The 111,110-nt window shown below is 41.9% G+C and overlaps 1 protein-coding gene and 1 long non-coding RNA gene across 4 annotated transcripts; one reads left to right on the forward strand and one right to left on the reverse strand.

Moving 5' to 3' along the window:
* Positions 1 to 3,426: 3,426 nt before the first annotated feature.
* Positions 3,427 to 10,998, reverse strand: LOC144602079 (uncharacterized). The gene is made up of 3 exons (XR_013548413.1): positions 10,932 to 10,998; positions 8,935 to 9,001; positions 3,427 to 3,516 (listed from the first exon to the last, which is right to left on the reverse strand). It is a non-coding gene; the product is annotated as an uncharacterized LOC144602079 (long non-coding RNA).
* A 4,790-nt stretch (positions 10,999 to 15,788) lies between these two features.
* On the forward strand, positions 15,789 to 110,480 carry LOC144602271 (oxysterol-binding protein-related protein 5-like). 3 transcript variants are annotated; one of them, XM_078415166.1, is made up of 22 exons: positions 15,792 to 16,389; positions 72,152 to 72,299; positions 74,870 to 74,943; positions 76,621 to 76,701; positions 77,812 to 77,913; positions 79,312 to 79,515; positions 80,646 to 80,730; positions 81,827 to 81,998; positions 86,501 to 86,729; positions 87,267 to 87,451; positions 89,364 to 89,445; positions 90,329 to 90,427; positions 91,244 to 91,340; positions 93,135 to 93,233; positions 94,426 to 94,523; positions 94,941 to 95,030; positions 96,867 to 97,003; positions 100,809 to 100,994; positions 101,196 to 101,328; positions 105,236 to 105,356; positions 107,930 to 108,026; positions 109,652 to 110,480. In XM_078415166.1, exons 1-22 carry the CDS (start codon positions 16,369 to 16,371, stop codon positions 109,785 to 109,787), a joined length of 2,676 nt encoding a protein of 891 aa, XP_078271292.1. In that variant the 5' UTR covers positions 15,792 to 16,368; the 3' UTR covers positions 109,788 to 110,480. The 3 variants fall into 3 exon arrangements, with proteins under 3 accessions (XP_078271294.1, XP_078271292.1, XP_078271293.1); XM_078415167.1 differs by lacking the exon at positions 15,792 to 16,389 and adding an exon at positions 17,147 to 17,272; XM_078415168.1 differs by lacking the exons at positions 105,236 to 105,356; positions 107,930 to 108,026; positions 109,652 to 110,480 and adding an exon at positions 103,398 to 103,631 and having other exon boundaries at positions 15,789 to 16,389.
* The last annotated feature ends 630 nt before the right edge of the window (positions 110,481 to 111,110 follow it).

Here is a 111,110-nt window from a genome sequence, read left to right on the forward strand (position 1 = left end):
AGGCTGACCCCATTGGCAGACTCTGCATCACTTGTTCATCATTGACATGAGGGCAAAGGACAGTAACTGCACACTGCACACCCTGATGGCCAAAACCTGATCTTCACCTTTGTCAATGGGCTCATAAACGTAATTTAGTCCCATTTTACAAATAGAACTATTTGAATGACAAATTGCTTGGTTCTATTCAAATCAACCAAAGAACTAAATCCCCTGGGGGAAAAAATCCATCCAGTGTAGTGCATCAAGATAGAATTCGTAGTATGTGTGTGCAAGATACATCTTCTGGATGCACTGGGACGCATCCTTAGTGATGTGACCTGGGGTCATCGGGTGTTTAGGGTCTCACAACATCAGACACCCTCGCCCAGGCGACCCAGCCGGGGTTGATCAGGCCCCGACTTGTGTCCCAGCAACTACTGCCCACGGATCAGCCCTCTTAATCCAAAGCCATCTAGTGGCTTTCTCTGCGGCTTCGCTTGCGAATTGAATGGCCTTCCTCTTTGCCAGCCCTGTAATGCCCAATTGGTTGAGGAGTAATGTTTAAAAAAAACTAGGTATAATTGTGTAGAAAGAATCACATTTAACAATTAACACATTCACTTAATAAGATTATTGTAAAATGACATGATACATGATGGAAGCAATAGTTAGTTAAAACATATGTTTACAATTTTAATAGCAGGGTATCTAGAACCAGGGTTAGCCTATGGCTTGTGCTGCACTCCAGAATCTTTTAATACATCTCGTTGATGTCCAACAGGCTCAAAACATGAATGAACTTTACTTTTCTCTGATAATTAAATCCAATCAGAATATTAACTTTTAATGAATGGCTCCAAGAAAAATGGAAATTATTTGAGTTATAAAGTCAGGGTCAGGGTTAATTAATTAACATTCTAAAAATGTTCTGTAATTTTATTTGACCCTTATCTGAATACTTCTAATCAATTTGTGGGGCATTGAGTTTTGACAAGTAATTAAAGAATTAACCATTAAAAGTTTCATAATGAAATTTTATTTTCTAACTTGGGCAGATTTACTTTTTAAAATGCAGTCACTGAAGCACTAGCAATTGAGCTTTTGAGCAAGGAAAATTACTGAACTAATGTAAATTCTTCATCGTAGATACAATTGCCGCATCATTCATATTAAGTTCATAGTGGCTTACTTCATCCGAGGAAGGACCTAATATGAAAGATACTTGAATGCCCATATAAAAGAAATGGAAGTTGGCAGAATAATGGACAATTAACTTCCAGGAGGACTGTCTGGGAGTACCATGAAAGCCATCTCCACACCCAAATGCCAAATTGAGCTTGGGTTTCATTCCTTTCTGGGATTTCACTCAGTCAAAAGCTTCCTGCCAATCAGTACAGTTCACTGAAAACTCTCAGTAGAGTTGGATTGCTGGCCTGGGGATTCAGTTCCCAGTAAAGTTGGGAAGACTGGTGGGTAACCCAGCAGGTAGTGGGAACGTCAGTGGTTCAATAGTCAATAAGAGTTCCTGCCAATCAACCCACCTTCTGACATGAAAGAAGGTGGAGCCGGTCTGTGGCACAGTTGGTAGAGCTGCTGCTTCACAGCATTAGACACCCGGGTTTGATCATGACCTCAGTTGCTGTCCGTGTGGAGTTTGCATGTTCTCCCTTTGAGCGCGTGGGTTTTCTCCGGGTGCTCTAGTTTCCTCCCACATTCAAAGGACGTATGGGTTTGTAAGTTATAAATGGTCTCTGTCAAATTGTCCCCAATGTGTAATGAGTAGTTCAGAAAATTGGATAACTTTGAACTGGCGCAAAAGGGTGATTGATGGTCAGCGAGGACTCGGTGGACCACAGGGACCTGTTGCCATGCAGCTTCTCTAAACTAAATTAAATTAAAACTAAGTACAGGCAGTTACAGCAGAACCACTTCTGAAAACAGTTGTGAGGTTTGCTTAATCTTTCCTCAGCCATCCTTCAATGGAACTATATTATACTGATGAGTTTCAGTAAGTAGGAGGAACATGTTGACTCAGAACAAAACTTTAAAATCGACTATACTAATTATTCTAATAGAGTACGTATCCAACTGAAATTGGAAGTTGCTCTCGCATCTGAAGGCAACTTGTTTGTGGTTTTCTGATGTTCTGTTACTTGAACCTTCCCGCAACGCCCTAAACCCACATCCTGCACGAGGTTACAATTCACAGCATATTTCACCTTTCCAGCATCCGGCCATGATCGCTGATTCCTAACTTTACAGGGTAAGAATTTCAGATTAATTTCTGATCATAATTTCCCTTGCACACAAAAAATTAATTAGACCATTACTCAGATTTTGACTTCACCAACACCATTCCCAGCCACTGTGATGGTCTTTTAGAGAGTGGCAGTCTACCAAGATCAAGGTTGACTTGTTTCCACTCTGGTTCTGTGAAAAACACAAAGTGCTAGAGTAACTCAGAGGGTCAGGCAGAATCTCTGGAAGACAGATTTTTTTTAGTCAGGGGGGTGGGGGGGAGGGAATCTGTAGAATTCATTGCCACAGATAGCTGTGGAGGTCAAGTCATTGGGTATTTTTAAAGTGGAGAATTACAGATTCTTGGTTAGCTAGGGTGTCAAAGTTATGGGGAGAAGGCAGTTGAATGCGGTTGATAGGGAAAGATAGATCAGCCATGATTGAATATTGGAGTATGCTCGATTTGCTGAATGGCCTAATTCTGCTCCTATGACTTCTGGTGTGGATAGGTAACATTTCGCGTTGGGACCCTTCTTCAGATGACAATGTTACTCTTGGAAATGGATAATAATGACCTCACATTGAACTATTTCTGCATTCTTGCTACCAACAAAGCTTCTTCCGGGTAGTGTTCAAAATAGAACAGTACAGATTCAGTAGCTGAGGCGATAATCAGCAGATTTCTTACCATATAACCATATAACCATATAACAATTACAGCACGGAAACAGGCCCATTCGGCCCTACCAGTCCACGCTGACCACTTTCTCTGACCTAGTCTCATCTACCTGCTCTCAGACCATAACCCTCCAATCCCCTCCCATCCATATACCTATCCAATTTGCTCTTAAATAATAAAATCGAGCCTGCCTCCACCACTTCCACCGGAAGCTCATTCCACACAGCCACCACCCTCTGAGTAAAGAAGTTACTCCTCATGTTACCCCTAAACTTTTGTCCCTTAATTCTGAAGTTATGTCCCCTTGTTGGAATCTTCCCCACTCTCAAAAGGAAAAGCCTACCCACGTCAATTCTGTCCGTCCCTCTTAAAATTTAAAAAACCTCTATCAAGTCCCCCCTCAACCTTCTACGCTCCAAAGAATAAAGACCCAACCTGTTCAACCTCTCTCTGTAGCTTAAGTGCTGAAACCCAGGCAACATTCTAGTAATTCTATTACCTCTATAGAATTGTTCCATGAAACTTCAGTCGATCTTAGGGAGGTCCAGTGCCATTCATTCTCAGTGTACACCACTGTGCTGCAACTTCATGTAGTTCACTTCCCACTTCCTTGGTCCCTTTTTCACAAAAAAATGGTGTCGTCAGTTTTAAAGTGTGAAAGAGGTAGGGTATGGGTGTAGAATCCCAAAGCTTGGCAGCTAGGAATGACCATCTCCAACAAGAGAGTGTCTAATCAACTTCCCTCAATAATTGCCATTCATTACTACCAGACTACTTCACCACTGATATGCTGGGTGTCACTGTGACCAGAAGTGGACCAGTCACACACACAATTTGGGAAGAAGAGCAGGACAGAACCTAGGTTTTACTAATCCATTTCTTGTCTTCCCAATATGTTTTCATTATTAACAAGATATTAAAAGGAAAAATATTTGCCACAGCAAAATGGAAGGTGATATAACATTGAGAAAGCTGAACATCATTGAGTTTAAGCTGGTGGATGTGGTGTCTTCTAATTTGCACATTAGAAGCCCCATCCACCAGCTAATAAGTAGACATGGTCCAATACATTGCATGGTGGGAGCCAGTTGCAGGAACTCACCACAAGTTTTTAGGAGCCTTCTTCAGACTGGTTTTTGGAGTTCTGAGACGGCGAATGAGGTCAACGTGGAAACATTCATCTGAAGGTGCAAGACAGATGGTTGGTGTGTGAGGGGTGCACTCCTCCTTCTGCTGCTTATGCAGCGTTGTGGTGTGCATTGGCTGAGGTTCTCACTACCACCCTGAATGCTCCTGCCTCACTGAGTGGTCATGGGCTAGAGATTCCGTGGAATCAGTGTTGATGTCGCATTTATACGAGAGGCTTTGAGCACATCCTTGAAACTTTTCTTCCAGCTGACCAGCAATGTGACAGACTTAGAGGAAGGGTCCTGACCTGATACGTTGTCTCTCCGTTCCCTCCGCAGATGCTGCCTGACCCACTGAGTTCCTCCAGTACTTTGTATTTAGCTAGACTTTGAAATAGATTGTCTTTCTTGGGAGTCTGGCCTCAAGTATGTGAATGATATGGCCAGCCCAATGGAATCAACTGGGGCTTAGTATCAAGCAGGAACAACATTTTGCACCAAAGTTTCACATCTCATCCTCGTTGTTCATTTTCTGAAACTCTTGCTACTTAATTGGATACCGAAATGCAAAAAAATTGGATTTGTTTTAGTGGCCTGTGTTTTGTCTGCAGAAAAGAGTTCAGACATACATTCCACTTTGTGCAAGGTGTTGGTAAGCAATTGGTTGGTTGCTAGGTGTCTGATGATGGTAAATAAAAGTGAATCAATGCAGTGACAGTGAATCGAACACCATCAATATTCATCATTGAGGTTGTGAACATACTCTTACCTGTGCGTGATTCATTCAACAAGTAATGGTTCACGGAGTCATAAGCTGCAGATCCTGGAATCTTGAGCAAAACATGAAGTGCTGGAGCAACTCAGTGGATCAGGCAGCATCTGGGGGGAAATGGACAGTTGGGGTTTTGGGTTGGGACTCTTCTCCAGAGTGAGGGGTGTCCAAATTTATACATACTGAAGAGTGCCAGGAAGAATTGTTTAATTAGCAAAACATTGTCAGGGCTCTAGTAAGAGTAATGCAGGTGTCCTCGACAAAGCCTGCATTTTGAAGAGAGAGGTTAGCCAGAATTACCAGGATCTCAGTATCATGGAATGGTGATTATACTGCAGGAGATCACTTGGCCCTTCCAGTCTAGACCAGCTCTTGTAACACAATCTGCCAATCCCGCACCTCTGTCCTCTCCCCATCATCCTGTAATTTTTATCTTTCAGATATTTACCTGGTTCCCTTTTGAACATTACAGTTGTATCATCCTCTATTACCACCTCTGGCAGTGCATAACCATTCAAGGCATGAAATATTTCCTCTCCTAACCCCAAGTCACTTGGTTCATTTTGCATTTACTTTCATGTCATCTCAAGATCCCTCTGCCAAGAGAAGCAGTTTTTCTTCATTTATACCCTTTATGAATTTAAGTAGTTCAATCCAATCTCCTCTCAGCTAATTAAAACAAGGAGAATAACCCAAACTTCTCAAGAGTATTCAGATAAGTCCATCTGCCCTGAAATTATGTTGGTAAATTTCTACTGAACCTTCTCTAAAAACTTAACACCTTAACTGGATACAATTCTTCAGCTTTGGCAAAACCAATGCTATAAAGTAGAAATAAAGAACTGCAGATGCTGGTTTACAAAAGCAGAAACAGGTACTGGAGTAACTCAGCAGGCCAGGTGATGTAGTCAGTCAGAACCTTTTTTCCAGGATAGATATATCAAAGACTAGAGAAATTAGCTTTAAGGTGAAAGGGCAAAGCTTAAAGGGGATGTGTGGGATAAGTTTTTTATACAGAGGGTGATGAACACCAGGAGCTCACTGCCAGTGATGGTGTTGGAGGCAGATGCAATAGTGGCATTTACAAGACTTTTAGATGGGCATATGGATGTTCAAGGAATGGAGGGGTAGAGATCATGTCCAAGCAGATGAGATTAGTTTAGCTTGGCATCATGTTCAGTACCAACATTGAAGGCCGAAAAGCCTGTTCCTGTGCAGTACTTCTCATGTGCTATGTTCTGCCTTCCCTCCCACTGAAAACTAACTTGCATTTATGTTTTTTCCAGATGAGATGAAGGGGAGCAAACACAAAATATTAACAGTATCTCTTTCCATAAATGCTGCCTGACCTGCTGAGTGTTTCCAGTACTTCCTGTTTTTGTTTCAGATTTTCACCATCCGCAGTTTTTTAATCTGCTGATTCTGTGCCTTCGTAGTGTTTTTAAAGCTTTCCTTCTCGTTAAGATTAAAAAGGTCTCAAACCAAAATATTTATCATCCCGCTGCTGCCACAGTTGCTTCCTGGCCTGTTGAGTTCCTCCAGCAGTTTGATTTCTGCTCCAGATTACAGTATCTGCAGTCTCTTGTGCTTCCACTAAACTTTGCTGCGCTTTTGGAGTTATTGAATTTATTGGAGTTATTGACCTGGGTGTCATGGTGCACCAGTCATTGAAAGCAAGCATGCAGGTGCAGCAGGCAGTGAAGAAAGCGAATGGTATGTTGGCATTCATAGCAAAAGGATTTGAGTTTAGGAGCAGGGAGGTTCTGCTGCAGTTGTACAGGGCCTTGGTGAGACCGCACCTGGAGTATTGTGTGCAGTTTTGGTCTCCTAACCTGAGGAAAGACGTTCTTGCCTTAGAGGGAGTACAGAGAAGGTTCACCAGATTGATCCCTGGGATGGCGGGACTTTCATATGAGGAAAGACTGGATAGACTGGGCTTGTACTCGCTGGAATTTAGAAGACTGAGGGGGGATCTTATAGAAACATATAAAATTCTTAAGGGGTTGGAGAGGCTAGATGCGGGAAGATTGTTCCCGATGTTGGGGGAGTCCAGAACCAGGGGTCACAGCTTAAGGATAAGGGGGAAGTCTTTTAGGACCGAGATGAGAAAACATTTCTTCACACAGAGAGTGGTGAGTCTGTGGAATTCTCTGCCACAGAAGGTAGTTGAGGCCAGTTCATTGGCTATATTTAAGAGGGAGTTAGATGTGGCCCTTTTTGCTAAAAGGATCAGGGGGTATGGAGAGAAGGCAGGTACAGGCTACTGAGCTGGATGATCAGCCATGATCATATTGAATGGCGGTGCAGGCTCGAAGGGCCGAATGGCCTACTCCTGCACCTATTTTCTATGTTTCTATGTTCCTAAACACTTTTTTGAACAGTACAGTAATATAATATTTCCAGTCCTCAGACACCACTTCTGAATCTATTGATTCTCACAAGGTATTATTTTTTTCCTTTATTTTCCTCAGTTATCCAAGATGCATGCCATCTGGACCAAGTGATTTATGTCCTGGAAGTCTGCACATGTCTGGACCGAGTGATTTAAGGCTAAATCCAGTTGGCCTTTCTACTAAGCTCTCTAAATCAACTTTTTAGCTCATCAAGAATCTCAACTACATCCTCCCTAAGTGGGAAGATAGACATAAAATGTTGGAGTAAATTAGCGGGTCAGGGAGCATCTCTGGTGAAAAAAAGTTGATGTTTCAGGTGGAGACCCTTCTTCAGACTCAAACCGAAACGTCGAACCCGACTCAAACCGAAAGTCTCAACCCGAAACGTCACCTATTCCTTTTCTCTCGAGATGCTGCCTGATCCGCCGAGTTACTCCAGCATTTAGTGCCGATCTTCGGTGCAAACCAGGTATCACAAAATGCTGGAGTAACTCAGCAGGTCAGGCAGCATCTAGGAGAGAGGGAATGGGTGCAAACCAGTATCTGCAGTTCCTTCCTACACATTCCCTTAGTGGGACTCCAGCAAAATCTTTCTTCCTTAGTGTAAAATCATGTAAAGCAGTCATTTGATGCCCTGGCCTCAGTGAGTAGATTTCCCTTTAGGCTTCTCCTCGGCCACATTTTTACTTTTGCGATCCTTTTGCTGCTTGCATGCTTTGAGAATATTTTTCGATCTTCACCTTAGGCCGCCGATTGCTTAATTCCAATTTTGCTTGCCAGACCTTGATTCCAATTTACCCTGGACACATCTGTTCTCACATTATTGAAACTGGCCTTACTCCAACTGGCTTTTTTAACTTGGAATAGTCTACATACTTTTACATTCTGACTCTAAACCCAAACTCTTATGATTGGTAGTTCCAAGGGGAATTCACCCCCTATCCCATCACTCGTTCTTGCTCCACTTGATCTGGCTCATTTTCCGGAATCAAGTCCACCAGTGCCACCCAACTCTGAGCTACAAACATACTGACCTGGGAATTTCTCTTCCATATACCTTAGAAATACAGCATGGAAACGGGCCATTTGGCCCACTGAGTCCGCGCTGACCAGCATTCACCCCGTACACTTGCACTATCCTATACACTAGGGACAATTTACAATTTACAGAAACCAATTAACCTACAAACCTGCACGTCTTTGGAGTGTGGAAGGAAACCTGAGCATCCGGAGAAAACCCTTGTGGTTACAAGGAGAATGTACAAACTCCATACAGCACCCATTGTCAGTCTCTGGCACTGTAAGACATCAGCTCTACCACTATGTCTCTGTGCCGCCCATACTCCTGCTCTTTATCACTTATTTTCATACAAAGGGTGGTGGGTGTATGGAACGAGCATCCAGAGGAGGTAGTTGAGACAGGAACTATTGCAAAGTTCAAGGAACAATTAGACGTACATGGATAGGACAGGTTTAGAGAGACATGGGCCAAATGCAGGCAGGTGGGACATACAGTATTGGTTGGTGTGTGTGAGTTGGACCAATGGGCCTGTTTCCGCACTGTATGACTCTATGTTATTACTATCTTAGTCTTTGGAGAATTGAAGCCCTCGTTAGCAATACTTTATAACTTTTACTCATCTCTGTAAATAGCCCACAGATTTGTTTTTCAATATTCTTCACACACGTTGGAGGTCTGCAGGATAAACTCAGCAGTATAATCATACTTGTATTGATTCTTACTTTAAACAGATGATCTTGTCCTTAATCATTCCAGGACATCGTCTCTCTCCTGTGCTGCCATGTTCTCCTTAATCAATATTAATAATAATAATAATAATACATTTTATTTATATAGCGCTTTTCATATACTCAAAGACGCTTTACAGAGATTTTGAGAACATAGGGGAAATGAATAAATAGATAAATAAGTAAATAAATAAATGAACAGAGAAAGGAGACAGAAGGTGAGGTGACCTTCAGTGGTTGAAGGCAGTACTGAACAGGTGAGACTTCAGCGATGTTTTGAATGTGGTGAGTGTGGGGGAGTCTCTAACGGTTTGGGGTAGTGAGTTCCATAGGGTGGGAGCAGCGATGGAGAAAGCCCTGTCCCCCCAGGATCTGAGTTTAGTCCGGATGTGGGGGGATAGGAGATTGGCAGCGGCAGAGCGGAGTGTGCAGGTGGGAGTGTGCCTGTGGAGGAGGTCGGTCAGGTAGGATGGGGCCAGGTTATGGAGGGCTTTGTAGGTTATGAGGAGGATTTTGTACTGGATTCTCTGGGGGATGGGGAGCCAGTGGAGTTTATAAAGGACGGGGGTGATATGGTCACGGATCGAGGTGTGTGTGAGTAGACGGGCAGCGGAGTTTTGAATGTATTGAAGTTTATTGATGATTTTTGAGGGTGCGCCATAGAGGAGGCTGTTGCAGTAGTCCAGACGGGAGGTGATGAAGGCGTGGATGAGGGTTTCTGCAGCTGTGGAGGAGAGGGATGGACGGAGACGGGCAATGTTTTTGAGGTGGAAGAAGGCTGTCTTTGTGATGTGTTTGATGTGTTTGTCGAAGGAGAGGGTTGTCACTCTTATCACTCTTCTTCCCTTCTTCCATTCCCTATCTTTACTCCCTTTAATGAATATATTAGGTCTTAGGATGGCACAGTGGTGCAGAAGTAGAGTTGCTGCTTTACAGCGCCAGAGACCAGATTCAATCCCAACTATGGGTGCTGTCTGCACGGAGTTTGTACGTTCTCCCTGTGACCACATGGGTTTCTCCTGGTGCTTCAGTTTCCTCCCATATTCCAAAGACGTACATGTTTGTAAGTTCATTGGCCTATGTGAATTGCCCTAGTGTGTAGGATGCGAAACTGGGATAACATAGAACTAATGTACGGGTAATTGTTAGTCAGCACAAATGTAACCATGTGATAGCACGATATTCTCATCCCAGGAAATAACCCGGTGAACCGCTTATTGATTGTATCCTATGACAGTCTATCCTTTCTTAAATAAGGGAACCAAACATGCACTCTAGTATTGTCTTACCAGTACCCCATACAATAGGAACAATATTTCTCCATTTCAAAACTCCAGGCCTCTTCAATTAAGACCAATAAGCCATTTGCCTTCCTAACAATCAATTGCACCTGTTGCAATTGGTGCAAATGAGCACCTAGATCCTTTTACTTTACTCATCTGCATTCCTTCACCATTTGGATAAAATTGTACATTCCATGGGTCTGGGATGATCTGCTATGCCTCATTATCCGGTAACCTCATTTAACAGGAAAGAAAATACTAAAAAAACAAATATTTTAAAATTACTATTTAAAAGTAATGTTAAAGTGTTTTACTTAGCCTGAATGATTTTGTTTTAACTCGCTGACATTTTGTTTAAGACAAAGGCCTGTCTAAACTCACTAAAGTTTGGTTCTCACATTTCTTTCACATTGGAAAATGTTTTTTTCTGAACAGGATCGAGTGGTTTGGAGAATAAGAGAAGCAATTGGGATGGAAATGAATCAGAGTATCCAAAATGTTTATTAGTCATATTTATCAAGAAGTGAACCTGCGAAGCCAATGTAATCCCACTAGCCCACTCACATGAGTTAACTTCCTTCTGATCTTTACAAGCTAGAATGTTTATCAGTACACTGTGCTCCTTCTCACAGCGTCACGAATTGGAGGGGTTTGGACATTCACAAAACACTTAAGCTGAGTGCACAGGAAAATGAGGCCAATACTCACATCAATGGAGAGGGGAAAGTTGAACTTCTACCAATGGTGAAGGAGTGGCAGCTTGGCCATTTCTTCATACAGCCTGAGGAAATATGTGCCCGTGAATGAATGTGACAAATATCCTACTATAAACAGCAAGAAGAAACATTAGCATGCTGATTGATCAAATCAAGTCAAGTTTATTTGAATATCTATATACTAAAACACTCGTTTGTTATCTTGTTTGTGATTGAACTTCAGGAAAAACGGTACACGATAGCGCGACAATTTTAGGCCCACCTTACTCACCATTGCCACTTTAGTGATAATGCAAGTACTTTTATTGCAATCGGGCTTATATTTTTTGTTATTCACATTTTAAAGTTTAAAAGGATGGGAGAGGGAGGGGAGGAGGAGGGGGGGTGGGGGAGAAGGGAGAGGGGAGGGTGGGGGGGTTGAGGAGAGAGGGGAGGGGGGGGAGGGGAGGGTGCTGCACCAATACAGGAGAGGTTTGGGCCCAACGGGTCCACTTGGTCTAGTATCCAATATTCATTTTATTCTTATATATATGCGTCTGTGGATATGGTCAATGCCATCATTTATTTTCTGTCCCTTACTGTCTTTGGTAAGGTAGTAATGAGCCACTTTCCTGAACCACTGAAACTGCACAATAAATGTGGTCCGATGGTACTGTAACTAGGAAGTTCCAAAATTTGGACACAACAATCATGCAGCATTGGCAATATAGATCCAAAGTAGGTAGGTGTGAGTTGAATGTCAACTTGCATACACCATGCACTGTTCTTGCCCTACTTAGTGGTAGATTCATAGTTTGAGCGATGCTGCTAAAAAAACGCATGAAGAGCTCCTGCATCTTGCTCGCACCATGCAATGTATTGGACTGTGTCTATTTTTTAGTTGATTGATGGAATCCTAAACCACATCCACCAGCTTAAAGCTCAATGGTGTTCAGCTTCCTGAAAATTGCATCAGTGCCCTTTGTTCCTTTTTTATATCTTGTTAATAGTGAAAACATTTTGGGAAGTCAGGAAATGAATTTGTAATACCAATGCTCTGTCCTACACTTCTTAGATTATCCCAGTGACTGGTCATGTTCTGGTCTCATTGACACCTATTATATCAATAGCAGAGGAGTCTTATAGTTTTGAAGGGCAAATATTTAGGGAAGATGATTAGACACTCTGTTGTTGGAGATGGTCATTGCTAGCACGTGTAATACAAATGTTACTTGCCACTTATCATCAGTGAACATCCCACTTCTGATAAGATGAAGGGTGGAACAGCTGAGGACCCTGTCCTCAGAATCTCCTGCAGCAATATTCCTGAAATGATTGGCTTCCAAAATTCACAACCACTTTTATTTGTGCTAGAAGTCTAGAGTTTTTCTGCATTGCCTGTAGACGACTACTTAAATTGATCCCATGATGCTACAATCAGTCAAATGTTGCCATGCTGCCAATGGCAGTTACACTCACCTCACACCTTTTCTGCAAGTCCGGAGCAGAGTGGTCATGGTGGAATTCAAACAGTGCATCAGAGTCAAGTCATAGGTGAATATTTGGCTCTTGAAAGCTCTGTTGTGGACAACTTCCACACTTTGTTCATTGAGATTAAACGGATGGGACTAGATTTGTGCTGCGGAGTAGCATATTTCCGGACAATCTTTCACGTTGTAAGCAGGGGCGTCTTTACAGCATTATGGGCCCCGGGCAAAGCAGTGTACTGGGGCCCCTACGACAACTCTCCTCCTCCCACCCTCCCCGTCGCCCCCACCGTTACTCTCCCCCACCCCCATTTCCCTACCAGCCCCCCCCCCTGTCGTGCCGGCGAAAAGCACTTACCGAAAAGCACTTAGCGATGGACTTAGGGTGCTACATTTTTGCGAAAAGCACTTACAGATCGCTGTGAGAAGCACTTAGCGATGGAAAAGCAAAGCACTGAGGGAGCTAATTGTTGCGAAACAGATCACTGTGAGAAGCACTTAGGGATGGAAAATGTTGCGAAAAAAAACACTTAGGGACCGAAAATGTTGCGGAAAAAAGCACTTATTGAACCTACATTTTTAAAGTAGTATTTATTTATTGCAAGTCACTTAACATACACAGATCAGCAAGGGGCCCCTATGCTCGTGGGGCCCCGGGCAAGTGCCCATCAGGCCCATGCGTTAAGACGGCCCTGGTTGTAAGTGAGATGGAAGCATTACAACTTTTGTCAGAAGACGGGTCCCAATGCAGAATGTCGTTTGTCCATTCCCACCACAGATGCTGCCTGTCGCACTGGGTTACTCCAGCACTTTGTTTTTTGCTCAAAATTCCAACAGTTGCAATTGCTTGTTAGACCTTTACTGGACTATTGGTTGCAGCTGGTTCTACAATACATTTGCATTCCAAACCCCTCAGATTAAGATATGAGTTACGATTGGTGTGCAATTAAGGTTAGTTGCTCCGACTCTACTTAATGCTAACTTAAACCTGTGTACCCATTTTCTCTGCCATGTGAATGAAGCTACAACTGAATGAAGAACGTTTAAGAAACATTTTTCTTATTGAGTCTACATCACAAGATTAGAAATTGTTCAGCCAGAGCTGAACACACATCTTGGCAATTGCATACAATTGCATCTTGCACTTCTTGTGCGTGGTGGTGGACAGATTGGTGGAAGCAGGGCCGCGACGTGAACGCTCTTTCCTTGACCTTGACCTCCAAGAACATTTAGATAGGTAGTTGGATAGGACAGGTTTGGAGGAATACTAGACCAAGTGGACCTGTTGGGCCCAAACCTCTACTGCATTGGTGCAGCACCCTCTCCTTCCCCCCTCCCCCCTGCCCTCCCGCCCTCCCATCCCTCGCCCCTCCCCTCACCCTTCCGCCCCATTTCCCTCCCCCCTCCATTCCATCCCCCTCAACCTTCCTTATCCACCCTCCTCCCACCTCCTTCCCCCCTCTCCCTAGGAGATAGATTTAAACTTTAAAATGTGAATAACTTTAAAAATATAACACCGATTTCAATTAAACTTCTTCCATTAGCACTAAAGGGACGACGGTAAGGTGGGCCTAAAATTGTTGCGCTATCGTGTACCATTTTGGCTGTAGTTCAGGAACAAACAAACAAACAAACGAGAGTTTTAGTGTATAGATGGGTCAAACGCAGGCAGGTGGGACTAGTGTAGATGGGACATGTTGGCCGGTGTGGGCAAGTTGGGCCGAAGGGTCTATTTCCACGCTGTAAGACTCAATGACACTACAACAATTTGTTTCTCTGATCACAACTAGGAGGGCAGAGAGATTTCTAAAATTGGCTGCAACAAGTCCAGGCAAGAGAGAGGGTAAAAATTTTGCCCAAGAACTTTTGCTCCTCTTTGCTGACCAGCAATATTTTATGGGAAACACTGGAGAACACAACTGTGATACTTTTAGAATAGAGTAACCAAAATAATCATATTTCCTGGGCTCCTATACAGGAGTGCTTGGGTGAGTGAAGGATGATGAAAAAAAAGGAATTGCATCAGAGACATACAGATGATCGTCATCATAGTGGTGAGATCCTTATGGAGTAATTCATACATTCAAACTGGGAATAATGCCCATTTAGAACTGGAATATTTATTCTGAACGGCCTGTACCATGTTTGACTGGGGTTGTTATTTATTGATTATATCTGGATACTTTTTTATTAATTGTTTTATATATTTTTTTGTGGTAATACATTAATATATAACTGGCACCTACCAGTTTAATGCAACCCCCTGCAGCAACATAAATGGCAGCAAGGATAAGCAATGTTGAATGAGAGATCTGGAGCCTTAAATTCTGAGGCAAGTTGGATCACACGGCAGATTTTTATGCAAAAGAGGGGAAAAAGTATTGTAAAGCAGAATAGATTGCACAAACCATTCACAAATTCATTCAACATAGTGACTCCATTCGTAATCTTTCCAGGTGAGCCACAGCAGAATCAATGGCAACACCAGAAGCTGCACACCAGTCTCATTTATCCCTGCACGATGAAGGTTGGGACTTGCTCTTAATAATTTGAATTGACACTGTGATTTGAGGAGCAGTTATTCGGGACGAGGTAGTTAAGGAGCAGCATGGTGAAAATAATTCCCTATGTTAGACAGCATTGACAATCTCCCCAGAGCATTGGTGATCTCCCCCTCTCCCATCACGCAAGAGGTACAGAATTATGAAAAAGCACAGCTCCAGTTCAGGGTCTGTCTCTTTCTCACTGTGTAAGAAGGAACTGCAGATGCTGGTGGCTGGAGTAACTCAGTGGGACAGGCAGCATCTCTGGAGAGAAGGAATGGGTGAACTGTTATCAGGCAACTGAACCATCCTATCACCAACCTGAGACTGGTTCTGACTGACTTGGAGACCTTCAGATTATCTTTAATCGAACATTACTGGACTTTATTTTGAACTAAACATTATTTCCTTTAATCCGTATCAGTGCACTGTGGACAGCTTGATTGTAATGTGTACAGACGTCCCGCTGACTAGATAACACGCAACAAAAAGCTTTTCACTGTACCTCGGTGCACGTGACAATAATAAACTAAACTCTAGTCACCACGGTCGGACGTCCTTTTTTCTAGAAAATGGTTATGATTAGAACATCTCAGAGGCCCTCCGCTATATCCTCCACTTCCCAGATGTGCGCTGTGTATTTGTAACCCGCTAAACCACAAATATACTTTCTGTTTAACTCCCGGATTAGCTGCTGCTGTATTTGGCTACTTATTAATTAATTTACGTTTATACATTTATGCAATGGAAGCGCTGACATTTTATGTGAAACGTGCGAATGAAATATCTATAACATCGCTGCGTGACGCCTAATATTGACACAACGGGGAAATCGCCAGGCCCAGTCCATGTGGCAGAAATCCTGGCCGGGGTTTGCCTTGAGCTTAGCTTCGCTTGCTCTCGGTTTGGTTCTGGCTGTCCTGTGGTATTTCCTGCCACAGTCTCGCAGACAGCTGTAAGACTTTGAGATGCTAATACATGTAGGCAGCTGGCGCTCCGACTGCCTTTCAATCAGACTGTGTGCCGAGCTGCCTGAACCCCAGTTGTTGTGAGTGAGTGAGCGAGCGAGTGTTTGGTCAGGGGACGGAAAAAGGAAAGAAGATTAAAAGGGCGCTGCCGCAGCAACAAGAATCTGGACGCGAGAGAGGAGAGGAGTGAAGAGGGAGAGGAAGGGGGAGGTGTTCCCAGCTTTTTGCTGCCACCCTTTCTTGGGAGGCTGGGACTGACTCCCCGTCCACCCATTGACACCCCCTCCCCACCCCACCCCAGACTTCTGACCGGCAACATGGTCGTGGATCCGTGCCTGAAGCGGGTCTCTTGGGACTTCTCGGTGTCCGAGGGTCATCTGAAGAGAACGGGGATTTAAAGCGGAGTTTGCAGGAGCCCGGAGCCCGATGCCAGATGCCCGTTCATCTGTGAGATGCCTTCCATGTTCCCAGAGGTAAGCCCCGTCTGGACTGGTCACGTCGGGGGGTGCAAGCACCTTTCCTTTCCTCTTGGAGTCTGTCCGGTGAAGTGGTCTGTGGTCCATCCCAGCATCTTCCACAGTGCTCGAGATGTTTCTACCTCGTTCTTTTCAAAGAATGTCTTGGAAAGTAATGTTGGGGCCAAGCAACGGTGTACATGTTTGTCACCCTTTCTCCGCCCCTCGTGTTTTCTAAGTACCGTGAGTGGGGTTTTTTTTGTGGTTGTGAACAAAGAGCACCACGCAGCTCCATAATAAACGGGATATTGTATTGTGTGTCGCAATATTCACCCACGGACAGACTCTGCCCGCTCCTCCTTCAGTGTAACTCGTGTCCAGTGAGCTCGTTGGCAATCGCTGGGTTCACGTTTTGACAAGAATTAACATTTTTTGGGGGGTGTTGTCGGATTTGACTCGGTGGCGTTTGTCCAGTGAGGGTGATGTAGCAGAGTGGGCGGCACGGTTCAGGACAGTCCCACACAATCAGCCCTACCCTACCCGGCCCGGCCCGGCCGAAGCGCCAAGTGGGGCTGGTCCCTCACTAACCGCGATGGCCGGTGAAATGACATTGTTAGAAGAGCCTTCGCAGGCTGCTGGAATTGCAACCATCCCGATGCTGCTTCGTGGGCCACGGGGCTGGGGGAGTGTGCGGCGGGGGGGGGGGGGGGGGGGGAGGTACAAGTGGGTGGTAACTCGCTGCACGAAACCAGGACCAGGCGACTGCAGAAGGAGCCGGAGATTCGGTAACCTCCCCCTCCCCGTCTGCTCTCCCTCGCCAGGGCGGACTTCGCGCTGCAGAGCCGGGGAGGAGCGTGTTTGTTGCAGGATGGTCTGGGCATCCACCCAGTGACATGATTGTGTAAGTCATGGTTGGTATTTTACAGCGGAGAATAACAACATCACTGTCCTGGCTCAGTGTCCAGTCATCTCGGATGAGCGCTGACCATTGGGCAATGAGGCAGATTTGTTGGCATCTGCTCAACGGGGCAACTTTGGAAAGCAGCCGGTTCGCCCCCGGAGTAGTCCTACAGCTGTAGTGGGACTCGTAGGTGCAGATGATCAAACTGATCAGTAAATAACAGGATTCGAGTTGTTTCAAAGCTTTGGCCACTGTGGAGTATTAAGCAGTGTGGAGTATTAAGCAGTGTGGTATTTACTAGATTGCTTATCCCAAAGTTTGTACTGAAAACATGGGGAATGCACGGTCCAATCTTGCAGTTGAGAATTTGGAAGGAATAAATCCAGAGCTCGCATTCACTGTTATGGACTCGGGGACCGGCAGCGCTTTGCAGTCACTGAAATACTTTTTTTTAAATGTTGTTGCTGATCTCAGGCGAGATGGCCAGCAAATTCCCGTCAACAGCAGTTGGCTGCACAGTCTGTTGATAAATATTGGCCAGGGTTCCAGGGATGATTGGAAACAGAGCAAATGTGAAGAGTCTGAAATGAATGCAACGAGCTCTGTGGAGAAAGTGATGGCTAAAGTTTCAAATAGAGTCTTAAAGCGTGGAAACAGGCCCTTTGGCCCAACGTGTCCCATCTACACTAGTCCCACCTGCCTGTGTTTGGCCCATATCCCTCTAAAATTCTCCTATCCATATACCTGTCTAAATATTTCTTAAAAGTTGCGATAGTACCTGCCTTAACTACCTTCTCTGGCAGCTTGTTCCATACACACAACACCCTTTGTGTGGAAAAAGTTACCCCTCGGATTCCTATTAAATATTTTCCCCTCACCTTAAACCTAAGTCCTCTGGTTCTTGATTGCTCTCTGGGCGTCTACCCGATCTATTCTCATGATTTGTGCACCACTATAACATCAACCCCCATCCTTCTGCACTCCAAGGAATAGAGTCCTAGCCTGCTCAACCTCTCATAGTTCAGGCCCTCAAGTCCTGGCCACATCCTCGTAAATCTTCTCTGCACCCTTTCCATCCAAAAACTGACCACAATACTCTAAATGTGGCCTAACCAATCTCTTAAACAACTGCAACATGACCTCCCAACGTCTATACTCTGACCAATGAAGGCCAATGTGCCAAAAGCCTTTTTGACAACCCTGTCTATCTGTGATGCCACTTATAACAAAATCACTCTCCTTTCTTCCAATGCTCTTCTGGAGTTAAACTTCAACCAGCCTCTTTCTGACTGGGTGTTGATTGCCTCTGAAGTATGGGTAACTCCAGCATAGAATCACACAGCACGGAAACGGGCCCCTCCCCCCAACTCTTCCATGCCGACCAAATGCCCTCTCTGAGCTAGTCCTAATTGACCCATATTCCCTCAGCTGAGGCCTGAATGTTAAAAGGGACTTGAAAATCGTTTAACATTGAAAATTGAACATCGTCAGTCCTAAAATTGATGAGCGAGCTTGCACAAAGGAATGTTGGACAATGGTCCTGTATTCTCAGACGATATGCTGTACACCAGCTGTTGTCTCGGGTGGAGATTAAATGACACCAAACAGTGGCCTCGACATAGGGTGCAAGTTGAATGAGGAACTAAAATTGGCATGTCGCAAATGTAATGCTACGGTGGTTATGGGAGATTTCAACATGCAGGTAGACTGGGAAAATCAGGTTGGTTATGGACCCCAGGAAAGAGAGTTTGTGGAGTGTCTCCGAGATGGATTCTTGGAACAGCTTGTACTGGAGCCTACTAGGGAGAAGGCAATTCTGGATTTAGTGTTGTGTAATGAACCTGATCTGATAAGGGGACTCGAGGTAAAAGAGCCATTAGGATGCAGTGATCACAATACGATAAGTTTTACTCTACAAATTGAGAGGGAGAAGGGAAAATCGGAAGTGTCAGTATTACATTATAGCAAAGGGGATTACAGAGGCATGAGGCAGGAGCTGGCCAGAACTGACTGGAAGGAGGCCCTCGCAGGGAAGACGGTGGAACAGCATTGGCAGGTATTCCTGGGAATAATGCAGAAGTTGCAGGATCAATTTATCCCAAAGAGGAGGAAAGATTCCAAGGGGAGTAAGAGACACCCGTGGCTGACAAGGGAAGTCAAGGACAGCATAAAAATAAAAGAGCAGAAGTACAACAAAGCAAAGAAGAGTGGGAAGCCAGAGGATTGGGACTCTTTTAAAGAGCAACAGAAGGCAATACGGGGAGAAAAGATGAGGTACGAGGGTAAACTAGCCAATAATATAAAGGAGGATAGTAAAAGCTTTTTTAGGTATGTAAAGAGGAAAAATATAGTCAAGGCAAATGTGGGTCCCTTGAAGACAGAAGCGGGGGAATTTATTATGGGAAACAAGGAAATGGCAGACGAGTTGAACCGGTACTTTGGATCTGTCTTCACTAAGGAAGATACAAGCAATCTCCCAGATGTTCTAGTGGCAAGAGATCCTAGGGTGACGGAGGGACTGAAGGAAATCCACATTAGGCAGGAAATGGTGTTGGATAGACTGATGGGACTGAAGGCTGATAAACCCCCAGGGCCTGATGGTCTGCATCCCAGAGTACTTAAGGAAGTGGCGCTAGAAATTGTGGACACATTGGTGATCATTTTCCAATTTTCTATAGATTCAGGATCAGTTCCTGTGGATTGGAGGGTAGCTAATGTTGTCCCACTTTTTAAGAAAGGACGGAGAGAGAAAATGGGAAATTATAGACCAGTTAGTCTGACATCAGTGGCGGGGAAGATGCTGGAGTCAATTATAAAAGACGAAATTGCGGAGCATTTGGATAGTAGTAACAGGATTGTTCCGAGTCAGCATGGATTTACGAAGGGGAAATCATGCTTGACTAATCTTCTGGAATTCTTTGAGGATGTAACCAGGAAAATTGACAGGGGAGAGCCGGTGGATGTGGTGTACCTTGACTTTCAGAAAGCCTTTGACAAGGTTCCACATAGGAGATTAGTGGGCAAAATTAGAGCACATGGTATTGGAGGTAGGGTACTGACATGGATAGAAAGTTGGTTGACAGACAGAAAGGAAAGAGTGGGGATAAATGGGTCCCTTTCAGAATGGCAGGCAGTAACTAGTGGGGTACCGCAAGGCTGGGACCACAGCTATTTACAATATACATTAATGACTTGGATGAAGGGTTTAAAAGTACCATTAGCAAATTTGCAGATGATACAAAGCTGGGTGGTAGTGTGAACTGTGAGGAAGATGCTATGAGGTTGCAGGGTGACTTGGACAGGTTGTGTGAGTGGGTGGATGCAGTTTAATGTGGATAAGTGTGAGGTTATCTACTTTGGTGGTAAGAATAGGAAGGCAGAGTATTATCTGAATGGTGTCAAGTTAGGAACAGGGGACGTACAACGAGATCTGGGTGTCCTAGTGCATCATTCACTGAAACGAAGCATGCAGGTACAGCAGGCAGTGAAGAAAGCCAATGGAATGTTGGCCTTCATAACAAGAGGAGTTGAGTATAGGAGCAAAGAGGTCCTTCTGCAGTTGTACAGGGCCCTAGTGAGACCGCAGCTGGAGTACTGTGTGCAGTTTTGGTCTCCAAATTTGAGGAAGGATATTCTTGCTATTGAGGGCTTGCAGCGTAGGTTTACTGGGTTAATTCCCGGAATGGCGGGACTGTCATATGTTGAAAGACTGGAGCGACTAGGCTTGTATACACTGGAATTTAGAAGGATGAGAGGAGATCTTATTGAAACGTATAAGATTATTAAGGGGTTGGACACGTTAGAGGCAGGAAACATGTTTCCAATGTTGGGGAGTCCAGAACAAGGGGCCACAGTTTAAGAATAAGGGGTAGGCCATTTAGAACTGAGATGAGGAAAAACTTTTTCAATCAGATAGTTGTGAATCTGTGGAATTCTCTGCCTCAGAAGGCAGTGGAGGCAAATTCTCTGAATGCATTCAAGAGAGAGCTGGATAGAGCTCTTAAGGATAGCGGAGTCAGGGGGTATGGGGAGAAGGCAGGAACGGGGTACTGATTGAGAATGATCAGCCATGATCACATTGAATGGCGGTGCTGGCTCGAAGGGCCGAATGGCCTCCTCCTGCACCTATTGTCTATAAATGACTGTGGGGTGATATGAGGGAAGTTAAACTGAATAGATTGTTGGATTATTAATTTTGAGGAAGGGAAATTGTCGTGGGACCATATAGGTGGCAGAGCATTTAAGCTGCTCGTGTGTAACAAAAGCGTAGGCAGTTTCCCTGGACACCCAAGTTCGAATCCCATCAGATCAGCTGCAGAATTATACAGTGCTCTTGATCAGTAACGAAAACCGTCAGGTTCACTGGTGTTCTTCAGGGGAGGAAATCTGCCATTCTAGCCTGGAGGAAATCCACAAAGAAGAATGTGCAAACTCCACACAGACAGCAACCAAAGTCTGCCCTGTATGTGACTCCGAAGCCGCCACATAGGGACAGGGTGGAGCATGTTATTGAATGACCCAAGTCCTAACCTGTTCCTACTGTACAGGCAGATAAGCTCCTGCCAGCTCCTGCCGGTGCTGTTGGTTATTGTACCAATGTCTGCAGTCCAGCCACCCAGTGAAGTTATGTCTGCACGGCATATACCTTAAAGGATGGTGTGGCTAGATTGTCTGCAGAAACAAACCATTTTTTTGGTTTAGACTTGTTGTTAGAGAAGGGAAAGGTTTATCTCCAATACATTATTAGCGACTATTAAATCTTTGTAACAGTCCTGTTGTTTTACAAAGCCATATTTAGATCATGTGGCAATCAGAGGCACAGCAGCACAGCTAGTAGAGTTGATGCCTCACAGTGCCAGAGACCCAGGTTTGATCCTGACTTCGGGTTCTATCTTTGTGGAGTTTACATGTTCTCCCTCAAAGATGTACAGGTTTGTAGGTTAATTGATCATAATGTGTAGGGAGGGGATGAGAAAGTGAGAAAACAGAACTAGTGTGAACGGGGGATTGGTGTTGGCGTTCTCAGTGAGCCAAAGGGCCTGCATCAATCTCTAAACTAAACTAATCTGCTAGTGGCACTTTCTATCCACCTATCCCCAACTATGTCCTCTTTATTCAGTATGGTGCATTTCATTTTTAGAATGCATCTGCACAGATTTGTGTAATGTTTTTGCACATACAATCATTATTCAGGAGCATGTGCATAAATCCCAACATAAAAAACGAGCTAAATCTGGCCATCATCTCTGACACAGCCACAACAATTGTCACAAAAGGACAAATGATTGTTATTATGGAGGTTTTGAGATTCAAGTTTTACGTTTACCCAATTTGTTTTTTTCTTTTGGGAGTTAAAGGAACCAAAGTACACCAAAACTTGGTGGGAAGACAATGATGGGGTGGGGTGGGGGGGGGGGGGGGGGAGGTTGGAATACAAATGCTAAGATATTTTTGTTCCTCCTCTATCAACCAGCCTAAAAATATTTGTGCTGACATTTAATTTGCATTGTTGTAATTCCTGGCATTGATTTTTTTCATTACAAAAGGATTAACCTGAATTTCCGGTGGTAGTGTCCATGAGTTGCTATCCTTTTTCAGGCTGTGACAGAATTATCGGGCAGCTTTAGTTCATTTTCCAGAAGACGTACTATCTGGGGTCTCGGGTGGCTGAACTTTATGCCCATTGTTAGTCATAACCCTGCTAGCAAAAAAATTGGTAGAAGCTGCTTGTCATAAGCATTTGCCAGGATGTAAGTGATCTGGGTTGAGAATTCATATAGAATTCTTGTCACATAATCTTTTTTTTAGTGCAAATTAACAGGAAGTCCCATGCAGATTTTTGTGGCAGAACAGAATCTAATATAATATGACACACGGATCTACTTTATTCAAAGTTAATTTTTACCTGCCATTTAGGACAAGGTTTTTAATCATATTTTCAAACTTCTTTCTGCTTGATACCTTGCTTAATTTAAAGCTACAAGATGTTTCAATAAAAATAATTACCTCATGTGCGGCATGGTGGCACAGTGGTAGAGTTGCTGCCTGACAGTGCCAAAGACCCGGGTTGGATCCTGACTATGGGTGCTGTCTGTATGGAGTTTGTACGTTCTCCTTGTGACCATGTGAGTTTTCTCCGGTTTCCTCCCATACTCCAAAGATGTACAGGTTTGTGGGTTAATTTGCTTTGGTAAAATCGTAAATAGTCCCTAATGTGTAGGATAGTGCTCGTGTAGGGAGTGATCGGCATGGACTCAGTGGGCCAAAAGGGCCTGTTTCTGCGCTGTATCTCTAAAGTCTTAAAAAAAGAAAGAATCTAATATAGAAATGGCAAATGGATCTACCTTATTCAGATTATTAAATAACCTTTACCTGCCATTTAGGGCAAGGATTTTAATCATATTTTCAAACTTCTTTCTGCTAGATATCTTGCTTAATTTAAAGCTATAAAATAAGTTTCAATGTAAAAAAAACGACCTAATGACAAATAAGAGATTGTCCCCTTGTTTATTTTAATTTTTTGATCGCGGTTTCCAGTTAGGGAGCAGACTAGTCAGGGACCCATCTCTGAACACTGGTACATTTTCAGGAGTTGCCATTACATAAAAACTGTAACATTTTAACAGATACTGTTAAGAAATATGAGGTGGATGGAGAAGTTATGTCTATGCCCAAGAGATGGCTTTTGTCAAGTGGTAGAATGCATAGCTGGTCAAACATGCAGTGACGGCCTGCTAATTTTAATGGGTGATTTCGAACCTGCAAGATGGTGAATGTTATCAAAGTGGAAATTTGATTTTTCCCCCCTCCAGAATCAACAAGGCCAAAGAGGCCAATGCGAAATGAAATAGATTTGCATAAAATGCCATCTTGTGGGCACAATTTTGTGATAGTGATTGCAACACAATTTTAATAAGCAAAAGACAAAACACATGGTAACTCAGTGGGTCAGGCAAGATTTGAGGAGTGAATGAACAGCTGACATTTTGAGTTGGGACCTTCCTTCAAACCTGTTGAGTTCCTCTCACATGTAGTATTTTGCTCAAGATTCCAGCATGTGCAGTTTTATGTCTACATAGTTTCAATATGTTGTTTAAAAAGGGAGAAATGCAGACAATTACTAATATTTGGGATTTGTGGCAGGCAGATCTCCTTGTAATTTGACAGACTGTCAGAAGAAGAACAGAAAATCTATTTGGTTTTGATATGGTACAGAAGCAGGTGGTATCCGCTCCCCATGTGGAGGAGAAGTGGTTGGGAAGGTGTTGAGAACCTTTAGGCCATGCATCTCAGAAGCCCAAGGATCAGAGCTACTTCACAAACCACCCACCCAACCAACTCATCTGTGGAAGCATCTGTGGTTCCCACATTGACCTCTTCTGCCTCCTCAGATTCACCAAATCAGAATGGAGGTAAAGTGTCCATGATCCCGAGGGCGTGCCTAAAAATAGATGCTTCTAGACTAAGTCAGCTCTGGTGCATAGCTCATGTCGTTTAACAGCCATGGATAACCCAATGAAGTATTGAATGCAATATTGAATATAAAACTAAAGTAAAAGATGAAAACTCTTTCGAACCTTGGTGACTGGAAGAAATTTCAAAGAATAACAGAAGACTGAAACAGATTATCGAAGTTACAAAAAGAGAAGTGATAGGCAATTTGGAAACTATATAAATCACTGAGTCATGGTTTCCAATGTAGGGTATACAATGTAAGCCACTTAAACGAGTAACAACATTTTTAATAGAGATAAAGAGATGGTGAACTAGTTGTCCTGCACACCATGCTGGATATCCCAAATTTAACATAGTTTTGGGAATTCATCAAAATTAATATGTAAGATTACAATGAAGAAAATACTGACACCAAACCATTAGCGCCATGGGGCAGTGGGTAATTTGGGATGTGATGTTCTCCTTCTACCAATCATGCCATGTATGCCCCCAGAGAATGGATACAAGGTTCTCGGTGCCAATCTCAATTTTCCCTCTACGCTTTGAATGGTCATTCTCACAAGATTGAGGTGACTTTTCCCAAGTGACTTTAAGAACATCCTTGAATTTTTTCCACTGTTCACCTTACGATCTCTTGTCGTGGCTGCGCTTTGAGTGGAGTGCCTGTTTCAGGTGCTGTTCATGTGAATGATGTGACCTATACACATGGGTGACCGAATATTATCAGGGCCTCGCTATTTTCACTTAGTTTGCCAGGAATTTTTTTAATATGTTGTGAGTATTGTAATCAATATATGTGTAGGAAAAGTTGATATTGGAAGAAATGGAAACGAGATTTACCAGAAATAAAATCACCACGAGTTAAACTATAAAGGAAGAACTGGTGTTGCATTGCCTGAATGTTAAGATTTTAAGGACAGTTGATAATGAAGAAGGAATGAAATTACATTGTGCTGGTTGGTAAATCTGGTGTCAGGGGTATAAGGGGTAGGCCATTTGGAACTGAGATGAGGAAAAACTTTTTCACACAGAGAGTTGTGAATTTATGGAAGTCTCTACCTCAGAAGGCAGTGGAGGCCGATTCACTGGATGCATTCAAAAGAGAGTTAGATAGAGCTCTTAGGACTAGCGGAATCAAGGGGTATGGGGCAAAGGCAGGAACGGGTTACTGATTGTGGATGATCGGCCATGATCACATTGAATGGTGGTGCTGGCTTGAAGGGCCGAATGGCCTGCTCCTGCACCTATTGTCTATGTATCTATGTCTATGTATCTATGTAGGCCTGTCCACTGTTACGTTAGGTTATACTTCAGCATGCAAAAGGATAATGCTGCTTGGTTATTTGGCAATTAACCAAGGGTTAATTTTGAATTTGGTAGTACCTTTTCGAATTTACGAATTTGGTAGTGCCTTTTGTATGAGAACCATCAGGAACCAGAATTTTTTTTAATGTTTTTTTATATGAAAATAAATTGTTTACTGTCCACTTGATATATTGTCCAACCAAGCCACACATGTTCAGGTAACTGTTGATTCTATCCCTGTTTACTGTTTCCAGAACCTTTTTTCACCACCAAGATGAAACTGACAGGTGTGTCGTTACTGGCTTTTATCCTTGCACTCTTTCTTTGAAGAACACTCTTAGCTTTACAGTCCTCAGACACCACCCCTGAACCTGCACATGTCTGAAATATTATGGTGAATGGCTCAGTGATTTCTGCAATCAGCATCTTCTATCCAGTCTGGATCAGGGGATTTATTCATATTGGCAGCGACTAGCCTTTCTCTTTATCAATGTTTAGCCCATTCAAAATCTCAACTGCATCTTCCTTTGCTGTGACACCCAGCAGCAGTAGTTTCCTTGTTGAAAACTGATATAAATAAAGTATTAATTTCACACCTCAACTATCGCCTGTGCACCGATGAGCAGATTTCCTATGGGGTCACTTATCAGCCTTGTTTCTCTTATCGTTTTTTTCCTGTCCCAACCTCTCTTTTCTAGCTCTCTTCCCCACTATTCCGAGCTGTCTGAAGATGGGTACTGACCCAAAATAATGCCTATCCATACCCTCTCCAGATGCTGCCTGACCTGCTGACATCTTCCAGCACTTTGTGTTTTAATTGACTATTTCTACCTCAGAGAATTCTATATTTTTTTACATAGAGAAATGTATATTTTCCACATATTAAATGTTTATTTATTAAATCTTGTATTTGGTGTTTTCTAAATGTTCAATCACTGATATTTGTTCCATCAGGCCTTGCCGTTTCCCAAAATAAAGTCCAGCATTCTGTTTTAGAATGCTTGAACTTAATACTCAATAGAAATCTTAACTTAATGATCAGTAAAATTCTCATGAACGCACTTCAAAAGCTCCTGCCCCTTTTTGGCCCTTACAAAGTATGTGATGGTATTGCTGAGTTTTCTTCATTATCAGTTCTCTGTTCCTTCTATACAATTGTGATCTATACAATAGCTGGTAGCAAAAATAAAATAATCTCAATTGTGTAATCACACACATCAAATATATGATGACATTTTGCACCTCCCTGGAGAAGGGCTGCCTCAACAACATTTGAAATCTGACACTGCCAAGGCTAAAGAAATCCGTTTGATTGCTATTTTAGCCACTATCTTAAACATTCTGTCATTCTTACCACCGGAGAATTGTGGCTTCAATGTGTAACTTCTACAAGTTGCGCAGCATTTGCCAAAGCACATTTGGCAGCACAGACTAAACCTGCAACCATTCTCAGTGGACAATGTCAACAGGTGTCTGGAAACATCATCATTTTTGAGATCCTCCCCATGTTACGGGCAATCCTCACTTGGAAGTCCGTTGTGGATGCTCGCTGTTGCTTGGAGCTCCCTGTATCACAGCACTGTCAGTGTACTTGAATGGGACAGATGTTGCAGTTGAAGGCAGCAGCTCACCAAAGCTCCTTGAGCAATTTCAATTGAGCAACAAATCCTTCTTGGCAGTGACACTAATGTCATCAGGAATGAATAAAAATAAATAATCTGGCCAGACTCTCCATGTCTCTAACTTAATTTGGAATCACTTGGGTTTTTTGCATCGAGAAATATTTTATGAGTAAAGAACAGCCACGCCCAGGGATGTTCCTGTTGATGAGGAGCATGTTTGAATTATGGTCCAGCAATTTTCCTTGCTGCCAGCTATCTCTTCAATCTGCCATAATAGAATATTGCCATTCCATTATTTTCCCCATTAATATGCCTGTCCAGACTCCTTCCTGCTCACAGGAGAACTCAAAATGTTCCAAAATAAGTCGACCATAACATTGCAGCAGCTTTTCCACTGCTTTACTTTGGCAATGCAGCCTGAACTGAGATGGGCTGTTCTTCAGATGAGGAGTTAAACCAGCAGTCAGACCTGTCTGGTCTTTGGGGTTTATTCGGGAGATTTAAGGGAAAACAGAAAACTCAACAATCTACTTTTGTGTACCAATAAAGACAGATTGTATCCATGAATGTGTAGCCAGATAAGGCTCCAATGCCATCTTTAAATTTGCCAACAATATCATCATTCTAGGACGAATAATGTAACAATGAATCAGAGTACAGGAGGGAAATTGAAAATCTGATAGGAGCCAAAGCAACAATTTGGATCTCAACATTGGTAAGACCAGAGAGTTGAATGTAGACTATAGGAGAGGAAAGCTGGGGATCCTTGAGCCTGTCTTCATCGACAGTACGACAGTGGAGTGAGGCAACAGCTTTAAGTTTCTGGGCATGCATATCTGTGAAGATCTGTCCTGGGTGCAGTGTATGACAAAGAAAGCTCATCAACGCTTCTACTTCCTTAGAAGATTGATGAGATTTGGTTTCTCGACAAATACTCTTATTGAAATTCGACAGGTGGAGGGTAGAGAACGTACTGCCTGGTTGCATCATAGCCAAATTTCGGCAACTCGGAACACCCAGGAACAAAGGCGGTAGATATTGCCAGGTCCACTACAGATATTGATCTCCCCACCATCGAAATCATCTAAAGAAGGGGCTGCCTCAAAAAAGCAGCCAATATTATCAAAGACCCACACTACCCTAGTCGCTCTGTCATTTTAATCCTACCATCGGGAATAAGGTGCACAAGTCTGAAAACCGTGAATACCAGGTTCCAGGACAGCGTCTCCCCAGCAACAATCAGGCTCTTGAATCTTACACAACACTAACTTCAGCAACTGTGATCTTCTATGGCCAGTCTTGCTTGCATTACAGACTTCGGCTTTGTACTTTTATGACTACCTAGTATTATGGATATTAATTGATTGTATTATTATGATATTTATGTATGTTACTGCATTTGCATGCCTGCAAAGCTGCAGCAAGTAAGAATTTCATGGTCTGTTGCTGGTGATTTATGACAATTGAACAGTCTTGACTCTCCTTCAGAAAACTGAAGATTTGTTTTTAACAGCACAGAAGGAGGCCTGTGTCTGTGCTGATTTTTGGAAGAGCAATCTAAAACCGTTCCGACACTTCTATAACTGCTTGAAATTTCTATCCACACTAGTGACAGTGGTTTCTATTTTAATCAGTCCCTGTGCAAAGAATTCCATGTTCAAACAGCCATCAGTGAAGTAATTTCTAACCTCTCTCCGTTAACAATTTTCTGATGTTCCCAACTTCCAGGCTAGAGGAACCAGTCTGTTAAGACAGTCTATTAAACGGGTTCATATTTTAAAAAATCTCTATTAAGGCTCTTGGCCTACGCTACTAAATCATATTAACTAAGTAAATGTGAAATGGTGAGAGATGTTTTCTCAGAGATGATTAAGTACTCTGCCTCCCTCTCCCATACACCATTTAAATTTCATCCCATAAGCACTTGCTTATCTCATTCCTCTTTTTTTTCTCTCCAGTACCAAACAGAATCTCCAAAGGGTTTGTAATGGTCTTTTAGCCTCAGTTAAGAGTATGAACTAATGTTTGATTACAAAGGAGTATTTATTTTCCTTGTTACCAGGACACCAACTAGCCAACAAAATAGGGAGTTTCACTAAGAATGGAAATGACATGTTAAAACCTCATCAATCACAACAGCCCAAAGGAAAGATACAGGGTACTTAAATACCTCTGGATTTTCCACCATGTTTCTGTGGAACACTGGTTTACAAGCACAGATTCTTCAGTTAATTTCACCTTCCGGAGACGCTGCTAGTCTCTCACTCAGTTACAGCAAGATCTCCATGGTATTTTGGGCTAAGGATTCCACATGTGAGCCAATAATCAAGAAGGCCGTGGCAAATCAAACAGGGTTTTGATTCTGAGAGCACGTCCCTTCTGGGGGAACCTCTATTTTTAAGTTTACCAGTTTTAATAGTTCAATGGTACTTAATTGTCATGTGTAGCCAAGTATGTGAAATTCTATTTTTTATGCAGTTCCGTGACAACACTACTATAGATTGGGCATATTTTGTGTGGGATATGCTGGGGATATCACCCGTAGAAACATTTCCTGTGGTTGGAATGACTGGTGAATACAGCAGAATAAAGGACCTACCTTTAGAAAGGAGATGAGGAGGAATTTCTTTAGTCAGAGGGTTGGAATCTGTGGTATACATTGCCACTGACGGCTGCGGAGGGTGTCATTGGGTACTTTTAAAGTAGAGATTGAATGGGGGGGGGGTTTGATTACCAAGGGTATCAAAGGTTATGGGGAAAAGGCAGGAGGATCGGGTTGAGAGGGTAAGATAGATCAGCCATGATTGAATGGTGGAGTAGACTCGATGCTCCAATAACTTATGAACAGGGCACACTCTTGTAATTCTTGATGTCTTCAAGTCAAGAATATAGCAGAAGATGATTCCCAAACGACTAGTTAAATCTATACATCGTGCAGCAGTATCGCAATGATCATAAATGGCCAAGTTGAGTTACTAATTTATGCTAAGTTGGTTGTTCTAGTCAGAAAAAGTGGCATCGGCATTCCACAAAAACCCATGCATGTTCGCTGACTGATGTGCCAGCAGTGTAGAGACCAGAAATGCAACCCCGCCTTACAAATAGCAAAGAACAGGCATGAGCACCCCTTAACTAATGCAGAACAATCAATATTCAGTCCTTTCTAACCCGCCTAAAACATAAACATTCGTCCACATTTTAGCTGCTAAAAGCAATCTTGGAAAACTATTAATAACCGCTGTCACTATTTTAAGGTGAATGTCACGTGAAAATCTTGGTCGATTTGTACACAAAATAAGCTAATGTACAAAAGGTTACAAGGGTTAAAAGGTTTTATAGTCACAGCCATCACAGCCACAGGAACACCTTTGGAATTGATCCTTCTTTGTAAATCAAACCAATTAACCCCATGGCCAGGGCCTCTTGCAAACCAGGCGAATACCTGCATCATTTGAGGGATCACTCCTATGAGGAGGCACCGCTCCACTATAACCCAGCTTAAAATTGGATACATACATGTTTCTCTTATATTTTGACTTCAGAACGTTTGGCTTGCTTAATTAATTTCTAGATAGAAGTTTTAACTTTCAAATTATTTGGATAAATATACCATTATTACATTTGTAACTTTGAACTAGGCACTTTAACTCTAATATAGTTGTCATATATTTAGCATTTTGGAATGCAAATATCATTTTTTTAATTTTGCAAATGATATCTCTGGCATATTTAATCCTGCAGTTTTACCAGAGTATCTGCAAAGGATTGCGCAGCAGATTGTGATCCAATACCGCTAAAAGCATTTGCCTTGTTGGGTTTATCACAACATCACCGACTGTTTGACCAAGAAGTGCAGCATCTCTGGAATGACTTTTAAAATTTGCTGTCATGAGACCTGAACAGATAAGTGAAACCTTCAGAAATCAGGAATGGGCCAAGATTTTGGATGCCAGGCAATGGAAGGTTAGCATCGTCAACACCTCCAGCTGTCTGTCAGCCTACATGGCTTATTTTTTGTCTCTTGTGAAGTCTGCCTCCATCTGTCAATTTCTGTACGTCTCCTTTTTGTGTGTTTGTTATTCTTTCTACGTGTGTTTCATCCTGCTTTGCTATCCCCACATCTTCCTGCTATCTACTGTCCTTTGGTGCCGGTGGGAAAGTGTGTTTGTCTATGCAGCGAAGCAGAATGGTGGACTCGGGCTGAGAAATCAAAAATGGTGCAGGACACAGAGAGATCTAACATGGGAAGGAAGCTATCGTTTAACAACTACAGATGATGAATCAGAGGGGGAATTCACAAATATGTTTTACAAATATGATATTGGTGATCTTGAAGTAATTCCTGAAATCAGCTAGGGAAGGATGTTGCATGCATATGAGGAGGCAGGGGAATTTTGAGCAGTGGGACTGACTATCAATTGTACGATTGATGATTCATTGTTGAAAATAAAGAAGGTCAAATGCAGATTTACGCCTGCCCGCATCAGGAAATTTAACTATTTGGTGGCCTGGGATTATTGACTTTGAACTTTTAAACAGAGTCAAAGGCTGTGCTGTACTGTTGTTGTATCAGGAACATTGGGCTATCTGCTGGGAATGAGCAATGCATCCTGAGCTTAATAGATCCTCAGTCTTTCATATAGTCATCCTCAGTCATATCACATAGGTAAAATAATTTGTTGATGATAACAAAGAAGATTTAATCCAGTATACCTTGGAGTTTAAAAAAAATGGGGGGGGGGGTGTTGAACTTGTTCCAACATAAAAGGGCCCCAATGTGCTGGAGTAACTCGGTGGGTCAGGCAGCATCTCCAGTCTAAAGAAGTCCTGACCTGAAACATCACCTATCCATGTTCTCTGGGGAAACTGCCTGACCTGCTGAGTTACTCCAGCACTTTGTGTCCTTTTTGGTAAACCAGCATCTGCAATTCCTTGTTTCTACATGCAAAATCCTAAGGGGGCTTCACAGCATAGATATCAAGATGTTTTCATTGGTGGGAGAGTCACGAACAAGGGGACATTGTTACAAGATATGAGGGCAGTTATTTAAAATGGGGAAATGGGGTGGTGTTCAATTCTCTTCTTCAAGGGCAGTGAACCTCTGGAATTCTCTGGTTGTGGAGGCCAGATCATGAGATATAATTAAAGCGGAGATAGATGCATCTTTGAAATATTGAGGGTTTTGGGGAAGATGACAGTCTTGATCAACCATGCTTATACTGAATTTGGGTAAGGGATTCTTATTTTCTTGAGGGGTAATTATTTTCTTCCCTTTTTGTGAATCATTCAATGTCTAAATCTGCTTATGTTTGCTGGTTCTGTTAGATGCCAGAGTTCTAGTTATTTTTTAACCTGTTCTCTAGCCAATCATTTTTAATAATTGTTTTAATTGTGTTGCCCTGCAGTCTGGAAGCATAGTTTGTGGAATCCTCCCTCCCTCCTCCACCTATCCCACACCACAGTTGACACAGTTGGGTTGACACAGTTGTGGGGAGGGGGTGGGGGGGAGAATAAGCTGCTGTCACTGAGCAGATTACAAACTGACCTGAATTGTTCAGCTTCCTTTGGTTTTATTTTTTAGCTCTGATTTAAAATGTAATCTGAAGACATAAAATGCTGAATGGACATCACGAGCTGTCACAATGAATATTGGAGGATGTATCCAAATTCTGACTCTATTATTTCCCAGGTTCCCAAATCTTGCAGTGAATGCTGAGTAAACATACAATTGTGTGTGATTTTAGGCCACAAAGTTTAAGAAATGGTCCAGGTTCTATTTTTGACCTTGCTGATAAAGCAGACTTTATCTGGGGCAGTAACTAGTCACTAAAAGTGGATACAAATTTGAGGGAGTGGGAAATCAGCCAGATCAGCCACTTTCTCAATGCTCTATATTGGCTTTTGTTAGCAAGGACCATTGTGGACATTTGGGTATGATTGTGATAGGGTAAGGTACATCTTTCAACAACCTGCATTTAAATAATGAAGCAAACTTCTGTACAGGCAGCATGTGTGGATACAGACACAGCATTTTGTACCCATGACCTGTTATCATGCTTGTGGAGACCATTTTATACTGTGTACAATTGCAGACATCTCAACCAAATGATATCATATCATCATCATATACATACAGCCGGAAACAGGCCTTTTCGGCCCTCCAAGTCCGTGCCGCCCAGTGATCCCCGTACATTAACACTATCCTACACCCACTAGGGACAATTTTTACATTTACCCAGCCAATTAACCTACATACCTGTACGTCTTTGGAGTGTGGGAGGAAACCGAAGATCTCGGAGTAAACCCACGCAGGTCACGGGGAGAACGTACAAACTCCTTACAGTGCAGCACCCGTAGTCAGGATCGAACCTGTCTCCGGCGCTGCATTCGCTGTAAAGCAGCAACTCTACCGCTGCGCTACCGTGCCGCCCTATCATCGAAGAAAGCTCACGATGCCACCAGGGAGAGACCTCTGATCCTGTAATAGATCCACATCCCAGTTCCAAGCTCAGCAGCCAAGGATCTTCCGTGAAATACTAAACATTGTGGGAATATTTGGATCCATCTGCAAGAGGAACCTTAATGTTCAAATATTCAAAATGTAATTTTGATCCTTAAATGTTGATCATGATGAGCAGTGGAAAGCGATCATTTTGAAAGGACCTGTGCTGCTTGAAGAAGATCCATAGGTATGACATCCTGAATCTCGACAGCTTTCCATTTGTGCATTGATACCAGAAAGAAATATGAAGAGTCAGGGCTTTGACGTGGTACTAAAACTTACAATTCTTCTAATTTAAAATGGTGCAAAAGATTGTTACGGGCAGAGGTCAGAGGGCAAAGGGTGGAGGAGATTGGACTCTTAAGTCTTTTTTAACTATATAAATGATATTTTAAATATCAGATCTGTTTTTGAAATTTTTCTTTTGTACCCCTCATTGTTCAAAGTGCCAAAAAGAGCATTGTAATAGTTACACTTGGAGGTTACGGTCATGAATAGAGTTTTAGCAACTGAGTGAAGATATATGATGTTATAGGTTGATGCCGTTGGGTGTTGTAGAACATACATAAGGTTGGAAACTGCTCGTTCTCACCTTCCACCCCACCAGCCAGCGGATCCAACAAATCATCCGCCAACATTTCCGTCACCTACAACGGGACCCCACCACTGGCCACATCTTCCCATCCCCTCCCCTCTCTGCGTTCCGCAGAGACCGTTCCCTCCGCAACACCCTGGTCCATTCGTCCCTTCCTACCCAAACCACCCCATCCCCGGGCACTTTCCCCTGCAACAGCACGAGATGCAACACCTGTCCCTTTACCTCCCCCCTCAACTCCATCCAAAGACCCAAACAGTCTTTCCAGGTGAGACAAAGGTTCACCTGCACCTCCTCCAACCTCATCTATTGCATCCGCTGCTCTAGATGTCAACTTATTTACATCGGCGAAACCAAGCGCAGGCTCGGCGATCGCTTCGCTCAACACCTGCGCTCGATCCGCATTGACCAAACTGATCTCCCGGTGGCCGAGCACTTCAACTCCCCCTCCCATTCCCAGTCTGACCTTTCTGTCATGGGCCTCCTCCAGTGCCATAGTGAGGCCCACCGGAAATTGGAGGAACAGCACCTCATATTTCGCCTGGGCAGCTTGCAGCCCAGTGGTATGAACATCGACTTCTCCAACTTTAGATAGTTCCTCTGTCCCTCTCTTCCCCTCCTCCTTCCCAGATTTCCCTCTATCTTCCTGTTTCCACCTATATCCTTCCTTTATCCCGCCCCCCTGACATCAGTCTGAAGAAGGGTCTCGACCCGAAACGTCACCCATTCCTTCTCTCCTGAGATGCTACCTGACCTGCTGAGTTACTCCAGCATTTTGTGAATAAATACCTTCGAGGTTGGAAACTGAGGTCAGTTCTTTGCACATGGAGTGGTAACAGATTGACTCTTGTATCAGTCAGCTTCTGTAGGTCACACAACGGGGAATACGCCCCAATCTTTATCAACGGGGACAGTGTGGAGAGAGTGTCCAGCTTCAAGTTTCTGGGCACATTTCAGAAGACCTAACGTGGTCCAATAACACTGCTGCGCTGGTCAAGAAGGCACAGCAACGACTTTTCTACCTAAGAACACAGAAGAAGTCTGGTCTACCCCAACAGCTGCTGACGACATTCTACCGCTGCACCATAGAGAGCATCCTAACACATGGCATCCCGGTGTGGTACCTCAGCTGCACGGAGGCAGAGAGGAAAGCTCTTCAGCGGGTAGTCCATAGAGCTCAGAGGACCATCGGAACACAGCTACCAGCCTTGGAGGGCATCTACAACACACGATGCCTCAGAAAAGCCACCAGCATCCACAAAGACTCTTCACACCCCTGCAACAGTCTGTTCGAATTTCTACCATCGGGCAGACGATACAAGGCCTTCTACGCCTTCACTTCCAGACTCTGGAACAGCTTCATCCCCAGGGCCACAGCTGCTATGAACCGGTCCTGCTAGCCGGATGGTCACATCGCACAGTGATCCGGCACAGATCTACTTGCACTTTATTCTGTTTTAAAACTGTTCTAATTTGTTTCATTGGGTTGTTTAAATTAATACTAGCTAATTAATTTATTGCATCGTATGGGAGGCGCATTCCCAATCTCGTTGTACCCCTGTACATTGACAATAAAGATATATTGTATTGTATTGTATTTCAAGGATTAAGGACAAAATATGTTATGATATCACAAGCTCCTATTTTTGTAAAATGCCAAACCCATCTCTAGGCAGACTCTGACCTTCCTCGGGTTGCTGCAACCTCATTCAAACCCATGTTTCCTCCAGACTTGACTAAATCAGTGCTCCCTTTGTTTTAGAGATGCAGCACACAGTTAGTGCAGCCCAACTTTCCATGTCATTACATGGTTGTTGGACAGAGCTGTACAATGTAGCCTGCTCAGTAATTGAGCCTGTTCTGAACCCCAGTCAAATGATGCCTGTACTGTTTGAAAGATCAAAAGGTGGGGCTGCAGAAGTGGATCATAAGTTTATACTTTCATAATTTAATCGCGTCTGTGCAAAACCGCTGAGGGGGATAAATGCCAACAAGATTTGCTTGTGTCAAATAGTTTCTCAGATTACCATTTTTCAGTTGATCAACGTGGACATATTGTGCTCTGTTGGTGGAGTGCTGCTGACGTTTGGACATGACAGTGTTAGAACCTTTTGATTTGTAATAAATCTCTAAAATTAAAATGACACGGTTAGTCCAAAAGCAAATCACTGCTGGTGTAGCAAAATTGAATCTCTCGGCAGGTCAGACAGCATCTGTGGAAAGAGCAACAGAGTTAATGTTTCAGGTCAATGACTTTTCATCAAGTTCAGTTTCCCTCTCCACAGGTCGACTTCTCCAACTTCAGATAGCTCCTCTGTCCCTCCCTTCCCCTCCTCCTTCCCAGATCTCCCTCTATCTTCCTGTCTCCACCTATATCCTTCCTTTGTCCCACCCCCGACATCAGTCTGAAGAAGGGTCTCGACCCGAAACGTCACCCATTCCTCCTCTCCCGAGATGCTGCCTGACCTGCTGAGTTACTCCAGCATTTTGTGACTATCTTCGATGATTGCACAGTTCAGTCGTATTTACATCTCCTGTGGGCTCCATCTGGCACCTTTTGTGCCTTTGCGACAGTTTTGTCCACAAGGTTTTTAATGTCCACAAGGTTTTGTCCACAAGGTTTTTAATGAATAAATCCCTCTCCACAGGTACTGTTTGACCTGCTGAGTATTTCCAATATTTTCTGAGGTTTGGTGTGTGTGTATGACTGGTTTGGGGGGGGGGGGGGGAGAGAATCTAGAAACCTAATTCCCATAAGTGAATGGTACAGAATTCCCCATGAGAAATGGACACAATCATATCGAACAAGGTCGTGCCGCCTCTAATAAGCAATGCAGTTTAAGCCGTTACTGTTTGTTTGGCAGTGAAAGGGTTACTCCCTGTGCAATTAAATGGGCTTCCTGTTTATTCAGCAGATGTGATTCAATATAGCTTTAATAAAAATCCTCCTGGGTTTGTTGGTGCTACTGAATAATGTAGAGGAAGCAGAAGTAATGATATTTCCTGTTCATTGTCTTCCTGCTCTAACCCTGAGATCTAATGTTATGGACGTACCGATGCCACAGCACTAAGCCTGCCAGGTCACGATGCCTCAGGATTGCCCTGGGGTAGAGCTCCACCGCTGCTTTCACTGCAGTTCACAGGCACATTGGGACAGCCCTCCATGGTCCCTTCAGCTCTCCTCCTGACCTGGTCCTCTCCTCTTGTAGGAGCAGTGATACCTTCACCCCACTAATCCTGACAGGAAACTTGCTTGAAAGAAGTGTGTGGTGTGAATTATTATTTTACGTAATTATTTACTTAACTGCGCAGAGCAATCAGGTAAAACACACAGTAGAAACAAAGAACTGCAGATGCTGGTTCACGCAAAAGGACACAAAGTGCTGGAGTAACTTAGCTTGTCAGACAACATCCCTGGAGAACATGGATAGGCGATGGTTCGGCTCGAGACCCTTCTTCGGACCCTTAGTAGGAGGGGAGGTTTTCCAGCTTTCTTCCCTGAGAAGAAGGGTCTCGACCTGAAACATCACCTATCCATGTTCTCCAGGGATAGTGCCTGGCCCCCTGAGTTACTCCAGCACTTTGTGTCCTTTTGAAGTAAAACATACAGCTTTGTTTAAGATGCATTATGTACAGTGTTAAATGGACAAGCAGCACTCATGGAACAGAACCTATTTTTTTTAGTTTATGTCAATGTTTTGGATGTTTTTGCAGTTTGATAGTAGGTGTATGCGTTGTGTGTATCTCCACTGTAACCACGTTCCTTACAATCGCTGTTTGCTTATAATTGGGGACAGCGGGAATTGCTGGCCCTACTAAATAGTCGTCCCAAGAGTCATTACTTAGCTGTAGCGTGACTACTAACAAGTGGTATCATGCTATGTATTCCCTTTGACAATTCAAACATCTTTGTAATTATTTTCCTTTCCTGTATGTGAGGGTATCAAAACAGAATTGCTAGAAGGGACATCAGGAGACACAAGAAACTGCAGATGCTGGAATCTTCACAAAACACAAAGTGCTGGAGGAACTCGGCGGATCAGGCGGCATCTGGGGAGGGCATGGACAAGTTATGCTTCCGTTCTTCAGAAGAGACATCAGATTAGTTGGAAAAAATTCAAGACATTGTGAAAATGTCTTTTGAATTGAAGCATCAGGGAGGGTTCTCTCTGTTATTCTGTCAAGCATTGTCAGCTTGAGTAAAGGAGAACAAATGAGTGTGAAATGCATGTAGTTCCTCGATGAGAGATGAGTATGTGTGACTCAGTATAATATATATTGGCATGGACCAGGGATTGCCAAACTAACAAAATGCAGAGAGTTGGTATAAATGGGTCATTATTGGATTGGGATGCCCCAAGGTTGCTATTTATCATCTGTTGTGTAGGAAAATAACTGCAGATGCTGGTACAAATCGAAGGGATCACAAAATGCTGGAGTAACTCAGCAGGTCAGAAGGGAAGGAATGGGTGACGTTGCGGGTTGAGACCCTTCTTCAGACTGATGTCGGGAGGGCGGGACAAATGAAGGATATAGGTGGAGACAGGAAGATAGAGGGAGAACTGGGAAGGGGAGGGGAAGAGAGGGACTGAGGAATTATCTAAAGTTGGAGAAGTCAATGTTCATACCGCTGGGCTGCAAGCTTTATAATCTGTTAATGACTTGAATGAAGGGACCTTGTGTGCAAAGGCCAAGTTTGTTAATTTGTAATCTTTTTTTATCATCAGCTAGTTGTGAGGAGAACAAAAGATGCAACTGGATTATAGAGTGGTAGAACAAGTGGTCGAGAAGTTGATGGGTGGAGTATAGTGTGGGGAAAATGTGAGGCTATCACTCTGGAAGAGAAAGTAGGTGAAAAAAGATTATTATTTGAATGGAGTGACTACAAAATCTTACCCTACCGAGGGTTCTGGGAGTCCTAGAGTATGAAGCACATGGAATTAGCAAGCAGTTGCAGCAAATAAATGGGAAGACTAAGAAATGTATTTTATTGCAAGAAGAATGGATTATAAGGCTAGGGAAGTTGTAATGCAGCTTTGCGGGGCACTGGTGAGACTGCATCTGGAATACTGCATATATTCAGGTAAAGAAGAATATTTGCATTGGCAGTAGAGCTGAGGAAGTTCACTAGGTTGATATCCTGAATGAAGGTATCAATGAATAAAGAGAGGTTGAGCAGATTGGATCTATCTCATTGGAGATTAGAAGATGAGAGGTGATCTTAGAGTCATAGAGCTGTACAGCACAGAAACAGGCTCTTTGGCCCAACTTGTCTGTGCTGACCAAGGTGGCATACTGGGCTAGTCGCATTTGCCTGCATTTGCCCCATATCCCTCGCAACCCTTCCTTTCGACATATGTTCAATTGTCTTAGATAATAGACAATAGATAATAGGTGCAGGAGGAGGCCATTCGGCCCTTCGAGCCAGCACCGCCATTCAATGTGATCATGGCTGATCATTCTCAATCAGTACCCCGTTCCTGCCTTCTCCCCATACCCCCGGACTCCGCTATCCTTAAGAGCTCTATCCAGCTCTCTCTTGAATGCATTCAGAGAATTGGCCTCCACTGCCTTCTGAGGCAGAGAATTCCACAGATTCACAACTCTCTGACTGAAAAAGTTTTTCCTCATCTCAGTTCTAAATGGCCTACCCCTTTTAAAAGTTGCAATGGTATCTATTGTAACGTATAAGTTATTGAGGATAATTAATAGAGTGGCTGTTCCTATTTGGGAAGATATCCAGAATTAGGGAATGCAATTTCAGAATAAGGGGATTCCTATGTAATTTGCTGAGGAGGAATTTCTTCTCTTGGGGTCATGAATCTGCAACCCCTGAGAGCTGTGGAGGCAGGTTATTGAACATCTTCAAGGCAGGGATTGACAGATCTTTGAACTACAATGAACTTGAGAGGTATGGGGGGAAAAAGCAGAAAGTGGAATTGAAATCAAAATTTGGTCAGCCATTAGATAGAATTACTGAGCAGGTTTGAGGGGCGAATTGACCTTACCCTGCTCCTTTTTCGTATGTTCTTATTGGCTATCAGTAAAACGGGATCAGTGTGGAGTGATGCTTTCTTTATGGTGTCAAATGACCCGTCAAAGCAAACCCCAGAAGGGTCACCCCATCTTAATCAGTGTGATGCTTCTGTTTTCTGAACCAACTATCAGGTTGCTTTTCTCAGCAACATTACAAGTAATAAACTGGAAAAATTAGAATCAAAATGCAGGAATACTGGAAGAACTCAACCAGTCAAGCAGCATCTGTGGAAAGAGAAACCAATTAATGTTTAAGGTCGAAGACTCTTCATCAGATTTGGATTCAGATTTGGATTAGTTTATTGTCATATACGCAAGGTGCAATAAAATTACTTGTTCACATGAAGCTCATGGAGTACACTATACCTGATAATGAAAGATACATTAAATTCAGTGAGCAAAACAATAGAATAGTGCAGAGATTGTGGCGTTCTGGAATTCTCCCTTGGCCTTGATAGTCTTGCAGAGATCATACTTAGTCTTCTTGTACAGTACAAGGTCATTATTCTTGAAAGCCTTGGATCTGGAATTCAGCAAAGAGTGAATGTCCCTGTTCATCCACATTTTCTAGTTAGGATAGCCCTAACTGTCTGATGGAATGCAGTTGTCAATGCATTTCTTAATAAAAATAACAGTATTGACTGAGGTATACACATTCAGGTTAGATGAAGTGGCCTTAACAAGTAGATCCTCAGACCACTACTGGATTACTCTCTTCTTTGTTGCCTCACGCTTCAATCTATGTCTATAAACCGTCAGGAGCAACACAGGCAGATGATCAGACTGGCCAAAGTAAAGACGAGAGATGGAACAATAGGTGTACTTGATGGTGTAGCAGTGGGCTGGAGTGTTTGACACAGTCTGTATTGAGAGGACACAAGCTGATAGTATTTGAGATATCAGAACTGCTGAAAGCTGTTCACTGCTGAATTAGACGGGTTTCATATCTTTATTGCATCCAATTAATGCCCCAGTGTGAAGGGCCGTGATGAAATTTAATAGGATTTTGCAGCTGACAGACTTTGGAAAAAGGTGAGTGTTTCATCCATTTCGCTTACCAGCATGAAAAAACAAGATTTTTAAATGACATTCAGAGCTCCTGCTATGCAACATCTCAGGAAATTGTGGCATTTGGAGGCCAATGATTTTTACATGCATAATTAAATAATCAGCATATAATGTGGGGCTGACGTGTGAGGAGAGATCTGATGTTGTGATACTGAAGGCCACACCTTTGTGCAATCAAGTTATTCATTTATTATTACTAAAAGATAATGAGCTGTTGTATTTTAAATTGATTTTTTTTCCTCTTGTAAGACAAATTGCTGCATGGATGGAATGAAGTCTATTTGCAGCTGAACCAGCTTTAGGAGTGTGTGTTCATTCCTCTGGGAGATCATTACTAGCAGCTCCAGTCCAATCAAGTTGCTCAAGCAGAAATGTCATGTAATTTATCTGAATGTGATTTAATTGGAGACTGGGGAGATGTGCAGGCTTGGAATGTGGAAGTTTTTCGTGTGCGTGGTTGCAGATATTATATTTGTAAAAAGCCAGTTAGTTTCTGTGGTTACAAAGGGAAACCAAATGTTGCCATTCTTCATTTTGCATTGTATCACCAGGCTCTGGCAACGCATTGGTTTGCAGCACAGACCCAACCTGCTGGCAACTCATGGTAGAGGAGCAGCAGAAGGAAATATTATTTTCCATTCATCTCTACCATGGACATTCATGGAGCAAACAAATCACATTATTGTTGCTAAGAATGTTTGAAAAGTTCAATTGTGGTTACAAACTGGTAGTTTTGATCAAGTTAAACTATACAGTCAACAGTCAACAGAGCTTTATTTGTCATTCGGTACCAAGGTACCGAACGAAACTACATAGCAGTCACACAAAAAAGAAAAAGAACACAAGACACATGACCCCAACACAAACATCCATCACAGTGACTCCAAACACCCCCTCACTGTGATGGAGGCAACAAAACTTCCACTCTCTTCCCCACTATAGTTTTTCCTAACATTTGTCCCTTTTTTCCAACATTTGTCCCTCAGAGCTAGTAATCTTTTAACAGACCAGGTCCCCTATGTACACAAAATACACACTGTCCATGATGTGTATATACAAGTTACTATATATATATCACTCTGGAAAATACACAGATGTTCCATGGAAAATACACAGATGTTCCATCTTCTTATCACAGCAAACAGCATGCTTCCAAATATGCACTCAAAACAACTTTGACAATATACTTAAGCTCGTTTTACTTTAAATAATACAAATAAACCAAAAGTAACTCAACAAAAAAAATCTTGTGGTGGTGTTTATTACTGAGCGAGCAGAGCAGCAAGACAGTTGGTTGAAATAGTTGGTAGTTGACTCATGCTGGGCTTCAAGGTGAGATATCGCCCATGAATGTCATAAGGTCCAATTCACCCACAATGTTTGAATGTTTTCGCCAGAGCTGAAAACTAAGAGTCAGAGATTAAATTGACATTTAGTGATTTTGCTGTGGTGTTTTCTTCAAATAGATGTTCAAATTGTCATTTACCTACATCATAATGATTCCCCAAGGAAGAAATAATCTGTATGCCCATTTCAATTGTATACCATAAACCCTTGTAATAACAGATCTCTACATGGCAGATTTCGATTATAGCGGACAGAGACTCCCATTGCTCCCCTACTTCCGGCAGTTACCCAATGGGATTAGTTACGTTTGCGGGAATGGAGAGAGCGAACAGCATGCAGAAGGTGTGATTACTGGGCCCATCCCTAGCACATTGCGTGTGGGGCCGAGGATTCTGCAGCTCCCAGGCCTGTACTCCCCTCACTCGGTTATAGCAGATAATCGGTAATAACGGACACCGTCTACCCTCTTTTCCCCCCCCCCCATCTTCACGTTTTGTTTAGTTTAGATATACAGCGTGGAAACAGGCCCTTCAGCCCACCGAGTCCGCGCCGACCAGCGATCCCCGCATATTAACGCTATTCCACACACGCTAGGGACAATTTACATTTATACAAAGCCAATCAACCTACAAACCTGTACATCTTTAGAGTGGGGGAGGAAACTGAAGATATCTGATAAAACCCACGTGGTCACGGGGAGAATGTACAAACTCCATATAGACAGCATGTACAGTCGGGATTGAGCCCAGGTGTCTGGCACTGAAAGCGCTCGAAGGCAGCCACTACCGCTGCGCCACTGTGCAGCTTGATCAGTGAATGTCTGAAAATAATGCATTCTGTTTAATGCTGGTACTTCAGCTCTCTGAGGTTGAAGAGCAAAACAGATTCACAGGGTAACATTGCTTCTTTATCACTTTGTGATGACTATAGCCCAACACAGAGCTCTTGATGTGTTATCAAGAGCACCATGTAGTATATTGCAGAAAAATAGTTGACTCTTAAATGCCCTAGTTGACTCTTAAATGGCCTAGCAAGCCACTCAGTACAAGGGCAATTAATGAGTTGGAGTCAACACTGGCCTTGACAATTATTCTCAGATCACGAGCAAAGGAAGATTTAAAACATTGGAGTTGACTTCTCTGCTCTCTTCCAAGGAGCCTTACACACATCAGGAAGATAACTGAATGCTGCAAGTGCTCTGATATTTGCACAGACTCCAGATGTAGCCTTGTCTAGCCATTAATTCAATTCCAATCTAATTTTCTCAGCACAGGTTTTGAAATGCAAATACAGCTTAATAGCAGTGAATGAGAGTTCAATTCTAAAGCATTCTCCAACCACCTTATCATGAAATGCCAGTTGCTGCAGCCACTCTCTGTAGGGGTGGGGTTCCCGACTTGGCTCGCAGCAAGGCTGATCCAATCCACCGCAAACAGGCCAAACCCGTTTCTATTTAGTTTAGAGATCTTGTGGAAACAGGCCCTTTGATCCACCAAGGCCGTGCTGACCAGCGATCCCTGTACACTAGCACTATCCTACACACACGAGGGAACGAGGGATAATGTACACTTTTACCAAGCCAATTAGCCGTCAAACCTGTACGTCTTTGAGGTATGCGATGAAACCGAAGCACCCATGCAAGTCACGGGGAGAACGTACAAACTCCGTACAGACAGCACCTGTAGACATGATTGAATCCGGGTCTCTTGCGCTCTATCGCTACTCCACCGAATGTATTTGCCTAATATGAATGTAAAAAAAGTGGAAGATTGAATACCCTGGGCACCCCCGAGCCCCCATAATGCATGTGGAATGTCTGAAAATATAAAGATTTGGTGTCAAGGAAATGTGCTGAGTAAAGTGGTTCCTTCCTAAGTATTTAATGTGGGCTTATCATAATTTTAAATGCCTCAGTTGGCCCTCCTCAGACTCCTGTGCTCTAAAAGGAAAAAAAACTGAGCCGAACAACTTCAAGAATAAATGTATCCTCTCCAACACTATAATTATTTTCCAGTAATAAGGTACACCACTATACACAAAACTCCAGCTGTGTAAAACCAATCCTGTTCATAGTTCTGCCATAACACCTTTGCCATTGTATTCAGTGGCACAGATAAGAAAGGAAAACATCTATCCTTTTTGACCACTTTAGCAAGCTGTCTTGCAACCTTTTAAAGATCTGTGGACATACACTCCAAGGTCCCTCCGTTTTTCCCATTTATTGTGCATGCCTTTGCCCTGTTGCAATGCCCCAAATGCATGATTTCATAATTCTCCTGATTAACTTCTGCCAATTTCTAACTAATTAAACAGACTATTTTAAAGCTTTCCTCCACAAGCACGTTTTGTGTCACATGCAAGTTCTTTATTATGTCCCCTGCTTTTAAACCATAAATATACATCGAAAAAAGCAAACGATGGAACAGTGTCCTGTGGAATCCCCTTAGTAACAGATTTCGAATTACTAACATTTTCTGTCTATCTTCAGTCTTTACTTCATATCACTAATCTAATTTTGCATCTAATTTGATATCTTGCTATGGATCATGTGAGTCTTTATTACTCTGACCAGTCTTCCATGTGGAAGATAAACACAAAAAACTGGAGTAACTCAGTGGGACAGGCAGCATCTCTAGAGAGAAGGAATGGGTGACGTTTCATGTCGAGACCCTTTTTCAGACTGGTTAGGGATAAGGGAAACGAGAGATATAGATGGTGATGTGGAGAGATAAAGACCAATGAATGAAAAATATGCAAAAAAGTAACGATGTTAAAGGAAACAGGCCATTGTAAGCCGTTTGTAGGGTGAAAATGAGAAGTGAGTGGGACTTGGGTGGGGGAGGGATAGAAAGAGAGGGAATATGAGATGCTGTTCCTCCAATGTGCGTTTAGCCTCACTCTGACAATGGAGGAGACCGAGGACAGAAAGGTCTGTGTAGGAATGGGAAGGAGAATTAAAGTGTCCAGCAACCGGGAGATCAGGTTGGTTCACACTGGCTGAGCGAAGGTGTTCCTCGAAAAGATCGGCCATTCTGCGTTTGGTCTCGCCGATGTACAAGAGTTCACATCTTGAACAATGGATACAGTAGATGAGGTTGGAGGAGGTGCAAGTGAACCTCTGCCTAACCTGAAAGGACTGTCGGGGACCCTGGACAGAGTCGAAGGAGGAGGTATCGCGACAGGTGTTGCATCTTCTGCGGTTGCAGGGGATGGTACCTGGGGAGGGGGTGGTTTGGGTGGGAAGGGATGAGTTAACCAGGGAGTTGCAGAGGGAACTGTCTGCGGAAGGCGGAAAGGGGTGGAGATGGGGAAATGTGGCTAGTGGTGGGATCCCGTTGGAGGTGGCGGAAGTTTTGGAGGAGTATGTGTTGTATTCGATGGCTGATGGGGTGAAAGGTCAGCAGTAGGGGGACTGTCTATGTTGCGACTAGGGGGAGGGGGAGCAAGGGCAGTGGGTTGGGGTGGGGGCGGGGCAGGGGGTGGACAATAGGTTACCAGGTTGAATGGGGCACAGCAGCTGTAACAACCACTCTTGAGTCCAAGAGGAAGAACAGTTCATTTAGTAGGAAAACAAATAGGTTTAGAAACAGGGGAGTGGGAATAGTTTGGTGGGGTCTTCAGTGGGGGCAAAACTGTACCAAAATATTCAAGGAGAGAGGGTGTCTGAATTAAAGTGTTGAGGGAGATGAGTATCTCACTGTGTTGGAAGTCAGATGCGAGGGAATGGCTGCATTAGAGCATGGTGGAGATGGGGAATCACTGGAGTTACAGAAGAGGGAGGAAGAAAGGAGGTTTAATGTTGATGTGCAGCTGAGTTGCAATGACAATTGCTTGATTTGGGAGGGAGGGGGGGGGGTATTCAGTGTTATTGGTGTGTGCCCATTTTATCCTTACCATTGGTTGGCTGAGTGTGTCTGCCCAAAGCATGACTTTGCCCAATCTGTACTGAATCTGTCATCTGTATGCCTACATTAAGCATTATCTATTGTCTGTTTAATGTTCTCAGAAGAAGGCTGAACTACAATGATCTTGAAAGGATCACGATCACAACACCTACAATATGACCAACTGATTGCAATCCTTGTCCTATTACACAGAATGCTTTTGTGTCCATTACAGTTCTGCCTACTTATGCTATTAGCTAATCCTCCTGCAAGACTGTTGATCCAACGCCCTTTTTTATCTGCACAGGAACTCATGTCCTGGAGGAAATAGGCACTGAACCAGTTCCACAGGTGATACCTTTGAGGATTTCTAAGAATCAAGCCTCCAGCTGCTGAATACATGTTTAGATTGAGATGGAATTAAAGAAGGAAAATGGAGTCTGTCTATAGTGTCCTTCCACCTTCAGCTTTGTCTATCCTGCAGTTCCATTCATCACTTACCTGCCTGGCCCAGTAACTTCTACTTGATATGAAATATATCAATATGTTGTTTGGAAGCAAATTTATTGCTAGACCATAAGAAGCACACTAATTCTGCTGACAAATATTGACCATTTCATCAAGATGCAAGTTTTCTGTTGTGTAACACTGCACCACAGGAGATATTTTCTATGTGTGTGGATTCCATCTCGCTATGTAACAGTAAAGTCAAATGGTTTTTCGGACTTGGTGTATGTGCGTGTGCATTTTCCAGCTGGGAACTGAAGTTGACCGTGGCTGGCTGACTCCAGGTGTCGCTGAGCATTAAACTCAAATAAGAATAAAACTAACATTTTTAATTTTTCTATGTTAGGAACTGCTTTACTCACTGGGTGGGTCAACAGAGTAGCGAACTGAACACAGACATATGATGCAATAAGTGCTCGGTGTCACTCTGCAAACATGAGTAAATGTGCACTCGTAATAAAATTGATTTTTCTTTTCCATTAGATTTGGGGACACTCCAAAACTCTATTCCTTTTTGTACCACCTCATGACCTACGTTAGCCATTAGCTGATCAGGTCTCATTCATGTCGCTGTCACCTCCAAACACAACCATCTCTAGGCTTTCCCTGCTAGTGTTTTGTTTAGTTTCCAGCCCATCGGGTCCACACTGACCATTGATCACCCATTCACATTAACATAGTTCTATGTTATCCCTCTTTCTCATCCACTCCTTGCACTCTAGGGGCAATTTACAGCAGCCAATTAACCTATAAATCTGCACAGGAAACCCACACCATCACAGGAAGAATGTTCAAACTCCACACATCGCAACTAAGATCAGGATCGAACCTGGGTCTCTGGTGCTGTGCAGCAGTAGCTCGACCAGTTCTGTAAACTTCAGCTCAGTGAATGGTCTGCTGCACTTATCTGGTCCTAGTCATTCCCTGCTTACTTGCCAACCCTGAGCTTCTTGGCCTAAATTGGATGCTGGTTCCTAAAGTATCTGATTTAAAAAATCCCAGTTTTGTGCTTTAGCTTCGTAATGCCCGAGCCATGTTCCACGATCTCACATATTAACCTGAACTCTCCAGTCCCCTGACTCGGGCCTTGCATGAATCCTTCCTTCATTGGTGGCTATGTTAATCCCTCTGGTATCGAGGTCTGGCTCTATGTCTGTGCACCACATTGTCCACCAATATTCTACTTGGGCCCAACCTTTGGTTCACTCTTAAATCAGTTTTTCTTGAGGTTTAATTTATACATTCGCAAAGTACCCATTTCATGTTGAAGCTCTTGTGTAAATGTATGTTGCTGCATCTGATGGTGCACAGGTGCTCAAAGGGGACAATTTATTGCATTATTTGCATTTATATGACTTGTTACTGGCATGTAGAAACTTGCTGCTAATGTTCCCCAAATTTTTATCTCCCAGAATTTGGACCGGTATCTTATCCAAGCAAAATAGAGTAATGTGCTTCTGGCACACCAGTCTTTTACCCTCAAATAACCACACCCAATGTCTGTACACACAGCTCTAATTCAGAACATGGTCTTTGTCCTGACATCTAAGTTTTGAAATATCGTGGTGATTGGTCTTGAAGTAATTTAATAAGTCTTCTAGAAATGTTTAGGCCCTTTTTGAATTATTGTTCCAACTGTTGTACCTTTGCTCACATGTGCACCTGTTGTGGTGTGAATCAGAAAATGGTAACCTCATCTTCTGAACTTGTGCAGCTGAAGCAAAGGGCAATGCAACCATCATGAAATCTCTTTGTTCTTTCAATTATGTGAACTATTTTAAAGCCTAAATTGGCAGGCGGGCAAACTTAAGCAATCTTGCAGTTGATGTTAAATATCCTGATTCCTAAGGTTTCTTTCTATTTTTTTCCTGTAAAACCTTTTTCAACGTCATGAAATCCCAACACATTTTTACAGCTAATGATGGTTATTGGAATATAGGAAATGCACCCAATTTGTACATGAAGTTGTGAGAATAAACCATGGGATAATGATCAGTTGATATGGTTATGTGAAGGTTGAAGCATAGGTAGACACAAAATGCTGGAGTAACTCAGCGGGTCAGGCAACATCTCTGGAGAAAAGGAATTGGTGACGTTTTGGGCCAAGTCCTTAGTTTAGACTGAGTGTTAGGGAAAAGGGAAACGAGAAATATAGATGTTACATTGAACTATGAATAACTATGAAGCATAGGTATTGGCCAGAAAGTGCCTGCTTCCACTGAAAGTAATGCCATTCTTTAAATCCATATGAGACAGCAGAATCTTTTAATACTTTGTCAAAGAAATTATAGAAACATAATGTCTGTCCTTCATCCCACCCATTCACCATTTGCTTAGGGTCTTTCAAATTCTAGTTAATCACTTCTGACCCAAGACCGTTGTGATTTGTGTCACCAAAAAGAGATATTAAAGACAGTTTCTAGATTTACCAGGCAGCATCTCTGGAGAAAAAGAATAGGTGATGTTTCAGGTCGAAACCCTTCTCCAGACTGAAGAAGGGTCTTGACCTGAAACATCACCTATTCCTTTTCTCCAGAGATGCTACCTGACCCGCTGAGTTACTCCAGCATTTTGTGTCTATCTTTGGTGTAAACCAGCATTTGCAGTTCCTTTCTACACATTCTAGATTTACTAGCTTGTTTAAATGACTGAGTGTGTTCTAGAGTTTAAATGTTATGTCTTCGCACTAAATCTTGTACCATGTGTCCTTTATCTTTGCACTGTGGACAGCTTGATTTTTTCATGTAGTCTTTTTTTTGACCGGGTAATAAGCAAACATAAGCTTTTCCCTGTCTCTCGCTGTGCATGACAATAATACACTAAACTAAACTAAAAAAAAATTGAAATCATTAAAGAAAGCAAATAGGCATTCTGCCTTGCAATCTCATAGCGCTGTCTCTAATCTGCCAGTGATGTCTCCATTTGGACCGATTTTTTTTGCGTGGCTGTAACTTCCTCTGGTTCTTTTAATCTTTCTGTTGTGTGCAGTCTTGTCCTGCAGGGAGTGTGAGCTTGTGTTGATCTCAGGCTTGTGAAAAGGCTATGGAGATGTGAGTAAGCTGAGAGTGATGCAAAGCAGCAGTTGTGGGGGGGGGGGGTCGCGGTTGGACTGTTTCATTGAATGTGAATGCACGTTATGTGAAGAATCAAAAATCAAACAGAACTGGGAGAATAGATCCTTCCAACTTTTGTTCAGGAAAAATAATATTTGTGTAAGAATATCCGTGCCAGCTTTGAAGGCAGGAGCAGGTGGTTCATGTAAAATAGAGGTAATGAAATATTATTTTGTCAGTGTAGGAGAGGCTTGAGTTGCAAAGAGAAAGGGGATTGGTGGTGCTAAGGGGAAATTGTTGAACTGTTTTGCTGTTGCGTTTCCTGCAGATCAGGTAGTGGGTATAGAAACCATCAAGTTTTGATTTGCCATTATTTTCTTACTGAGGAATTTTTTGAGGATGAGGCTTGGTTGTCATCTTCCTTGACTGGATAGCACGCAAACAAAAGCTTTTCACTGTGACTATAATAAACTAAATTAAATGCAGACAAAAGCCTCCCAACCTTTACTGCCTGCCACACATGATATCTGGCTAAGTTTGTTCAGTTACAATCCAGAATACTCCAGAGCCAGGCTGCAGTTAGATGGAGTCCTCACTTGTGGAGGGCAACTGCATATATCAAGCAATTTTCTATCACCATGGCAGTCATGTATAAAGGCATTAATTATAACAGGCATGCCAGCTATTCTGGGTGATTCACTTGAACCTTTTCACCTTTGTTGAAGTACCACTACTGTAATTAGTTAATCACCTCCGCTTACCATTTTAAAAGCTCTCCTGACTTCTGACAAATTGAAGCAATTTAACTGGTTTGCAGGAACTGGAGAAAAGTGCCTCAGCAACAGTATTATCAGAGACATCTGCACCGCATCTGTGCCCAAGGTGAGGTGTTCCTTACTCGGACATCCGAGATATCCTCATTCTTCAGGGAACGGAGGTCCCCCTATCCCATCTTAGATGAGGCCTTCATTCGTGTCTCCTCGGTACCCCACAGCTCCGCCCTTGCTCCCCCTCCCCCTTGTCGCAACAGAGACAGAGTCCCCTTAGTCCTTACCTTCCACCCCATCAGCCATCGCATACAACACATAATCCTCCGAAATTTCTGCCACCTTCAACGGGATCCCACTACTAGCCATATTTTCCCATCTCTATCCCTTTCCGCCTTCTGCAGAGACCGTTCCCTCCGCAACTCCTTGGTTAACTCATCCCTTCCCACCCAAACCACCCCCTCCCCAGGTACCTTCCCCTACAACCGCAGAAGATGCAACACCAGTCGCTACACCTCCCTCGACTCTGTCCAGGGACCCCGAAAGTCCATTCAGGTTAGGCAGAGGTTCAGTTGCACCTCCTGCAACTTCCATCTACTGTATCCATTGTTCAAGATGTGGACTCGTACATCGGCGAGAACAAACGCAGCCTGAGCGATCGTTTTGCGGAACACCTTCGCTCAGCATGCCTGAACCTACCTGATCTCCTGGTTGCTCGACACTTTAATTCTCCTTCCCATTTCTGTTCTAGGTCTCCTCCATTGTCAGAATGAGGCTAAATGCAAATTGGAGGACCAGCACCTCATATTTCTTGGGCAGCTTGCAGCCCAGTGATATGAATATTGATTTCTCTCACTTCAGGTAGCCCCGGCATTCCCTCTCTCTCTATCCCTCCCCCATTCAAGTCGCACCAGCTTCTCATTTTCACCCAACAAATGGCTAACAATGGCCTGCTTCCTTTATCATCGTTACTTTTTTGCATATCTTTCATTCATTGTTCTTTATCTCTCCACATCACCATCTATATCTCTCGTTTCCCTTATCCCTAACCAGTCTGAAGAAGGGTCTTGGCCCCAAAACATCATCCATTACTTCTCTCCAGAGCTGCTGCCTGTCCCACTGAGTTACTCCAGCTTTTTGTGTCTATTTTCGGTTTAAACCAGCATCTGCAGTTCCTTCTTACACATCTACTGGTGTAACAGGAGCATCAGGAAACAATGGCTTAACAATGTGTCAGATTAAGTTTTTTATTCAGTGCTGCATACTTTATACTCCCATTCATCCATACGGTGTAACAGAAGGGCATTTGGCCCATCCAGTCAGTGGCAGCTCGAAGAACAATCCCATTCTCCCACTAATTTCATCTGTAACCTGCCCTCTCACACTCTGAAGAAGGGTCTTGACCCAAACGTCACCCATTCCTTCCATCCAGAGATGCTGCCTGTCCTGCTGAGTTACTCTAGCATTTTGTGTCTATCTTCGGTGTAAACCAGCATCTGCAGTTCCTTCCTCCACACTCTAACATTGACCTACATACATGGGGTCATTTCGAGGGACCAATTATCCTGCCATCCCACATGTCTTTGGAAACTGGAGCACCTGCCGGGAAAATGTGCAAGCTCCACGCAGCACCAGGGGTCAGGCTTAATGTTTGATCATTTGCAATGTGAGTCAGCAGCTCCACTAGCTGCACCACTCTGCCACCCCTTACCTAAAATTAATTGCACTTGAACAACACAACAACTGTGAGTTAGTAAAATGTCCTACGGTGCCTTGTAGGAACTATCAAACTGAATTTTATATAAAGCGAACAAACTGGATTTACTGCACTGTGCACTCTGAAACTCGAGCTTATCATCGCCTGAGACCACATTCTCTGCTGTCACCATTGAGCAAAAGAGAACACTAACATAGTGGATTTGTTGAGAGGCCAATAATCCTGTGGCCTGACAGATGACAAAGCAGGGTGACATAAGTGTAAGAAAATAACTGCAGATGCCTGTACAAATCAAAAGTATTTAAGTCTGAAGAAGGGTCTCGACCCGAAACGTCACCCATTCCTTCTCTCCTGAGATGCTGCCTGACCTGCTGAGTTACTCCAGCATTTTGTGAATAAGCAGGGTGACATTGGTGGCATAGCCAGCAGAACTACTGTCTCACAGATTGAGCAGCTGCAATCGGTTCAATCCGGCTGTGTAAAGTTGATGGTTTTCCCCGTGAATGCGTGCATCTCCTTTTGTGTTACCCCCGCAGGTTGTGCAGGTTGAAAGCTTCAGTGGCCACTGTAAACCTCCCCATATGTCTGAGTGAGTGATAGAATTTTGAGCAAGTTGAGGAGAAAGTAAGGAGAATACAATGGTATTAGATTAGGTCTTGTATCAGTGGGTTGAAGAGCCAGTTCCTGTGCTTTATGATAGCCTATATAACTCCATAATAGCTCCTGCAGCCTTTTACCTCCCTCAGCTGGACTAGTACTCTATTCTGAACAACACTTCAAAGAAGCAGTGAACAGAGAAGGAGAAATGTGGTGAACACACGCATTTCAAAATCAGTACAATACCACTTTGACTCAAGTCCAGAGATCAAGTCTCTGTATTATCCCATTGAGTGAAATCTGTGTTAGGGAATCCCTTTTAAGTCTAATATTGTTCACAACCATGTTTCTACAATAATTATTCTTAAGGGTAGAACTTGCTTTGGTAATGGGAAAGGAATTTTGGATAAAAGCTGGGCTGGTACCAAACTATGGTGCGGCCGTCTTCCGCCTGCTTTGATAGCACCTCATGCAAAATCATTGGGGTATGAAAGGGTATGTAAGATCTGTTTTATTTCTGAGATGTAGCCAAAGTAGAAAGGGAGGCATTGCCTGGCCTGCCTTGTTTGGCTCCAGTAACAGGTCAGAATTTGTGCAGCCAAGGTTCTGATTGTATGATGTGCCTACCATGAACCTAGACTGAAGACGAAATGGGACTGGAGTATAAGACACTCGGATTTCCTTTTTTTCTTAATATGTTTAATAACATTTAGACAGCACCCTCCTCATCCTGTGTGAGTGGGAGTGATGTACTGATCTACGCAGCCTGGAAGTTGGAGCAAAGACAGAGTGCTGGACGAAACCGGTGGGTCTGGCAGTGTCTGTGGAGGAAATGACTGACAATGTTTTGGGTTGGTGCCCTCCTTCAGTCTGATCTGGTAGTCTGCTTTAGTTGAATTCCAAGTTATACAATGAGTTATGTCATATGAGCCAGGAGGTATCAACTATTTCTTGGTCCAGTGCGCTGAAGAGGTGAAAATGTGATTGCAACAATTTCTCCACTTTTTACGGTTTGAGACTGTATAAAATAACAGGAGAGTACATCACACCCTCGAGCATGCTTCTATCAATCAATATTGTGGCTGATCCTATATCTCAACTACTTTCCTGCTTAATCCCCAATCATTCACAATATTGGTCTCTGACTTGAATATATTCCATCGGCCATCGGCAGACTACTGAAGTAGTGAATTTCAAAGATTTACAGAACTCTGAGTAAAGAAATCCCCCTCCTTACCCACCTTGCCAAGCGGGACTGTCGTACGTTGAAAGACTGGAGCAACTGGGCTTGTATACTCTGGAATTTAGAAGGATGAGAGGGGATCTTATTGAAACATAAGATTATTAAGGGATTGGACATGCTAGAGGCAGGAAACATTCCCGATGTTGGGGGAGTCCCAAACCAGGGGCCATTTGGAACGGAGATGAGGAAAAAGCTTTTCACTCAGAGAGTTTTGAAGCTGTGGAATTCTCTGCCTCAGAAGGCAGTTGAGGCCAATTCTCTGGATGCTTTAAAGAGAGAGTTAGATAGAGCTCTTAATGATAGCAGAGTCAAGGGATATGGGGAGAAGGCAGGAACGGGTTACTGATTGTGCATGATCAGCCACGATCACGGTGAATGGCGGTGCTGGCTCGAAGGGCCAAATGGCCTACGCCTGCACCTATTGTCTATTGCCAAAAATGGGCCTTTATGGACTTCCTACTTCCTAAGATCATCTGTTGCTGGCCCTGTTTTGTTGTGGCCTTCTCTATCTTTTAATCTGAAGAAGGGTTCCGACTCGAAATGTCACCTATTTCTTCCCTCCAGAGATGCTGCCTGACCCAGTGTTTATCCTCCTCCTTGCTGTCGTAAATGATGCGCCTGAACCTGTTGATATGTTCTTGTACAATCAGTGGCATTGTGATTATGATTGAATAGCAAGTTGGCACTCAATCCATGATAGATAAAATGACCACCTTGGTGAGGTACTGAGGGCTCCATCTAATGCCTTTGAGCTAAATGTGTTAACTACATTCATGTTGGAATTAAAGTTGGACTCATTCTTAGCATATTCATTAAGCAGAAGTTAAGTGAATGTGTGAACTTGCAAAGAGGCTTTACATTAGGCATTTTTGAAGGTTAGGTCAAAGAAAACCTGTTAAAAAGGAGATGAGGAGGAATTTCTTTAGTCAGAGGGTGGTGAATCTGTGGAATTAATTTGCCACAGATGGCTGTGGAGGCCAAGTCAATGGATATATTTAAGGCAGAGATTGACAGATTCATGATTAGTAAGGGTGTCAGGGGTTTTGGGGGAAGGCAGGAGAATGGGGTTGAGAGGAAAAGATGGATCAGCCACGATTGAATGGCGGAGTGGCCTAATTCTGCTCCGAGAAGTTATGAATTTATGAAAGCAGTTACACAATATTGACGTCCTAAGTTTATAGTGACAATATTGAGTCCCTTATCTTCACTGCAGATTCCCATAAAAGCTGAAGATTTCAGCAGGACAGACTAACTGAATTTTGTTTTCATTTGAGGATAAATGATAAAGAGTGATCATGATCCAACCATGGCAGTGGAAGCTCCAATGAAACTCATTTCCACTGATTGCTTGACTTCCCACTTGAAGATATTTTTAGTTTTCTCAATGTAATTAAAATTAAATTTTTAATGAAACTGCAACAGTGAGTACCTAAACCATTGACTGAAACATTGCACTGATTGCCTAGTAAAGGAGAAATTCTTTGCTTGTTCTGACAGTGTTAGTCATAGACTTGGGAATAGATACCTGCTGTGTAGGTGAAAAAACAGCACTTTTGATCTGTGACTGTCACAGTGGGATGTGTCATAAAAAAGCCTCCAGAAGCTTTGCCTTCCCAATTGGGCCTTTGCTTGTTTAGTTTATGTAACTTCAGATTTAACTCTTGTGTCTCCAACCCCAGTCCATGCTCTCCACCAGAGAGTCTGTGGCACTGACTTTAATTACCCGATCCACTGACCTGAGTGAGACCTGCTGTTACAAATAACTCTGCATAAATCCTGCCCAGAGCTGGCAAAGATGCTGACACCCTCAGTGGAAAAAAACTTTCTGCAGTCCCCCCAACTACAGAATGACGTGATTAAGATGACAGAGTCTGCATGTAACCCTTGCTAATATTTTTATTTCTGGTCTGAGGAGGTCAGACATCGGAATGCCAGACAGGATATTTGCCACACATCAAATCCTTTCTTTTTTCGTGTATCTGTATCCAAAGTACCAATGACTTGCCCATTCGGTTTGGACCATGGCTGATCTGAGCTCTTTCTTTAAGGGGAGTCAATCAGATAAGTTTCACTGACCATTCGTTCCCTCAACGCTGAGAAGAGCCATGATTGGAAACTGAGCTGTTATTGCACCTGTGTAACATTTTGCATTGTAAGAGCTTTCCGGTTGTGCTGCATATCCAACTACTGCAGGGTAAACAGCCTGAAGAGAGCACATTGAGGCTTCTGTGGTTTGCCTAAGGTGATTCAATTATTGTGCATATGCACTCTTCCCTGAAATAGACAAGTACTGTAAACCACTTGTCTCGTACAATAATTTGGACCCAACACCTAAAATAAAATCAATATTTATAACATTTTTAGTGACAGTTACCATCTAACTAAGCATTAGCTTTAGATACAGTAAAGGCACACTCAACCCTGTTCAACATCAAACTCATGCACATGACGCAAACGATACCGGATGTAGTTGTTCTTAGTCACTTCTTTCAGCCAATATTACAGACTGTTACATTGCCTTCACTGGGAGGTCATGTTGCACAAGTAGGGCAGATCCACCGGAGATGACTGAAGACTGGTTTCACCCTGGGACTCCCCAATGTTTATCCCTGGTCCCATGAAGTCTCAGGCACAGTGTAAAAATGGTTACCATCCATATACTCCTTCAGCTGCTGAAATAGTGTTCCTTCATGTTGAGCACCACTTGGAAAATGTATTAATGTCGGAAAGGCACAGAATGTAAACTGGATGATGGACTCTGGTATCCATCATCATGAATAGCTCAGTATCAATAATTTGCGGGAGGTCTGAAGGTCAGAGGCAGGGATTGCCACTAGTGGAGAGAGAGAAAAATGTATCAATGTCATCCTTGCCTAAATGCCCATTGCAAACTTGTCTGTCGCTGCTGGTTTTTGAAGGGAGGACTCTTGTGGAGAGAGACCTCCATTTTCATGCCAGCATTTTGTAAAATGCTGTAACGTTATACACTATAATGGTTTACACTTGATAGAGCAAATTAAAACTGGGCATTCACACAACTCTGGCCCATTGGCATGAAAAATTGTATTGCTGCACAATCCGTAACTTTATGTTGACCGAGCCCTCCCTCTTCACAATCTTCAAGATGATAAATCAATCCTTGCTCAATGAGAAGAGGGGAATAAAATGGCATCCTTACTAAATTGCAACATGGGACTAGGCACCTGCTAAAGAATTGATGCATTATACCATTGGCACGTGATCCGATAAACTTGAACTTATTGGGAATTGCTGATAAATGTCTGCAGCACCTGGTTGTGGTTGTTGGAGATGATTCATTGCAGTCCCAGTTAGAAGTGGAGATGGTTGCTGATGATTTGATGATGTTTAATTCCATTTTCAATCTCTCCTAAAATAAAACAGTTGCTCCCCACACGCAGCAAGATTTAGACATCTTCCCAGTATGGGCTGTTGAACGATGAATAACATTCATGCCACACAAGTGTGAGAGATTAACTGTCTCCAACAAGACAATATCCAATCACAACTCATTGACATTCAATGGTGTTACCATAATCTAGATACACAAATAGTCAGTTTGGCAATAAATACAGGAATTTTCTGCAATGAAAAACACAGTGCTGGAGTAACTCTGTGGGTCAGACAGCATCTCTGGAGAACATTGATAGGTAATATTTTGGGTTGAGACCCTTCTTCTATCCCTGTAATATTGCTTACCCATCTATAATGAGTCTGAAGAAGGGTCCCGACCCGAAATGCCACCTATCCCTGTTCTCTAGAGATTCTGCCTGACCCACTGAAGCTGCACGTTGTGACTTTCTTTCATAAAGCTGCATCTGCAGTTTCTTCTTTTTACTTTTTTGCAACGCCTGCCATTCTTTTGAAAGCACATAGCAAGAAACCTCAAAAGAGTGATATTTTCTGCCCTGTGAACAGAAGGTTGAAGCTTTTGTGGGCTGCTGAAGTGCAGCAGGGAGGTTAGTGTGAAGACAACCAGCCCTTGTGGGAACAGGCCTCGGTGTTGTTTAACCACAATGTGCTAACTCATCTTGAAGCTTTCCAAAGCATTTGCAGTTGTTGGGTGTGATACAAGATGGACAGTTGCTTGGTAAAATGAGCAATCACTGTGCCTGCGAACAGCTGGGAGAGGTGCTGAGCGTGGGCTGGGCCGGGCTGACTGCAGTGGAGCCTCCACAGAATCAGAGAGAAACATTACTCCAGCTGCAGTCGGACACAGTGTTCGGCAAAGCAATGGAGCTCGTCTGTCTATAACCTTGTACATTACCTAGTCCTGCTCCGGATTGAACGATAGATAATTTATTAAGTCAGGAGCAGCCTGGGCATCTTCATGCAACATTTTTTCTCTTCATAAGTTCCCATGTACAGGCACAGCTAAATATAATATGTGGCACTGACAAATGAAGCTGGTCTTTGTGATGATTTATAACACACTTGCTAATTTCGTCCTTTGGGGGAAAACAGGTGTGTAATCATTATCTGATCTAAAATGGAGAATGGTGGAACTAAGTCAGACCCGTGAGATAATATATGTAGTTCCTTGGGATTAAGAACAATAATTTGTTTAAAACTTCTAGGCATTATTTAATTTGGTTAAATTGTGTACATAGTTTTTTTTAAATCCTCCATTATACTCTATCACTATATGCAGCCACAGAGCTCATGAAACAGAGAATGGCTCCAGGCAACTCTGCAACCAGCATCTGTGACCTGCTGTAGATCAACATGAGTTTGGTCCATGTTCTTTTAGCTAGCACAGATATATTTTCAAGAATTCTCTTCCTCTACATCGCCCGGTGTACCATCTAGTATGACAAAGCATGATATCAAGGAGCCCTGGTAAATCTAAAGAGCCTTGAGGGAATAACACTCCAAGGCTGGAGTTGGACTGTGCTCGTTGGAGGCGAGTCATTCCTGACGCAGGGCATTACTGCAGTTGCTGAGACCTGGGCCAAGCATCTTCAGCTGCCTCGTCAGTGACGATCCCTCCATTATAAAGTCAGTTGTAAGGATGCTGTTGATGATTGCTCAGCGGGGCAGGCAGCATCTCTGGAGAGAAGGAGTGGATGACCACTGGGTCTTGGACTGAGTCTGAAGAAGGGTCTTGACCAGAAATATCACCTACTCCTTTGCTTCCGAGATGCTGCCTGACCCGCTGAGTTACTCCAGCATTTTGTGACTATCTTCGATGATTGCACAGTTCAGTCGTATTTACATCTCCTGTGGGCTCCATCTGGCACCTTTTGTGCCTTTGCGACAGTTTTGTCCACAAGGTTTTTAATGACCATCCTCAGGTGTTGATCTGTCATTCAGTGTTTTAGCTTCATTAATTTTAATGCAAAATGACTGTGACTGATTCACACATTTTGGGTAAATAAACTTACATAGACACCAGCAAGCAATAACAAGAAAATAAAGCACAAAAATTGCTTGTGTGGTCTCAATTCATCTATCTTATTAAAAGTCAGATCTTGTGAATAAATCCCTATGTATGTATGTATATATCAGTGATTTCGGAAAAACGGTAAACCGTTGCGCCACAGTTTTTGCACCGCCTTAATCGCCACTCTCGCCGCTGTTCGGCCATGATATTTTCATTTAATTTGGTCGTATATATTTTAAATTACAGAGGTTTTAAAGCGCTGCCCCCCCCTGATTTATTGGTTTTCAAGGGGGCGCTGTGGTGCGGATTTAGTTTTCAGCGTGTCTGCGATTTCAGCTGATTTCGGGAAAACGGTAAACCGTAGCGCCACGATTTTTGCACCGCCTTAATCACACCGCTGGACGCTTGCCGAAAATGATATTTTTATTTAATTCGGTTGTATATTTGTTAAGTTACAGAGGTTTAAAAGTCAAGACTTTTTTTCCTCGGTTATTTCGGCTGATTTCGGCAAAAACGGTGCAACGATTTTTGCACCGCATTCATCACCGCGCTGAACGCTGCTGGAAAATGATTTTTTTTATTTGATTCGGTCGCGTATTTTTTAAGTTAGAGGTTTTAGTAAAAAAAAAACCCAGCCGTTTTTTCAATTGCCTTCAGCGTGTGACGTCAAAAAACTCGCGCAACCCCCCTCCGACTGATTTATTGAAGGCTTTCAGCGTGGCGCTTCTGTGCGTTTGGGCTCACCTCTCCTCTCTCCCCTTGCTTCTCTCCTCTCTCCCACACCCGGGAGACCCTCTCCCCGCTATCCCCCCCCCCGGACCTTTCACTGATGCGCTCCCCACCCCCCCCACCCCCCCCCCCCCCCCCCGGACCTTTCACTGATGTGCTCCCCCGCCCCCCACGGACCTTTCACTAATGCGCACCCCCCCCCGGAACTTTCACTGATGCACTCCCCGCCCCCCCCCCCCCCCCCCCCCCCCCCGGGACCTGTTGGTGTTGGGGGCAAGAGAGAGTAGGGGAAAGGGGTGTGCTGGGGAAAGGGGGGATAGTAAGAGTGTGTCTGGGGAGATGGAATGGTGGCGGGGTGTGAGAATGGGGACTGGGGAGGGGGACAACAGGGGTTGTCGGGAGGGGGATTGGTGGTGGGGGAGATAGGGGTACTGGGAAAAGGGGAGGTCGTGGGGAAAGGGGGGGTGTGGGGAGAGTAAGATTGGGGTTGGGGGAGGAGAGAATGGGGGGTGTGGGAATGGGCCCAACGGGCCCTCTTCGCTAGTCCCTTTTCGCTAGTCCCTTATAAAAATAAGAAAGGATTAAAGTGCCCAAGCATTTGTCGTGTGAAAGTGAAGGTTACAATCACAATTCCAACAAATATCTTTTGCTCTTTTTTACTGTGAAGTTAACCGCAAGGATTTTTAATTAACTTTCTGTGGCTAGTGATTAATATATTGAACAACATTGCCATAGGGATAAACTTTAATCTCTGATGGATGGTTGGTTTAAGATGCCTCTGCATTTCCTTCCTGAGGGTGATGCCAGGTAAACACATCTACAGATAGTTAGCCATTAAAAAGTGGAGTAGATTTGAAGTTTGCTCTGGGGTGTGGCATGCACGGCATTGAAGCAGTTTGCATTGCTGCCTCACAGTTCCAGGGACCCAGGTTCCATCTTGACCTTCGGTGCTGTCTTAGTGGAATTTGCACATTCTCGCTTTGACCTCGTGGCATCCACAAGTGTTCCAATTGCTTTCTATCCTCAAGTTGTGCTGGTTGCTTATTTGGTCACTGAAAATCCGCCCTTCATGTAGGTAAGTGGCAAAATGAGTCAAATGGGGAGCACATGTGAATACAAGAGAGAATAAGTCACAGCAACACAGGGTAATAGAGAGCGAATGGGAATTATTTGAACTGGCATGGGCTGAATGGTCACCTGTGTTGTTATGAATGAATTAAATTATGGTCTTCAACTGTGCCCAGCATACTGATATGATCAGGATAGATTGTGTGGCATTGTCTTGTACGGTATCGTCCCTCTAGCCAGGTGAACACAACTCAAGAATCCCGTTCGATGAAAGAAACATTTTGCAGGTAAGTTTGTTGCGCATTGCATTTGTGTTGTACTTTGTCAAAGAAAGTTAATATTCCACTGTTAAATCATCAAAATAGCAAGTTTACTAATGTAGGAACAGGAAATATAAAAATAGATGTTAGCCACTCAATCCCTTGAGCCTACTTTTCCATTCATCTCAATCGAGAGTGGTCAGTGTACTAACACCATCTATATCCTGCACGAGTAACCTCTAATGTGTTGGAAGGAACTGCAGATGCTGGTTTAAACCGAAGATAAACACAAAATGCTGGAGTAACTCAGCGGGACAAGCAGCATCCCTGGAGAGAAGGAATGGGTGAAAGAATGACTGAAGAAGGTTCTCCCGTTCCTTTTCTCCAGAGATACTGCCTGTCCCGCTGAGTTACTCCATCATTTTGTTTCTATCTCCAGACACCTCTCACCTCAGTTCTATTTCCCTTGAAAGTTTTTATTAGTTAAAGATATTAACAGTGTTGACATTTTCAACTGCGCTCATCTCAACAGCATTTGGGAGTTCGTGAACCCAGATTTCTTCTCCATCCATTGTGATGAGAGGCCTCAAATCTTAGTTTTAGTTAGCTGAGAAATTCAATAAATAACTCTGATTCTATAACTTCAGCGGGATCTGGGCTAATCGCGGGTAAATGGGATTAGCCTGGTTGACGATTTTGGTCGGATGGACATTGGGCTGAAGGGCCTATGTCCTTCAGAGCTCTGTATAACTCTTGACTCCATACAAAAAATAAAAAATAATTTGAATTAATTCGTGATTCCAATTTTCTTATTATTATTGCAGAATCTTATTCAGTACTTCTGATATTGACCTGAGAACCTCACACCTCAAGACTGCCTCCTTACTTGGTTTTACCAATATGCATTTAACAGTTTTTATATAACCTTTGCTTTCTTTCCCTGTTAATCTATCAATCAGATAGCTGTGTAAACAGTGGTATCACATTGTCAGCTCGGTCTCTCCCTCTCGGAGAGATAGATCCCCATTGTTCTGACCTGCCTCACTTTCTATCCAACTTAAAACTAGTTTTCTCACATGTTCTTGGGATCTGACATGTAACTCTTTTTTCACTCTCCATAGATGTTGCCTGACTTGTTGAGTGTTTCCAGCATTTTCCGTATTATGTCAGATTTTCAGCATCTGCAATTTTGATTTGCTATACCATCATGAGTTGTCTGTTTGGAATGGAGGGAAAGGAAGGGTGAAAGTTTTCAAATAATAACATGGGCAAAACTCCAAACCTGTGAAACTGCATGGAAATCACCAGGCAACATTTCATTTCAGTTTTCCATAACTGTGAACTAACTCAGAGTACAATGGTTGAGTGTAATTACTATATTGTACAAACAAGGAACTGCAGATGCTGGTTTACAAAAAAAGAACATGGTGTTGGAGTAACTCAGCGAGTCAGGCAGCATCCCTGGAGAACATAGGTAGGTGATGTTTTAGGTCGGGATCCTTCTTCAAACTGAAGGAGGCTCCTGATGTTGAACGTCACCTATCCATGTTCTCCAGAGATGTTATCTATCCCACTGTGTTACTCTGACATTTTAATCAGTTTTCTATTTGGACCGTAATGACATAATACTTTGTGCTTTACACATATTCTATGTGGGAGATTGTTGTAGCACTTCCCTCATCTTTCGGGCAGGTCCATGGAGAAACCTGTGATTAGTCTTGTGACATTTCCCAACTCGAGAAAATCATTTTTGCAGCTTGCACTCTTGAGGCTGTAATTTTTTCCCAACACAGATCAGCCGCATTTTGCTGAAAATGAGCTGGTCGGGATGGATGTCAGCATAGATCAGAACATTGCTAGATTTCTGATATGTGCTGACAGCTGGTAAGGATTTCGGCAGGTAGAATGTATTCAGAAATCCACGTTCAATTCGTGTGCTTGTATTCGTCACAACTGCTGTTGGTAACATCAGTATTACCTGGTGTGACTGCACTAAAGTCTCTCTTTTCCTGATCCTACAAATAATATGAAATCTTCCCTCTCTCTGTACCAGATCAAGCTTTCAGAAGTTCTAGGAGCAGAATATGGCCATTCGGCCCTTCAAGTCTGCTCCACCATTAATCATGGCTGATCTATCTTTCCCTTTCAACCCCATTCTCCTACCTTCGCACCAGAACCCCTGACATCCTTTCTGATTAAAAATCTGTCAATTTCCGCCTTTAAAATATCCATTGACAGCCTCCACAGCCATCTGTGGCTTTGAATTCCACAGATTCACCACCCTCTGATTAACCGTCTGAAGAAGGGTCTCGACCCGAAACGTCACCCATTCCTTCTCTCCCGAGATGCTGCCTGACCTGCTGAGTTACTCCAGCATTTTGTGAGTAAACCCTCTGATTAAAGGTGCGTCCTTTTAATTTGAGGCTATGGCCTCTGGTCCTAGACTCTCCCACTAGTGGAAACATCCTCTGCATATTCACTCTATCCATGCCTTTCACTGGCTTCATGGTATTTGACTCATTATTTTGAATGATAGAATCGTACAGCACAGAAACAAGCCCTTCAGCCCAACTGGTCCATGCTGAGCAAGAAACCCCATTTAAGCTAGTCCCCTTGTCCACATTTGGCCTATATCCTCTGGACTTTTCCTATCCATGTATCTGTCCAAATGTCTTTTAAATGTTGTTACTGTACCTGCCTCAACTACTTCCTCAAGCAGCTCATTCTCATAACAATAAAGTTTCTTACTTCCTCCAGTCTTCCTCCTACAATCTGGAGTCTCATAAAATAAAGGTTTTTTTTGTTCATCTTTATACTCTTTCAACCTTGATGGCATTCTGCTTTATTTGACTTTGTCCTTCATACAAGATTCTTGATAGAAGGGAAATATAGACCTCAAATTTAACTTGGTGTTACGGTTTGGGTTGAACTTATTATATAACTATTTACTTTAATAAAGAGAACTGAAATACAAAGGTACAGTATTACAATCATTTTCATTCAGTAAAGAACAGTCACCTTATTCGCCTACATTACCCACCATGACAGCTATTCATTTAAAATCAAATACTTCCTGGGTTTAGACTCCCTGGAACCTGCGGATAAACACATTATACTGTTATACTGTTCACAGTTAACCAGTGAAACAAATAAGTGGTGTTGTTGCCATGGTGCTGCATTTTACAAAACATTATACATACAGCAAAACCTATCTTGTAGGACTGTGTGAAGTGAAATTGTGCTGAAATGTTGTGAAAGGTTGTTAGTTATTTGTGTGAAACCCAGAAGTTGCTCATTTATCAGTAAGATTAACGTCCGTGACCTCAATTTCTCTTTTCTCGTACATCATTGTTCTGAGATGGTTGATTAGACTGACACTTTAATATTAATTGGTAGAAACAGGGAACTGCAGATGCTGGTTCACAACAACAAAAAAAGACACAAAAGTGCTTGAATAACTCAGCGGTTCAGGCAGCATCTTTAGAAAACGTGGATAGGTGATCGGAATTCTTCATACTGATAGTGGTGGGGGGAAGGTGGAGGATAAAATCTGGAAGAAAGGTGGGGGCAGGACAAAGTCTGGCAAGTGATAGGTGGATGCAAGTGAGATGGGGTTATCGAGCCAACTGGGTTTCAGGCCAAGGCCTCCATACTGCTGGCTCTGTTTCATGTGGGCTGGCTCTCCTGAGTCCTATTGCTCCCCACTTCCAAAAGAGAACATAATGGCACTACAGGGCCATTTCCTGCTGCCTTTCCCCCTGTACCAACTCTGTTACATCTTCTACCCACCACCCTCAGACCCCCTCCTTTGAGCCCCGATCATCCCCCCACTGTGTCTCCTCTGCTGAGTCGCTCCCGTACTTTGTGTCTAATATTAATTAGTTCTGGCCTTTCAGCTATTTTGTATTAAACTTATGGCTGATCTTGCATTATACATTGTCTGGCATTTGGGAAAATTCCCTTTAGAAGGATCTGAGTTAACCACAAAAATTCCAGAGTAAACATGCCAAACTTTCTATGGCTGATTGCAAATGAAACTGAAACCAGCCTTAATGAGAAATGAAGTGTTGAGTAGTTCTGAACCGAGACCTCCCTGTTGACTATGGATCAGCATCAGGCAATGTGCTAATCCACTCGCGTTCAAACAAGTCTAGTAAAGTTGCAACAGTGCCCAACAAAGTTCCCAGTCCCTGTATCAACGCCAACAAGAACCTGTGGAATCATATGGAAGAATTCTAATGTAACTTTGAACACACGGTGGTAGACACAAAATACTGGAGTAACTCAATGGGACAGGCAGCATCTCTGGAGCGAAGGAATGGGTGACGTTTCGGATCGAGACCCTTCTTCAGACTGAGCACACCATTGCAGACTGAGTTTGGTCTGAAACCAAATGGGTGAATGAAACTTAGAATGATCTAATCGAACAGTGGAATGGACTCAATGAGTTGAATGGTCTACAACTATTGTTCCTGTCTTGGAGGATGCAAGCCTTCTTTTTGACATAACTTTCTAGAGAGGTTATTTTTTAGAATACCACCTGCCCCTTGCAATATCACATTTTGCTCATCTGTTGCTTATTTAGGCCTCCTGGTGTCATCATTTGTTTGCTTAATCCTTTTTTTAAGTGACTGTATTTTATGGGATGGGTAGTGAAATATTATTCAATGTTCTTTCACCATGCCACCAAAAGTTACTGATTATTTTGTTAGTGTGGGTTCCATCTGTATTTACCCAGCAAAACATTATCGTCCACCCAAAAATACTCAGCAATGTATGTTTGCCGTTTTCAGTTTCAGTTATATGACATTTGATGGTTTGACACACTGCTTTCAAAATTCTCATGTATGATTGGTTTGCTCTTCAAATCAGTTTAATACTGATGACACACACTAATTTTGGCAAGCTCGAGTTTGCAGACTAATTGACTGTAAACTACACCCCCCCCTCTAGTGACAGGATATGGTATTTCAATTTATTCTGAGTGGATTTTTGTGTTCAGTTTTGAAATTTTAAGGATGTACAGTGCCCTCCATAATGTTTGGGACAAAGACCCATCGTTTATTTATTTAGCTCTGTACTCTACAATTTGAGATTTGTAATAGAAAAATTCACATATGGTTAAAGTGCACATTGTCAGATTTTAATAAAGGCCATTTTTATACATTTTGGTTTCACCGTGTAGAAATTACAGCAGTGCACAGGGTGAACAAGTCATTTAGCAGGCCTGCCTTAATTGGGAAGGGTTCTGTGTACAAAAGCTGGGACATAACGATGCCCCAACTTTTATACTCCATACCCTTCCCAATGAAGGCAAGCTTGCTAATTGGCTGGGTAAATGTAAAAATTGTCCCTAGTGGGTGTAGGATAGTGTTAATGTACGGGGATCACTGGGCGGCACGGACATGGAGGGCCGAAAAGGCCTGTTTCCGGCTGTATATATATGATATGATATGATATGACTTGTTCAAGTCAAGTCAAGTTTCTTCCTTTTCTCCCTGTCCTCCCTGTTCTGCTTCTTGACAACTCACCATGCAGCCTGTGACCAGACTGAGCCTCGATGGTGAGATTGTACAAAATGCAGCAGACCATTGCAAATCTTAATACCCATCTGCAGGGCTCCTCCTACGCAGTTCAGTGCTCAAACATGCCAATGGGCTTTTTGGTATCTTCGCATTCATTGCATTTGTGTTGCCCCCATGACCCAAGAGGATATTTGTTTGCAACAATGGCTCAAAGGCGGCCAGCATTGCTGACTACACAAACCTAAAAGATCAAGAGAAGGTGGTGGTAAGTCACCTTCTTGAACTGGTATGACACTTTCTATTGAAGTGATTGTGTTATTGTGCAAGCAGGTTCAGGATTGAGATAAAGAACCAGTGAGATATTTTCAAGTCAGCATATTGCATAACCTGGATGGGATCACACAGGTAGTGGTATATTTATGCACCTGCTGCACTTATCGTTTTGGTGGACCATGTGGTGAGTTTGGGAGGTGCTGTTGGAGAAGCCTAGGCAAGTAACTAGAGCATTTTCTGGCTGCTGATTGCTGCTCATACACTGCTGCTGATGAAGTGATGAATATTTAGTAGGGTGGAAAGGTGCCAAATTAAACCAACTTTTATTTTGGATAGAAGATTGACACAAAAAGCTGGAGTAACTCAGCAGGACAGGCAACATGTTAAGAAACAGCATTACTCCAGCATTTTGTCTACCCTTGACGTTCGATGGCATTACCATCGCACCATCCCCATCATCAACTTTCTGAGATCATTAACCAGTTGGTGTGGACTTGGTGGGCTGAAGGGCCTGTTTCCATGCTGTATCTCCGAACGGAAGTAAAATGTCTCCAAGCACGATGCTTTGGCCTTGATTGATTTTTTACTAAGCTCAGGGAAAACATCAGAATCTAAACAAATCTGGGTTTTTTTAAAGAAGTAAAGTTCTTTCTATTTCACTTGCTCCTGATGATGTGGAAGCATTAATTTACTGATAGGATGTTCAATAATATTTTAATGTCACTAAAGCAAACATCGGAACTTGACGGCATAATTGCCCTCTTGTCCTGCATCAGTACAAAACTGATGGGCCAGTGCTGACCTATTGCTGTGCCTTCATCCTGATTAAAGGTGAGATTGTTGTCCCTGCCAGTGTAAATGGATTACAGGTTCAGCCCACAGGCTGGTGCTTTATGGAAGGTACAGGCTGTAATTGATTTAACTTGAGCACCAGCCAGTAATGCTGAGAAGTTGTCTAAAACCCAATGCTATTTAGGAAGGTTTCATTGAGTCATAAGTTATTCCCAGCACAGAGATGGGATATTTAGCCCATCATATCCATAACGGGGGTCTGGATCCCCACTCTATCCTGTAGATTTATTTCTTTACTTCCCTTCCATTTTCCCTTGAATTATTGATCATAGAAAATTCTTGGTCAGCACCACATTCTGCATTTAAAAAATACGTTTTTGTCATTCTCTTAAATCTGTCCTTGTACATAAATTAATGTGAGCAGCTTGTTTTGTCTACATTATCTAACCCTATCATAATCTTCCAGATAAATTTATCAAGTCTCCCTTCAAACTCCTTTGTTGAAAAGGGAACATCTCCAGCGTCAACAACCTAATCTCTCATCCATGGAACCAGAGTCATAGGGTCATACAGTGTGGAAACAGACCCTTCGGCCCAACTTACCTACATCGGCCAACATATCCCACCTGCCAGCATTTGGTTCCATCTACACTAGTCCCACCTGCCTGCGCTTGGTCCATATCCCTCCAAACTTTTCCTATCCATGTACGTGTCTGTTTCTTAAACATTGGGATAGTCCCAACCTCAACTACCTCCTCTGGCAGCTTGGTCCATACACCCACCACCCTTTGTGTGAAAAAGTTTCCCCTCAGATTCCTATTAAATCTTTTCCCCTTCACCTTGAACCTATGGCCTCTGGTCCGCAATTCCCCTACTCTGGCTAAGAGACTGTGCATCTACCCGATCTATTCCTCTCATGATTTTATACACCTCTGTGAGATCACCCCTCATCCTCCTGCATTCCAAGGAATAGAGACTCAGCCTACTTAACTTCTGCCTATAGCTCAGACCCTCTAATCCTGGCAAAATCCTCGTAAATCTTCTCTGTGCCCTTTCCAGCTTGACAACATCCTTCCTATAACATAGTGCCCAGAACTGAACACAATACTCTAAATGCGGCCTCATCAACATCTTATACAACTGCAACGTGATCTCCCAACTATACTCGAAATAGATCCATCTGGTTATTGTCCACACCACCTTCTCAAGGATCTTCATATTCCTCCTTAACTGTTCTGGCCAGAAGCGCACACATTTGGTGTGAACTAACCAGGGCTTTATGCGGGTTCAGCATAACCTCCCTACTTTTGCACTCAATTCCTCTATTTATGAAGCCCAAGATTCAATAGGTTCCCAATAAACCGCCATCCAAGATCTTTAGACATGTCTTATAAAAATAGGCTCTTAAATTTATATTGATTCACCCCATCCCTTCCACCAAAATGTATCCACTCACAATTATTAATAAATTCAATGTATTACTTATTATCATTTTGCATTTAGCCCATTTTGTAAGGCTGTCTATGTGCTGTTTATTTGATTGGCATCATCCTCACCATTTGCCATCTCTCCAAGTTGTGGATTCGTCAGAAAATTGTGAGATTTTAGCATGTATTCCAATATCCATATCATTTGTGTGATTAAAAAAAGGCAGTGAATCTAACACTGACCCTTGAGAAATACCACACAGATGACCATTTTGCAGTCGAAAGGTAATCATTTAGCTCATCTTTCTATGTCTATCCTTAATCAATGTTTTTTTCATCTAAGGTGACACTAACCCTCCTATTCCATGAATATTAATTTTGTTAACCAGCTTTTATATGACTTCTTCTTCTTGCATTTGAGGCAGCAGAAGTTATGAAGCCGCTTCTGCTTCTGCTGTCTCTGTTTGTTGTAGTTCGCCTGACTGAGGTCAGTTGACAGGGCTCACCACAGGGAGGTTGACAACGTGAGCCCCTTTTATATGGCAATTATGTCAAACACTTTCTTAAAAATCCATCTGGACAACATCCATTGCATTCAACCTCCTCTGTTTCTTTATCAAAAATTTCAATCAGATCAGTCAATGTGTTCAAGAAATGTACTCCTTTTCCCTTTCTAGTTGTTAATTTCTATTACCACTGTAAATAATTTCTCTCTAGTCTAAAATTTCTTCAGAATTTGGAACAGATCTAACCCCCCCCCCCCCCCCCCCACTTTAAACTTTACTCAAAGAGATCTATCTCCGCTTCTCTGGGCACTCCACACGATTAGAAACTTTGGAGAATTGACGATATTTCCATTCTCTGGGATTACCGCTTAAGCTCATTAAGAACAGGAGAATTCCAACTAATAATCTTCAAAATGGATAAATAGAGGAATCCAGGACATTACAGCTATTTTGTGGCATAAGGACCAAAAACGCCAGGTTCAGGAACAGCTTCTTCACTACAGCCATCAGGCTATTAAACACTACAACCTCAAATAAGCTCTGAACTACAATAAACTATTATTATTATTATTATTGTTATTGTTATTTACTGTGTACTACGTTTACATATTCTGTTGTGCTGCAGCGAGTAAGTATTTCATTGTTCTATCTGGGACGTATGACAATAAAACACTCTTGACTCTTGATTTGAAAATCAAAACATTGTGCGCTTTCAGCTTGACTTGTTTCAACATTTCCTGCGGCAACTTGGCTGACTAGTTTGGTTGTCGGTTTGATATGTTGATTACACTGTTCCTCTAAAATCCACAATTTAATCTTCCCTACACAACTCCAATTCTTGTATCTAAAGGTACTAACGTAGGAGCCCAGTTTGGGTAAGATATGCCATAGTAAATAGAGTGTGATAATGATCTATGAGAAAATGCTTAGTCCACAAATATTGCTACTGCTGAATTCATCCAGCAGTTTTTTGCTGTCTGGCCAAGATGTTTGGCTCCGATATCTTAATGCTGGAAATATATTATCTGATATATAGAAGTTAATCATGAAAACTTTGCGTTATTGGATTTGGAGCATTTGGGAAGGGGAGAAAATGATTGGTTAAGGAAAACAGATGCTTTGTAGTGTTCTATAAGAATATTTCTTTTCTTGTAAGAGAGTTTCCAGTTGGGACTCACTGGTACTTGTTATATTCCACAGAAAACACATGCCATGATGGAAGATCACGTGTTGCGGCGCAGGTTTTCTCTTTGCACTGGTTTGGCAACACCACAGAAAATCGACCCTCGTGAGTTCACCCGAAACTCTTCTTTTGGTTGGTACAATGAAATATATCCTTTGAATCCAGGTTTGTTCATGGGTATTTTTCTGGTTTGATCCCTGTTTTGTACTGGTACTTTTAGAGTAGCAGGCAAAAGTCTGCGATTAATCTCAGAATCAGGGGCTTTAATAAGGGGAGAACTTGGCTTGACACCATTTAGAAAATATACTCAGAAGTTGAGGGATAATAGACAATAGGTGCAGGAGTAGGCCATTCGGCCCTTCGAGCCAGCACCACCATTCAATGTGATCATGGCTGATCATTCTCAATCAGTACCCCGTTCCTGCCTTCTCCCCATACCCCCTGACTCCGCTATCCTTAAGAGCTCTATCTAGCCTTCTCTTGAATGCATTCAGAGAATTGGCCTCCACTGCCTTCTGAGGCAGAGAATTCCACAGATTTACAACTCTCTGACTGAAAAAGTTTTTCCTCATCTCCGTTCTAAATGGCCTACCCCTTATTCTTAAACTGTGGCCCCTGGTTCTGGACTCCCCCAACATTGGAAACATATTTCCTGCCTCTAACGTGTTCAACCCCTTAATAATCTTATATGTTTTGATAAGATCCCCTCTCATCCTTCTAAATTCCAGTGTATATGGGTATATGGGTGTATATGGGATGGGTATATGTGGCTCATATATTTGTGGTCCACTATTACAAAGTCACATAGTGGTAATGGTTCTGCACTGTACTAGGCTTCACGCTGTTCTTAATCATTTGATATCCGTAGTACATGCATCTTGGTCACAATTTACAGAATTATTTATGAAGCCGCACATTGGGATTTTACTCGGTTGCTTGAGTTCTAGTTATCAACATTCCACTCACGATTCGGTCTCGTGTGAGCCACTCTTCCACAGGAGAGCAAATAGAGTAACATCTGCCATTCTTGGAGTAGTGCCAGGAACATGGGCTCACCATAAATGCAATTTCCTGAATCACTTTCTTCTAAAATTAGTTGAATAAGTTTGAAAATAATTTATTTGAAAAAGGGACAATGTACATTAATTGACATTCAAACAAGTGTAAATGTACTCGAGTTAGCCGAGAGGCTAGTTTTCATCGACAGTCCCTTAGCCTGATGTTGTTAGGCATCGTAGAAAAGAAATACAATACAATATGTACAATAGTTAAAAACATAGTACATTACCATACAAAGCAATACATTTAATTAAAATGAGCAGACAAAACCCAAATAACAGATGTAAAAATACAGTGTGAGTACAGTCTTAATTTAAAGTTTCCATTTTTTAAGTTTAAGTTTTAAAAGTCACGTTCAAGTTGGATAAAACTAGCATCAGTGTTGACATTGTTGGTTCTCAATAAGCCATTTCTTGACGTTACACTTAAATGAATAATGTGGTGAGGAATCTCTAACTGATTGTGGTACTGAATTCCATTGATGTGATGCTCTGAAGGAAAAGACAGCCTGGCTAAATGCAGTTTTTCTGAATGGGATAGTGCAGTCCCCCTGAGCTGCACCTCTAGTAGCTATGTTTGCAGTAGATTTGAAGTTGATGAAACCAATGAAAGTTAGGAGTGGGAGATCTCAAAATAGACTGAGATAATCAAACCGAGTAGTCTAATGGTATGAAAATGTAATGGTTAATGAAATGATCTAGTATCCTAGATTTTGGATTAATAAAGAGTGAATTCTGTTAACTAAGAAACTTGTATCACCAAAATGGACAGTGAAAGATTGTCATAAATTCCACAGTTCACAAATTCACATTGGAAAAGCCCTTACTCAATGTACATAAGCATAACTCCAGTCTCCTTATAAACTTTGTCGGAAAACTGTATGCAGTGGTTCTAGAAAACAATGAAGTTCAAAATCTTTAAAGGTGAAATTATTTTTAATTAAATTCATTTTATTAAATTATTTTTCAAGGAATTGCTCTTGACCATATCTGTTAAGGATCCTGTAATTATGGAAATAAACAAATGGTCATTCTACTGAATTTAACATAATTTATTTCTTAATAAGTTAGAAATTAGTCTCTGGTGATGTATTATGAATGCATCATATGGTGCATTGTATGCCACTTCTGAAATTCAATGCGTTGACTTCATAGGAATTCGATTCTGAAAGCAGAGTACAACGTGGAGACATAGCAATACTGGACATTGAGTATGTTGCCAAAAACTAATTTCAAAGTCTGACCTGTTATATTTTACTGAGCATCCATATTTAAACAGATTTGAGGATTATGGAAGTCTAGCACAAAGGAAAGCTAAGTTCTGGGGTAGTTCAGCCATGATCACACTGAATGGTGGGATGGACCGGGGGACCAGGTGACCAACTCCTGCTTCTGTTTTCTTGTATTTTTGATCAGGGTGCTGGAAGCTTTTCCGCAACCTGTCAGTGTGAAACAAGGTGCTGAAGCCACTTGCAATAAAACTTGAGTGGAATCATTCCATAGTCATCACTGCACACTATTTGTACCATGGCTTTATTGATCTGCTGCATTCAATCCAATTGAGTCTTGCAAAACATTCTTGGCCGTATTGATCTGGTTATCAAAAGGTGTTTCCTATTTTTTTTTCTGAATACAGGCTACTCTCACTGTTTCTGAGTTTATTCCCATTTGTTACAGGTAATGAAATAGAAAATAATGGATTTTCACCTCTTCCCTATGAGGTCACTTCAACACCCATCTCCAGTAGTAAGGTAGGCACCTGACCTTTCTCTCACCTCTGACCTACACCTAACAACCTACCTTTTGGTGAGCCAAAGGTCACATTATTTGGACTGGTGTGAATTATTCTTGCACCTTGTCCTCACCCGAGGTTGTCAATAATCGAACAGATTAGCTATGCAAAAGACTTTCATAGATTTGAAATTTCTGTATAGAATCATGCTTCAATTCCACATCTCAGAAGATTCTGTTTGACCATTTGTGGGATAGGTTGACCTATCTTTTCTAAAACAAAGATTAGATTCTCACTACTAATTGCCTAATTCAGTTTTACATCTGCATGGTTTAGTTTAGTTTATTATCACATATACTGAGGTACAGTGAGAAGCTTTGTTGTTGCGTGCCATGCAGTCAGTGGACCAACTATACGTGATTACAATTGAGCCATCCACTGCGCACAGGTACAGGATAAAGGGAATAATGTTTAATGCAAGAAAATGTCCAGTAATGTTCAATTAAAGACAACCTGAGGGTCTCCAATGAAGTAGATGGTAGATCTCTCGTTGGTGATAGGATGTATGATAGGATAGGCTAGCGAGATGGTCTGGGCTGTGTCCACTGCGTTCCTCATTACCCCATTGAATCATGCTTCTCTCCTGCCCATACACATACTCAACCATATCTTCAGCTATCCTTATCACCTTTCCTTCAGGCAGGAGGTAGGCATAGCAAATAGGTGAGATACAGAGACCAGAAGGGAGATAACTCTGAATGAATTAATCTAAAGAATATTGTGGTGAAAACAATCACTATTTTAGTTTAATTTATTTTTCACAGAAGGTCAAAAAAACAATGATGAATGCAGCATGAAACTCATAAAAAGAACTTCATTAAAGATTCTTTAATGTTTCAAAAATTAGAGTTACAAAAAATGTAGAAGCTAATAAATGCTTTAGCAAACAAAGAAACCAGACTTGGCATTTATTCAGTAAGCAAAATGTTTTAAAATCTGGAAATTTGAAAAACAGAAAATGCTGGAAACATTTGGTAGGTCAGGCAGCAACTGTGGGGTGAAAAAACCAATTAACATTTTGGGTCTGGGGCTCTTCAGTTCTGAAATGTTAACTGTTTCTTTTTCGACAGATGCTGCCTGACCTGCTGAGTTTTTTCTGTTTTTATTAAGGCATTCATTTATATAGAGCAAGAAAAGTCCCAGGCTTGGAACTTATCTGCTCATAGGTCAAATGGTTGTGATAAAGTTCAGGTGGGAGCTGCAGGAGCCTCACCCTGACCTCCATCTTAACAAAGAGGTGAGGTTATGGACATATGAGCTCCATTTGTGGTAAAACGTGAAAGATGATTGCATCTGCCCCTCCAGAAACCTACCAATTTAAGTTTTTGTTTAAACTCTGAAAAGGACAAAAATGATCTATGGCTCCTCAGTGCAACAAAGGTGAACAATTATGCTTCCTGCTCTTGACTAGAATCCAGGATTTCTTGTAGAAATGCATGACGCTTGATATGGGCTTGGGTGTGAGGCTCCACTGTTTGACACCAGACCAATAACCACTGTTTAAGATCAGTCCGTGAGGTGTCAAAGGCTAAATCACTTTATAATTCTGTTGTACTCCACTGTGGTGTAGCTTGAATGCGTCAGTTCTCACTATAGTGTAGCAATGTTGATCTGGTCCCCTTCATTTCTCTTGCAGTCCGATTCCAAACTATACAATGGCTGCGACAAAGACTATGTATCCCCCATCTCTAAACTGACGAAGAAGGAATCTTTGAAGGTATGCATCATACTGGTTTAGTCAGCTTTCTCGTTTCTTGTAAATAACAACAATTATTTTTTAATTGTCAAATTTTAACATCTCACTTATGAAAACTTAAACTTTAAAAATTAATTAAATAGAAACAGTTAAAACAAATCTAATTAACCACCAATGTAGTACCATTCCCTCCATTGAAATAAATGGAGAAGCAGTTCTTGCATCATGTCTAACCTTGCATGGGACTCCAGTGTGGATTTTGTACAGTCAGTGGTGGATAATTGCTGTAACGTTTGTGCCCCCTCACTTGTCAGTGGTTTTGAAAGAACGGTGGTGAATCACTATTTGCAACTTTGGAACATCTCCGTTCATGCAGAAATTCTTAAAATACTCAGAGCTGCATGGGCCTTGTCAGTATTTATACACGTAGATGAATTTTAACACTTTCTGGGGTGCACCATATTTTTATTTCAGAAGCTCAACCAGAAGTTTATGTAATTAACTTGCGTGCTTGCTGCTTCATTTATGAATGGGAAGGCTCACTATAAATTCTTTACCTTTCCATTCTTGTCTCAATGGTGATCACTGTTTCTGAGCTGTAGAATCATTTGAAAATGCAAATGTCAATTGAATTTCCAATGATCGAGTCAGAAAGTCACACATTCAAGTTCCATGCCATGACTTGACCATATAATCTTGGGTTTCCTTTCATTGCAATACTGAAGTAATGTTACATTTTCAGACATTCTGATGTGTCACTATTGAGATTAGATGACATGGCGTGCCTATTCAGCTGAGTCTAAAATATCAGAACGTAAAAAGTGTGAGCTGGTACCGTTTTTACCCAAAGATGTCTTAACTTGTCAGTCACCTGGTCACTTGTTAATTCTGGGACATTTCACTGCACAGTTTAGCTGTTACATTGTACATGTTATGAATAGAGTGCCTTATAATACCTTGAGGGCACTGAATGTTTTCTGTAAGACATTACATTAACACAGTTATATTTTCATTGATTGAAAATTTAAATCCATTCATTCATTCATTGAACATTCATTGAATGTTTCCCAGTGATTCATGCTGAGTGGTTTTCAGTGCTTAATTTGGAAGTGATTTCTATCTTTAAAATAGGTTCAGAAGAAAAATTACAGACAGGAGAAGAAAAGGGCCAGCAAGGAGATGTTCAGTGCTTTGAAGGACCCCTCTGTGGTGGTGATGGAGGACTGGCTAAAGGTAGTTCACACAATCTGTTGTACAAATCTGTTACATCGATATCAACTGATCGTGATTCCCAACCATGGGTACTGAGACCCATTTTGGTTAGTTAAATACAATCAGATAAACTATTGGTTTTCAACTGAATGACCAATTCACAGTTAACTTAGGCACAGTCCTCTCACGAATTACAATCTTGCCAATGGATTTTAAGATTGGACAGCACATGGGTGCAACTGGTAGAGCTGCTGCCTCACAGCTCCAGAGACCAGGGTTCAAATCCTAACCTCGGGTGCTGTATGTGTGGATTTTGGGCATTTTTCCTGAGTTTCTGTGTCCTCGTTTCCCAAAGACGTGCAAGTTGATTGGCCTTCTGTAAATTGCCCCTAGTGTGTAGGGAGTGGATGCAAAAGTGGGATAACATAGAACTTGTGTCAACGTGGACTTAGTCGGCCAAAGGGCCTGGTTCCATGCTGTATCTCAACACTGAATATCATCTCAATTAGTATAACCACCCGTATTCAACATCTTAATTGACAGTTATTATTATTATCTCAAATAACACCCAACTATTTTAACCTACTTCTCCGTTCTGGCAACTGCTTGCCATACATCAGATGCATGCATTAATAATTTGTAATGATTTTAGGGTTTTTTTCCCCACATAGAAATAGGAGCAGGAGTCAGCCACCAGATCCATCCGCCTGTCCAGCTATTTGATATGTCATGGCTAATCTATGATGGCCTCCTCCGCTTTTGTGCGCATACCAATAATCCTCAATTCTTTGCTCTTTTTAAAAATATATTTAAATACCTGCAATTTAAAAATATCTCCTAATCCGTCCTCCACCTCCCTTGGGCAGAGAAATCTAGGGATTCACTGCCCTCAGAGAGGAAATTGTTACTCGTCTCAGTTTAAAATGACTGTCCTTTTATTTTGTAGTTATAATTCCAAGAGTCTCAGTTAAATTACTTTTATTGCTATTCTTGCAGGGATTGTGGCAGATAAAAGGATCACACAGCAATCTAGCTTATACAAACAGAGCGATTTAACAAAAGAACCAGTGGCTATTATTCCTGCCTGCTGGACAATGAAGGATCCCTGGTATAAACAGGCTAATATAATTCCATGAAAACTGTAATAAAATACATTCTTTGCTTCCATTATTTTTCAGGGATTAAACAAGATCACCAATAATTGTATCGTACTCAAATAATCAGGAATAGATATTCAAATTAGCTTTTACTATACTTGTTCTTGCATTATTATCTTTCTGACAAGCACATAAAACAAGTTGCTGCACTTTTGCAGAGGTATTGCTTCGATAAGATTGTTTTGTTCATTGAATCTTATTCAATGTTTTATGGTCGCTGTTTGCACAGATAAAAGACCCATGACCTATAATTTTGTTGCAGATCCGAGGTACTCTAAAGAGCTGGACCAAACTCTGGTGCGTGCTCAAACCTGGCATTCTACTAATTTACAAAACACCGAGCAATGGCCAGTGGGTGGGAACCATCCTTCTCAACACCTGCGAGCTCATCGAAAGACCCACGAAAAAGGATGGCTTCTGCTTCAAACTATTCCATCCTCTCGATCAATCCATTTGGGCAATGAAGGTAATTTACTCCTGGCATACAGCAGAACCAGAGAATTAAAGATGATTTTCGTATTTCTCGCTAGATTTATCTCATAGTCTAATTTTTCCTTCCTTATTAATCTTAATTTGAAAATGAATCTTATTCATTTCAGTTTCTTTAAATTCTGTGCAATTTTCTGAAATCTCTCGATAAGTACATGCTTTTTCTTTACACTTGATATAATCTTTAACTTTTTTAGTTATCCACGAATGATAGTGAGTATCAGAATCATTTGGGATATTGGAGTAAACAAAGCTTTATAGCAGTGTCTTGCCTGTTGGAAGAAAAAGTATAATAAATCTGATTATGTAAACCATTTGGGTAATATTGTAATCCTAAAAAAGGCAGCGGACAATAACAATCCTCCAATTCATTCAGTGAATTTTGCAGGAATCAGGCCAAAAATTACCCATATGTATACAACCTTTTAAATTGAACTTCCAGGTCAACTGGAAGGAAGAAATTGAACATGAAATATCCAATCAGAAAATGGTTTGGGCAGAGCTGGTGCAATGTTAAAATTTGCCCAATTTTCTAAAGAATTAGCATTGGACATCTGCTACATGGGGAATATCAGCTTGAGGAAATGGCATCAATATCCTAGTTGGTCTGGCTGGTTGTCCACGGTTGGGGGAATTGTTACCAATACAGTTCTACTGTTATTACATTATTACTCCCTCCTCTGATAGCTAAGGATCAATTGTGCATAAACTGAGTTTTGGTTCCAGCTGAGGAAGCAGTACATATTATTTTTTCACTTTACCATGTTGGCACCAAATACAAGGTGATCAAAAAATAAATATTCTTTAAGATTATGTGACACAACATAAGCTCAACATATCTGCATAGCAGGTGCTATCTCCTCTTGGTTCTAAAGGAGAACTATCCAGAAGTTAGCCAAATATCTATGAAGAAACAAAGCAGATATCCTCGGATGGGATATACTTTGAAAGGAAATTATGCTTCTGACAATGAACAAACTCTTTGCCTCAAGAAAATACTACACCAGCTGACGCTAGAGGGCAAGCTGCTACAAAATGCCACTCAGCCTTCTTTCAATGGTTAAATGGTTCTTTCCACCCCCTAAGGTTATGGCATTGTTTTTCCAGGGTCCAAAAGGTGAGAATGTGGGATCAATAACACAGCCTCTTCCCAGTAGTTACCTGATTTTCCGAGCGGCCTCTGAGTCAGATGGTAAGATCATGATTGCTTCTCCTTTGAAAATGATGATATATGAAGCTATATGAAGTTTGCGTAAAAATGAATGGAATTAATTTATTCTATTGAAAGGGAAACTACATACCCTGGAATGATAGTAAGGTATAAATCTGGAAACTGGGAGTGCATAATTCAAAGTGAGTTCTCAATATGAAAAAATTACATCTTCAATGTGTTCATAGATAAATCCAATTGATGTTTATATTTATCTTCATTTGATTCATATAACAGTGTTGAGAAGGACTACATGGGTGACGAAATTGATGTAGTAATACCACCAATACTGTCAAAATTAAATTTTTTCTCATCATTTACTTCAATTTTTCCCCCCAAAACTTGTCCATTGTTCCCAAGTCTAAGTTAATAATGAGGTGCCAATAAAATGGATGGACAATAGACAATAGGTGCAGGAGTAGGCCATTTGGCCCTTCGAGCTAGCACCGCCATTCAATGTGATCATGGCTGATCATTCTCAATCGGTACCAGTATCAGGATATGTAGCAAGGTAAAACAACATCTAAAAGTGCACAGAATAATGTTGGACTTGGGAAAGATATAAAGTTCAGTAATTAAGAGTAATACTAAAATCTTAAGAAGAAAGGTGATATGAAAATAAACTTGTAAAATGTAAAAGTTACCACAGGTTTTTGCAACAAGAGCAAAAATAATCAGCAGTAATGTGGCCTTTTCATAAAATATATGGGTAATATTATATATTCAATAATTATTTTGTGCTTTTTCAAAACAGTAGTAGGGATGATGAATGTTACATTCCAGGGGAATTAATAATAAATCAATGACTAGAAATCGATAGTTGAAAATGTAAAACGATATTTGTGAAATAACATCTCTAAAGATTGGCAAATCCCTAGGAGCTAATTGTTTCCTTGTTTCCATCCTCTGGAGATATATACCTTTCAGCTGTTTTCTTAATGTGTAATTCTAATTGGATCTATATTTGTTGGTGTATTTCCGATAAACAATAATAGCTAGTTCATTTCCTGATTCGCATTTCTGCATGTTTCATTCACGTATATTCTCTGGCTTTCTTCTGATGATTTTTGGCTGTCAGGTCAATGCTGGATGGATGCTCTGGAATTAGCTCTACGATGTTCAAGTCTTCTTAAACGTGGCACAATTAAGGATGGGAGGGAAGGCGATCTGAACAGCTCGATTGATGCAACTCACCCAGGACTTGCTGGTCTGATACAAGGATTCAGTCCCACCCATCAGGAACTCTCCCAGTAGGTACACAGATGAACAGCTCTCCTGTAGACATTCTTCACTGAAATTCAGAGGGTGAATATTGCATATGTACTTCTCAGCTGAAAGTTGGGATAAGAAGTGCTAGTTTTTGTAACTTTCACTGGAACTAGCTCATTATCAAGAGGGCAGGAGTAAGGTTGAAGAGATCTGGACACAGACTTTGAAAGATGGACACGATTAGAATCAAAATATGTGTCATGGAGCTTTACAGCACAGAACCAGAACTTTCAGCTCACCATGTCCATGCTGCCCATCAGATATCCATCCTGTTATTCAGCATTCAATCTTTAGCCCTCCTATGACTTGGTGGTTCGATCGCTCATCATACTTTTTTCATATTATGATAGTCACTGCTTTCATAATACCTCAGGGAGCGTATTTGATAACATGACTGGAGCCACAGTTACACTGGTACTGGACACAAATATGCTGCAATAACTCAGTGGGTCAGGCAGCATATCTGGAGAAAAGGAATAGGTGACGTTCTGGGTCGAGACCCTTCTTCAGACTGAGACACAAACGGGTTAAGGGAGTGCAATAGCAATTTTCAAAAAGAAATGTATATGGGGTATGTAAGAACCATTTATGGTTGAATGAGATGATTGAACGATCAGAAATTGTGCACAGTGAGAAAGAGGTCAAGAGAAAGGTAGGTAGAATGTTTACCCAATGATCAGGAATTAAGGCTTGGTTGAACTACATATTGAGATGATCAAGAGTACAGGAAGAGAAGTGACGTCAGAAGCAGCTTGTTGTATGGTCTTTGGAGATGTGCGAGCATTTGAGCTTAAAAATAAAACTGGGTCATTTTACCCTGGGACACTGAAATTCTTTGAGCTGCATGATGTACAGTATAATTCAGTACTTTTAGCTCATCCCAATGTTTGCTAATTTGTCCCATTCATATTGCATAGTATTCCATGTTGTTCTATGAATTCATGCTAACAATGGCCCAGCACTGACAGGAAGGGATCTCATTCTGTGCTGTTAAAATCCACAGTTCTCTAATTGCATTGCCTTTTACTCTGTTATCGTGTCTATAGAATCAAACATATTATCATTAGACAAGAAAATTTTATGGTTGAATCTGAAGGGAGGTCTGAAGTAATTGATTTTGTCCTTCAACAAAACCTTGCTATTTTGTAATACTTCATTCCATTCTCCTCCCTGGGCATTGGCTGAAGCAGATTGTTGCAAAATTATCTCATACATCCTGTAGCTAAGCTTCAGATCCTACATTTTATCCATACTACATTTAACACCGGCCGAACACTAAAAACCTACCTATGGCATAAGATTTCCACTTACCTAAAATGCATTGTTGGTGGTTGAAAGTCAGTTATCCAACAACATTGCTGCATGTTTGTATTCCACTGTTCTGTGACTTAAATCCAACCATTTTCAGCTGCTTCATCAATTAGCCACATTAGGTAACATAGAAACATAGAAAATAGGTGGAGGAGCAGGCCATTTGGCCCTTTGAGCCAGCACCAACATTCATTGTAATCATGGTTGATCATCCACAATCAGTAACCTGTGCCTGCCTTCTCCCCATATCCCTTGATTCCACTAGCCCCTAGAACTCTATCTAACTCTCTTTTAAATTCATCCAGTGAACTGGCCTCCATTGCCTTCTGTGGCAGAGAATTCCACAAATTCACAACTCTCTGGATGAAAAAGTTTCTTCTCACCTCAGTTTTAAATGGCCTCCCCTTTATTCTTCGACTGTGGCCCCCGGCTCTGGACTTCCCCAACATTGGGAACATTTTTCTGCATCTAGCCTGTCCAGTCCATTTATAATTGTATACGTCTCTAAGATCCCCTCTCATCCTTCTAAACACCAAGTGAATACAAGCCCAGTCTTTCCAATCTTTCCTCATATGACAGTCCCTCCATCCCAGGGATTAACCTTGTGAACCTACGCTGCACTGCCTCAATAGCAAAGATGTCCTTCCTCAAATTAGGAGATCAAAACTGCACACAATATTCCAGAGGGCTCTATACAACTGCAGAAGGACCTCTTTGCTCCTGTACTCAAATCCTCTCGTTATGAAGGCCAACATGCCATTAGCTTTCTTCACTGCCTGCTGTACCTGCACGCTTACTTTCAGTGACTGGTGTACACCAAGGTCTCGTTGCACTTCCCCTTTACCTAATTTGACACATTGAGATAATAATCTGCCTCCTTGTTTTTGCCGACAAAGTGGATAACCTCACATTTTCTACATTATATACTGCATCTGCCACGCATCCGCCCATTCACTCAACCTGTCCAAGTCACTCTGCAACCTCCTAACATCCTCTTCGCAGTTTACACTGCCACCCAGCTTTGTGTCATCTGCAAACTTGCTAGTGTTACTTCTAATTCCATCATCCAAATCATTAATATATATTGTAAATAGTTGCGACCCCAGCACCGAGCCTTGCGGCACTCCACTCGCCACTGCCTGCCATTCTGAAAAGGACCCGTTTATTCTTACTCTTTGCTTCCTGTCTGCCAACCAATTCTCTATCCATGTCAATACCCTACCCCCAATACCATGTGCTCTAATTTTGCTCACCAACCTCCCATGTGGGACCTTATCAAAGGCTTTCTGAAAGTCTGGATACACTACATCCACTGGCTCTCCTTCATCCATTTTATTTGTCACATCCTCAAAAAATTCCAGAAGATTAGTCAAGTAGGATTTCCCCTTCATAAATCCATGCTGACTTGGACCAATCCTTTTACTGCTATCCAAATGTGCCGTTATTACCTCTTTAATAATTAATTCCAGCATCTTGCCCACCACCGATGTCAGGCTAACTGGTCAATAATTCCCAGTTTTCTCTCTCGCTCCTTTCTTGAAAAGTGGGATAACATTAGCTACTCTCCAATCCACAGGAACTGATCCTGAATCTATTGAACATTGGAAAATGATCATCAATGCGTCCACGATGTCTAGAGCCACCTCCTTGAGTACCCTGGGATGCAGACAATCAGGCCCAGGGGATTTATCAGTCTTCAGTCCCATCAGTCAACCCAATATTATTTCTCGCCTATTGCAAATTTCTTTCAGTTCCTCTGCCTCCCTAGATCCTCTGTCCTCTAGTACATCTGGGAGATTGTTTGTGTCTTCCTTAGTGAAGACAGATCCGAAGTACCTGTTCAACTCTTCTGCCATTTCCTTGTTACCCATAATAATTTCACCTGTTTCTGCCTTCAAGGGACCCACATTTGTCTTTACTAATCTTTTTCTCTTAACATACCTAAAGAAGCTTTTACTGTGCTTCTTTATATTCTTGGCCAGCTTCCCCTCGTACTTCATCTTTTCAGCCTGTATTGCACTTTTTGCTATCTTCTGTTGTCCTTTGAAATTTGCCCAATCCTTTGGCTTCCCGCTACACTTTGCTATGTTATACATCTTTAATTTTTTTTAAATTTCATCTCTAACTTCCCTTGTCGGCCACGGTTCCTTTTACTCCCCTTAGAATCTTTCTTCCTCTTTGGAATGAAATGATCCTGCATCTTCTGGATTATGTCCAGAAATTCCTGCCATTGCTGTTTCACCGTCATTCCTGCTAGGATCCTTTTCCATTCTACCTTGGCCAGCTCCTCTCTCATGCCTTCATAGTCCCCTTTGTTCAACTGCAACAATAACATTCCTGACTTAACCTTCTTCTCAAATTGCAGATTAAAACTAATCATATTATGGTCACTACCTCCAAGCGGTTCCTTTACTTTGAGTTCCCTTATTAAATCCGGTTCATTGAACAACACTAAATCCAGAATTGCCTTCTCTCTGGTGGGCTCTAGTACAAGCTGCCCTAAGAATCCATCTCGGAGGCATTCTACAAACTCCCTTTCTTGGGGTCCAGAACCAACCTAATTTTCCCAGTCTACCTGCATATTGAAATCCCCCATAACCACAGTGGCATTACATTTGTTTCATGCCAGTATTAACTCCTGCTGCAACTTACCCTATATCCGGGCTACTGTTTGGGAGTCTGTAGATAACTCCCTTTCGTGTCTTCTTACCTTTACAAGAACCGGTAGAACCGGGGATATTTATTGTTGATTGCACTGTTCAGTTCCTCTCACAACTCCTCAGAACATGAAACACTCCAAACCTGTGTACAACAAAACCTGGATGATATTGAGTCAGGCACTGATAACTGGGAATAACCTACTGAGCGCAGAACGGTACAGAACAGGAACAGGCCCTTTGCCCCACAACATCTGTGCTGAACAGGATGCCGTTAAACTAATTTCCTCTGCCTCAATGTGATTCATCTCCCTCCATTCCCTGCAAAATGCATGGCGACAATTTATCAAGGCTTCTTCAATGTCACCTCCTGGAATTATAAACTCTCCAACCTAGAAAAGCTTCATTACCACACAGTACAAAGCAACAGATACTATTACCTCCCACGTTCCACTGCAAATTACATATCATTTGTTAACTTTAGACTTTTCTCTTTTTTTCCTCTCGTGTTTAAGTGATGTCGAGTTTGGAAACAATGATTACTACAAAGATGCTGATATATATTCCTACAAATTGAACCAAGATAACGATCCTCATCATGAAGAGCTGGAGAATGGCACAAATGACAAGAGCAGCAGAAGTGAGGAAAGTGACACAGACCTGTCTGAAGTCCAGGAAGAAATGGCTATGAAGGACTCACTCGAATCAACTTATCTGGCGGAATGTCCAGAGGAGCTTGGAGAAGTAAGGGTCATGGAATAGAGATTTGTTTTGCTTAATTAAAAAATTTAAATGAAAATATTGTATACCACTGCTTTCTAAAAAAACATTAAAGAGCTGCTGCCTAGAATCTGGGAACTTTGCTAACCTGCTATTCTCCTGCTTTCATTAAGATATTGATGTTGACATATTGGTAAACTGCAAAGGCTTTCTAAGTTGAGCCATGTTCTGCCTCCAAGACAATAATAAGACAGATAGGCACAGAATGCTTGAGTACCTCATGAAGGGTTCCAACCCAAAACATCACATATTCCTTTTCTCCAGAGATGCTGCTTGACTCACTGAGTTACTCCAGCATTTGTGTCTATCTTTGGTACAGACCAGCATCTGCAGGTCCTTCCTACACAGTATAAAGAGCACTGGATAAAATCCCCAATTGCAAATAAATCCATTTCTGTGGTCTTTCTAAATCATTTACAATGATGAAGTTTGCCTCATCGATTCGGAAGAACTCTATTTTGTTACTAATGGTAATTTAATATTTTTCACTTTTGATCATAGATTAGTGAAACCATTCAAACTGAGGCAGTGACTGATGAAAACAAGAGTCTGATGTGGACAGTGTTGAAGCAACTCCGACCTGGAATGGACCTGTCCCGTGTGGTACTACCAACGTTTATACTGGAGCCTCGCTCATTTCTGGACAAACTGTCTGACTATTACTACCATTCTGATCTCCTCTCCCAGTAAGTCACTTTTTATTTCCGAGACACAACCTTTCTCTAATGCTGTACCAACATCAATAATCTCAGTTGCAGAGTTCAGTTTAGTTCATTTATTTGGTTGTTTAATGTCAAGTCTTCCAGGTGACGTTGTACTTGGTAGTTATTTACAGTATATTTGTGTACAGACTCGTAGAAAAGCATATTTTGTTGTCGATGTATCAAGGTTTAAGAACTCCTTGATAATATGTTCAAGCATTATACTTTGAACTACTTGGTGCATTATGTAAGGCTGTGATAGATCTTTTCGGAAGCTGAAAGTACAGTTGATATATTTAGCTGGTTTGAAGACTGCAGGAATCTGTCACCTGGTTGCAAGGTTCTCCAGAGATATTCCACGTATGAGAAAGTTTGCAATGGTTCTTTTAGATACCCAGGTGTTGAAAATACCATTCATACAATCATTCTTAAACGTTTTACAATCGCTCCTCAGCGAGACAGTGTTCATCACGAGGAACATTACTGATTGAAATGAGAAAAGGAAGACATTAACCACAGTATGCCTGGAAGATCCTTGCCCAGCTGGGTTTTAGCAGACTTTAGGGTAAAAGCTATTGTCTATTATAATCAGTGCAAACTAGGGATGAATATCCCACCTGATGATGATGGCAATCTTACAAATAATTAGCTGCCACTACTGCAACAAATTAAGCCTTGTGGGGATGGTACAGGGAGTGATACTGCCTCCTAGCTCCAGCAACCTGGGTTCAGTTGAGTCGCAATCTGTGTGGAGTTGCCACGTTCTCCCTTATCTCCCAAAGACATGCTGGTTAACACTTTAATTGGCTAGTTTAACTTCCCTTTGCGAAAGTAGGTGATACGAGAATCGGGGATGATGCGAGAAAAAATAAGTTACAAGCTTGCAAATAGGGGAGGGGAATTGATAGAATGCTCTGAGCCTCAGTATAAACTAACTGGGCCAAATAGCTGCCTTTAAATAAATATATGTGAAATGGGATGAGTATAAAGTAGTGAATTTCACGTAAGGCAAAGCTTCCAGAACGGATTTGAGCAGAAGAGAGTAGTTTCATTAATTTCTCATCTGTCATAGACATTGTATCAGTGCATGAGGGTGGAATTCCACAGTTCATATTAGTGACAATGTTGTAACTACACTTGTGTCTATAGTTGCTGCAGCTTTGATATTAGAAGTGCTTTGAGATGTACTTATGTGTTCAAATGCACTATATAAATTCATAAGATGAAGAGATACATGTTCCAGTGCATCCGGGTTGGCTGAGCATCAGGGCACCATGTCTGGCTGACTGGAAGCTGTGTGGTTTTGGCATGAAAAATATGTTGGCTGGTACTCCTTGATTGAATCCGTGCTGATGTAATGAGAGGGCTGGACACTTTCATTCAGGACGGGGATTTGTCATGTTGAGTTTTGATGGAAAGATGAGGAACTAACATTTGAGAATCTTGTCCTTTGTGCTTCTGATGCAGAAATGTCCTTTTTCACGATGTTAACATAGAACAGTGTATATATAGCACAGGAACAGGCCCTTCAGCCCACAATATCCATGCCGAACATGATGCCAAGACCAACTCTCATCTGTCTGCAAATAATCCATATCCCTCCATTCTCTGCATATCGGTGTGCCTATCCAAAAATCTCTTAAATGCCACTATCATAACTGCCTCCACCACCACCACCACCCTCAGCAATGTGTTCCAGGCACTCCTCTGTTCCTGTGCTGTACTTTTCTATGTACTATGTTCTAAATTTAAAACTTAAGATAATTTTAAGTCTTCAAGTTTTGGGAAGGTTTAGGGAAGGTGCCTGGGATGGAATAGAAGGTAAACTAACATGTAGAATCTTGGTATTTATATCTGAAGTTGGAACTTTTATAATTGATCTTTATTGTTCCACTAGAGCTGCCTTGGAGGAGAATGCCTACGGTCGCATGAGACAAGTGGTGCAATGGTACCTATCTGGTTTTTACAAAAAACCAAAGGTAAGGTTGGAGTTATGAGGCAGTACCATGAGATTAAGAATAAGAGACAGTGGGGAATTTAGCCGGTTACATGGCCAGTGAATAAGAGTCCAGTGTGATACTACTATTTGGAAATGCTGGCGCTGAAAATTTGTGTTGTAGTTCAATAGGATCCATAATCACAGCTGCTTGTGATTTCTTTTCACACATAAATTGCACTGTGGCCTTGCCCAAACTTTTGCATGAACAGATGGAGCTCTGTAGTAACCATACAAAATTCAAGCTTGGAGTTAAGGATGAGAAAGGCTAATGGAATGAGAGGATATATATTGTAAATATTTTGATTTTGGAGTGTGAATTAAATGGAAGGACTTAGGAGTGAGTAAAGCCACAGACGATAACAGCATGATTGGGTTGCTGTGGCAGTCACTTTAAGTTAGAAAGTAGTCAGTATTAGGGGTTAATGGATGACTTTGCCGAGGTCATCCCAGTCATAGTTCAATGATTAAACCAGTTGTTCACCAAGTATGCTCAAATTTGTTGTTTCACCATGGCCATTGTTCACTGCTGTGAGACAAATCAGTTTAATAAATGAAGCATTTTTTGGACAAAAACTTTCATTTATACCTGCACATAGATTTATATATTACAGAAGAATCAGAATTTTAGGAACAGGCCATCTGCTTAATGCCAATTAAGGTGTTTTATTCAAAATTTCTCATCATGACACAAAAGTAACTATCAAGTAAATTGTTAACTTGATCGTCAGATTTAAACTCGGTGGCCTCATCACCTCAAATGGAGAGTCTGATTTTGAAATTAACCCAGATTGACTGCCATTTTGAATACAAGTCACACAGACAGGGATAATTGATGGTTTTATTTCCTTTCTTCTTTCTATCAGGGTCTGAAGAAACCATATAATCCAATCTTGGGAGAGACCTTTCGTTGTTACTGGTACCATCCTAAAACTGATAGCCGCACTTTCTACATAGCAGAGCAGGTAAACCTTGTTTCAAATTGGCATATGCTACGTCCTTCTCCATGAAAAGTGTGTAAATCAAAGAAGAAGAATGTCGATGCCTAAACTGACTTTGGATACTTATTCTTATTTGCATCAAACTAATTGATTTCTGGAAAATAAAATATCAAGTAATTTGAGACACTAAAATATCTTCCCTTTGAGGTATACTAGACAATTAGGACTAGTCTATCTGAGAGAGATGCTAGACACGTTTACAGGCACTGGTTCGAGAGGGATGTAGATTGAAGTTCACAGAAATGTCTAACGTGGTTTCAAATGTGTATTGTTGGCAAGGCCATAAGAGGAGGGAAAGTGACATTGAACGGATGCAGAGAAGAAAAACAAAGCTGAAATAAAAGTTGGTAAAGGGTGTGAGGTGAGTGTGCTGCATGGTTTAAGTTAGGGAGTGTTAGGATGGGCACAGTAGAGCAGTTGCCTCACAGTGCCAGAGACCTAGATTTGATCCTGTTATCCGGTGCTGTTAGTGTGGAGTTTGTAAGTTCTCTCTGTGACTGTGTGAGTTTCCTCCAGGTGCTGCGGTTTCCTCCCACATCTCAGAGGTTTGCAGGTTAGCGTCTTGAAAAAAATTGCCCCCGACATGTTGGGAGTGGATGAGAAAGTGGAATAACATGAACGGGTGATTGATGGTTGGTGTGGACTTGGAGGGCTGTTTCCATTGCTGTATCTCTAAACTAAAACTAGGTTCAAGTCAGCCATTTGCAAGTCCCTTGCATTAAGGAAAGTTGTCCAACTGATAATGAAATTCCAGACTAACTGTGTTTTGATCTGTACTAGGTATCTCATCATCCTCCAGTTTCTGCATTTTACATCAGTAACAGGAAGGATAATTTCTGTATCACTGGTTCTATCTTGACCCGCTCCAAGTTTTATGGTAAGAAATTTATTTGCAACCATAATTTTAAAATAAACAAAATTGTCAGTTTATTACAGGAGAGGGATGAGAGGTAAATGGTTTGGGGAAGAAAGCTTTAACAGGTAATTGGGAATGTTTCCCAGGCAATTGGGGTGTTTCATGGTATTAGTGATCAAGCAGAGTGCAACTAATACAAGATTCAAGAGATTCAAGATATCTTTATTTGTCATCCAAAAAACAAGTTTTTTTGGATGAAATTTAGTCACCCACAGTCCAACAATAAAAGCAATAAAATAAGCAAATTACACAACCCCAACCAACACACAAAAAAAAGAAACATCCATCACAGTGAGTCTCCTCCAGTCCCCTCTGCACTGTAATGGAAGGCCAGAATGTCTTTTCCCTTCCCCTGCCATCTTCTCCCGCGGCCAGGCTGGTGTCGTTGCCACGTTCCAGGCCAAGCCGGACGGTGAAAGGTCCGCAGCGGGCCGACTCAAGCCCCGCGATCCGGGGCGGGCAAACACGCTGCCGCTGCTGCTGCAAGTCGGGGCGGTCGTGGCTCCCGACATTGAAGCCCCCGCCGAGCAGAGAAAAATCCCGCGGCCTATTTCAGGCCGCGCCTGACGGTGAAATGTCCGCGGCGGGCCGACCCAAGCCCCGCGATCCGGGGCGGGCGAACACGCTGCCGCAGCCGCAGCTCCCGATGTCGGCATCCACGCAGCCCAAGCCTAAGGCGAATCGCAGCCGCTCCCGCAGCCTCCAAGGACGGCCGGCTCCGCTGATGGTGAGTCCGGTCGGGTCCGCTGATGGTGAGTCCGGTCCGCGGGCTCCTCGAACCGGAGCCCTGGAAGCCGCCAGCTCCAGGAATTGGGCCGATAGTAGGCCGCAGCAGGAACGGAGACCCGACCCAGAAAACAAAGGTCGGGTCTCCGTTCGGAAGGGACATATTTACAATTTTACAGTTCCCCCCCCTCCCCCCACACACACACACATAGTACACAACCACAAAACCACGACATCACATCTACAATTAGGACAAAAAAAACAACAAAACACAAAGACAAACGGACCGCAGGTAAGCCGCAGCTGCTAGGGCAGCGCCGCCATTTTGGGCAAATACTCTCAATTACAGGATATTTTACTTGAATTCTATAAACTCTGAATTTCACTGATATAGGTGAAAAGCTATTTTCATTGTTGGCTGCAAAGGTATTAAAGGATTAGTACCACATGGCTAGATGGAAAGGAAGTGCAGATTAAAAATGATACATTATTATAGCTCCTGAATTCAAGTGAGAAAGTGTGGAATTCTGTTTTCATTGGAAATGTTTTCGTCATAAATTAGCTCTTTTTCAGTGTCAAAGTGCAATAGAGAAAAGTTACATTTATGTGATGCTTAAGAACTAAATGTGTTGCCACTTAGTTTTAACTTCATTGGTTGTCATTCATGGTGTAGATATCCTGAAGTTGTGACAGATGTTATAAAAATGAAGTCTTTATTTTCAGATGCAGAGAAAGTATTTAATCTACCTCTAATTTTTTATTTACCTCTCCTGATGCTGGCATCAAGTACCTCAAATGTAAAGGTCTCGTTCCCCACCACTAATGTGCTATCATTTTGAATGTTTTAATGAATATTTTGAAAGCTCAAATATATTATGTCAAAGGGATGCTAAATTCTGGAAATGTCTTGGCAAATAAGGCTGTAACACATTCTTCAACAGGACACACAGTTTCACTGCAGTATAAGTTCAAACAGATCATACAGGCTTAAGCGACTGTTTTCTCAGATCTTTTACTTCTCCCCTGCAGGGAACTCACTTTCTGCTCTATTGGATGGTCAAGCACAACTCCGGTTTCTCAATAGAAACGAAGATTATATCATCACCATGCCATATGCACACTGTAAAGGTATAGCTCTGTTGCTGAGTATTTTTTTGTTGCTTTAATTTCTGGTTGGCAATACTGCAGAGAAACGGGATGGAATGTGCTCATTCTTCTGCAATACCAACTACAACATCTTTTGATTACAGTTTTTAGAATGTTCCAGGCAGTTTTCTTGGTTTAATTATTCTTCTGGCAGCTTTCTACAATTGTTGATCACTTCTATGTGAAGAAGTATATCCCAACTATTGCTTTTTGTTGTCAATTTTCAACTGCGTTTCTGACACAAAGACTTAAATAAACCAAAACTGTTCCCCATACATTTTACGCTATTATTGATAGGTTTGTTTAGCCACATGGTCTCTAGCTGCAAGACTCAGATGTTCTGCATTGATCCCCTATTCTCGCTCTCAATTACCTCTAAGACCTTTCTCTTAAACTGCTAACTGTTGTCTTCTGCTATTTATTAAAGTGTTCCAAGGTATTTTTGAGGGAGCACTATAGAAATACAATTGTTGTTTATGTGCAATCTGAGTTTCTCCTTCACATGCACAGATGGAGAAGCTACTTAAAGGCATGACAAACGAATTATGTCAGTAGGAGGTGAAAATCATAAATGATGGGTGGGCTGTGTGGCTTGTGTTTCTGCTCTGCATGTTTACATATGTCTGTACACACATTTCTGGTGCATTGTCCAACCGTCACAGTGCTATCCATTTATTCAACATTCATCAGTCTGAAGAAGGGTCTCGACCCGAAACGTCACCCATTCCTTCTCTCCGAGATGCTGCCTGACCTGCTGAGTTACTCCAGCATTTTGTAATAACTTCGATTTTACCAGCATCTGCAGTTATTTTCCTACATTTATTCAACATTAGTCCGTTCTTTCATAACCTGCCTGCACTTGTAAAAGCTGTGCACATTTTTTAACCTTGGAAAACGGCTCCAATATATTTTACATGTTTTTATGCAGCCACTAACCTCACAATGCTGCATTTTTATTATATCTTCAGCAATTACATTTGTATCATATTGCATATAGATGGATTAAGTAATTTTTATTACATTTCCTTGTGCAAAGCATGAGTGCCCAGAAACACTTGCATTCTTGCATAATGTGTTCTGCACTGCATTCTGTCGGTATCCACCATGTGGAAGGGAAATTAAGTTAATCTTGCCCCTATCAAAATACCAATATTTATTTATCTCTTTGTTCCAGGGCTCTTGTATGGAACACCAACCCTGGAACTGGGAGGGAAGATAACCATTGAGTGTGAGACAACCCATTACAAGGCAGAGCTTGAGTTCAAGCTGAAGGTAAAAGAGATCTTGCCCACTGCGCCTGTACAATTGAATTCAGGAATATTTACAAATTGAAATGTTTGTAACTGAAATGACGACTTTATATGAAATGAAGTAAATCTGCATTAAAGCAAAATCTGGCAGAACAAGTCAGCTGCTTGTTGTAGAGCTTTGCTTCCATGAAATAAAAATAGGTGTTTAGTGCTATCCGACACCACTCTATCAGATTAACAGTTACACAATGTTTGTACAAATCCACCTTCTCTGACCTAGGACTTATAAACAGTTTCATTGGTGAGCTCCCCTGCAATTCTGAACTCATCACATCATGGGTTTCGATGCAATAAGCCTGATTCAGTATTCTGATATAATAAGCCAAGCTTCACAAAATTGCATATTTCTATTTGTAATTATTTCCATGTTTGATGACAGCCTTTCCTGGGCGGTAATGACTGTGTGAACCAGATCATGGGGAAGATATCACTGGGTGAGGAGACATTGGCCACACTTCAAGGACACTGGGTAAGTTCCTGCACCAACTCAGCACACGATTTAAGAATTATTTCTCTACTTTGCATGGCTTTTCTTTTTACTGAAATTTCCCATCTATCTCCTGAGTCTTGCTTAGTTTTGGGGGAACCAACCATTAACAGTACCTTCTGAATGGATATTTCTTCCATTGAAATAAGATAGTTTGTGTCAGCACAGTATTGAATTGTGGAAGCTTTGCAGATGATGCTAATGTTATCTTCAATCGTCATCCACAGAGCTGGTAAATGGGGTTAGTGTAGTTTGGCACGTGATGGTTGGCAATGAACGTGATGGGTCGAAGGGTCTGCTCTGGAGTGCTCAACTTGTATTTTTGTGTCCTGTCTATTTGAACTGATTTGTTGTATACAATTTGCAGCCCCAACGAGATCAGTTAATTCAACACACTAAGTTGGGATCTTCCAGTCAATTTAGTTTACTAACATAACAGCAGTCTCTTTAACAGTGGATCATAATATGAGCCGCAATTTACTTTTTAGCTCTGCTTACAGCAATCTCACAGACATAGAACAAATCCCTCAAGTGTCTGCATTCATTTGTGTCTTATTGCTCAACTATGAAAGAGGTAGAATGCATGATTATCTTGAATGTTTCTGCCCCCCCCCCCCCCAAAAAAGCACTTGGAGTCAACTCAACTCTGGGGCCCAAACTCAAATGAGACCAATCAATTAGAAGTCTGATGGCCTTTTGGAACTAATATAAAATTAATTTGACCAGCGCTCATTTAGTTACAGGTAGTCAGGAGACAGCTACAATAAAAGATTATTTCTATAGAATTAAAATGTTATGTTACACTGAGTGCGAATTCCAAGTTATGAAATAAGAAGTGATTTGGCAGTCTGAGGTTGTGTAAGCTGCATACCACAGGGAAATTGTGTTGTGCGTGCAACCAACATGTACCATATTGATTGAATTAATTAAAAGAAAAAGCATGGAAACAGACCATCGACCCACCAAGTTTCATGCCGACTATCTATCACCTGTTCACACTCGATTAAGTTATCCCACTTTCTCATCCGCTGTCTACACTTTAGGGACAATTCACAGAGGCAAATTAACCAACAAATCTGCATATCTTTGGGATCTGGGAGGAAACCTTTGTGATCACAGGATGTGCAAATTCCACACAGTGCCAGAGGTCAGGATCGAATCCGGATCTCTTGTGCTGTGAGGCAGTAATTCTACCAGCTGCGCCACTTTGGTACAGTGTGCTACCATATCTGAACCGCATGTTCATGATGAGGTTGTCATGAGATTTTTACTTTAAATCAAACCAATTATTTTTCTTTCATTCTTGGTGCAGAATTGTAGAAAACACTTTACTTTGTGTCTTGTTATTGCCGCCTCTAACCTTGGATTAGTATTTAACATTTTATTCTCTATGTATAACGCATCATAAGCATAAAATGACACAAAGGAGAAACAGGAATAACTCATCTGGTCAGGCAGCATGTCTGAAGAACATGGATAGGTAATGTTTTGGGTCAGAACCTATCTGAAGAAGTGTCCAAACCCGAAACGTCACCCATCCATGTTCTGCAGTGATGCTGCGTGACCCATTGAGTTACTCCAGCACTTTTGTACTTTCTGTAAACCAGCATCTGGAGTTCCATGTGTCTCCTCACATGAGCATGCTTGATATTGCCTGTAAATTCCTTTACTTTGATAAACAATGTAAATTCAGGGAAACAATTTTTTGAGGTAGAATGGGAATATTGATAATTTTTTTTAAACTTGTTTGTGAAACTAATAATCTTTGCGAAGTAGGAGCTTTTCCAAATTAGTCAGTGTATTCTTTTTCTGCAACAGGATCGGGAGGTTTATATCCAGGAGAAAAAAATTGGATCGCCTGTTTCATTCTGGAGTGTGACCAGTGAGATTCGGAAACAGCGTCTAGTACGTCATATTGTGTGTTTGGAGGAGCAGGGTGACTTTGAGTCTGAAAGGTATGTCAGATAGGATACAAATAATATCAGCGCTTTAAAGGAAGAGACACATATTTCTACAAAATGAACTTGCAATAGAAGTTATGGAAATGAGTTCTATAAATTGGCCTCAGAAACTCCTTTTCATTTTATAATATGGGAATCATTCAGCAGGTCTGATCCCAGAACAGCAAATCAGTTTCATTCTTGATATTAATGTCAGTTCAGCTTATTGTCGAGTCATAACATTGAGAGTTTAAGAACTATTCCAAGATTTGAAGTGCTGTGATCTTTTACCGTCCCTGAGATGATAAACTATGAGTATCATTCTATCTATTCTGGTATACATTTCTAGTGTTCAGGAAGCATTCTTTTAACAACCACAACCAAAACCAGATTAACTGGTAGATCAATGAACTGGTATTTATTGGATGATGTTGTAGGTGGATCTATAACATTGCAAATAATTGGTTGTGAGTGAAATGGTTAGATGTTTCTGAGAGATGAGGAAAGCAGCAACTGCATGTGTGCAAACACAAGGAACTGCAATGCTGGTTTCCAAATAAAAAGAGAAAGTGATGGAATAATTCAGCGGGCCAGGCAGCATCTCTGGAGAGCATCGATAGGTGATGTTTAGGGTCAGGACCCTTCGTCAAACATGTTTGATTATAGACAATAGACAATAGGTGCAGGAGGAGGCCATTCGGCCCTTCGAGCCAGCACCGCCATTCAATGTGATCATGGCTGATCATTCTCAATCAGTACCCCGTTCCTGCCTTCTCCCTATACCCCCTGACTCCGCTATCCTTAAGAGCTCTATCCAGCTCTATACTCCTACTGTTGTATTTAGTGCTATGTGAGATAAACAGGTTGAAAACTTTGGTACATCAGTTCAGTTTAATTTATTATCACGTGTTCCAGGGTACAGTGAAAAGTTTTTTTGTTACGTGCTAACCAGTCAGCATAGAAACATAGAAAATAGGTGCAGGAGGAGGCCATTTGGCCCTTCGAGCCAGTACTGCTATTCATTGTGATTATGGCTGATCATCCACAATCAGTAACTCGTGCCTGCCTTCTCCCCATATCCCTTGATTCCGCTAGCCCCAAGAGCTCCATTTAACTCTCTTTTAAATTCATCCAGTGAATTGGCCTCTACTGCCTTCTGTGGCAGAGAATTCCACAAATTCACAACTCTTTGGGTGATAACGTTTTTTCTCATCTCAGTTTTAAATGGCCTCCCCTTTATTCTTAGACTGTGGCCCCTGGTTCTGGACTCCCCCAACATTGGGAACATTTTTCCTGCATCTCGCTTGTCCAGTCTTTTTATAATTTTTTATGTTTCTATAAGATCGCCTCTCATCCTTCTAAATTCCAGTGAATACAAGCCCAGTCTTTCCAATCTTTCATGATATGACAGTCCTGCCATCCCGGGGATTAGGAGACCAAAACTGCAGATGTGGTCTTACCAGGACCCCGTACAACTGCAGAAGCATCTCTTTACTCCTATACTCAAATCCTCTCGTTATGAAGGCCACCAGCAGTAAGACAATACATGATTACAATCAATCCATTTACAGTGTATAGATACATGATAAGGTATAACGTTTAGCCTGACATGTGGCCCGACTTTCTTCCAATTTGATCTGATTTGACCCCTACTTTTTAAAAAAAGTGAAAATAAATGAAAAGCAATAATTTATTCATGATTATATATAAAAACCTATACCGAGATGTGGATTATAATCTGAATCAGGATCAACTCTTGAATGAAATTGTATTTATTTTAAGAGCTAGAGATTGGAAATGTGAGCCAGGCATGCAGTGAGAGTAGGAATTCAGGAACAAGGCGAAGCCTGTAACAATGAAGGTTCACAATAAAGAATCTGAAAAATCTGGATCACTTTCCACACCTCAGGAGCCACCTCATGGCAATGATGAAATTCACCACTGCATTCATTGTATCAGCACAGCCTTTGGTTAAATGAGGTAAAGGATATTTGGAAATCAAAGCGTTAGATCAGGCACAAAACTCATGGCCTACTACCTGGCTTGGAAATATAAAGTCTTATCTTCATTGTGACAAAATAGACAATAGACAATAGACAATAGACAATAGGTGCAGGAGTAGGCCATTCAGCCCTTCGAGCCAGCACCGCCATTCAATGCGATCATGGCTGATCACTATCAATCAGTACCCCGTTCCTGCCTTCTCCCCATACCCCCTCACTCCGCTATCCTTAAGAGCTCTATCCAGCTCTCTCTTGAAAGCATCCAACGAACTGGCCTCCACTGCCTTCTGAGGCAGAGAATTCCACACCTTCACCACCCTCTGACTGAAAAAGTTCTTCCTCAACTCCGTTCTAAATGGCCTACCCCTTATTCTCAAACTGTGGCCCCTTGTTCTGGACTCCCCCAACATTGGGAACATGTTATCTGCCTCTAATGTGTCCAATCCCCTAATTATCTTATATGTTTCAATAAGATCCCCCCTCATCCTTCTAAATTCCAGTGTATACAAGCCCAATCGCTCCAGCCTTTCAACATACGACAGTCCCGCCATTCCGGGAAATTCACCACTGCAAAATCCAACAACTCATAACCCGAAGAACCATTGAAGTGCACGGACTGCATTTGTCAAGGGCTCAGGTGTTCAATAAATACTGATCTTATCAGAACAACCACATTTCATGACTGCAAAGAGTATAAAGTACCTGTGTAGAACAAAAAAAGGAGATACTTGGTAGATTAGGCAGCATTTTGGAAACCAAACCAGAGTTAATACTTCTAACTGATATCTTTTGATTTCTAACCGATTAAAATTTCAACGGTAGAGACCAAGAAAGAGTGAATGAAACCATGGAGGTGGTGCCAACTGTGAGACTGACAAAGACATGGTAATTGCATGATCTGACAATAGAAGGAAATGAAGAAGGCAGAGGACAAAAAACCTAATTGTTTAACTGAGGTCCAAAACATTGTGGTTGTGGAAATGTAAAATGAAAAGTGAATGCTGGAAATATTCAGCAGATCAGGAAACATTTGTGGAGAAAACGTTTTAATATTACAAAATGATGACATTTCATGAGAACTGGCTAGTTCCTCCATAAATTGGAAATGTTGATTGTCTAAAGTTGTTGAATTCAACTTTGAGTCCCAAGACCTCTCACATGTCTACTCGAATAATGAGATGCTGTTCATTGAGCTTTATTGAAAAATTGTAAAGGACTAGAGAGCCTTAAGTAGAGAATTAAAGTTACAGGCAACTGGAATCTCAGGGTTACCTGTGAACTGAACAGAGCTATTCTGCAAAGCAGATACACAATCTGTATTTATTTTCTCCTGTGCAGTGTCCATATTGCGAGCAGAGAATGCAGTATACTTAAATGTAACAAGTACAAGTATAAGTGAATCCGAAGGGAATGAATGCTGGAAGGGAAGCAAAGATGGTATCACTGACAGTGGCATAAATGTGTTAAATGTGGAGGCTGGTGGGAAGGATGATGAAGAAAAACAGAACAATCCTCAGCGTGGATGGGAGGAGTGTGGGAGCAGAATATAAATAAAGTAACCGTCATCGTTTAGCATTCTATCAATGTGTTTGACTTGAAATTTGAAGTACCTGAAATGTTGATCGTTTCTTTCTCCATAGAGGCTGTCTGACTTGCTATTTCAGGCATTTGTAGTTTTTTTTTGCTGAACAGGTACCTGGCTTGCCTCTGTGTTAATGAGCTTTATTTTACAGCTAGGATTTGACAAGTTCTTGAATTGGGTGGGTACAACTGTGGTAGTGCAGGGAGAGTTGTAAATCTTCCCATTATTTTTTTAGACTATGGCAGAATGTGACCAGAGTAATAAAGAACCGTGATCAAGAACAGGCCACACAGGAGAAGTTTATTCTAGAGGAAGCACAGCGCAAGGCTGCCAGAGAGCGTAAAGAACAATGTCAGGATTGGGTGGCAAAACTCTTCCAGGAGGATGAAGCAACAAAGAACTGGAAGTACAAGTTCATGGAGTATGTACCACTCATTTAACATTTACTCTTATTACTCTTATATCAATAGAGGTTTTAAAACTACCCTCCAGTACAAATGCGTAGACAAGTAATCCTGCCATTCAAATATTAGAAAACCATGATATTAAAATTTGTGGAAATACTTTTTACATCCCTAGATTGGACTTAATGGATCATGTTTCTGATTTTTCTTCCTTGCAGTACCTGTCCCTGGGATTCGACAAATGACATTATCCAGTTTGAGAAAGACGGAATTGTGCAGACAAGGATCCGACACAAATCACTGACAGTGATGTCAATGAATATTAACAGCAGAAATCAAATAGGACAACAGGTCATTATCAAAATATTTAAAGTACTATGCATGGATGTGGTCACCATACTATTGGAAGGATTTGGTTGTAATAGAGAGAGTATAGAAGAAATTCACCAAGATGTTACCTTTAACGGGGGGCTGTAATTATAAGGATACGTGCCCTCCATATTGTTTGGGGCAAAGACCCATCATTTATTTATTTGCCTCTGCACTCTACAATTTGAGATTTTTAATAGAAAAAATCACATGTGGTTAAAGTGCACATTGTCAGATTTTAATAAAGGCCATTTTTATACATTTTGGTTTCACCATGTAGAAATTACAGCAGTGTTTATACATAGTCCCCCCATTTCAGGCCACCATAATGTTTGTGACACAGCAATCTCATGCAAATGAAAGTAGTCATGTTTAGTATTTTGTTGCATATCCTTTGCATGCAATGACTGCTTGAAGTCTGTGATTCATGGACATCACCAGTTGCTGGGTGTCTTCTCTGATGATGCTCTGCCAGGCATGTATTGCAGCCATCTTTAGCTTAAGCTTGTTTTGGGGGCTAGTCCCCTTCAGTTTTCTCTTCAGCATATAAACGGCATGCTCAATTGGGTTCAGATAGGGTAATTGACTTGACCACCCAAGAATTGACAATTTTTTAGCTTTGAAAAACTTTGTTGCTTTATCAGTATGTTTAGAATCATCGTTTTGTTGTAGAATGAACCGCTGGCCAATGAGTTTTGAGGCATTTGTTTGAACTTGAGCAGATAGGATGTGTCCATACACTTCAGAATTCATTATGCTACTACTATCAGTCACTGAAGGGAAGCATGCAGGTACAGCAGGCAGTGAAGAAAGCCAATGGAATGTTGGCCTTCATAACAAGAGGAGTTGAGTATATAGGAGCAAAGAGGTCCTTCTACAGTTGTACCGGGCCCTGGTGAGACCGCACCTGGAGTACTGTGTGCAGTTTTGGTCTCCAAATTTGAGGAAGGATATTCTTGCTATTGAGGGCGTGCAGCGTAGGTTCACTAGGTTAATTCCCGGAATGGCGGGACTGTCGTATGTTGAAAGGCTGGAGCAATTAGGCTTGTATACACTGGAATTTAGAAGGATGAGGGGGGATCTTATTGAAACATATAAGACAATTAGGGGATTGGACACATTAGAGGCAGGAAACATGTTCCCAATGTTGGGGGAGTCCAGAACAAGGGGCCACAGTTTAAAAATAAGGGGTAGGCCATTTAGAACGGAGATGAGGAAGAACTTTTTCAGTCAGAGAGAGGTGAAGGTGTGGAATTCTCTGCCTCAGAAGGCAGTGGAGGCCAGTTCGTTGGATGCTTTCAAGAGAGAGCTGGATAGAGCTCTTAAGGATAGCGGAGTGAGGGGGTATGGGGAGAAGGCAGGAACGGGGTACTGATTGAGAGTGATCAGCCATGATCGCATTGAATGGCGGTGCTGGCTCGAAGGGCTGAATGGCCTACTCCTGCACCTATTGTCTATTATCAGCTGTTGTATCATCAATAAAGATAAGTGAGCCAGTACCTTCAGCAGCCATACATGCTCAGTCCATAACACTCCCACCACCGTGTTTCACAGATAAGGTGGTATGCTTTGGATCTTGGGAAGTTTCTTCTCTCCTCCATACTTTGCTCTTGCCATCACTTTGATATAAGTTAATCTTCGTCTCATCTGTCCACAAGACCTTTTTCCAGAACTGTGGTTGCTCTTTTAAGTACTTCTTGGCAAACTGTAACCTGGCCATCCTATTTTTGCAGCAAACCAGTGGTTTGCATGTTGCAGTGTAGCCTCTGTATTTCTGTTCATGAAGTCTTCTGTGGACAGTGGTCATTGACAAATCCACACCTGACTCCTGAAGAGTGTTTCTAATCTATCAGACAGGTGTTTGTGGATTTTTCTTTATTATAGAGAGAATTCTTCTGTCATCAGTTGTGGAGGTCTTCCTTAGCCTGCCAGTCCTTGCGATTAGTAAGCTCACCACTGCTCTCTTTCTTCTTAATGATGTTCCAAACAGTTGATTTTGGTAAGCCAAAGGTTTAGCTGATGTCTCTAACAGTTTTATTCTTGTTTCTCAGTCTCATAATGGCTTCCTTGACTTTCATTGGCACAACTTTGGCCCTCAAGTTGACAAACAGCAATAAAAGTTTCCAACGGTGATGGAAAGACTGGAGGAAAGACTCGGTGTTGAGAGCTTTCTTCTACCTGCATTAAGGAGGCATTTAAACACACCTGAGCAATTGCAAACACCATGTGTCCCACACATTATGGTGCCCTGAAATGGGGGGGACTATGTACACACACAGCTGTAATTTCTACATGGTGAAACCAAAATGTATAAAAAATGCCTTTAATAAAATCTGACATTGTGCACTTTAACCACATGCGATTTTTTTCTATTACAAATCTCAAATTGTGGCGTACAGAGGCAAATAAATAAATGATGGGTCTTTGTTCCAAACATTATGGAGGGCACTGTATATTGGATAGGTTGGATTTATTCTTACTGTATCATAGGAGGCTGCAGGGTGACCTTATTGAAGTTTATAAAATCACAAAGATCGTAGATAGCACAGAGAATCTATATCCCTGGACAGCAGAGTCTGGAATTAAAACACATATTTAAGCTGAAAGGTAAAATACACTTTTCACAGATTCACAGATTCGGTGAGTGAGAACAGGAGCGCGGGGATGGGGAGGGTGTCAGAGGGTCCGGTGAAGGAGCGCCGCTACTTGCGGGGGCTGCTCCCTCTCTCTCTCTCTCTCCCAGTGCCAGCGAGATCTGTGCCGCTCCTCCACTCTCTTCCCCGGCCCCGTCTCCCTCTAGCGCAGCGGAATAAGAACAAGCACAAGTGTTGTAGTTGTTGTTCAGAACGATGAATAAACGCCACATTACTCTGCATGAATTAATAATTTAATCATAAAAAGTAAATTTCCAAGGACTTTCAAGGACCTATGATAAATCCAAGTACTTTCAAGGCCTTGAAAAACAGAGTTTCATATTCCAGGACTTTCAAGGACCGTACGAGCCCTATCTAGAATAAACTGCGAGGCGATGATAGAGGCAGGTACAATTGTGATGTTACTTGGATGGGTACTTGGGTAGGAAAGGCACAGAGGAATACTGACCTATTAAACTGTTTCATAGAATTCACTTTGTGTCAATCGTAGTCTTGGAAGCCAGAGGTAGAACTGGTTCATTTTCCATTTCAAGATAACCTAAGAGAAATCTAATAGCTCCTTACCAAAGATGTGTACGAACACTATTCACTCATGAAAATTGTTTTAAATCCACGTCCACCACCTTAGTACATTTTACCCCCAGTTACACTTCAGTTATTTCAGTGATTTACAAAACGTTTTGTTGCCTGAAAATCTTCTCTGCTGAGCACACCTAACCACCCACCTGCTATCTTCCCCTGCTCACACAACATAGTTGACACAGGTATGGCCCAAGTATTTTTCCTGGTGCGGGAGAGAAGATGGAAGATACAGTAGCACAAAAATACATTTCAATGTCCTGAGAATTTATGTTCAAACAGATTAGTTTAGTATGAAACAAAGTAAACAGAATATTATTTAATTAATTTTTTTGGATAATCCTTCGGTAATAAGAATCCTGAGGATTAAAGTTGATCTGATCCCATCAATCTAACATCCTTTTTTGGGTTGTTCATTCATAGCGTAAGTTCTAACATTTTCTTTCTTTAAAGTACTCTTTCTACTACATTTGTACATCCTTTAATCCTTTCCTATAACACAATTATAATAGTTAAAATATAAATGTAAAAATTTATAAGACTTGTATGAAGAAAACAGAATTGTATCAGACCAATGAGTTAGGATAGGCACCCTTTCTCTCCTGCCTATTGAACAATACATGCCTAAACTGCCAACATGTGGTTTCTGTTGGTAGGTCCCAGTTCAGGAATATGTTGGGTGTAAAACCAGTAATCTTCCAGTACCCAACAGATCACAGAATACAGAGAGCAGTTGTTCAACACCGGAACCAGTACAAGATGACTCATCTGATGAGAGTAAGTGCTCTGTTTTTGCTAAATACTTAGAATGAAATGATAATATGATGGCGTCTTTCTTGGTTTCAAACTTTTAGAAAGTTAATCGCTTTGACCTGGAGGATCCAACATCTGAGCCCAATTGATTATTTACATCCTTTTTGGTGGATATCATTCGCCACCAATCTGGGCAGCTGAGGATGTGTCTCGAAGGAACAACCTTCCCACAATCAGTCTGAAGAAGGGTCTCGACCCGAAATGTCACCCATTCCTTCTCTCCAGAGATGCTGCCTGTCCTACTGAGTTACTCCAGCGTTTTTTGTCTACCTTCCCAAAATATTTATGGAACTTGAGCACAGCTAGCCATGAAAATGTCTGTGGACTAAACCTCCTCTAGAATATATACAAACTTTAATTATGCTATGCAAGATGATCTCGGCAACAAGTAGAATTGGTAAATTACATCTACCCCTGGTTTAGGGTGAGGAAATATTAGCCAGGTTTCCTCACCTTAATAGTATTTGGTTGCTCATAGAAAATGCACATATGCACTTTGTATGAGGCGGCAACCAGCTTTACTTGAAGCTAAAGTTAGTTGGTTTAGTTTATTTTCACATGTACTGAGGTACGGTGAAAACTTTTTGTTGCGTGCTATCCAGTCAATGGAAAGACTGTACATGATTATAATCTAGCCATCCACAATGTACACATACAGGATAAAGGGAATAAGCTACAGTGCAAAATAAAATCCAGTAAAGTCCGAATAAAGATAGGTCGAGGGTCTCCGATGAGGTAGGTGGTGGTTCCAGACCGCTCTCTAGTTATTGATAGGATGGTTCAGTTGCCTGATGACAGCTGGGAAGAAACTATTCCTGAATCTGGAAGTTATAATTTCATGCAGAGATTAGTGAAAACCGAGACAAACTGGGTAAATAGTTGTTTAAACTATTTCTCCAGAGTTTCCCACCATTAGATGCTAAATTTAAAGTGAGATGCTAAGCAAATCTCTGTCAAAATTCTACCATTACTCACAGCAGCACTAAAACCTATGCAGAAAAATATCAGCACCTTCAGATGCGAAATTGTAAAATTGGATATGATGCTAATGCAATCTGGGATCTCGGATTCCATTAATTATTTCTAATCTTTGGTTTTATCATTTGGAGAAAGCATAAATTTGTCAACAAAAAAAATTGTCAAGTCTTATCCAAGTGCTAAACGCAGTTGACCAACATCAGGTTGTTTTCAAATAGCTTTTTGGCTGGCTTGATTAAGTTTGTCATGTTCTTAGTTTTCTATGATAAGGTTATTCATTTGCAATTTTACAACATTTTCATGGTCACTAAGCTGATAGTTCAGTTGAACATATTATTATTAATATTCACTGGAGAGAAGGAATGGGTGTCGTTTCAGGTCGAGACCCTTCTTCAGTCAGATATCAGGGGAGTGGGCAGGTCAGAGATGGACTGTAGTCAGAGACAGTAAGAGTGGTAGGAGAACTGGGAAGGGGAGGGCATGGAGAGAGAGGGAGAGAGAACTTTGAAGAAGTTCTCTCTCTGACGAGAGTTCAGCAACACCCTCTCACTGCTCCCCCTCTGATTCCTCCTTCCCTCTGACAAACTACTTTGAAGAGGTTCTCCTCCTCTCTCCGACGAGAGTTCAGCAACATCCTCTCTCCCTGCTCCCCCTCTGATTCCTTCTTCCCTCTGACAAATCTAACTTCAAATAGGCCTTGCGTTCCCTCTCTCTCTATCCCCTCCCCCTTCCCAGTTCTCCCACCAGTCTTACTGTCTCCAACAACATTCTATCTCTGTCCCATCCACTCCCCTGACATCAGTCTGAAGAAGGATCTCCACCCGAAATGTCACCCATTCCTTCTCTCCCGAGATGCTACATGTCCCGCTGAGTTACTCCAGCATTTTGTGTCTACCTTCGATTTAAACCAGCATCTGCAATTCTTTCCTACACAAGGTCTAGACATATGCAGGTAGATGCTGTATTTATACTGCACAGCAGCTGGCAGTCCTACATTTAGTAACACTATTGAAATTTAAATGTTGACCTTCTAACATTTTGTGATGAGATGAATAATGGTGTTAATAGAACACAACCACTGAATGTCCAGTATGGCTTTTACTTGCTGAAAATTTAATCCGCCTATCTGATTACATTGAGCGCAAATCTGTGGTGCAGTGCCATAATAAATACAGGTTCTTCTTGGAGTTCCATGTTCTATGCTGGATAACTTTATTATTTAAGGTGCTATGGATCCTCTCTGTGCACCAGGGTATGGTGGTATCCAATACCTCGTGACAACAGGTGTGAATGGGATTAAGCTTGGTTGCAATTCTCTCTGATATTTAATAATCTACTGGCAATGTTTGGTCAAGACTGAAAAATGGATGCATTGGCCAAAAATTGGAAGGGTCCAGCAGCCTGAAAAATTATCTTGAAGGACAGTGCCTCCACAAGACTAGGAGTTGAAACTGGAGAAAGGAGAGGAACCAGCAAAATGCCACAAATGAGAAATTGAGGGCTAAAATCAAATGTTTTATTGTTACCTTAGAGATAACCTGTAATGTCATTTCTTACAGGGTTGCTATGTTCCAGGTGCAGAAAAGGAATGAATGAACTTTCAAATATTCACACAACTATTCAATCCATACAGAGGACACAGCAAGAAATTCACAGGTAAAGCAGCAGACAGTTACTGGCATTGGTTGTCACTTGTATAAGTGTTCAATATACTTCCAAGTATGAGTATAGAAGTTGGGAGGTCATGTTGCAGTTGTTTCAGATGTTGGTGAGACTGCATTTAGAGTATTGTGTTCAGTTCTGGGCACCATGTTATAAGAAAGATATTGTCAAGCTTGAAAGGGTTCAGAGAAAATTTACAAGGATGTTGCCAGGACTAGAGGGTCTGAACTATAGGGAGAGGTTGAGTAGGCTGGGTCTCTATTACTTGGAGCACAGGAGGTTGAGGGGTGATCTCATAGAGGTGTAAAGATCATGAGAGGAATAGATCAGGTAGATGCACAGAGTCTCTTGCCCAGAGTAGGGGAATCGAGGACCAGAGGACATAGGTTCAAGGTGAAGGGAAAAGATTTAATAGGAATCTTAGGGGTAACTTTTTCACACAAAGGGTGGTGGGTGTATGGACCAAGCTGCCAGAGGAGGTAGTTGCGGTTGGGACTATCCCAACGTTTAAGAAACAGTTAGACAGGTACATGGATAGGACAAGTTTGGAGGGATATGGACCAAGCGCAGGCAGGTGGGACTAGTGTAGATGGGACATGTTGGCTGGTGTGGGCAAGTTGGGCTGAAGGGCTTGTTTCCACACTTTATCACTCTATGACTCTAAATTACTCAATTCTACCTATATCATTCCAAGACCCTTCAGTCTTGAACTTAAATTAAGGCAATTACAAGTGGATGGAAACAGAGTGAAGTGACTTGGCAAAGTAGGATTAACATATAATTGGGCAAAGTGGCATGTAACAAGCTTGGGCAGAAGGTAAACAACAACAAATTGACTATAAAAGGATTAAGGAAGAAAAATTAAGAAAAAAGAAAGAAAGATTAAGGGATCAATGAATAGGTGAGAGCAGCTCACTGGCATGATTTTCAGCCACATGTTTAATGGTGGAAACAAACACAAAAGGACCAAATGGCCCTCCTCCCATTTTCAAAGTTTAAAATTTATCAAAGAATAGTTTAGTGAGAATTTTTTACCACATTAGTTAAAAAAATGTAGCTAATGTTAAAAAAAATACAATTGATTACATTACACTAAAGCAAAATAATACTTTTCAGAAAATAACTCTCCTTTTCTGCCCATTCATCTGCAATCCTCAATCTCCAATGTATGGAATGGTGACCCAGCAACTTTCCCAACATAAATACTGAGATATCTCAGAAAGCTGAAGCTTCATTGCCGGAATGAACATAACAGCCAAAGTAATTTGGCCTGCAACACAGTTTGAAATACAGGAGCCAGCATTGAGCCTGCTTTTTTGATGAAATTGAAATGTTGGATCTGCTAAAGATATCAGCAAGTGGAGGCACAAGAAACTGCAGATGCCAGACTGAAGGAAAAACAATGTGCTGGACTAACTCAGCAGGTTAGGCAGCAACTGTGGAAGATAATGAATGGACAGTCGGTGTTTCAGGTCAAGATCCTTCATCTGAACAGAGTAGAGGGGAGATGAGATGGATATAGGTGGATATAGGGTAAGGAGGGTTGATTGGAGAGAAAGCAGGTTTGATGTTAACAAATTTGATTTGTCAATAAAAATATGAATTATGCTTATTTTCAGGAATCTCGCAGCACTTAACCGGCAAGCCTGCCACAAACAGTACATCTCCTGGAAAAGGCTCCTGCACCCACACTACTGGCTGGTTATTTGTGTACTTATATCATTCCAATTAATCATCAATTTTTTTTATGGGTGAATTGCGTTGAAATGTATTGCAGACTATAAACAAGATCCTATGGGGAAAGAAAGCAGGATTTCCATGGCATAAACTGGCTACAGAGGTGCCCTGCAGCCAACTTCCAAGGAAAGAATTGCTAGGAAAAAAACTGAATATTTGAACTTCTTCCAGTTAAATCTTGTATTGGGTGGGGACATATCTATGGATATTGTTCTTGCACACCCCATCTCCCAGGGTAACCAACCCCAACTAGGCCTTAATGCTAAAGCCAAATAAGACTATCCAAATGTTCTACTCCTTTCTTCCTCTTTTCATCTTTCCAAAACAAAGCAATTTATTACCCTTCTTCCCAACAGTATTTATAAACTGTAGATGGTAATATTCGTGGTGGTCGGTTTGTATATTGTTCTTCAAATAAATGTTGACTCTTTGTCACATTAATGGATGTCTACTTCAGTCTGCCCTGCCACTAGGCAGTCACTATTTAAAATAGCAATGTACAAGATCTGTCGCAGCCTTGTGAATCTTGCCCTAAATAGCACTGTTAATATGTTCCTGAGCAGAACTGTGCAGTATTGTAGGTTGAAACAGAAATGCCTCCAGGATGGCAAGAACTTATAGTCATGAGCTGTCAGTTTGCTCCCTGTCTGCAATATAATTTCACTTCTATGACATTCTATGAATGAAATGTACAATATGTGTAAACAGATGCCGATAATAAAAACTTTTTTATTAAAATCCATGAATGAGCGTGTGATTAAACATTCCAATATCACAAGGGATACATTTAAATACATTAAACCCTTGTTTTAACCGACCATGGGGGTGGGGGGAGGGGAATATTGTCCGTTATTGCTGATTTTGCTATAACTAAGTAGATTATCATTGTATAAGTAAGTTTTACAGTATTTCTTACATTCGCTAGTCCTTTGCTTGTCAACGCCAGCACTGATCAAAGAGTTATGATTTCCTGAAGATGATTCCAATCAACTTGTTTATAAAATGTAATTTCTAGAAGTACAAACAAAGAACTGCAGATGCTGGTTAATACACTAAAGGACATGGAGTAACTCAGCAGTTAATGCAGCGTATCTGGAGAACATGGATAAGTGATGTTTTGGGTTGAGACCCTTTTCAAACCATTGGTCTGGAACTGGGCCTGGAATCCTGGTAAGTTTACGACCCCAGCTGCGGGTAACTGGGTGAGAAGTGAGGATTGGCAGTCATTGATTGCGGCCTGCTGGCAGCCGGAGTACGGGTAAGGGACAGAGTTGTTGTGGCAGGGGCAACCTGGAAATAGTCAAGGAAACTGTCGCTCGGCGTTGGTGGCAGTAGGCCTGA

The sequence above is a fragment of the Rhinoraja longicauda genome, chromosome 18, assembly GCF_053455715.1.
Source record: "Rhinoraja longicauda isolate Sanriku21f chromosome 18, sRhiLon1.1, whole genome shotgun sequence".
NCBI lineage: Eukaryota > Metazoa > Chordata > Chondrichthyes > Rajiformes > Arhynchobatidae > Rhinoraja > Rhinoraja longicauda.

Bases quoted from the DNA above. Each gene is read 5' to 3' on its own strand.
- LOC144602271 (XM_078415166.1), top strand. From the start codon at position 16,369: ATGCCTTCCATGTTCCCAGAG. The intron at 89,446-90,328 runs GTAAGGTTGGAG...TCTTTCTATCAG, and splicing joins GTTTTTACAAAAAACCAAAG to GGTCTGAAGAAACCATATAA. The intron at 101,329-105,235 runs GTCATTATCAAA...TTCTGTTGGTAG, and splicing joins GAAATCAAATAGGACAACAG to GTCCCAGTTCAGGAATATGT.